General features: G+C 45.0%; 5 protein-coding genes across 6 annotated transcripts; 1 reads left to right on the top strand and 4 right to left on the bottom strand.

Annotated features, from left to right (window-relative positions):
- Positions 1-3,253: 3,253 nt before the first annotated feature.
- YPEL2 (yippee like 2) lies at positions 3,254-41,178 on the bottom strand. Of its 2 annotated transcripts, none has more exons than XM_061368253.1 (6): positions 41,077-41,178; positions 28,071-28,383; positions 10,771-10,814; positions 9,897-10,005; positions 4,534-8,548; positions 3,254-4,174 (listed from the first exon to the last, which is right to left on the bottom strand). In XM_061368253.1, exons 2-5 carry the CDS (start codon positions 28,185-28,187, stop codon positions 8,459-8,461), a joined length of 360 nt encoding a protein of 119 aa, XP_061224237.1. In that variant the 5' UTR covers positions 28,188-28,383; positions 41,077-41,178; the 3' UTR covers positions 3,254-4,174; positions 4,534-8,458. The 2 variants fall into 2 exon arrangements, with proteins under 2 accessions (XP_061224237.1, XP_061224247.1); XM_061368263.1 differs by having other exon boundaries at positions 8,308-8,548.
- Positions 41,179-50,510: 9,332 nt separating this feature from the next.
- Positions 50,511-67,500, bottom strand: GDPD1 (glycerophosphodiester phosphodiesterase domain containing 1). Its single transcript, XM_061368294.1, has 10 exons — positions 67,328-67,500; positions 62,939-62,981; positions 58,815-58,950; positions 58,110-58,155; positions 56,760-56,878; positions 55,119-55,208; positions 53,929-54,062; positions 53,203-53,262; positions 52,327-52,378; positions 50,511-51,010 (listed from the first exon to the last, which is right to left on the bottom strand). Exons 1-10 carry the CDS (start codon positions 67,461-67,463, stop codon positions 50,888-50,890), a joined length of 939 nt encoding a protein of 312 aa, XP_061224278.1. The 5' UTR covers positions 67,464-67,500; the 3' UTR covers positions 50,511-50,887.
- A 699-nt stretch (positions 67,501-68,199) lies between these two features.
- On the bottom strand, positions 68,200-73,971 carry SMG8 (SMG8 nonsense mediated mRNA decay factor). Its single transcript, XM_061369200.1, has 4 exons — positions 72,315-73,971; positions 71,539-71,684; positions 70,255-71,130; positions 68,200-69,141 (listed from the first exon to the last, which is right to left on the bottom strand). Exons 1-4 carry the CDS (start codon positions 73,969-73,971, stop codon positions 68,944-68,946), a joined length of 2,877 nt encoding a protein of 958 aa, XP_061225184.1. The 3' UTR covers positions 68,200-68,943.
- Positions 73,972-77,074: 3,103 nt separating this feature from the next.
- Positions 77,075-79,185, bottom strand: PRR11 (proline rich 11). The gene is given in 7 exon segments (XM_061369187.1): positions 77,075-77,150; positions 77,152-77,169; positions 77,266-77,325; positions 77,428-77,457; positions 77,747-77,922; positions 78,178-78,300; positions 78,820-79,185. Coding segments are annotated over 7 exon segments (549 nt in total). The 5' UTR covers positions 78,886-79,185.
- Positions 79,186-81,260: 2,075 nt separating this feature from the next.
- SKA2 (spindle and kinetochore associated complex subunit 2) lies at positions 81,261-94,333 on the top strand. Its single transcript, XM_061368239.1, has 6 exons — positions 81,261-81,399; positions 88,509-88,598; positions 89,366-89,542; positions 90,952-91,101; positions 92,419-92,462; positions 94,184-94,333. Exons 1-6 carry the CDS (start codon positions 81,367-81,369, stop codon positions 94,203-94,205), a joined length of 516 nt encoding a protein of 171 aa, XP_061224223.1. The 5' UTR covers positions 81,261-81,366; the 3' UTR covers positions 94,206-94,333.
- Positions 94,334-115,341: the final 21,008 nt, after the last annotated feature.

Below are 115,341 nucleotides of genomic sequence, written 5' to 3'. Positions count from 1 at the left end.
CGTGGGGCTGAGCCCTGAGCGCTTCACCCGGGAAAGGGGGAAAAGGGATGAGGGAAACAACAGGGAAGGAACCAGCAGCGTCCCCGTCCCCGTCCCCGTCCCCCCCCCAAGCTCCCGTGTCCCAAGGGAAGGGGCAGGAGCCCAGCAGGAGCGCAGCGATGCCCGTGAGCCAGGGATAACGGGCACCAGCGCTGCTGTGTTTGCAGCTCCGTGGTCACCTTCTGACAAAGACAACCCCATTGTGACCGGTGGGACCTGGGGGCAGCCCCGGGACCTGCCCCACGCTCGGCCCCAGGGCTCCCTATGGCCCCTTCTCGAGCCGTGGGTGAAGGTCCCGGTGGCTCCCGCAGCACCGGCACCTCGTGGGGCAGCAGCTCAGGGACCGAGGAGGGGGCTCCATGCACCAGGGTCCATCCCTGTCCCCCCCCATCCCTCCTTCCATCTCTCCCCACTTTGCTCTCCCGCTGCGGAGCCTCGGGCCAAGTTCACAGCAGCGAAGCTGCAGCCGGAGCTCACTGCTGCTGCCTCCTGAGTCAGCTTATCTGCACCCCGCTATTAATAGCTTGCTTTGGCTTGCCTGTGCTCTAATTGCAGTTTAATAACACATCTAATGCGAGCCGGGGAGGGCACTGCCCCGCTTGGCAAACAGCGACCGTGCCCTGTGAAACCCATCCGAACCCTGGCTGGGAATCACCCCGGGAGCGGGGAGACCCTGATGCTGCCGCAGTGCCCAGGTACCACCAACACCTCCTGGCAGCGGGGTTTGCTCCTCGCCTTCCCTGCAAGCACAGCCCTCGGCCATGCTGTACATTTGGCGTTTTTCCACTTCCATGCTACTTTCATCCATTTACTTTCATCCAGAGCCAAGGGGCTTATATGGGGCTGGAGGCTTTTCCTTCTGCGTCATCCCTCCTGCTTTCACTCGGATGCTCGGGATGGGAAGTACTGAGCAAAACTGCTTTTCCTGGGAGGGAATTTCCCGGCAGGGCTCACGTCCGAGGCAGCGGTGGCTTGGTGCCGGTGAGGTGCCATGGCCAATGCACTCAGTTGGGTTGGTGAATAAGCAGCTGCTGGTTCCCTCCCCATCCCAGCAGGGATTTCTGCTCCCGCACCGCACAGGGTGGCAGCGTCCTGCCCCAGAGCAGGTTTCAGTGGGAAGGTCGGGAAACATGACAGAAACGTTTCCATTTTCCTCTCCAGATCACGCAGCAGATGGGAGGCAATAGCAAGGGTCAGAGCCCAAACCCTCCATGCCTGCTGTGTTGGGCTGTGGCACTGGTGGCCCAGGGGCAGGACAGCTGCACTGGGCTTCCACCCCATCACTTCCTGCCGTGTCTCGAGGCACAGGGTGTGATGGGAGGTTCCAACCATCCCAGGCTGGACCACACTGTCCTGTGGCCTCACCCTAGCGGGCAGTGGAAACCAAACCTCTCTCCTTGCACACACAGGACATGGGCATGGGTGCTTGGTTTGCTGCTGTCCTGCTGGAGCTCGTCTTGACCACCCCTGATGGAAATGAAGGGTCAGAACCTTCGGGCTTTTCCAGTGGCCCAGCAGCAGCTGCTCATGTGCAGCAGCTCCAGGGGTTTGTAGGAACAAGCCCAGCGACGCCCCAGTGGTGAGGAGCTGCCCGCACCAGCCCTGAGGCCTTCCTCCCATCCTCCTCCCATCCCTTAGGGATGCCACCAGCAGCCCCCAGGTCACACATCCAGTGCCAACGGCAGCAAATGCAGGTTTTGGCGAAACCAAGAACTCAGGTTACCTTGAGCCCATGTCAAGCAGCCAACGCTATTGACTGCCCCAGCAGCTGACCCTGTTTGCCCTCGCTATGAACAGGGGTTCACAGTCAGATCCTCCTTGGCTCCTCACTGGCCTCCCACAGAGGCTCTGCTCCGGCTCCCCTCAGCCCTTCAGGTGCAGGTTTTCCTGCTGCAACCTGAGCTGCACTCTGGGTTCAGGGCACCTCACGGCTGGCACCACCAGGTCCTCCATAGAGAGGGGTGAGTTGGTTTTGCAGACACGTGGGGAATTAAGGGCGCTCAGCCAGCCTGCGGCAGCACAGGGCATGGCCAGGCACTGGCACAGGGCATGGGGACAGGTCCCAGCCGTCTTCAGCACTAGGATGAAGAGGGATTGCATCAGCTCAGCCCAAACCACCTCCAATAAAACACTGCTTCCATCTGGAAAATGGATTTTTGAGCTGCAGGCACAGTGACCCTGAAAAGCTGTTCCCCATTCACCTGGGAGCAGAGCAGGGATTCTGGTGTCTAAGTGAATGCTGCCAGATGAGGTGAGCAGTGGCAGGCTGCAGCTGCAGCCAGCAGAAGCGATGGGTAGAGATGTCACAGCCTGTACCCGAGGTGGACAAGCTCCCTTCATTATTCAGCGGAACTGCTCTGTATTTTAGTGTTGAAGGGTCACCCCCGGTGTGTGCCCTCCTTCCTTCCAAAGCACAAGCTCTGCTTCCCACACAGATTTTCATTGCTTCAGGACTAGCGTGGATCCAACCAGGAAAATCCTGTTTGCTGAACTCTTGCAGTGGATGCTTGACTTGCAAACACCCGAACGTGCCAGACAGCTTTACCAAAGCTTTGGTTCACCCATAACAGGCATCTCCTGCCATATGCCTTAACAAGACAGGGTGCTACGCAGTGAGTTTTACCAACAAGCAAAACTTCCAAACCCAGGGGAGTTTTCTGGCCATAGGGAATTTCTTCATAGAATACGAGAACCCCAGACGGGTTTGGGTTGGAAGGGACCTTAAAGCTCCTCCAGCTCCAACCCCTGCCACAGGCAGGGACCCCTTCCACTGGAGCAGCTTGCTCCAAGCCCCTGTGTCCAACCTGGCCTTGAGCACTGCCAGGGATGGGGCAGCCACAGCTTCTCTGTGCACCCCGTGCCAGCGCCTCAGCACCCTCCCAGGGGAGACTTGATCCATTCTACTGTAGTGGGTGCTGCCATGTACAACAGTGCTGACAAAACCCCTCATCCATGGGAAGCAGTTTAACATCTCCTGCTCCATTTGTGGGTTCCTCGTGTGCTAAATCCTAGACTTCACGGGCTCCACATCATCTCTTTGCTCAGCTCAACGGGATCCTTGCCCATGACTACAGTCCCCAGGTGCTGCAGTGATTGTGCCAGGTCACCGCTCTGGACTGGCAGGCGTTGGAGAAGAGGATAAACTGACTCCTTTAAGGCTAGAGGCCACATGTGCACCCAGCACAGGGGATCAACAGAAACATGGAGCAGCATGTTTAGTACTTGAAAATTTTATTTCCTCAAATGAGCACCACCACATATTGTAAATATGACAAACAATAGCCTCCCTCTAATACTGAAGAACTATGTACAAGGTACAAACACATGAAAAGGTGGAACCCAACTCTTTGAAAACAAACGGTTGCATTTATTACTGAAGCAAATGACCTGAAAGAATATGCAAAAAAAACCAAAACCAACCAAAAAAATGAAGATCAAAGAAATAAAATTGTACACAATTTGTAAACACAAGAGCATCCATAGACAGGCTGGTATTGGAAATATTGTCCTTTAGCTTTGTCAGTGGGGAAAGCATTCCCATTTCCTTATGAAAAACAAACCAAAGGATACACACAGTTCGTAACTATGAGAATAGCTTTTTTGTGGTTGTACCTTACACAATGCCATTCTGCTTGCGTTTAAATATATTGGTTTCTTGTTTCTGAAATCGAGATGATTTTGTTTCCCCTCTTTTTGAACAGGATCCTGCAAAACCTCCAGCTAAAACAGTTCTTTCTGAACACTTCATTTCTGAGCCTCTCACCCGATGAGAAGAGCTGCTTGCCACTGAGCTGAGCTCTGGATCTCACCAACCTCTTTACCCAGCCGGGTTTTGGGTGTCATCTCTTCATCCCAGAACTGGTTCACATGAAACATGATGCTCCTCCCAAAAGAAGGAGGTGCAGTGAAATGCATGATTAGCACTCACACACCAGTTAGAAACCCGCAGGCAGAGAAGGTTCTTGCTTGATCATCACAAGAACAACAGATTTCGTTGCTTTCTTTTTTCCTGTGTCTTCTGAAATCATGTGCACCAAACCCAGAGAACTGAGGAGCGTGCAACAAGAGTCACTCAGCACTGAAACCAGCTCCTTGCTCAGCAAAACACGGTTCAGTGGCTTGTGCTGTTGGTCCACTTTGGGATAAACAAGAGACCCAATGAATTAAAAACAAAGAAGGGGGAGAAGGAGGGAAGTTAAAGACAGAAAGGAAAACAAAACAAACTCCCCTTTCCTGCCAGAGGTAAACTTTGACTCTAGTCTGGGATGTAGCAGCCTGGTTTAAAGTAAAACAAAAAACCAAACCCCAAACCAACAACAAGGAAAGAATCCAAGGGAAAACCAGGACCCACGTCCAAAGACTGAACTTCTAGTTTAAAAACAATGACTACTTAAACATCTCCACCCTCCACCCCTGCTGCCCCCACGCAACTGGAACAGCAATGCAGAGGCTGCAGCTTACGCTCAAGCCTGGTTTCTAAGCCTTGGTATCTACCTCACTCCAGCCAATACTGGTGCAAGAGAAAATGTCAGGCCCAGACCATTCAAACCAGGTCTCCTCCTCAAGCAAGCTGTGCCCAGACGGAGCCTCCCTGGCACCTGCGGTGAGAGCACGAGGTGACCCAGGGCTCAGGCCGTCAGAGGACAGAAGCTGCTCCAGCACAGAACTGCAGACACCGGAGCATCCCCCAGGCGCCTGCAGCTGCCTCCCAACCCACACATCAGTTCCTGCCCTCACCCAGCCATTGCCTGCACTGGAGACCAGTTCTGCCAGATGGAAGCGGGAATGGCTCCCCTCTCCTGCCACCTCCAGAGGAAAAATGGGTCGACTTCAGAGGACAACGTGTATTAGGATTTTTTGTTTCCCTTTAAACATATTTTCCAACAAATACAGAAGGAAACAGTATCATTTATAAACAACAGAAAAGTGCTCTCAGGGAGGGACTCTGAGAAAACAGCACCAAATATATTATTTTTTTAAATTAAATATTATTTACAAAAGTGTATTTCACAAGATAATGGTTCTTTTTTTTTTTTTTTCCTGCTTTTTATACATTATTATCTGTATATTTATTACAGGGGTCAGGATTTCACACCAGCTAATCCACCACAGCAAAACAATTTAATACCTGCTCAAGTCTGAGCTTTGGGGTGGACAGGGTCATGTAAACTCAAGGGTCCATGCAGCTTGCCAGAGACGAGGCTGCCACATAAAATAAAAGCAAATCTCACTGCTGTTCATGTGTTCTCGAGGATACCAACCACAGGAAGCAGCACCATGGGCACTTGGTGCTCTCCATTCAGGCACTGCCTGCCCAAGGAGGCAGCTTTCGTGGGCCACATCTCCAGCTTGGAAACGGTCCCACCTTGCCCACCCCAGATAGTAACAAACAGGCTGCAGACAAGCCACAGGGTCACAAGGATGCAGATAGCGAGGTTCTTGAGGTTCTTTGGTTATGCTCTGAATAGATCACTCTACCAGTCATCAGCTGAGCCCGCGCAGACTGTGGCAGCTACCAGCACACAGATCTCATCATCCTGTCTGGTCACCAGCTCCCAATACTGCCATGTGTCTTAATACAGCAAGTAACAGATGAGTTAGCAGAGGATTAAAAAGTACTTCATATTCAATGGACACATAGTAGAGAAGCCAATGAGCTTCACAAGCCTGTTTTTCCTTATCTCCCTGTACAGTGTATGAAAGTCACTCTATCCATAAGTATCTGGGTGCACTGGGGATGTTCACAGACACAGCCCCTATCAGGGCTTAAGGACTGATTCCCAGCAAGTGTGAATCTCTGGATGCTGATGTGACAAAACTCATTAAAACCAGATTAAGATCTTGCCATGTTCAAGCTTAGACTGGTTGCCACTGAAAGTGTAACCCCTCTGAACAGTTAAAACCAGCCTGATCTGATGGATCACCATCCTTTCTTGTCCCACATATATGGATTAAAACATTTACATCTGGTACCTTTCTGCAGTAACTGTTCTTTCTCAGAGCAGTCCTCTGGACAGGCCTACCTTTTATATCTCTTTTTTATATGCATTCAGTCTAAATACCAGCATAAAACCCTGCGCCCCTGTGTGTTCTTCTCAACCTCATCTTAATGATTTGGGGTTATCCCTTACTTCTCCCAGCTCCAACCAGACCTGTTTGAAGGCTACTTATCTGGGGAGACCTGAAGAGACCTTCACAGAACACAGATGACTTCCCACTAGTCAGACCCCAATAGATTGTCCTGGATCACCAACCAAAGGACAGGACAATGGGACCAGGTCAGTGCCAAAGTCAACAAGATCGAGGGTACTGCAGAATTGTTGACTGCTATTAGATTTTTATCACTGAAGACAGTGTGGATGATGGAAGCAGAGACCATCAGAAACAAAAGCTGAAGCGACTGTTACACAGCCCCAGCAGAAAGGGTGAAGGCAGAAGCCACCTCCTAACAGACTAGCCACATCTGAGCAAAGCCCATCCCCTGCAGGAGCCGTGGCCAGCTTCCATCTCACTTCTCTCTCCAAGGCTGGAAAGAAAGTGGTTCAAGAGAAAAACTGGTCTTTGCTTACATGGGCCACCAGGTTTGGGCTTCAGCACAAAGACCCAACACTTAAGTTCCACCCTGATCCCCAGGCAGCATCTCTGCTCACATCCCCGTCATTTAACAGCAAATTACCTTCTCAGCACCAGCCCTCCATCCTGCTGCCCCCAGCCAACTGAGAGCCTCCTGGGGTGGGGGCAAGTGGGAACAGATTACAGCTCCAAAGCTTCAGTTTCATAAGGAGTTACGCACCCCTGCACAATACTCTTTCCTTCTGGATTAAGAAAGATTTCCCCCAATGGATTAACCTACTTGAAAAAATTCTACCAACAAAAAGAAAATTCACTCAGAGAGACAAAACTAACGCAGTTAAATAGTCTTTAGTTATGCACCAGATACTGGCTGGACTGTTGCAGAGCAAACTTCACATTGTCATTTATGTCTTAACACAGCTCCCCTCTCACACACACACTGCCCCTTCCCCACTGACCACCTCGGGAAGGTCCACAGTAATTAAAATGAAAACATTAAAACGGGAAGGACTTGCCCCTTGCATTTGTGATGCCCACATTTACCCCTTCCCTTTGACTTCCAAGGCATAGACAATTCCAGGGGTTGAATTTCTTTTCTTCTTTCCCATTCCCACTGTGCCTGCAACAGGCTTCTGGGAGTGGGAAAAGGGAGGAAGGTTTTGGGGAGGATACCTCATGGCTTGAAATATCCACCTGTGCAACACGGCTGCAGCCACCAGGCCCCTCTGCTCCCTCCTCTCCCCACACTCACACCAGTTCTTTAACAGGCTCCAAGAGTGGAGCTGATGGCTGTGGCCTGGGATTTAAGATACAGATTCTGTAACAGCGTTTTCCCACTTGCACTCATGAAGGATTGGTAAAAGACCCCCAGGGATGCTCAGTGGAGGCCAGGAAATCAAAAAGTACCCTGTGTCACTAAGTTTGTCCCCATCCTCCTCTACGTGATTTCCCCTTTCTTGCCTAACACATGCTGGTTTTCCCCCCGTCATACCTTCTAAGCTGCAGCTCCACCCCCTTGTGCCTTAAGTGGTTTTCTCGTCCTCTCTGAAGGGTCAAGAGTCAGGATTTGGTTTCTCCAGCAGTGAGGACGCTCCCCACAGCTGTGTTCTGTTGGGATGTTTGGCCTACCTACCCTGAACCAGCGAGAGAAATGGGAGGCAGGGAATCTCTCCAGCCTTCACGTCCTCCCCCCAAGAAGACAAGTTCATAAATGGCAAACAAAACACAGATTTGTGATCAGCTCGCGGGGGGAACTGCTCATGACTTGTGCTCAGCCACCGTGGACTGAAGCTCCACCGATGGAGCAGCGGTTTTATCACCTGGAGAGAACGCAGCCGTGAGGTATTTTTCTGTCCATTTAGACAAGTAGATAGTTTCAAGCCTCGTTTAACCAGGACTTAAAGGAGAAGTACAGCTTCAACTTCTGACGACTTCCCTTTAGGCCCATTCCCCACCCCCTATCACCTTCTCCTGCCCAAAACTCAGGTCTTCCTCTCGCACCGAGACCTTCTGATAAAATGCCACCACAGAGCCAACTTCAGTTTGTACTCAAACACTCGTCAACATGGAATGGCTGTTGGGCATTCGGTGCATTCTGTTAGCCAACGCCAGAACAGAGAGAGAAGCAGCCAGGGTCAACTCACAAACAGATACAAAGCAAAGAGACAGAGAGACAGAAATTTAGAGGCCAGTCACCAATAAAGATGGAGAAGGGTGTGAAGACGCTCCCAAACTGCAGAGCCTCTAAATGCATGGAACCAAGCGTTCAGTCACTCTCTCACTCTTGGATATAATGTTCGGTTGGATGGCATTCTCTTACACGCTGGTAGGGCTGGGCTCTTCCCATTCAATCCCAGCCATTATCCTTGATCATGTGAGCTAGTTCAATGATGTATTTGCCTTCTTTATACTTCTGGCTGCTTTCAAAAGCGTGTTCCTAAAAACAAAAGGAGAAAGAATGAGATCAAGATGATATCTGAAGGTAAATGCACAGTTACAGATCAGATCCAGGAATGCTGGTACAAGTCTTAGCCTTGTTTACAGTGTAAAATGCTCAAACTGCAGGTCCTCCTGTTGGCTTTCAGGAAAAGTAGGCTGGAAGGATCTTAAATCCTGCTTCTAGGCATCTTTACAGGCTGGACAAAGGAACAATCAGCACCACGTAAATGTGCAGCCTCCTGTAGGCCAATGCCCACTGCTCCTTGAACTATGATTTAGGAATCATCAGTGACAAAACCCACCCCTCTCTGAGGTGAAAAACTCCAGGTGGAAACTTCGTGTGGAAATGGAGCAATCGGGCACCAAGCCACAAGGACTCCCCCTACAGAGATGCATGCTCGCAGGGACACACAATGCTTCACCACTGCAGAACTGCAGAAGAGAGAAAATCTGTGGGATCTCCAGCCAGGAGGGACTCCCATTACTGAGGCTGCGTCCTCAAAAGCAGTTCAGCTCTGCTCAGGTGTTCTGTAATGCACCTGGAAAAAGCCACTGGAGGCTTGGGCTTACTGCTATATTCACATTTTGTGTTTTGTTTTACAGTAACCTCAGTTTTGTACTTAGTGTCCTTTTCCATTTGTGAGATCCATGCTGTGGTTCTGCATGGATTCCTACCGCATCAATTATTGATGCTTTACTTTTTATAGCCTTTCAATTGATTTATTAAAGAGTATTTCTGTACAGAGGCCAGATAGAATAAAGAATATTTCTGTCTATGCTTTGTTTAGACACTGGTCAAAATGTCTTGACAAACAAGTTTGCTGTGTGCCTCCTGAAGCAGAAATTAGACTGTAGCATAAGCCTTTATCTGAAGGTAACCAAATTTATGAAGAGCAAGAGACAGCAAATAAACAAGCTCATGTTCAATAAACTCATGACCAACATTTCCAGTGGGAAGGACAGAGGATTAACAATATATGGATCATTCTATTATTCTGGTATTGTCTGGGAAAAAAGACAAGATGAACCACATGGCTGACTGATGTTATCCTCACATTTATATTAAGTATCACTAAGGGACACCCACCACAACAAGGGCCCACAGTGTATATTCTTAGTAAGAAACATACATTAGCCACAAAGAGCTCCTGCTCTGAATGAATGCAACAAACACAAGACAGTAGAGAAAAGAAGTACAGGAAGGAAAAAAGATGGGGCTACAGCCCAGAACCTGCATTTCTGGTTCCCAAGTTAATGGTCTTTCCGTGGGACCACGTTACCAGACACACACCTTCAGAAAGGGCTGGAACAAAGATGTCCACAGGAAAAATTATAGTGATACTCACATATTTCCAACCCAGTGTGGTTTTGCAGTTTTCACAGTAAATATCTGCAACCGCATGTAATCCCGTTAGTAACACCCGCTCCTCTGCAGGGCCACAACCCACGTTAACTCTGTGGAAGAAGGGGAGATGATCCCTATTAGTGTGTCTTTGCACATCAAAATGCTGCACTGAAGTTGACAGCAATTTTAATGCAGTATTTGAAAACACAGGCAGGAGGTTCAGGATACCGACTACCAAAATGAAGATCTTTTGCATTTTCAGAATAGAATGAAAACGGTGAAATGAATCTTTTATTCATCTGAAAGTTCTATAAAGCTTTGAAGAGAACATTAATAACATTCTAGTAAATTGCACTAATTACGCATTTGGGAAAGATTTTCATTTTCAAATTGAGAAAATGGTACTTTTACTTTCCCAAATGGAAAATTGAAAACTGTAACTGAAATCAGCAGTTCTTCTCAAAGGCATCCCAACAGTGATCTCATCAAAACTATTTTCAGTTATTGGGAAAATTACACTTGGTCTTTATGCTAGCTCTAAAAAGTAAGTTCAGATTTAGATACAATTTATTCTCTACATTTATTCTGCCCAACTACATTCTCTGAGAAGAGAATGACTCATGCATTAGCTCTTATTTCTCAACCTGATGATGACAAAACCACCTTTTCCTAGCTGCTTATCTGAAACCTCAACATGAAATCAAATATGAATCAGTGTTATTTCCTGCCTCTTTCTCCAACCATTTTCAGCAAGCTCCCAAGGCTTAGGCAGGGGTTTTCTAGAGGAAGACTATCCTTTTGTTTTCTTCTTCACAAGGGTTTTCTTAAATCTATCCTTAGAGGCGTAGAGGTGACACGTACAAAGTTCTACTCACACTGAATTGAAGAGGTATGCTCGTCCTTGGCTTCCTTGAAAGGACTGAAAGGCAAGAAAACAAAATTCAGTTGGCTGATTGATGGAAGAAAAGCTAAACCAGGACCTGCCCTAAGGGGCTGCATTAATGGTAGTTGTAGCAACTGTTAGCCAGGGCCTGAGAAACACACATTGTTAGAGTCTTCGAGATGGAAAAAGCACAAAGCAAAGTGTCAGGAGGAGATGAGCACTGATGAACAGAGGTCTTGTCCTGCAGTCAGGAAGGGAGCATCTGCCTTCAATTCTAATGCCTGCCTATTTCACAAGGCATGCTGGCAGCCCAGTGGGAACTTCAGCTGGTACTACCAGCATTTCCAATGTACCTTTCAAGAATTAAGCCATTTTTTCTCTTATATCCCAGCAGTGTCTGTTATCACCTGTTCAGTTCTGCTTATGAATTTCACACTACTGCCTCACCTCTCCCTAGCACAGCCTTGCTCCCAAATACTGATTTGGATCTCTTTGTTAAACCAAGGTTCTCGCAGAGGCTTCCCACTGCACTGCCACAGTTTGGAAACACTGCTGCTTCATATGACAGCACGTGAACTCCCCTTAGGAAGACTGCACAGATGGATGCTGAACCAAACTGAGAGATTGTGACCTATTTGTGCAAGGTGCTGTGCAAACACAACCTCTACTCTAGTGATTTTACAAAAGACCTTAACCTTGCTGAGGTGCCTGCAAGCCCTTCATATTCCCACTGATGCCAGGGAGATCTTCAGGAGTGGATCCAAACACACAATGAGATACAATTGCATAGAGATGAACATGGACAACAGAGAATGGCACAGCAACACAACCACACCGGATAATTATGAGTCATGGCACATCGTCTTTGCCTCACGTTTCCTCAGGATCTTATAGCATCACCATGAAAAGGCAGTGCTTCAAAGGGAGCAGGGAAACGCCAGCCTGGCAAGACACTTCCAAGAGCCAGAAGGCTCCACTGTGTCATATCTGTAACATTACCCCATCACGGTGCCTTGCTTACAAGAGCTGGCTCACACATAGCAAGTGCTACCTGCACTTTTTATGTGCTCTGACAAGCATGCACTGAATGAAACACTTGGTGCTTCTGAGCAAGAGCACAGTTGCTCGCTGTATACAAGATTACGAGACACCTCAGCGCATGTATGCAAGGAGCTGGGAAAGTCAAAGAGCAGCTCTTCTGGACCACTTCACCATTTACCTTGCATCTTACCAGAAACCTTGCAATATTTAACGATTTTCTTAAAACCTCTGCTTCTACACATGAGTGATGATTTCAGACTAAACACTCTTAAAAGCAGGGAGTCAGAGTTTTGAGAGACTAGATAAACATTCAAGGTTTTACCTTTCCCTCCCTGGACCACTAAGACTAATCATCTATTTAGTTAAGGGCAACCTAAACCTGGGGCAACACAAATGTGCTCTTCCCACATCACACGAAGCAGTATCTGTGGTGTCCCTGCCCTTCCCAAGCCATCTCATTCTGTCAGCCCTACGGATTCACCCCTACATAGCCTCAAAGTCAAAGTCATGCCTGGGAGCCAGCAAGCCTGTGGATAATCTGGACCCCAGTTCTTATGTCCACATACGTCTGCATTCATCAGCTGCTTCCTTCACACTGAGAAGGCTGCTGCGTGTTTCCAGATAACGGTTCTAATGCCTAAAGCTGGGGCACCAACCCATTAGCTCCAGCAAGCACTTCTTGGGTGCTGCCTGGGCTTACAGCTTGTAAGACGTTCTCTCCACCATAAGCAATGTTCGTGTGAAAGGCAGAGATGGAAAATTCACTCACCAGCAGGAGAGAACAGAACACATTAAAGGTGTGACTTAAACCTGCCCTGACAGCAGAGCAAGTACAGCCTGTCACAGCATTTACCCTGGTGCCCTTCTTGGTGTCTAGGTACAATCCAGAAGTGGCAAAGGCCCACTGGAAGATCCCAAATTGCAAGAACATATGCAAAAAGCTCCCTACCACATAGCAGAGGCACCTCTGGCAAACGCAATAGCAAGGGGGGTGCAGGCAGGGAGCCACAGCCAGCAGTGAAAGCTGCCTGTGAGGTCTGAATGGCAGCAAGGGTTCTGCCAGCTATAAAGTCACTGCCTGGCAAAAAACTTGACTCACTCCTGGAGGAACAACTATTCTTCAGAGGAATCTGAAGCTCAGCAATTGGTTGCCACCCAGGGCACAGAACAGGCACTCTGGATTCAGGGAGGATGCCTGAGGCACTTGGCTATCTCTTTCACTCAGACAAAAGCAGTGCCCTGAGGAATGCCTGTTTTCTTGGGAAGGAATTAAACAGGACACATGGCTCAAGCATGTTTGTGTAATTGCATTTATTAGAGAAGCTTCTTTTAATCCTTCTGCAGCACTTGAGTTATTGTCAGCTGGCTGATACCCCACATGCCAACTAGGTCTAGCCTGTTACAAAACACACACTGCATTGTTTCAGCCTCCTGTGTGGTAAAGTAGGAACTGACACAAAGCCAATGCCCCCCAGGACAGAAAAAGAGTCCAAACCAGACCCAAGCAATGCTCTACCTTACTACAGCAAACAGCAGGAGCATCAGCTATTCATGCTGCAGAAGAGAGGTAGAAGCCTAGTGGGATGGACTGCTGATGGGGGACAGCGATGAATAAGATGTTCCCACAGCAACATGCATGCCATCAAAGCAAAATGAAAGCAGATGAAGCTTGTTAACCATCCAGTCCTTCACAGTAAATACTTTTCCATAAACACCAAAGTGACCAAGTTTGCCAATAACAACAACCACGGGAGCAAAGCTTTTATTGGTACAGAAATAGGATTTTCCATTACTGCTGTACAAAGGCCTGTCTTTAATAAACAACAAAACCAAACCCATCAGCTTTGCGTTTGTGGCTCACTGGACGCTATTCCAGCTCCCCACCCCAGGGACAGTAGCATCCTTTCAGAGGTGCCCTTCCTTCCAGCTCAAGCCAGTGTTTTCAGATATCTAAGGGCAGTCACTGCAAAAAAATCACATTCATTCTCTCCTGCCCAAGCAGAACTTTTCACTGCTCAGCTTTCAATGCTGCTGCCTGTCTGAATATTCACCCTCCAGCTAGCTAAGGATTTGGCAAATCATATAAAAAAAGTGAAAGAAGTTTGGCAACCACCTCAAGCTCTCCAGTGCAGCTGCTCTTCCCAAGGCTGAACTGACTGTGTCTTTATAAAGGTAGCACTGGCAGGTTTTATCTGGGTGTTGTAACCTCAGCATTTTCTGGAGATGCTCCTTTCCTTCTGGCACTCCAGAAAATTTGGCACATGCTGTAACGGGCACTAGGAAATCAGAAGAAACAGGTGTATTTGTACACAAACAGATCTCCTTTTCATTGGTTTTGCTGGGGTTTTATTAAGAATCACACAGAGATTGCCACAACACACTTGGCTTCCACTGAACAGTGACAGCAGTAAGACCTACTTTCTATGCTATGCATTTTCCCCACGTAGATTTCCTTAACGCACGTTCAAAGGTGCATCTCATAGGCATGTTTATAAATCCAGACTTCTTATTCTCTAGAACAGCAGCTCCTGGCATCACTTACCAGATGAAAGAAACGGAAAGGGTTTTTTTGTTGTTGTTTCCCACTGAAAGCCCAAGCACATAGTTTTCTCTGCACTGCTAATGCTCAGTGTCTGGCTGGAAACACATCTGTATATGCCAGCAACAAAACTCTCCCTCTCCATCCTCCTGAGCCCTCTAAAATACAATACAAGCTTTTGAGATGTGCAATGTACAACGGCTTATTCCTCCTGACTACTCACATTCAAAAACCTCCCCTGCCCCTGGGTGCTCTCCTCAGCACGGAGGCATCTAAAGGCTGCACGGCCTAAGGAGTGCTGATTTGAGCACCCAGGTGGGAAACCACAAGCCTGGAGTCAGCTATTTGGCTGCAGATCCTTGCCTGCCAAGCTGTCTCTCGTTGCAGCAGAAGCTCCATGCTAAGATGCCTTTGGCAGCTGCTCTGGTTTCAGAAGTTCCTATCACCCAATTTACACTCATTATGGCCTCCTCAGCTGTGCTGATTCCAAATTAGATCTGTGAAATCATTATCTTTAAAAACAAATACTTTGGCAGGGGGTGGGTGGGTTTGAGGGAAATAGCTTTTCCTCCTTGTACCATATCATGGATCCAGTTTAAAGGGCAATCACACAGACTACTTAATAATCACAGTATGGGGGCAGACAAAAGTCATTCAGAGTACAAAGTTCTCAAGCTAAATTTGCTGGCAAAGCAGCAGGGTGCAGAACTGCAGCTCTAGTGAGAGCCAGTCTGCAGGATAGGGGGTTTGGGTTTCACAGATGCTGTTAATCCAGATCTGCTGCAGAAGGAAGTGCAACATGCAGCCAGCATCCAAGAAGTGCCAGCTCCTTTGTGGTGGTCACATTCTGCTCACTAGAGATGGACTCAGCCTGCAAGACTCAAAGCTGAAACCTTATATATTCAACAACCTTGACCTTGGGAGCTGTCATGTTGGTTTAGTCATTATATTATATTCTGGCCTCAAACCTAGAGTGCTGAATCTAGAACTCTGTTTGCTCTGAGCAAGACATGTGACTCCTTCAGAGCCTTCTTCAGCGAAGCAACAGCACACAGGCAACCACACATGTGTGCAGGGAAGGGGCTATGCCCCTCCATCACTCCAGCCTGTTTCATGTTCCCCCTGCCTTCCCATCACCATCAGACCTTTGCACTGCTGCATTTGCCTTACTGGGGACTGCTGAAGACACAGAAGGAAACTGTCACATTCAAACAGTGCAGGGAAAAGCACAGATTCTGAATGTGCTCCAAACACACCTACACACCATTCCCCCTTTTCCTAGCACCTACAGCTTCTCATTCACTGTGCAGCCCACTCAGCAGTTCCAAACACTGAACGGATGACAGGATTAATACCCCAAGTCTTTGTGACGGCACTCGACAATAGGCTAAACACAAAAAGAGCTGGCTGGAATCATCTGGAAAGATAGGAAGCAGTTGCCAGGACTAAATGGCTACAGACTGATGCTTGTTCTCTGCAGCATGCAGCAGAGAAAGCCCCCACTTACCTATATCCAGCTGGCAGCCTTTTAACAAACCAATACAACAAAAAGGAAAAGGCAATTGGTCCCAAAGAGCTTCAAGAGGAAGAAGGCACAGAGCGGGCCCCTTCACACTATGTACTTGAAAGCTACAAATAATTCTCACTGCAAGGACACAGACAGGAACAGAGGGCCCAAAGCTACTGCTGGAGATCAACAGCAGTCAGCACATCCCAGGCAATGCGAAGCGGCAGCATGAGGAGAAGCCAACTGACCACGGCTGTCTGGACTCCTCAGGAAAAGGACATGTTTTCTGGGCCCGCGATGTCCCCACTGGAACAGAGCTATTCAGTGAGTAGGAGAAACAGTATTAAAACCTCCCAGGTTTAAGAGACACTGAAATCCATGTCAGAAAGCTTGATCTGTTCAGAAATAGCTCCATTATCCCTTATTTCCCACTTAGACATACAACTTGTGTTTTTAAGTTACTACAGTTATTTGCACAACGCTGATGACAAGATTCATCTATTCTTGCTGCTGATTTAACCCTTAAACATCTAAGGATGAGATGTCCTCATAAAATACCATTTGAACAGGGAGAAGAGACCTTTCAAGTACGATCAAAGCATGATGTCAACACAAGTGCACATGAGTTTGCACATGAAGATACGCTACAAAACACAGGCTCTCCTCACACTCATCCTACTCCCTCCAGCACTTAATCCCAATTCCCCTCAACTGCTATTCCACCTAACAGGCAACGTCACACAGAAAGCTCTGCCTTAATGGCACCTTTCAAGCCCTGTTAATTATGGCTATAGTTATTTCATTTACAAGATAAGTCCTGCAATGAGTTTAGAGGAACCACTCTGCCTGGTAACAGCACTAGGTGCATGATGACTCTACAGAGATTACTTGTGCATCACTGTGCAGTGGGAATGAAGTTGGGAAAACAGGACTACAGAAATACCTGCTGTAGATTCTGGGATCTGCCCTAGACAGCATGAGCCACTTCAGCCATCTGCTTGCATCACATTCGCATTTTTCCCAAGGGAGCACAAGTTCAATTGCTTGTTCCCTGTATCCTCACATACTAGAGAGACCTCCTCAGGGTTCACTAATTCCATCTTGTTCTTCCTCACTGAAAGGCCAGTCAGTGATAAGATTAAACTGAGATTCAATTTTGCTCTGATTATGCGGGATACAGACCCATGTCAAGGGAACCAGTTCCATTATTCCACCTTGTGCACAGATGCGACTTCACCCTGTTCCAACTGCATTCCTGAGTTTTAATTGAGTTTTAACATGGGTCCTTAATGCTATTTAAAGCCCAAAGTCGATATGGAATTAGTGGACCAAACTCATCTCTGAAGTAATTCAATTAATTCAGCATGTCCTTATTTCCCAGCAGTTTCTGCTGCTGTGCAAATACAGAGTGAATAACTATGAGTCTGTCGTGTTTCATTGTACAAACAGCCAAGCAGTTTTACATCATGTTTGTGTCTTAGATTATGTAGTCTGCAAGAAGATGCACAGGCTGGAAAGATAAAAGATGTTACTTTCATTTTTGTTTCTTCTCATGGAGATGTTATTACAGTTTTTCACCCTGCATCCTGGCAGCAGCAGGTGCTCATTCAACCCCCTCATTCCCTCTACACCCAACACAAACAGGAGCGAGATGTGTCTGATAAGAGCCTTTTGTCCTAACGGGAAGCAACTCAGCACTTTCAGTGCACAGGATAGGTGGGGAAAGACTGCAGATAGACAGTGCAAAAGGTCTGAACACACACCCACAAAAATACCATCAGGCAACGCTGCTGGCATCACCTCTGCCTCCCATGAAATAAATTCTCTGCTGCTTGGAAAAAGCTGGATGGTGGTGCTGTCAGGGAAAAGGTCAATGTAATGGTGTGAACTGTCAGTGACTGAAGCACCTCACACTTCTGCTACATCCCACTTTTATGGGGAAAGAATCAATTCTTGCTTTGCATGCAAGAGGAGAAACTTTACCCCTTGGAACTGTTTCAACTGAAGCAACGCTGTGTGAGCTGGGCCCAATGCTTCTGTCCCCTGTGCCACAACCAGAAGAGACTGAAGACTTTCCAAAGAGGCTGAGTTTAGCTGCCGCCACCAGCCGAAGCCATCTTCAGCCCAACTCAAACCTACAGGAGCCCTTCAGCACTCATGCAGCTTTCACGTCACGGACTCTGCTGTGCTCTGAAATCCAAGTGTTCTGGTACCTTATGCCAGCCTCCCCCTCCTTTTCCCTAAGATACTCAGCTTTGCTCAAAATTCAGGCAAATTTAAGTAATAATTGACTTTTATTTCTTTATTTTTTAAATAAGGACTTTAAGAGAGATTCTCTCATCTTTACATGTTTCTAGGAGCTGAAACTAAGGAAAATCAACACCATTGACAAGACTTCAAAAAAAATGCCAAAGAAGAGGTGTCATGAACCACTAAGGACATTCAATGCACACTCTGTAGCACCACCTCTGTCATATCGATACTGCTCAGGAAGACAGAAAACAAGCAGGACCGTAGAGAAGCCCAATCCCATCAGAAGCAATCCATGGAACACTGCTCTGTGCTGATCATTGAAGCGCTTCTCCAACACACGTCAGCACAACACGAAGGTGACACTGATGCTCCAATGGGGTTGTGTTGCTTCCAGGCAGATAGGCTCTACAATCTGATTTAAATGGGTCAGAATCCAGGAGCAGATTCCCAGTTATTAATTCATGTGGCAGTATGACTGTCCATTATCATCAGAGGATAGAGCAAGAGATTTTGTTCAAAGAGAAATTTTATATCCCAACTGCACAAGAGAGGTTTCTTCTGAGGCCTTGCAATTAATGAAGATCAGTATTTTAGAAACAGACTGGCCAAAACTAAGGGGTTTGATTTTCCCCAAGTGCACAGATTTCTAACACAACTTACCATGCTGCTAAGCTAAAGCCTGAGCAAAGCTCTATAAAGCATGTCAAAGTTCAGCAAGTAGCTGCAAACTGCTCTGTCCTCTTCTCTCCCTCCAGACCTTGGCTCAGTTCAAACACAACGCTGTTAAGTCTCATCATGTTGTCGTGAGGCCTGCGCTATTCAGCCTCCTTATTAAAACCCTGGGCTCCTGGATTCTGCTCTTACTTTTGTGTTTCCAGCCCAGAGACTTCAAAGCGAAGTTTCAAAATGTGAATGCTAAAGGCACAAACAACGGAAGGCAAATAAGAAATAAAGCAAATTTATTACTTCTATAAAACTTCCCAATATTTTGGGGTTTCCCTTGTGATTTTGATGGTCTCTAGCTGCTGCTGCTGTGCTTCAAAACTTGACTTTAGGATGAAAAAGGATGGAAATACTGGGAAAAACAAAGCAGATGTAGTATTTACTTCTAAAAGCAATTACTCTTGACTTATTTAGAGGGCACATAAAACCAGAGCAGCTTCAGGAAAGAGATCTCCCTCTTCTCTGCAGCCCAAGCAGGAGGACAGATGTGTGTGACTAAGAGCCATGGAGCCCAGGAGAGCAGGGAGCATGGGCTCTGCATCAGGGAGCAACTGCTCCCTTCCTCTGCTATTCAGTTTCCTTCTGCCAAAGGAAAATCCATTCCTGAAGTAACACAGCACTGGGCAGAGCAGGCGAAGAAGAGGAGCACAGCTGCCTCATGCCCCCACTTCAGATCAAGAATTCAGGATCTACCAGAGGGAATTTAGCATCAAGTTCTTTGACCAGGTCGTCATATTCTTGTGGGGTGTACACTACCATTGCCACAGGAGCAGCTATGGAATTTCTGCCCCAGTTTTGAGCATTGATGTCTTCCTGTAGCTTGATGCCAGCTCAAAGCATTCAACAGTCATTTTAAACAGGAGAGGAAGCAGGAAGGGTAAAGCCCTCTCTTTCCATATTAACTGTTGCTACTACATGGGTTTTAGAGATAAACACAAACCAGAACTGGGGTGGAAGATGGAAACTGCTAATGCAACAAGTTATTTCATTTGCAGCACAACAGTGACTATCAGTGGAACACTGTATTCCATTAATACTAAGCTCACAATAGCACCAATGGTGACAGTGAGAGCAGACTTGCTTTTCAGCAAAAGCAGATCTGCCTAGGCAGCAGGCGTGGACAAGAACTACTGCAGTGAGATGAAGCCACCATATGCACACCTTACTGCTGAGAAGGTTCATCAAACGTTATCCTTTGTTGTTTAATTCTGAATGCTTGTCTCTACTATGAAACAAGCACCATGGTACTGAAATTTGTTTTATCACTGTGGATGTGTACTCTATGGAAGTCAAACAAGAATGTGTGTGCCAGAGGACAGGTCCCCAGACACTGAGGTCTCCTGGCCACATCAGAGTGCAGGGCAGGCCCATCCTCCTATAGATCTGACACATTTTCACACATGTACCCATACCTTCATTTCTCACCAGCCTCCCTCTCGGAACTAGGTTGGAATCAAGGTGTTCATGATTGAGACACTTTACAAGCAGCTAAGCTAAATCTGATTGTAACTCATTCCTTCCATGACAATCACTGCTGAAAGGAGAAATCACTGGATATCTTTAAATTCCAGGTTAAGACAGCCTCAGTTTCTACCTCTGTTATTGCTACTTATTCTAACAGTTGTGATTTCTATGCAAAACCACTGTGTATTTTAAGACAGGAGACTCTGGGTGGAGTCTGCTTGTGCACTCAAGCTTTACTCCTTGGCCGTTTCAGTTCTGCTGGATGAGAAAAACTGTTGGGCCAAACACCTCCAACAGACAATGCTGAGGCCCCGCTCCAGGAGGTGCCAATGTCTCAGAGAGATCTGCTTCTTGCTGGCAGACGTTATCAGCTGTCCTAAAACAGGTATGAAGCCCTCTGACAGCATTTTCTGATACTATAAAATGAGACTGCAATAGAAAGTATCACAAGGAACTCCTCCTGAGAAGCCAGGGTCTTCTTCCCAAGAGGCAGGAGGTGAAAGTCCCCCCAGAGTGGCCCCTGTGCTCGTGTGACCGAATTACACATTAAACCAGAGGTCTCAGCTCAAGACTCCTGAGTTTTTCCTGGGCTTGTTCTGAAAGCTGTAAATCAGATTAAAAGTGCACACCTGCATGGGAAGTGCATAGGGCAGCTCACCCTATCAGGAAGCCCCCAAACCTGCTGGCATTTCCTCCTCTTCCAAATGCAAGGGCCAACAACTGACACAGCAAACCCAGGAAGGCTCAGACCTAATCAACTCCATGCTCCAGTTGTTCAGGATTTGCAGCAGTTGCAGCAACCCCCCCTGATGATTCACTGTCCTTCATCCCTGGCAGTTCCCTGGATAATAAATAGGAACAATATTTTATTTATGCCCAGGTCATCAATTCTAAGGCAGAGGAAGCAGCAGATGAAAGGAGAGTTACTTCGATGAGGAGAGTGATGGATTAGAAAAATCCATTTTTAGCCTCTCCCTCGTCCTTGACAGGGATTTCTAAACTGTTTTAAATTATTACCTTTTTCCTTGTTCGCCCCCCCCCCCCCCGACTGGATTAAGTGTTTTAAAATCACACAGCAATTGATTACTGTATAAACACAATTACACACGGAGGTACAAATTACCTTGGGCTGCTTCTGTTAAAAACAGCCACATCCCGACTAAACAAAAGGCTTGATCCTGACTGTTTTCAGACCCCATTCCAGGCAGTAGGCACTGAGGCACCACAGTGACTTGTAGGGTAAGGCCCAGAGGAAGCAATTACACAGGACAGAAAGATCTAATTTAGGTAGCTGTACTATGGAATAGGTACTACAAATACTTGTTACACAGCTCAGATTTCATATCCGCGCTTTTTCCTGTAAAAGGGCATTGTTGTTTGTTTATTCCCTCTCAAACAGAGGCTGCTCAGAGTTGATGAGAGGTACTCAAATGACAGCCATTGAGATCCACTCCCCTCCTCCCTGCTGCAATACAGGCCAGTGACAGCAAGGCTAGCAAGCACCACTCTACTTGGTAGAGGTGCTGGGGATGAATGTGATTCCAATTGTTTCCCTCTACGTAATCAGCGATCAATTTCCTGGTCAAAACACTGAAGGAAAAGGCTACCATTTAGCAACTTTGATGAGTCACTGGTCTGAGAACTGAAATTGTCTCAACCTCCATTTAATTTTAAACTTCATGGAAGCCAGGAACTAAGTGCTACCTTACCCCTTCACAGCAGTTGAAGGGGAAGCTAAAACAACTCTAATGACTCCTCATGGAACTTGCTTTGCTGTTTAGCACTTACAGCTTGAACCCTAGCAATACTTGCAATTAAGAGCAAGCTTTGAATAACACCCAAAAGTGACAATTCGTTAGGGAACAAGAGCTGAAAAGCAGGATCCAAAAGGTGCTGGACAGCTTTCATAATGTGCATAAAACTGATAATGCAAAAAGAGCTAACAGCAAGTAAATGAACAGAAAGCCTATTGTGCAGTGCTGAGCCAGTCAGACTAATACAATCATGACATCTGTACACTGCAAAGATGTTACTGTTGAGCCTGAGGCTGGAACAATGAGACCAGCCCCATTTCCATTCCTCAAAAGATGTCAAAATGTAGAGGATGTATAATTTTTGTGGTTCTCTTCTACAGAACTGGAAAAAATAACATTGCACCATGCCAAAGTTGAGTCTGTTTAGCCTATGAAAAAAGTGATCAATCAAAGTGACCTCGGTTACTGCATACCACAACCTTTTATAGGGAGAAATAGTAGGTACTACAGATCCATTTCATTAGCAAAAGAAAGAACATAATGGCCAATGACGGGAAGCAGAAGCCAGACAAACCTAAATTCAGTCTCCAAATTTTAATAGTAAGGATGATTAACCACTGGAAAAAATGACCAAGGGGAGCAGTGAATTTTCCCTCCTGAAGTCTTCAAATCAAGACTAAATGTTCTTTCTGAAAAACATGTTGCAATCATAATGAAATCCACTGGCCCGTGCTCTAGAGGCAGTCAGATGGGATGATGTGATAACTCCTTCTGGCCTTAACAGTTCATTCCCATGAAGCCGGGAACTTAAATTTGTATTTGGGAAGAAACAAGATCTACTTTTAAAGCAAGAAGAAATCTTATTGTAATGAAAAGTAATAACTTCACCCATGAAAAGGGAATACTCACCTGACCCCACACACATTTTTTTCCTGTGGTGGAAATGCAGGGTTACACTTGACTAGTCTTGGACACTGATTTCTTTTTCAATCAGATTAAAGTTTTGAAACAACCACATCACAATTTTAGGATTATTGTTTTAGCTTGTGTGCATGCTCCCCCAGCTAGCAAATAACTTCATGTCTTCAAGGCAAACTGACATACAAATACCAACTGGTTCATGAAGTAAAGCACTAAGAACATAATACACTATCTTGCCCATGTACTCAGAAAGAAAACAAGGACACCACCCCCAGAGAAAAACCACCACACCAGCAATTGCTGCTTCCTTCACCTATGGGGTATCAAGTACTTTAAAGTAGCTGAATTCATCCACAGCTTCTCTGAAAGCCAGCACCAAAGTTTCAAACCCTTTTAGGATCCCCAGCTTGCAACATGGAGCAAAGTTTGATGCTCTCAGCACACCATAAAGCTCATCAAGAGCCTGTTGTACCAACAAGCTCAGGCTCCAGCAGTCTGCTAGCCAGGGAACTGGATAGATCACAATGACTGGAAGCAAGGTTTGCTTATAACCCTTGCAACTCTTACCTGAGAAAAGAGAGAAGGGAGCTTCTAAGTGTTCCCTAGCTAACAATCCAACCCCAACTGAGCAAGTCAGGCACACGCCAGTTCTGTAGTTTTTCTAAATTCTCTGTGCTGGAGGAGCTGCAGCCTTTTGTGCTGAAGGATTTCATATTCATGTTCAGCAAGGGTCCCATGCAGACATCAAAGGAAAACATTAAATTCCCTCAGCAAGCCTTAGGCTAACTTCAGAGGATACATCACTGCATAATGTTGAGCAGTTGGATCACAGTAATTCATGAAAAAAAGAAAACTGCAGGACGCCCACAAGACATGCTCTACATACTTCCATAGTCAGGGACATTTCTGCTAAATTACTGCTCCCATGGCAAAAAAAAGTCAGCAACCAAGACACCACCATAGCTGTGTTTGGCCTGTATCTTTCTGCTCTTGTTCCCATCCTTTTCTACTGGCCACTAAGTACATATGAATTCAAACAGAAAAGAGTGACAGAGTTTGAAGAACACAGAGTAGATAGAACCCAGCACCACATCTGCCCCTTTGAGAAAGAGGAAAGGTGCTATTTACACTGTTAAACATCTGTTACATTAGCTGTTCCCCCAGGCCCCAGTAGAGACACATTTCTCAGGAAAAGCCCCTCTATCTTCTTCCTGGAGAGGTTTTGCCACCATTGAGTATTGAAAATATATTCTAAAAACCATGGGATGCTGTGCCTGGGAAGGATAAACGTAGCAACAAGTACCTTTCACTCATTTTTTTTGGCAATCGGAACACATTGAAATGGGCTTTTTAACTACAGTTGCCTGGCACTGTATTTTGGCTTTTACAGTAAAGCCAAAGAGGATTAGGACACACTGTACTAATTCATAAGAGCAGACAGTACCTGCTCCAGAGCTTCACCTTCCAAGCACAATGGACGAAACAGGAGCATTTCAATTGTACAGGTGGGGAAAGGAGGAACAAAGACATCAAGTGACTTACTCAAGGTCACATGGGAATCTGTTGCAGGGTAAGGCTGAGATCCCAGTATCTCAGTCCACTTAGGCTTTGGAAAAAGGAATGAAATGAGTTTGTGCTAAATTTGGCACAGATTTTTAAATGATGCATTGCTACAACCTCAACTTATGCTAAACCAGACACCAAAGGAACATATAAAGGAAAACTAGTTACTCATGCCACCCAATCTATCTGATCACCTTATATTTCCTAAGTCAGTAAGACCTTCCTTGGCCAGACAATCCAACCCACAATTTAGATCTTATTACAAATCAAGACACACTAAACCACTTTATCCCTCTGGCTGCAGAAGATAAAAGGCCAAGTAAGCAGGCAACATTTTGGTAACTGGCTTCATGTAACAGCTTTGGATTTTCTTAAAAGCCTCAGCATCGATTATATGCTTTAAATAGCAATGGCTTGTTGAGAAACCTTCTACCCATTTTAATGCAAGAGGTTTTCCTGAAGTAGAAAAGAAACCAAAAACTGCCCTGCAAAGGCATATCTGTCCAAGGGTTTTGGATACCTGGTCCTAGTAAAATGCTTCAAAGTCAGGGTAAGTTAACACTGGTGCTGAAGGACTAAGAGGGAAAACTTGGAGATGAAAAGTATGGACAGACACAGAGTAATACTGGGACTGAGCTCCAGCTTGCATTTCAGCCAACAGCATGAGCCAGTGCTGCAACTTGTATGTATCCAAAGGAGCTAAAAGCTCATGGCATGCGAAGCAGCACAGCATTCATGTGGTCTCTGCACAACTCGGGGCAAAAGGAATAGAGGACTTAATTTCATCAAGCCAAATCACCAACACCCTGCTGTTACATAAAAGCCTGTTTTCTGGAGAACGTTTCCAAAGATGGTGTCATTTGGGCTGTTTTGATTAAAGTGACATAGTCATGTTCAAGATGAGATATACTGCAGACTGAGAAACACTGGTTTGACAAAATCTCCCACTCCCTTTCTAGTCCTTATGGTGCTTGTTTCTTCCTTCCGTTTGCCACATTTTTATATGGAAAGCAAGCGTGGCAATTGCACTGCTGAGTTTTCAGATGCTAATATATAAGGCTGCGATGAAAGAACTGCAGAAGGCCTCAGGGAGATGTTTAAAACCTAACTCAAACAGATAAAAAGATGACTGTTTAAGTTTGCCTGGGAAAGTTTCTACACATATTGGAAACCCCTTGAGGCAGGGACTGCCCTTCTGTTCAGTTTAATAGCCAGCTGTACAAATTATGATTGCACAATTACTTTCATAAGGTTTTCAATTATACAAAGAATGTATCTTATTAAGGTTTACAGCTATGAGAAATAAAACCTAAAACCCCAAACCCTTTGCATTCAAGTTGCATGACCCTCTAGTGCTCCACTAGCAAGCACTGTAGCCCACTGTAGTTAATACTTTCTATGATTCAGTACAGAGCCTCACATTGTGCTTTCATACCTTCCCTTCCATGGCCATACTTTAGCAGTCAGCATTTTTGGGTAGTTTCTGCATGCCTCAATGGCTAGAAGCTCAAATTCCAAGCTGTCTGCAGCAATGGCATTACCCTGCTGGAAGCTGCTTAGCTGCAAAGCTGGCTACATTGCACAGTGGACCAGAAGGAGTACAGACACAGAACAAGGAGGGGAAGGAAACATCAAAGGTGAAACCACCGGGCATGCACAGCCTTGTGTTTTCCAATGTCTGGGAACCCAGATATGTCAAAATAAAGCAGAGCACAAACTCTAATGTACCATAAAACCAATAAGTAAAACAAGCCACCTTCTTTGTCCAGTATAGCATCTTCTGTGTTCCAACACAGGATCCAGCTGGTAACAACCCTCCAAAGGAAAGGCAGGGAAGTGACTACCTCATTTTACAGATAGCTCAGCTGAGCACAGGAGCCTGAAGTCACACAGCTGATCCAAGAGGTCAAATGTATTCCATATCCAGACCTGGGCACAGACTGCTGTTGACATTACATTTCAAAACTTCCTTCTGTTGAGGAAATGTACAACCTTCTGCTCTTTAAAAGCCTGAGGCTTTGTGGTTCACAAGGACAGTTCTGCTCAGAACCACTGCAGTTGTACCAGAACAAGAGGAGCCCCCATGAGTCCCAGAATGACTCAGATGTGATGGCCCAATAAGAAGCCTTTCTATCCAGAAACTGCAAAACCCAAAATAGCAGCAGACTGCAATCAGCATTATTCATATAAGAATACTCAAAATCAATTGTCTGGCACAAGAGACATCATCACAGAGGTACGCATCAACCTGGCTCATGCAACAACCAAGAGAAAAAGGAAGGAGAAAGCTTCTAATGGAAGAAGACAGGTCTGAGGACCCAACTCAGAGGTCCAAAGGGACCTCCACAGCTGCTAAGGTTTTGACCCCATAAATACAAATGCCACTAGTGCAAGGTGATACGTTCTAGTATCTTCTTTGCAAACAGGAATAGAGGAAGCACGACACACTTTCTAACGGGCAAAGCACCTCTGTCCCTTGTGATCCCAGCCTTTCTCTTAAGGCTGCTCCAAGAAGCTAAACCGGTTTAAGCTGCACACGCACACAGCTCACAGAGCTATTTCCTCTCATCTCAGCTAATAAATCTTATGGTGTGTGTGTTTTTTCTGAACACAGATTTTATAAGCTGAATAAACTCTTATGGAACAGTTGGTTGCCAAGGCAGTCAAACCCCAGAAACCTGATGCCTGACCACAGCCTGGCACTGTGGGCTCCAATAGACTCTCCAAGAATGTTTAGTTTTCACACTTCAGAAAGAGATCCTCTTACTGGCCTGCTCCCTCTCCATCAAAGGCCCCCGACTTACTGGCTCTGAAACCTTTTAATGTAGTTTATTATAGAGACCTTTGCCTTCGTGATCAACAAATCAGATGACAGGACAGAATCCTTCCACCGTGCCCTGCTCAGAGCACATCCTACAGTCCATCCCTTGCTTTTTCACTGCAAAGCGTCATGTTAGCAGACTGGCAAACAAATGAGGGTTTGAGCAACCACTCATCAGTCTTCGGAAATCCATCTTACATTTCTGCAGAAGCACCAGAGAACTTCTCCTTAAGTAGGGGCTTTAGTGTTGTTTAGTATAGTTCAGAGGTGAGCAGGGAAAAATCTGCACACACTTCACCTCCAAATCATGATCATGCAACAGCCCTTTGGCTATGCTGACAAGTATGCATGTGAACAAGAAAAGTCAGGAAAGTAATTCACAATTCAATCCTAGCCATCAGTTAGTGCATTTTTACAGCTGGAAATGTGAGGAAGGAGGCAGTATCATGAGCAGAGACAAGACCACCTGTAAGCACTCCAGAGGCCTGAATTTTGAATCCTGTTCCTACAGCTATTTTCAAGAACACTTGAGACAAAAACAGCAGCTCACAAATAGATCCTTTAGGCTGAGAGCCCACTTTCCAAGCAAAAACTGCAGTACCAGTTAAGACCAGAGCAAGTGACCTGCAGCACGAGCAAACGCATCCTTCCGCTCCCTGGGGAGGAGGCATCCACCCAGCACCTGCAGGTGAGGTCATGCACATACCTTGGAAATGAGCTCATCGTGGTTGGCAAGATGAGCCCTGCAGTGAATGCAGCTATAGGTCCTGTGGCACGAAGGCAGATATGCCTGGAAAGTCTTGGACCTTGTCATCTTCACCATTGGAGCCACTGAGCGCTGCGTGAACTCTGGGGTGGCCCAGGAGGCACTCCCGCAGGACGGGTCGCACGGGAAACACCGGAAGACACAGGTAAAGGCCGTGGTTTGGCAGGTGATGGGTGTGGGGCAGGCTCCACACGCTGGTGACCGCTTCAGAGGAAGAGATTTGGGCAGAGGGAATGGGGCACTTCACACAGACCTGCGTGCAAAAAGAGAAGAGAGAGGGAAGCTCAGCTCACAAAGGCGGCAATGATCTCACCCGCAGGACGATCTAGGATTAGATTGAAAGAGCAGGGAAGAATAGGAGCAGCCAGGAGACAGGCGTGATTGTCTGCAGATTAGATAAAGGAAGGCAGACTTTTATTCACAGCTCAGCCACTGACTTGCTGACTGTCCTCACATCTTCCTGCTTCTATTATCTACCATCTTCCTATCACTCCAACACTCACAACCTCTATTCATTCTTCCAACACTGAATGGATTTGGAAATGACTACAGAATCACAAAGATGCCAAGAAGATGATTTTCATCGAGCCTAGTCCCCCAGACAACTCTGGGGAACTGCACATGTCAAGGTCCCACTCTGCACCACCCCTTGGAGAAGATGGGCTCTGTTTGTTGGCTAGATGGAAAGTCAGGATCCTGCCAGCTGCTGCCCTGTCAACTCTTTAATGTGACACCCTGGAAGCCCACAGAAAAGCTGGAGCTGAACATGGGTTTCCTCAGCCACCAGGAAAGTACATAAGTCACCAAGCCAGTTCTTCTCTCCATTCTGCCCTAGTTTCCACATAGGAAATGAAGGAATACTTCATGACACTCTCCTTTGTAATTCCCTGCAAGTTCTGAATGTAGAAGCCACTCTATAAGAACTACACTCCACTTTTGTTCTTTACTCAGAATACTTGACAGCAGTCAAAGCAAGGAGAAGCCTTTGATGACTGTTCTTGATAGCAAGAGACAGTGAAAAATCCTATTCAGGATGGAAACACCTATTTCACAATCTGACATCATCTCACAGAGCCTGCAAGGCAGTTCAAGTCTGGGTCTCTTTGGCAGAAATTAGTTTTTCAGATCCCACATCTATAAGCCTTACCAGCTACAAATGTTCCTTTTGAGGACAGAAGCAGCATAAAGGATAAAGGAGGCAGCTCCCCTCCCTCCCCAGCGCATGGCGTGTATGCATGCTCTAGAAATTAATCATGAACTCTGGCTGCTCCTCCCATGAGGATCTTCCCTTCCATAAAACCCTGCTCAGTTCCTCAGTCTCCACTTTGCGTATCAAATACTTGAATACCACCAACACCCCACCCCCCTAAAATAAGAAAACCAAGACATAAAACCTCCACACCTGACCTGCAATGGAAATTCCTGAACTGAACAAAACAGCAAAGTACAAGAGTTTAAGAGCTGGTCTCTAAGGCGGGACGAGTAACATGCCTGAAGCACAGCTGATAATCTTCCAGGTGAGAATAAAACCAGCCCAGGTCACTGTGCTGCTCAAACAGCCCCCTGGCATTTGCATGCTAAGCAGGTTCTGCTGCTGCCCAGTAGGATGCACCCTCCTAGGAAAAGCACCAGCCACACACCTGGCTCAAGATACCCTGCAGAGAAGGGCTGGACTGGAGCTACCCTAAGCAAATACACCTCTCTGCCTTGCTAAAAAGGAAGCTGTCAAAGCAGCTCAACAGAAATCAGAAAGTCAATCAGGCAACTGAAGGCAGGGCCCAGGAAAATGCTTGTAGAATTCATAAGCATCCTGTTTAGGCAATCTCATGACTACTGTTAGCACTAGTTACAAGTATCGAGCCATGACAAAACTGTCCAAGTCATACTTGAAAACAGCAAAACTCAGACGGTGAATCCACTACTGCTGTTTGCTGGAAAGCCTCATGTGTGACCACCATGAGACAGCAAGATCTGCAAAAGCCCCAGATCACTTACATACCGAAGTGCCATTTACAGAACCCTGTCTTCAACACTTCTGCTCCTAAGTTGTCTCATCATTGTTGAAAAGGAAGATTCAAGGTATCCAAGTTGCTTCAGTGTTCCTGAAAGCATCACCCACTGAACCTGCTACCAGCTGGACAACCCTCAAAGGCCAGGCTGCCATCTCCAAGCTTTCCAGTAACCAGTTCCTACTAGCACTACACTGGAGAGTTGTCATCAGCCCACATGGGCATCATTTGGAGCAGTCAGCTTCACTGTATTATGAGCATGCACAGTGCTCAACAGGAGGCAGACACCAGGAAGACAACAGGACATCCATGTTTCCCTTTCTCTGAAATATTTTTCTTCTGCTTTCCAGAAGGCAGCTCCCTTACAGTCAAATGGGAAAAGGAGTCTTACTCATCCAGCCAACTGCTGATAAAGCATATCTATCAGGATCAAAATAGTCAGCACTTACATAGTGCTTTTCATCCTTAAAGCTCTTCGCAAACACTAACTAATCAGATTAACCTTTTCCAATTCAAGTTACAGTGAGAGCTTTGGAAGACCCATCCTGATGCAGAAGGGCTCACTTCCCAGCTGGTAAGGAACTAAACCTCCTCTTGTTCAGTCAAAAGAGGTCTTTCCTGCAATTTATCTGGTAAACCCATAGCTATGCAGTCTGCCTGTGCACTGAGAGGTACATAGCCGCACCTCTGGATTTCAATGCATCTTCCTTTAATCAGAGAAGTAAAAGAAGTAACTTTCACCTGTACCCTGCCCCAGTTCTCCACGTGCACCATGATTCTGTCAAATCTGAGTTAGTTTTGTGTCAGACAGGAATGAGGAGAGGAACACTTTAAGGACTGAAGCCTAGCTTGCAACTGGGCAGAAACAAGATGCAAACCAAAGCAGCATCCTTCCTTATTTTCTGCTGACTAGATATGAGCAAAAGCAATGCATCCCAGCCTTCCTGACCTAACCAAGTGTTAACCTTCAGAGTCACAAGACAACAGAACCATCCCCCAGCTTCAAGCCCCTGATTCAGTGACATGCACTGTATCCCAGCTGTAACAGATCTCAGAACCTGAAATTTGAGAGACATGTGCCTTGTCCTCCAAGTGCACAGAAGCAAGAGACTAAGTCTGGTCTTTCAGCAGCTAAACACAATTGGATTCCAAGGCAAAGAAGCAAGCCCTGTCTGAAAGAAACAGATTACATTGGACAGACCATCTGGAGGAAAGAAAGGACTGGCAATCATTTTACCCAATTTCTGTTTAAACAGACTGTTTAAACCTTATATTTCATTGATTTGTAATGAAATGGTGCAATGTCCTCTCTCTCTTCCTCAGCACAGATAGGTAAATACACCAACCACCAGTTTTACCATTTCTCTCCTATGCTGTAATGCCAAACCATTTCTCTTCTGATCAGCTGTCTAATACCACAGCACAACAGCTGGAGAAAGCAGTCCACAGGCACCCTCAAAGCCAAATTATACTCAACAAATTACACCCAACCAGAACACTATAACAGCAATCCCTTCATTTGTTGTTTGCTGACCCCTCTGTCCAGGCCTCCTAAGCATCAGTGCTCTAGAACAATGAGTAAACAGGAAATATTATCACCGCATTTATCTAACAGAGAAACAAACACACACACAAATTATCTGCTGCATGCAGCTTTCTGCAAAAGCATTTCATGAGCATCCATTTATTTGACCTCATAACATATTTAATGTCAGCAAAAATACCTGACCTTTTAGAAGTGGACAATATCAGAGCACAGATTAAGATCCATTGCAACTCCTTTTCTCAGTACTGTGCTGAGAAATAAAAACAAATTGGTCCCTTTGGTTAAGGCAAGGGAGGGAATAAAGATTTGGAAGAAACTGCTTTGGAAAAGACTTTCAGTTAAGCTCATCCATAGTGGCTGTATTTTATAAAGGCACTACCTTTGCACACCATTAAGCCCAACAGTTGATCTGTGTGCTATCTACCAAGATCTCTGTCCTCATCTTAGCAAGGCAGAGGAGGGGAAAAAACAATGGGAAATGAATTCTTACATCCTATGAGCACAGCTAGAAGCTTGTAAGGACCCATTTCTGTCTCGAGTATCATCTCAAAACGTATTAAATGGGATCTATGACTCTTGGCAATGCAAAACGCAATCTCTTGCCCTTTTTTTTTTTTTCTGTCCCAGTGGCAAACACCTTTGGATTAAAATCTGTGTAACAGCTAGCTGGGCATTCATCCTACTGCAGAACAAAGGCATGCAGATGATTTTGGGCTGTGCCTCTGGTTTTTCAGAACCAGTTACAGTTCATCAGCCTCAATGCCAGTGGGCATGAGTGGAGTCACTCCATTCACTTAAAAATAGAAAAATGCTTTGATTACTTTCTCATCATGCCCAATACTGTTAAGAGATGAGTACCTGTCACCAGCGACATAATCCAGTATTTTTCTTCCATCATTCTTCAAGAGAAATTTATCTCTGGGATGGACACGCTCAAGTCGATGGAATAGAAACCTGTGTTTAGCTATGAATTAGCTCACAAGAAGCCAGAAAACTGGTTTAGACAAAAGGAAAAAAATCTAGGGAAAAGATCAACGACATTTATTGGTGATCAACTTCACGGTTATTGGTGAGAGAATCAGCTGAATGCATGCTTGCATGCACTGTGTGTGTTAGGGCAGCCCTGCTTAATCCTGCTTTTAAGCAGATGCCAGCACCACGGAGGAAAAGCCACGCACACATTTTGCTGTTCAGACAATTTTTTGGTTCAGTATCAACCTCCACCTGTCCGACAGCCGCTTTTCACATGAAGCTGTTAGCAATTTAGGAAACAAAAAAGGAGAAACGCAAAGTCTGTGCCAAACACTTGCTAGACAAGGCTACTGCTTGTACAAGTCCATATGCCACAATGGCAGAGAACAAAACCGATCCCACACAAGTCCCATTTTGCATAAACCCCATGTGCAATGCAGCTCAGATGCAAATGCTCCTGTTCATTCCGGCAGGGCAAACAACATGTTTGTTGGGTCTGAGGGTTTGTTTTATGGATTATTTGGTTTTTACTACAGTCCATTAAATACTTACTAGAACATTGCAAATGCTATAGAAAGCTGCCTACAGTAGCTCTGAAAAAAAAATCCATCTATTTGGAAACCCAACCTTTCTTCTTTGGCATCTCTTCTTATTAATATGGAAGAGCCTAGAGATGTACTTATGCTGAGTGCAATGAAAGCACAAGAGGAATTGGATTTGGAGAGTTTTCTGTTTTTACAGGGTCAAAAACTGTAGCAGCCTGTGCTGCTCCAGGGTCTGAGCATGATTCTGAGAAAATGCTTGAGGCAAGCACATTTACCAGGGTTTTCTTCACATAGAAACTGCCTTAATGTTGCATAATGCACTGCAGTTTCAAAGAGGAAGGCTAGTCTTTAAGGTGACACACTGAAATTGGGAATCTGGGTTTAATGTCAGAAAGTTGTGTGTGGATCCCTCAGAGACACCCAGCACAGCTAAGGAGCTTTCATACTCTGATGGTGGAGGACTGCAACAAAATCTGTTGGTTTGGGGCAGTTCTGGAGATCCTCACTATCACACAGGACTGCAACAGCTTTGAAAGAGACAAAGCCAGACCATCTGAATGCAGAAGGGTAGGATGTACCTCATGAAAGGCCCTGTAGGAAAGGATAACCACTCTGAATTTAAACACAGAACACAAGGGAAGGAGTTTAAATAACATACGGGTGTACACAATGTACTTTTACTCCCTGCAGTATCAAGTGTCTGAAATGCACCAGCTTGAAACACTTGATGACGCTGCACGCAGCTAAGCGGTACTAGCACGACTACCAAAAGTCATTACTGACACATGAACCCAAGTGTCCTTCTCTATCGCCTGCACTCCTTCAGTTCTTTCTCCAAACCTTGCAAGAGCCTGGAGATAGGAAAATAACAGGAGAAATGGTAGAAGATGGCCAGCAGGAGTCCTCTGCATTTACTTTTATCAGATACACAAGACACCACTGCAACACAAATAATAGTATGGAGCAGGATCCTCACTTAGAGAATTCAACCAGAAATACATGTAATCCCTTTGTTCCTCTGGGTGTTTCCTAGCAAGCTGCTTTGTTTCTGTGAGCCCTAGTTTTCTCTGCTCCACACTAAGACAGCATTCTTAATCACTAGGAAGCACTTTATGATTCTGGGAAAAGGAGATGGATAGATGGATGGATGGACGGATGCAAAAGGTGATGGCAAACACCTACTGATGGCACAGCGCTGCAGACAATTGCCAGGCAACCACTAGAGGGCATCAAAAAGAGATGAAGCAAGAAGCAATTAACGACTGCCTGGCCGTGGTGAATCAGGGACAGGCAGGACGCCAACCATGCTGCACCTGCCGTGCTCCACATACCAGCACAGCCCGTCAGCACACACGTCAGAGGTATTGCTCTGCTGAAGAGCTATCAGTACTAAACCTCCCGAAAGTGTCAGAGCAATTATATTAATTGCAGTTTAAAGGTTGGGGTTTCTGGGGGGTTGGTTTGGGGTTTTTTTCCTTTTGTACAAGCTGGCAGCATGTCAGTCTATGGGCTGTCACAGCTCTCCTCACGAAGAAACAGACTCCAACCCCCCTACAACCAGCTTCCTGGTCTCTTGCTGATGGAGAGGCTTTCTATGAACGTGACGTAGAAAGTACATTAAAACAAGTTGAAACTTCATAGGAACAAACAGCAAACCTTTAACATTTTAAAACAGATTTTTGTCAGTCTGTCCCACATTGTCACTTTACACACTATTAATCCATAACTTATAAAAAACAAAGTAATTTTTAAAAGTTGTTTGTTTTTTTTTTTAATATTCTTTACACAGTTGTGTTACCTTCTAAAGGTTTGGAGATTAAATCAAATTCAGCAGTTTCACCACGTCAGTGCATTTTCAGGTTCTCAAGTGCAACAGCGCGGTGAGAAGCGATTCCAGAGGACTCTTGCATTCAAAGCAAAAGCTTTCCTGCACTGAACACCACAGCACACAACTGCCTGGAAAGTGAAGGAATAGCTTAAAGTACCTCAGCTTAGATGGTGCAGAGGTGCTTCTGTCCTGGCTGCAGACTAGAGAGACCAGATGACCATGAGACTATTTACGGACCTAAGGCTGGATTCAGACCATTCAGTGTCCGAACTGCAAACTCATCTCTCCCCACTATTCAGAACAAGCACACTGCTCTAAACAATCCATTCGGACACACCACAGACACCACTGGGATGCAGGGGAGGGAAATTATTATGGACATTTTAATCAAATTCTTCCCCATACAATTTCATCTCAAAAGGCTCAGGACAGCTCAGACAGATGTCATCTCACAGGGCTGGCTTCAAAATTTGTTAACTTTCCTGGGCCTGTCTCCAAAATGACATGAACATGGACTGCAAGATTCAGCCTCTGCCAAGGAATGACTGACACCTCTGGCTGAATTCTCTTCCCACTTTCCTCTGAGTTGCCTGGCAGCAGTATCTTTGCAATGCAGAAGAGCCTGCACTGCTGATAAGAAGCGGCATACAAGCATTAGAGCTACCAGCTGCCCACCTTTGCTTTGCAGGTACAATCCATCACAGCCAAATTTACTAACTAGTTACCAGAGATGCCAGTGTGTGTTACCAAATGCAGAAGGAAACATACACGCAGAAAAGCATCACCGTTGGCCAGGACAAATTTGAAACAAGCCAGTACTTAATTTTGCTCCTACCAGCAAATCCCACTTGTGGCACAAATAAACAAAAACTGCAAGCTGAACTGATTTAAAACACCAATGACTTCATTTCCTCCTTTGCAATCTGCAAAGGCTCATGTCAGCATCTCCCACAACAGGGTAACAGTCCTTCAACCGCACTGGCCAAGTAAATATGATGCACCTGAGTGAGGGAACAGCAATGGTTCAAGCACACTAAGATGCAGCTTTTCAATTTATACCCATCCTCCTGCTGAGGACAGCTACACATTCAATGGGATGATCACATTAGGAGCCATAGATCAAGGACATCACACTTTGCCAGCAAGACATATATAAAGCATTCTGCAAAGTGAAAGACCACCCTGCCTTGCTATTGTAGTACCAACCTGAACTACAGACATCATGGAAAAGCTCTTCCCATCCAACTGACCAATTACTGACAAAATGGAAACACTTCCCAACTTTTTTCCCTCATTTGTTTTAATTGTGGAACAGTCTAGCTATCCAAATCATCTCTTATTACATTTTTTTGGTGCTCCTTATAGTGCTCTGTTATCTTCCTTTTTGGCAAGTGTAGGCATGACTAGGATTCAATTAATCTGGTCTGCTGGATGGATCATCTGTTTCCCTGATAAAGGCCGGGTACTGACAGGGAACACAGAGAGAACATTTATCTACTGCAAGCATCCAATATCCTCAAAGTCATCTGTAGCTGAAAGAAGATCTGCCATAGCTGCCTGCCATAACTTACTATTTGCGAGCTTGCAAATGCTGCACGTTTTTATCTGCTCACAAAAACCATCTGCTCAGAGAGTTCTTCCCAGGAACATCTCTTAACTAGCCTTGCACTGCCCAGAGCACATCTGACAAGGGAGAGACAGTGGCTTTACTTTCTCTTCTGATATGTGTCTCTTTTCCAAGTAAAGCCAAGGCTTAAGATGCTGGATTCTGACGGATCTCTGCTACTAACACTTTTCATGCAACAGTTACTGTATTAACGAGGTACATACTTTCCATGGCAGTTCAGTCATCATCCTTCTAGCTTTCACTTAGCAACCCATATGTCAAGGGGGCAAAGTCAGGTGAAAATTTATAACTTGAATCTTCACATGACAGATACTTTATAACCGAATCTAGTTTAAGATGGTCAAGTCAGCTGTTGCCTTGCCAGTTATTAGTTCCTCTTGCATATCCTCACTACCGTGCTACTGCCAAGGTATGTGAGCTGACTCGCCTCTTGCTGTTCCATGCCTACTGACGCATGCTTGAGCTGGGAGTTCCTGGGATTCTCATTAAGATCCCCCCCTCCAGTTAATTATTAACTCCATCTTTTTTTTTGTGATGCTGGACAATATGTTTTTAATAACACACTACTCCAGCCATCCTTTAGCAATATTTCATCAGTGAAACTTCAATCCTCCACAGTTCTGTGGCTGAGCTATGTAATGCCTAGGTCATACCACGCCACATTTCTGTCCTCGGAATGAAGTCACTGCCAATGTGAAACAGGAGAAGTGAGAGTGCAGCTTTGACACCACTCTGCCTTCCGTCTCAGCAGATCTGAAGTTCTCTGAAGGGCAAATTCAAAGCATCCTCAGCTTTTGAAACTTTGCTCAACCTTGGTTAGTTCTATACAAGTCACAGCAGCAGTAAAAAGAGCCAAAAAGCTGCATATTTTTCTAAGTCAGCAAAACATTACACCTTTTAACAGGCTTAACCAACACCTGAACAGGTGTAGAAGAACCCATCTCCGGTTGGATGTGTAAGCCTGCGCAGAGGCCGGAAGGCAGCTCTTACGGGTTGCATGCCCCTAACTTCCAATGACTCACACTGCCTGGCACTATCATTCATTAAAGCAAGAGTGAAGCAGGGATAATAGCTATTTACTAAAAACAGAGGAGTGTGATTAGCTTTAATTAGCATTGTCAAGTGACTTGAGATTGTCAGGTACAAGATGTGGGCGAACTAAGTCTCATTAATTATGTTACTTCCTGCAGCCTTAAGTGGCTTGGCCAGTCCAGTGACGCTTCTGGAGACAAAGCTACTCCCGACATCCAACACATCCTGGATCAGCTGGTGAAAACACCCTCAGACAGTCCTGGCAGACATGGTTATCGAGCACAGGGTCACAAAGCCAGAACAGAACAATCGGCTTATGCGCAGCAACTACCTGCCCTGACAAACAAGGAACAAAAAGGCAAAAAAGACACAGCAAAAAGCAGACTCGGAGAGAGAAGTGAATGACAAACTTTGATGAGGATGAAGAGCAGGGACTGATGAGGGCAACAGGGAGTGTGATTAAGGCCCAGGACTCAGCACTCCTGAGCAGCAGCCCACCTGGAGCACTTCTTCCCAGGTAAGACAAACTATAAAGTGACTTTGTTTTGGGAAGAAGAGATCCAGATCTTTGGTCAGCATCACAGCACCAACAGACATGCTGATTTACCAGCTAAAGATCTGTTCTAAAGAACGGAAAAAAAAACCAACAAAACCCTTGAGTCAGAATAGTTCATCTCTTCTATGGCGTCACCTTGGCTTCTGGAAGGAAGAGGAAATCTGTCTTAGTTACTGTGATTAGATCTAGAAGACAAGACCTCTGAACTAACAAACAGAGAAAAAGAGGGAACATCCTGAAGGACCTCTGTCCTCAGGCCATACAGGTCTCTGTCAAGGAGATGAGAAAAAGAAACTTTGTATTTATGGTTTAAAGCAATAAATACACAGTGCTACATCATTCTGCCTCCAATATTGCTGATCAGCTTCAAAGCAGCTAAGAGAACTGATGTTTCCCTTTCTCCATTCCACTCCACTTCGTGATCCCTCTTGCAGCCCACTGCTCTAGCATTTCACAGCTTAAGTTTAAGCAAGAAAAGGTCTGGCAGTTAATGACCAAAGCCCAGTGAAAGAAATACTTTACTGGTATTTCTTTAAGAGGCTTCCAAGCACATGGTCAAAGGCAAGGCTGTGATGCAAGAACAAGAAATAATGGGTTTTTTACTCCTCTGCAATCCTTGCAATGCTCGTGTAGTACCACGCTAGATCAAGGAGCTCCCGCTTTATAAACTGCCAGCCAGGACCTACACCAGAGTGACCAGTTCCTTAATTAAATTCTCTCTCAGCAACAGGTATTCAATCCGTGAGTCAAGGAGCCTTTGAGGGAATGTGGATTTACAGGTAGCGACACTGTCTTCTTCAGTACAACCCTGGCTCAACTACCCACACCAAACAGCAAAGAAAGGAAATCACTTATTCAAATCTGTGGATCCAGAGGACACAGGGGAGCTCAATGACCAGCACAGCTTTGCCAGTTATTCCATGAAAGACACACCTGCAAAGGAAGTTTGAAAAAACAAAACCCAAAAGGAAAAAAACCCAAGCAGCCAACATCTTTTGTCAAATGAAAGCAATGTCTCTGCCCTCCCTACAGCATTTCCAGCTTCAGCTTCACAGCTTAAGGCTCATGTTAAAATGGTATTTCAGCAGGAAAGAAAAATTAGAAATGCAGTGGGAAAAGGAGACCATTCTAATTCCCTATTGAAGCGCTGCCGTTAGACAGCACACAATGTTTACAAGAAACCAGAGGCGTGGATCCCAACGCGATGAGATCTTAAGATCAGTGGGAGTGCTCTGCAAGAATGAAGTCACAAAATACATCCTCTCCAGGCAGAATCCTCTCATGGACTGAAGTGGAGCTCTTTCAGCATCTGCTTGTTTACAACCACCTAACCCAGCAAAGGCCGCTCTGCGCTACCCAGCAGAAGCTTTAAGTAACTGTCAATGCATCAGCAGAAAATGTTTGTTCGGAGCATGTAGCAGCCCTGAGGAAGGCTGTATCAGGAAGGCAGGTGTACTGTCCTGCCCCTTGCTTAACTGCTGTCTGCAAGCTAAAAACACCAGCCGGATGGGCCTTCCTCTTCCTGTATTTTAAGACAGGTGGCCAAAAAAAGTGGGGGCAAAGCAGGCAGGATTAAACTTCTTTTTCTACACCATTAAAATCACATTTTAAACTGGAACATTTCGAATTCTTTTGCCTTCAAAAATCAGCATTAAAATTTGAAGCTACGGACCCATAGCTCATTCCATGGCTGCCTCTGTCACCTCTAGCTTCTCTGCGTAAACCCCAGAAATTTCTATGGAGAAGCACAAGACAAAGGACCCTTGACATTTCACCTTGAGGCCCTGGACCTCAGCACAGCACTCCACAAAGAGAAAGCTGCTGCACCCTTAACCAGAGGCTAGAGCAGGATTACCCCTGCTCCCTGACGGTGGCCGGTTTCAATGCACCACATGCAGAAAGTGCCTACCTTTAATGTCAAGCACTGCGTAGGGCTGAGGATGCCCTCTCCACAGCTGACCCAGGTGCCCTGTGATCCCTCCTTTGTCACACCAGGTATGATGTCACCCGGGTAGCTCAGCCTGCCGCTGGGAAAGGCCCGGTCTCCAGGGACTCCAGCAGCAGTGTTAGCAAAAATAAACGGAGCATGGCAGCGCTTGTCCCTGGTAGCAGCCCTCTGGGCCGTGCTGGAAGCAGCTCGGGAGGTGCCCCCAGAGCCCAGGTAAGATGCTGTGTCTCTCCCTGGAGTCACAAGCCTAAGCCTCACGCACACCTTTGTGGCAGGCACAGATCTCACCTGAGGTTTCAGCCTTTTATTATGCGTTTACTCGCTACAGGGAAAGGGTTCATCAGGAAGGACCACCCCTGCTGCTGCATCTCCTCCGACGGTTACCTGGCACGCCGGCCACCGCCAGCCCCACTCCCGCAGCTCCCTCCTGTTAATGCCTTTCCTCGCTGCAAGCGTCCGGGACGAGCCGAACCCCTCTGGCCTCGCCCGCGCGCTGCCCCTTGGGCACTCTCCCGGGCTCGGACCTGTTGCCCTCCCCGCCTCCCGCCCCTCGCCCGGCCCCGCAGACAAAGGCCGCCGCTCGCAGAGCCCGCCTCGCCAGCTGCCAGCTCCGGGGGCGCCGCAAGGCCCCGGCCCTGTGCCCCGAACCGGCGGGGCTCCCCTCAGGAGAAGCCGCCGAGGACGCTCCTCTGAGGACGCGCGCCCCCGACCCGCGCTGCCCCTCCGCGAGCAGAAAGGGGGGGGAACCGGGGGACGGACCCGGACGTTGCTGTGGCGCAGCTCAGGCGGCAGCGCGGCCCAGCCCCAGCCACGTCCCCCCCTCTCCTCCCCTCCGGCCGCCCCGCCGCGCCCGCTCCCGGCGCTGGCCCCCCGCCGCACTTACTCGCCGCGGCCGCCTCAAGCGCGTCCCCAGCGCAGACGGAGCGCGGCGGCCGACGCGCACCAGGCAGCCCCTCAGCGCCCTCCCCCTCCCGCCGGCTCCCGCCCCTTATAGGCTCCTCCGCGAGCCTGCTGGCCCTGAGCGGCAGCGCCGCTAGCCAATCGCTTCCCGCTGGCACATAGCAACACCTCTCCAATTGGACGCCGCCGGACGCAGCCCATTTTTTCGCCACCAATCAGATCGCGCGAGGCCGGCAGGGGCGCTCTCGCCCCGCCCGCACACACCGACACGGGCATCGCCCCCCGCTGACAGCAGCTGGGGCAGCGCAGCCAATGGGAGCGGCCGGCGTGCAGCGCCGGGGGGGGGAACAACAAACAGACGCGTTCCCTCTTAAAGGCGCAGGCAGCGCTCCCGGAGCCCTCCGGGCAGACTCGCGCTCAGTGCCCGGCCAGGGTGACAAACCCCATAAACCGTCCCGCTGTTGATTTCCACCCGGTCTTTAATTGCAGGTGCCCAGCGCCATCCGCACCCACCACGCAGGGGAGCGCGGGATAACCGGGGCCGGGGGCTGCGGGACCCGCCCCCCCCGGGCCGCGCTGTTTCTGTCGTTAAATGGCAGAGGCAATTAGCGCATGTGAACTAAACACAAAGTAATTAACGCTGCCGGACCGAGAGAGAGACTCCGGGAGCCCCCACTGCTGCTTGAACGCACCACGCACCGAAGAATGTCGTCCCTGTCCGTCCCCCCCCCGCATTAAATTCACCTTCTTGACCACGTAATTAGCGTGAGGCTTAACCACAAATGAAGATATTGCATATTTCTCCCGGAAATCTCCATCAGCTGCATCCCACTGCTGACTACGGGCTTCTTGCAGGGGTGATCCTGGCAGCCTTACACCCAAGTACCTGCAGGTTCAATGTGAACACGTATGTACACGTATGTACATGCACATACATACGCACACAGCAGCGTGCTCACAGCTAAGCCAGGGAAAAACGCAAGGGCAAAATTAAATGCAGTCACCTCAAACTAAGAGACAAAACAGCTCCAAAAGAGCTGGTTTGGAAGCTTTTCACTGCATGCTCCCATTTCAGCTCATGCCAGCACATGTGTAACAGTGATTATTAAAACCGTACCTTACACAGCAGTGAATGTTCTCTCTCCATCCTTTTCTTACCTCAAGGGATGAAAGTTACATACGTTATTGGGTGAAATAGTTCCTTCTGGTTCAAACACTCCACTGCTTTAGCAAATAATTAAGAGTATTTTAAGCAATCCCCTAAGAATTGGTCATTATTGATAACTACAAGGGCACCACTCTGTTCCATAGGTTTCACATTTGGACTCCCAAGCACAGTAAAGGGCAATGCAATATTTCTGTTAGTTGTGGGTCTTTTTATTTTTTAATACATGTGGGTAGGAAAAGGACCCACTACCTTGTGACATAAACTTGTTTTATTTCACACACCAAAGTGCATCCCTCTGACTGCACGAGTAAGAGATGCCAGCTAAGCCAAGGGATTTTAGATTAGGTTAGACCAGATTTTAAAATACAACATTACTTTTCCCCCCAGAAGCTAGTGGTACTCCCAAATACAACTGAAATAAGCTGTTAACAGAGATTCAAGCACCATGGTACTTCCTAGCTACTAAATACACTCAAATGAAGAAGGAACTTGCTGAATTACCTTTAGACAAGCTACAAGAGCACCAGGAGCCTATGCTGGAGGCTTACTTCAAGCTTCTTTTCTTAGATAACCTCCTTCCTCCTCAAACCCAGCAGCAAGAGCAAACATGTCAGGTTTTAGACATCTCACCAGTGCTAAAGGAAGGGGCATTTAACTGATCCAGAACGAGTTATGTGCAGGAAGGGTGAGAAAATTTGCTTGAACTTTAAGTCAGCAAGAGTTGTGAAAAGCTACCACAAGTACCAGAGGTGAAACCACCAGCAGAATAAATCTACACATAACAAGAGGCTGCTGAATAACAGGGATTTGGGTTTTTTTCTCACCCAAAAGCAAGCTGCAATGCAGATTGTTTTGTTTGCTAATAAAAATACATTATTATTTACATGGAGAACAGCAAGATTCGTTACATACATGCAAAGTACTCTTGTAGTAGGCTTGCTTTAGGGTGGTGGTGAATTGGGATGACATTTATGTAAGTTCAGCATCACCATGGAAATCTAGAGGTTCACACAGCTTTGAAGTCATAGAAAAATAAGACCATAAAAAAACTCAGCTTTCTTCTTGGCCAGAAGCTTTTTAGTGGTAAGACTGCTTTATTAGAAGCATTTCACCCACTTTTGAGAAATAAAAAACTACTTAGGTCCTAGGTATTTTCTCAATGAAGCTTCAAGCCTCATTTGATCCTGTGTTAAGAGTTTGGCTGCAAATTTTGCAAGCACAGCTTGATCAGCATCTATGCTTTTATTGGTCTAAGCTTTAGGGAAATTTACTCATTAAAAACAAGAATCTGAATTCTGGCTTTGCTCTATTTGACAGCCCAGCTTTCAACTGAACAGCTAAGATGGATTTTTAACTTCCCTGTTTGCAAACACCCATTGTTTGGAGCCTGAACAGCACATCTAGTGTTTCCCTGCTCAGTGTCTGACATCAGTTTCAACTTCCATTATCATTTAGACAAGAAACGCCCAATTTATCACTGAGTTAGGCTATTTTTTGCCATCACAATACTGAGAGGGGAGGAAGCACTGGAGACACTACCTCAGCATTTTTAGTGCTGTATTAGAAATGAGTGGTACTTACAATATGATAAAAATCTCGGGTGCCTAGCACTCCCAAGTTTTATTCCTAGCTGATGTTACTGGCCTTGTAACTCCAGATCTCTCACTTAATACTGCCTTTCTTCTTTAGGTGTAAAGCAGGGATGCTTCAAATTTTATCAGACACATCAGGAAACAACATCTTCAAGTACATGTTCAGGGAAATTCCAGATCAAAGAAAGGTGCTTCCATCTATTAACAGTTCAGGGTTTTTTTCCCTACTTCCAGCATCACTATTTTTGGTCCAACAACAAAAGAGCAAACGTTGCTCAGTGCTTCATCTTGCCCCCTCGGATCACCGAGATGACTGTGCAGCTGTAAAGCCCTCACTACCTGTATGACCACTCGCCTAACTTCCCATAGGAATACTCTGATTACGTACCGGTTAGAGCCCTAGCTCTTTTGAGCAGCAATCGCAAAGAGGTGGCGGCCTCCCGCGGCAAGGGGCAGGAGAACAGGCAGGACCCAGCGAAGGTTCTGCTGGTCTGTGTTTGCCAGCCAGGAAAACAAGCCATCGTAGGAAATTCTAGGGACAAACTAGGATCTCTGAGATTTCTTGACAGGCTGAGAGAGCTGGGCTGGGTCAGCCTGGAGAAGAGAAGGCCCCTGAAGGGGAGACCTTAGAGCAGATCCAGCGCCTAAAGGGGCTGCAGGGAACCTGGAGAGGGGCTTGGGACAAGGGATGGAGGGACAGGCCAAGGGGAATGGCTTGAACCTGCCAGAGGGGAGACTGAGATGAGCTCTTAGGCAGAAGCTCTTCCCTGGGAGGGTGCTGAGGCGCTGGCACAGGGTGCCCAGAGAAGCTGTGGCTGCCCCATCCCTGGCAGTGCTCAAGGCCAGGATGGACACAGGGGCTTGGAGCAAGGTGCTCCAGTGGAAGGGGTCCCTGTCCATGGCAGGGGTTGGGACTGGATGAGCTTTAAGGCCCCTTCCAACCCAGTCAGTGATTCTCTGATTCTACTGACACTGATGATCTCGCTCATCAATGAAGGAAAAATGTCTGTCCTGAAATGAAAATAGCTGCACCCCAAGCCCTCTTGCTTTGGAGAAACTGGTAAGTTCTTCTGAATATTCTAATTGCTAAATCTTAGCACTGCAGATTTATGACAGGTTGCACAACCTGAAGTCATTGCAGACAAATACTTTCCATGTTAAAAGACATGAACATTCATCAATGCTTCCCAATTCCCTAGTGTGGTTTACTAACCATTTAGAATGTGTAGTAAGAAAATATTGCCCAGAGCAATCTACAGAGTCCACTCATCAGGCTGCTAAGATCCTTTAAAAGGTACTAAATACTGTTATGTACAACCCCCCCCTTCACCTCTCTTACCTAACGTGAAGCCTTAAGGCTTTAAAATTACACTTGACCTTAAAACCTAGTATTTAATATAATTTGATGGAAATCCAGTAGGAAAGCTGGAAATTTACTTCTAGGAGTAGAGGGAACATTAACCTGCTTATCATCATCAGAAGAAAGCTCTGTATTTATAGCAAACTATCACCCAACACAGGATAACACAGCACTGTACAGAAACCTCCTACAAGTGCAATCCTTGTTAACATGAATATATTCAAAACCATCAAGTTTGTATCCTCAATTCAGCAGCAGATACCTGTCAAAGGCTTTTTACATGCAATAATCTGCTAATCTTTCATTGATCATCTGCAGTCTTTCGCATAAATCTTCTAACAAGAGTGAGCAGGTAGAAGATAAACCGTGTGTGGGAGATGGTGAATTAGAGCGAGTGTCCTTAGGACATTACAGAAGTGTTTCAGGATAATTTAAAGGCCACAGTAAAATATGTTTTACATTAAATCTAGATTTGAATAAAACCAGTTCCTCTGCTACCATATCTTACGTGCAGAGGTAACTGAATGTTCTCATTTCCCCCATTCAATTCGGGTATGATGTACATACACAGATAGGATACAATATCCTCCACACCTGTGAACTGCTACGTTCTGTAATTAAACTAATGAGCCTGATTATAGGTCAGAGCTGATGGGTAGAACCAGGCTACATAAGATCATTTTGTTAGTGCTTTCAAAACCTGACTTGTAATGTTATAAATGCGCACACAGAATCTTGTAACACTGCCAGAATCAAATGGATAAACACCAAAGAGTAGACTTCAAATAAGACAACATTCTCCAAGCAGAAAAGATGCATTATTGTGCTTAAGGATTAAGCATCACCATTGCAGAAAACAAATAATTAGAAAGCAGCTCTGATACAGTCAGCCATTTTTACCCTGAAGTGCAAAGCAAAGGCCAGTGCTGTCACACAATCACTTTTCAGCACAGCTATCCAAAACACTAACATATGTAACACTTCTCAAAATATTATTAAATAACAAACGTTTGTTGACTCATTTCACCTTTCTGTTTTCATCCATACAGAACTACACACTCCGTTTTAGATTAAAGGTGCTGCAATCTAAGACAAACAGAATTTGCCAGTTCTTTACACTAAAGATGCTGATAGCAAAAAACATGCAGAAAATCAGTTCTCCTGGCATGCTTGGGATCTTCATCCTTGTCTCTCCCCTTAACATTATTACACAAGACCCGTCTACTTCAAACTGAGTAACATACAGTAAAGTTTCAGAAGTTTAGTATCCCATTTGTACACTTTCCCACTCTTTTCCAGTCTTAAATTCTGATTATTTGAATTTTTGTGTGCCCAGGCAGGCTGCCTGCTTTGAAGTATGCAATGCCTGTTCTGCAGACAGGCCTTTGTCTGGAAGCAACGAAGCAACAGACAGATTGCATTGCTGAACCAGCAGAATTCTCTACCCTATTTTCTAGTATTGCATATGGCGACCACTTCTGGTCAAGTTTATCTACTTCTGTTTCTGTCTTAAATTATAGAAAAATCAAATTGGAATTGACTTCAAAAGTTTACTCACAAGTTCTTTTGCACATGGAGAAGGCAGGCTTAAGTCTGTAGGAGACTTTATGTCGCCGCGATGCAGAGGGAACACAGCACAATCAATATGATTGATAAAGCAATCCGTTTATTCATCTGAGGTCCAGGGTATATATAGTGTTAAACTGCTGCATACACACATTTTTGGAAGATTAGAAGCGAGCGGGAAAATTCTGCTTTCTGTTACATTTGCTACTTTTATTGTGCTTCTTGCAACTTCACTTATCCTGCTCCTACATCCTGCTAACCTTGAGCGACTTACCAAGTCTCTTTGCTTTACAACTTACTAAGACTCTTTGTCCTACTGCACGTAGCTGACCCTTAATAACCTAAGGTTAGGCCTTGCAGCCTGGGTAACTCCAGTACAAGCCTCAGAGTTCGGCTAAGACCAAACAGCTGAGATTGCTTCTTATGTCCATCATTACAGAACTGGTCCCTTAGTCAAGGGAACATGACATTTGTCTGCTAACCATGCTTCCACGTAAGTCCCCTCCAGGTTTTGTTTAGCTGCACACAGTTGCAGATACTATGATTACTGTATGAGACCACCAATGTCATTGCCAAAAATTTCTTAGAAGTTTAGAGTATATCAGATATCCCCTTCTTTTCAGCAACCCTACCCACATAGAAAGTCCACTATCAAAAGCTCAATGTTTACTGCACTATAAATATCATAATCTCAGAAATTATACTTTCAGGCAAAGATGTCACAGTAAGTATTCAGCTTTAGATATTTTATGAGCAAAGATGTTTTAATGTGTCACATTTCAAAAGCATCAATCTTTCTTTACAAGAAAAGACACTTCACAGATTTGGAGCTAGAGAGGTCCACAAGGCTTTCTGCAAATTAAAAGTGCATGAAATACACGCATCATCCTTCATACACAAAACATTTTGCAATAGGGTTCAGAACACAGTTAAGTGTTAAACAATACTTAAGAGTTAAAAGTACCTGAAAAGAATCTCCCCTTGGAGAGAGAGATTAACTGAACATCCTCCTGGACAGCTGTGCAAGTTCTCAACGCACGCTTTTCTGTACCAGTGGTTTAAAAATCACACAGTAAGTTCTGGAATATTCAAAACAATGATTTGACAGAACAAGCATTCTACAGTTACCTCAATTCCATGTTATTCTGTTAACAAACAGTTATCGTGGCCTAAGCCCTGTGCACTGGCGCTTGGATTCATGGCCTCATCCATGCAACATCATCTGTCTCAAGAGATTAAACTTAGCTCTTGTACTAAGGCCCAAATGGGAGACTGAATAAATTCAGCAGCTTTCCAGCACTGAGCCCCTTCACTCCCATGCAACACGACTCATTCAAATTTCAAATACTAATTAGCAGGTTTATCAAAGAGAGGTCATGTATAAACAGCACAGTCAAAAGCTGTTATCAGATTTAGGAAGACCAGTGGTAGAAAATGCATTAAGTGTTTCTGAAGGCAGAAGTTTACACCACCAGTGCTACGGAGAAAGAGGAAAAATATTAAAATTAAAGAAACAGGTTAGTCATTTCAGTAAGTGTGTTTTGTCATTCAATACAGATAAAGCAAAACAGTTTATTTATGCAGTGATGAGGGAAAGTTGAAACTAAATGACGACCTGCCCCATGAGAGATCAAGTCCAGAAATCAAGACCAGTATACTAAAATTTAGCTTTTCCTAGCCTAAGATAATAAAGTCTTAATGTGCAATTGCTATTTCACAGTATTCTCTAAGCCCAGAATTATAAACAGAGGTGTGCGTCTTGGAAATTCAACAGCAATAACATTGAAGAAAACCACACTGCATGAGAACTAACTGGAGCTACACACTGGCTAGTAAACCAAATTAAGACAGAAAGGGTGGGAAGTTGGTGGTTTGTTTTGTTTTGTTTCTTTTTTTACCTACTGAGCTGCATACAGAGCCTATTCTATAACTAGTGTGTGACTAGAGAACATAAAGAAGGACTACAGAGCCCTGGGAAAGGTGTTTAGGGGCTCTGGAGCTCAGATTGTCTTTTCACCAGTTCTCCAGGATCTTAAAAAAAGCTGGGAGGACTGGCCAGGTTAATAAATGGTTAGAAGAGTGGTTTCATAGTGAGAGGTTTGAGTGTCTTGAACACGGGACCCAAGTTTGTAGGCCAGGTCTACTGGGGGCTGGTGGAGCTGCTGACAAAGCAGGGGAAGAGCAGTTTTGGTAGGAGGGTTGCCAGACTGGTCAAGGAGGCTTTAAACTAGATGTGTTGGGGGAGGGGGGCATCATTCCATCCCAACACTCCCAGTCAGTTGCCAACACCTATAATAAATGCTTGGAGCGATGCAGAGATATTCCAGCCACTCCAGCTGATGAGCCAGCTTCATTTGGAGCTCAGCTCAGATGCCTCTATACAAATGCCTGTAGCATGGGGAACAAACAAGAGGAATTAGTGATGTGTGCACGTCTACGGGGGTATGATATAATAGGCATCACAGAAACATGGTGGGATGGCTCCTATGACTGGAGTGTTGGAATGGAAGGTTACAGGCTCTTTAGAAAAGACAGGCCCTTTTGTGGAGAGAAAAGACTAAAATCTTCACACTTGTCCTGGGTTTAGCAGTAGCAGTCATTTTTCTCTTTCGTGGTAGCTGGTGCAGTGCTGCGTTTTGACTTTCGGGCTGGGAACAGAGCTGATAAAAATGATGGTTTGGTTTGGCCAAGGACTTTGTGAGCCTCATGCTGTGCCAGGGAGGAAGGGAAGCTGGTAGGAAGCAGAGACAGGACACCTGACCTAAACTGACCAAAGAGGTATTCCATAGCACAGCACGTCATGCCCAGGAGGTAACTGGGAGAGTGACCCGGAAGGGGGCTAGAGTGGACTGCAGGGTTGGAGGAGGTGGTGGGTGCTTGGTCGGGCTGGGGGGGTGAGTTACCGGTTGGCTGGTGCTGAGGTGTTGTATTCTCTTCCCTTGTTATTTCCTTTATCATTACAGTTACTGGTGGTAGCAGCAGTGATTTGTGTTGTACCTTAGTTACTAAACTGTTCTTATCTCAACCCGTGGGAGTTGCATTCTTTCTGATTCTCCTCCCCGTCCCTCCAGGAGTAGGGGGAGGGCAAGAAGGGGGGGGAGTGGGTGAACAAGCTGTCTGGATGGGTTAAACCACGACAACACTCTAGATTGACTCCTGACCAAACTTAGTCTTCTTTGGTCCCTCACCCTAAAACCAACTTTTCATCAAGACCACAGATGTTAGAACTACAGATGTGCAAAAGACTCCTAGAATATTGGTCTCCTCTATTAAAAGACTACTTCAAAATAAGTGTAATCTCCAGAAAGTGCAATCTTCCTGTCTGGAAAGCCAGGTTTTGCCATGCCACAGTAGCCTGTCAGGCAGGTCAGAACCAGCAGCAAACCTAGACTCTTGCAGTAGAAGTCAATGTCAAACCCAGAACCTGGCATAAATACCACACTTGGAACTTGACCAGTGAGTCACAGCATTGCCATCACAGCAGAAAGGGGTCTATGTACAGCTGCAACTCAAGTTCAATATTCTTAGCAGTAAGAATAATAGAGTAAATCTACACTGACCAAGTGAGTTCATTTTGGTAAAAAAGTGACCACCTTTATGGACTACACTTCACATGCTACACTGTTCGGCTAGCCACAGATTCCACTCTCTGCTTTTCCTGTGCGTTTTCTTTTTTGCCCTACAGGTTATCTGAAAACTAAAAGCACGACAAGAAATACATACACAGAGAGTACTTTCAGAACTTCCTTAGTTTCTGCCCACTAGAATATAACTAGGATAACTGACATGTCTTGACATCTGCTTAGGTCCACTTGTGACAGGTAAAATAACATTTATTATCTACAGGTATCCAATCCAGCGAGTTTCTTCCTAGTCATCACTATATGTGAAGTGTGCTATTGCTAAATGAGCTATTTACAAATGTAAACTATGTCATTAAAGTTTTAAAATAAATAGACAGCCTTTACATTAGGTAGCAACCTGATGACAAGGTAACAGGTCATCCAGTTACATCTTTCAAAGTGATGTGTATGCTGCTCTTTTTTTGCTTTTTAATGGAGAAAATCCTTGGCTCACAATCTGCAAGAACTTCCTTGGATTTCTTTGTTTATGCTGGATAATTATGTAAAAACTCCTTAAGTTTTGTTGGATAGTCTGTCATCACTCCAGTTGCTCCTAGATCAAATGCTCTCTTGTATTCTTGCTCTTCATTCAGTACCCAAATATACACCTGTAAAATGGGATAGAAAGACAAATTATTCCAGGAAATACTCAAAGAAATAAAAAAGGTGACTCTTGACTTAAATTATTTCATGTGAGAGATGATGCCACATATATATCCCATATATGTACCCCAGGCACAGCTACAGGTTGGGCAGAGAAGAGATTCAGAGCAGCCCTGCGGAGAAGGACTTGGGGGTGCTGATCGATGAGAAAATGAACATGAGCTGGCTGCAGTGTGCGCTTGCAGCCCAGAAAGCCAACCGTATCCTGGGCTGCATCAAAAGGAGCGTGACCAGCAGGTCAAAGGAGGTGATCCTGCCCCTTTACTCTGCTCTCGTGAGACCTCACCTGGAGTATTGTGTGCAGTTCTGGTGTCCTCAACATAAAAAGGACATGGAACTGTTGGAACAAGTCCAGAGGAGGGCCACGAGAATGATCAAAATTCTGGAGCACCTCCCATCTGAAGATAGGCTGAGAAAGTTGGGGCTGTTCCACCTGGAGAAGAGAAGGCTGTGTGGAGACCTCAGCAGCCTTCCAGTATCTGAAGGGGGCCTATAGGGATGCTGGGGAGGGACTCTTCAGTAGGGACTGTAGTGACAGGACAAGGGGTAATGGGTTAAAACTTAAACAGGGGAAGTTTAGATTGGATATAAGGAGGAAATTCTTTCCTGTAAGGGTGGTGAGGCACTGGAACAGTTTTCCAAGGGAGACTGTGAATGCTCCATTTCTGGCAGTGTTCAAGACCAGGTTGGACGAAGCCTTGGGAGAGATGGTTTAGCGTGAGGTGTCCCTACCCATGGCAGGGGGGTTGGAACTTGATGATCTTAAGGTCCTTTCCAACCCTAACCATTCTACGATTCTATGATTTAAAACAATAAATTATTACACTCAGATTCCAAAGACATACACATGAACACGTCCAACTTCTCCCTTGCCCTACAAATGGAGGCATTTTCTAGTGGTGATTCCAACTCCATTTCATTATTTTCAGAGACTTCAGGTATTTGTATTCAATTATTTTGTTAAAAGCCCAGAACAGGTAAGCAGTTTAGCAGATTTTGTAGGTTAAAGTCTGAAGTGTTTGTGTGTGGATCTTAAAGAAATTTAAAGAGGTTTTTTCCAAACATGCAATTCTTGATTTGCAACAACAGAACTGCAAATATAAGAGCATAAGCTATTGCTCAGAAACCAAAAAGCAATGCATAACCTAGCAACACACAGAACATGTTGGGGAGAACACAGACCCATCTTAAGGCCACATGCAGCTGGCTCAAATTCTCACTATGTTAAAAGCACATTTCCTTTCCCTTTGCCACACTGTACCTGAATGCCTCGAGCAGTGAGGTGGTCAAAAAGTGCTTTCCGCATCAGCAGTCTGCAGAAAGAAGAATGATGTTATTTAAGAACTTGAAGTATAGATGAAATTTTCAATGTGTGTTGATACTCAGTAATAATTTTTTTCATACAGCATTTAGATTCAACATTTTCCAAAAGAGATTAGAAACCTAATTATAGAAAACCTTTAGCTCAAGCAACTCAAGACTGATTAACACAGTACCCAGAAATCTGCATTAGCTATGGATATTTGTATCAACTTTTCTGCAGATCAAATCCAGCAGACTCCTTCATTGTACATGTACCCTGCACCATGTCTGATTAATTAATCCCTTTGCTTCAGAAGAGATTTTAACTCTACTGGCCACTTAGGAAATCAAGCTGACAGATGTCAGACACAGAAGAGCCAGGAGAAACTAACTGCAATCACATTCAGAGTGTGTTATTAAGTTGCCTCTGAAGCATGGATATTCTTCAAATCCAAAGTGTTCCATGTGAGCCAAACAGCATCTCCTCTAACAACATTATGAAACAGTCACAGTCCCATGAAACATGAAAGCTGCATTCTGAATCTACTTGCATGCTAATTAGCTGACCACAGTTAATGGCAAACGAAATAGACTAAATTGGAATAATGACCACTTACTGCACATCAGTATGTTTCAGTTTATGAAAAATAAAAGCATACAGGAACGCCCACATAAGATTTGGGTATGATTTATTCTGTACTGACAAAAAAGCTAGAGGAAACTGATAAAATAAATAATTAAATTCCAACACAAGTAGCTATAGCAATAGTCTTGGTTGCTTGAGCCAACTGTTAAAACATAGGCAAATAGAAAATGCAATCAGATAAAATCTTACGTGTCAGCTAGCCAGATAATAAATTTCTGGCTTCTTGTCACCTTCTGTGGTTCTTTCAGCCTGTTGAGGAAGAGAAAACAAAAGATTACCAGGGCACAGTTTAAAATATTAAGATGCTCCTGCAAAAGGAACATGAAGAATTAATCTTGCAGTTTCTCAAATTAGAACAGCAATTTCACTACGACAGTGACTTAGAATTGGGTTACACAAGAGAAATGCACCACATTTAAGAGAAGCAGCAGAGACGGGTATTCAGCAGCATTTTTAGTACAGTATGATAAAAAAAGAGCATGTGAAAACTTGCATTTACCTTACTAATGACTTGCCTCTTGGCCTTAATCAGACTAATTTGTTCTCAACAAAGAGGGAGAAAAGTGCAAGAATTAGTTATTTGTATGGAACTGCTCCATATTACTATCTAGATGGCAAGTTGTAAAGGTATCTGTGTGAAGGCAGTATTCACAGGAAATGCTGTAAACATGCAACACTGGTACACACAGGTCCCTCACATGAACAAGTGAGTAACCTGGAGCTGGACAGAGACAGGTTAACTACAGAGGAGGAGGGTTCCACAGCTTTCTCTGAGGAATATACAGAAGTGCCTAAATTAACAAAAGAGTCTCCTCAGTCCAAGGATGCTGACTAAACCAATGTTCAAGGTGGCATCATCATTCACTTGCTTTACTATCATTTCAGTGCAGCACCCACCAACAGACTCAAACTCACTTGAGGATGATTGAAGGCATGGGAATCTCCAAGAATTCTTCCTTGAAAGGAATGAATGGCAGCAGACCAGTGTAGAACAGGCCAAGAAGCAGGAGGACACGTTGCAAACAGAAGACGATGGGAATATCAGCGTTCTGCAGGAACCGCAAAAGCAAGATTCTAAATTACCTTGGTAGATAATTGAGTATGTTACAATTAAATTTATTCAACAGTACACATTTAAAGTTTAGCACTTGCACCTAAAGATTAAGCTGCCAACTGTTTATGACATGCTTGCACTGAATTTAAATTACTCTTCCTTGTAACCTGTAATCCAAGCAACAGTTTTATGCAGTTTGAAGGAGCAACAGGGACCTGAAAAGGCAAAGTTTCACTGGCTGCAGTACTGCATTTGTTACCTGCCTTCATCATCTTTCCAGACTGCACAACACTACACGTTCTCTGTCAGACAAGTATTATCACAAAGAAGAAGATGTGCTTTAGCACAGGACTTGTTACAGTTTGATGTCACATCAACTTGCATCACAACACATTTTAAAGATGCTGGTTTATGAACTAAAATATCTGGGTATTGATGTTACAAAAATGAACAAATATAAGTGCTTTTCAGGTAAGAAATGGTGTGTTGTCCTGAATAGATAAATTAGAACAACATCCATACCCTCAACTAGATCAGCTCCACTCAGGTGCAGAACTTCTTTGGACTAAACAAAGCTTTAATTCTAAATGGTACTATTCCTCAAAGAAGGAATAAAAGAAATAAACCATAAAGAAATAACAACTACAGTTGTAAGCCAGCTTTATACCAATGTAACTGTGTGTCAGCTAGGGGCCATATCCATTATTTTCATAAAAAGAAACAGACAATAAGCAAACCTTAGAAAAACTGCTTTTGTAGCAGATGAATGATGTGCAAACCAGTCTGTAACAGCTCTTGGCATAAAATCATGCCTCCCTATATCTTACAGAACAAGAATAAAACATAATTAAGCTTAATATGGATGTTAACTGTGTTTGATTTATCCTAACAGAACAGTAAGCAGAATATATCTAAGCACAAAATTTCCCATCACATCTAGAAAGTCGGGCATAGCTGACTACATATTGATTTACAGGGTGCTTTGCTGTACATTTTGTCACCACACAGTAACAAGAAAGCAAGAACGACGCTTAGCTGGACCCGGTCTTACCTCCTTAAGACACTTTGATACAACCTCGTAATTGACATTCCCCCATACTGTCAAATGCTCTCGCTTATACTGACTCACCAGCTCAGAAACCTGCAACGTAAGAAAGCAGAACCCTCAGATGTATTCACTGAAATTATGTGCAGCATTACTTAATGGAAACTCTACTTCCTACTTTGCAACTATGCAAATCATTAACGATAGTTCTTCTATACCTTTTCCCATCTTAAGAGGACTGTGCTGCTTTGATTGGAAAGAAACAAATGATCAGGTCAGTGGATAAAAGGAAAGACCATTATACCTAAATGTCATGGTTTAACCCTCACCAGCAGCTAAGTACCACACAGTTGCTCACTCACTCCCCTTAGTACCCCAGTGGGATGGGGAGGAGAACCAGAATAAAAGGCAAAAGAATCTTGGTTGAGAGAACAGTTCAGTATTTGATGTAAACCATAACAAATAAAGACAGAAGAATAAACCCCAAGAGAAAATGGGGTTTTGTTTGTATGTAGATACATACTACAACTGCTCACCACCCGCTGACCAGCATGCTCACCACCCAGCATGCCCCCGAACAGTGATCAGTGGCTCCCACCCAATCATTGGAAAGGACCTTAAGATCATCCAGTTCCAATCCCTCCGCCATGGGCAGGGACACCTCGCACTAAACCATATCATCCAAGGCCTCGTCCAACCTGGCCTTGAACACTGCCAGGGATGGAGCATTCACAACCTCCCTGGGCAACCCATTCCAGTGCCTCACCACCCTTACAGGAAAGAATTTCCTCCTTATATCCAATATAAACTTCCTCTGTTTAAGTTTTAACCCATTACCCCTTGTCCTATCACTACAGTCCCTAATGAAGAGTCCCTCCCCAGTATCCTTATAGTCCAGATACTGGAAGGCTGCTGAGGTCTCCAACCAGCCTTCTCTTCTCCAGGCTGAACAGCCCCAACTTTCTCAGCCTAAACCCTCCCCTCAAGTTTCTATACTGGGCATGACGTGCTGTGGTATGGAATACCCCTTTGGCTAATTCAGGTCAGGTGTCCTGGCTGTGCTCTCTCCTGCCTTCTTGTGCCCCTACTCACTGACAGAGCACGAGAAACAACAAAGTTCTTGACTTCAGGTAAGCACTTCTTAGCAACAACTAAATCATTGGTGTGTTATCAACACTATTCTCATACTAAAGCTAAAACACGGCACTGTAGCAGGAAGAAGACTAACTCTACCTCAAATGCAGCCAGGGCACTACAAAAAGGCCCCTAGAGAACTTAAGGAAACTCAATGGCAAAATAGCATCTGATGGAAAGCAGATCTCCTTTTCTGTGATGAGCATTTATCTTTACACTGACACTGTGGTTTTATGCTCCTGCGGCAAGCAAGACCCTTCACATGAAGTACAAGCCAAATGTGTCTCTAGCAGTGTAGCATCAGTTTCATGTCAATATAAAGGGTCAGTAAAGAGCTGTTTGTTGGATATCTTACATGAGATCACTTCATACATGGAGCAAGATCTAACACATGAAGGATGAAGCAGCCCAAAAGCACAGACTGCCATTAATCCAAGAAACTAAGAAACTTCTTTGGAATTTCAACGTCGTTACATGACACTCAGTCTCAGTTCAGTGTGGATTTTCATGTACCTTTTTGATCAATACATTGTTGTTCACTTTGATGTCAATGTTGACAGGAGTCTGTGGAAATGCCTCAAACACCTCTTTCAGGAGTGGAATACGGTTATCTTTTCCCTCACAGTGACATTCTGGGAAAACAAGAAAGTTGTCACTGCTGTGGCCATTTTTAATATACTGCAGATAAAAGCTGAGATGTCAGAGCACTCGTTATCTTAACATTTGAAAAAGTATATAGTTCTCAGATTTAGCACGTTTTTAAACTATTAAAAAAAAAGGAATTTACTCACTCGGCTGTAATTCTTATGACAAGCTCATTTTTATAATGAAAATGCCCTGAGCACACTGTACATATAGGTTTTAACTTCGTGAAATTCATTATTTAGCAACAGTAGGTGTGCAGGCATCGTTAAAATCCTGAAACAGCAAACATGGGCTCAGTTACCACATACCAAGTGCAATGAGATGAATATGGAATGCGACAAAATGACAAAAACTTCTAGGAAAATTTACTGGATAAGCACCATGAGTAAAGGGAAGAGAAGGCAAAACCCCCAAACTTTATTGTATGAAACTGCTTATGGCTCTAACAAATTACCTGAAGGCTCTTGCCATTTCTTTGTATTTAAGTATTTAGCAATTTTGAACAGAAAAGTTTAACACTAAATTTGCTTGCTGGGCAACTGAAATCTGGAAAGGTTATACAAGACAGTCACAAACTCCCTCAAGCAAACACACTTGCTACCATCTCAGTAGCCTTTTCTAGATGGCAACATTCTCAATTTTAGCCTGTGTGCTTCATTCAAATTACAATCCCACAAATCGGTTCTCAGAAGAAAAGAGGTTATGTTTTTTAATACGTTTTCTTCTCTTGCAGCAATACTGGTAGTGAACTTTGTCGTACATACAGTAACTACTGCTCTTTTCATTTATCTTCTGAAGACATCTGTATTTGACATCTTGCAGTACTTCAGGCCCAGAGTGCACCAGCACAATGACACTTATATGGTAAAGAAACTCTCTTCTACCTTCTCTTCATTTTTCAGAACAACAAATTTTCAATCAGCACCTTCTGGAGAACTCACAAGGAAACTAGAAAGCAGTTGCAAGAAGTAGACAAGCAAACAACTGAAATGTTTACTTGGAAAAGATATATGACATCTTAAACTTCATCACTGCCAAGTGATGCGGGAAAAAAAATCTATTTTGGTTTCTAAACCTAGGACTGTATTTTCCCTTTAAAACTTCTCAAGATACTGAGAGAAGCAAATCCTCTTTTCCCTTTGCCGATTTGAAATTGCCACACTACAATAATGGAAACTTAGTTACTGCAAACTGAAACAGTAGGAGACAAACACTTACCTTTCTGAAAGGTGACATCCAGCTTGCAGAGATACGGTGGCAGTTCCTTAAAAATAAAGGAAAATGAAACACTAATTCAAATGTAGGAATATAATCATCCATTTTTTTGAAAAAGACAAAATAAAATATTCATAAGCCATGTAAGTTACTTTTAAAGACAAAACTTTTTGAAAATCTTCTTGCCCACAAAGTAATTTATTTTATTACTGTGTTTATTCTTACCTGAACTATTTGGCATTCTTAGACTTGTGCTACCTGTAGCTGAATAAGTCAAAACATTTCCAGATACTTGTCTGAAAATTCTGATAATTCCATTTCAGTATCAGATGGAAAGACAGTTCTGTAAAACAGACTTTTAAAACAGTAGATGCAGGTGGGATTCACCTGCCCACTGTCCCACTAAAAAGCTGGTCACATGAAAAGGAGCTTGTTGATTAAGCTGCCTTTGCCATCAGTATGGCAAAGCAGGTCTATCTCCAGACAGGTCTTCAGCCTGCTCCTGGAAGGAGTTACCCTCTGGAAATGTGCTGGGTGTGATCCTCCAACTACACATGGAGCCGAGTTAACTTGTTCTTTCAGGAAGACAAGATGAAACCTCTCAGATTTTGGATATTAGACATACATGCACACGAGCTTCCTGCCACCCCAGTCACTCCACGCATTTTTAAATACCATCTAGCATTACCATTTTTTCCCTCGACTTACAGAGTATTTGAGATCAGATATGTTGACATCAACTCCTGTTGATCGCTTCAAGTTCTCATCATGGGACACAACCACTTGCTCGTCTTTTGTCAGGTGACAATCCAGCTCCAACATGTCTGTTCCTATATTAACCGCACTGGAAGCAAAGAAGCCTGCCTTGAACCATACATGTATTTGGTAAAGACCCAAACCTAACACATACATGTTATTCAACTAAACTAATCCCACTGGAATTACTTTGGATGCTTTATGATGCAATGATTCCTCACCATCTTGCTACAAAGTGAGAAGCAAGTAACTGCTGCAGTGAGAAAGCTGATGCAAGAACAAACAAGGTATCATGAATCAGAAACAGAATTTAAGGTTTGGCTTCATCTTCCATGGAAATCAAGTAGCTGTTGAGTGCAGCTTACCACCTCAGGATTCAGAAACTGACTTCTAAAGTAATTTTGAGTGATGTTTATTAGGACCACTGGAAGAAGACAGCTCTTAAAAAAACCATAATCAATTTTGTGGGAAGCACAGACAACAAGTGACAGGGATGTGAAAGCCCTTTTTCACTTGATTTAAATTAATCCAGAAATTAGCAATGGGGATTTTGGCTGGCAAAATGACATTTAAGAAAATTTATTATTTTAATGAAAAATTTGTAATATTAAATTTAAAAAAATTGCAAACCACTAGAAGCCAGTCATATTTTTCAAAGAAAAAAAACAACCTATTCCTGTTACAATCTGCTGCTTTAAAGAGTTCTAATCCAATTCCAAATCCACTCTATCAAAGCTTAGCTCACAAGCATAAAGAAAGCAGAAAGCAGTAATAATATTGATGAAAAGTAAGTACAGGAAACCTCACACTAGAGAAGAACTAACAAGAAGTGAATTGCTCATTTCCTTAGAAAAGATACTCAGAAGGTCCCAGCAGACAGCTGAAAGTCCTGATCTGACGCATGAACACTTCCCTCAAAACACCAGGCTATTCCTTTTTAATCACCAGGCTATTCCTTTTTAATCACCTATGAACAAACCTGTAACATCTGAGAATACAGTCCGTACAAGACCCAAAGCTCTGTGACTTCACTAGCAGCCTTTTCCTTAAGTACAGATGTGCCCCAAACATTCACAAATGCAGTAACAAAGCAAAACAAAAAAACAATAAAATTGAACATACTGCTTTAAGTGTTTAACACAATTTCTGGTCCAGCTGGGATAATGACCAAGAAGACAGTTGTCAAATTAAAACCAATTTATTAACTGTTTTCCAGTGCCACTAATTAAGAATTAGGAGAGGAACAAAATCCTATTACACATGAAAGATACACAGCCTGTTCCATGTAATTTTGCCTCCTGAGGAACAGCATCTCCAAACACACTGCAGGAGATCTGCCAAATCTGTAGATGTTCCCAGCTAGTACCATGTATTATTAATTAACCAGCCAAATTTACTAGAAATATTACTGCTTAAGAAATTCAGGAGTGATGCTACATGGAAAAATGAGAACAACAACTTTCCTTGTTAACAAATCTGGGAATTTGCCAGGCTCTTACTAGCAGCTTGCTGCTAAATAAGCTCCCTTAAAGTGCCGAGTCTTTTCAGCTGGAAATCAGTTTGTTCTGCAGCTCTGTAATAACACATCAATGTACAGGACTCCAGAGAAGACTACAGATCTCTCCAGATTCAGAAGAATGTGCTGGATTCAGATCCAACTGCTCCAGAACAAAAGGGGTGAGGCAGACTCCCATTTGCAAATTGAGATGATTGAGCTCTTTGCGCTTGTGTTTTAACTCCAACTGTTTTCAAGTAAAATGACATACCAGAAACTACCTAAGAAAAGCCTTACTTTGCAAATTAAATTCCACTAGGCAATGCCTAATATAGCACAATGTATAGACTTTATAAATACTAAGTTGATCTCATGCTTTTATTCCTGTATCTACAGTGTTGAAAGCTTTCTCTCTAAAGTATGTTCATAAAAGAAAAGGAAATACAGTAATAAAATACCTGGAGAGTTTGCTTAGCAGCTTCCTGTCAAGACAATGCTAAAGTACACGGCTCTATTACAGACTATTGAACTAGTAATTAAATCCTTATGACATCTTTTATGCCAGATCCCCAAATACTTTAAGACACAAAGTGTCTCTCTTAGCTTAAGATCAGTTATTTTAAAATCCAAACCCACCACAGCAGCATTTAAATGCAATATAACATGATTACAGCCCCCCAAAAAACATCTATTAGTCCCTTTACCATGCAAAAGCAAAGAAGTACTGTCTTTGGTACAAAAATCTTATAATTGCTTTCCAGAATATTTATAAATTAAGCTACTTAGTGGTTGAAATTACCACTAAGGCCTCTCCTTTCATATGCTTTATGTACTACTATAATAATTTTTTCATTGTCATGCAACAGTATTAAATATTCCCCAATTGCTGTTAAAGAATAAATAGTATAAATAAAACTATCTGCTTGTCAACACTTAGGTTACTCTCAATAAGACAGAACCAAGGGGGTAGGTCTTATGCTGCAGACAAGCATCCTCTTTTGGATTCAACTACATCACCAGTCAAACATGGCTGTGTGTCCAAACCTGCAGAAACAGCTCTTGCAGGCTTCATGCAAAATCTGATGCATAAAAATGATGGATTAGCTCATATGAGACGTCTGAGCCAATCTAGGTTAATTTTTCACCACGCAGATCACCAATTTTCTTCCAAGTTCCTTTTGGTAGCTTACCAGTGGAGACAGGAATGAACAGATAGGAAGGGCAAAGCCTTTACCCCTTGACAAGAGGAAGCCAGAAGACTTTCTACTGCCTAATGCAGTAATTGCTCTGACTCTGCTTTCTGCAGGAGTACAACGCCTTTATACAGTCAATCTCAAAGTAACTGAACTTTGACATCAGCAGTTGTGATGAGTTCAAAAAGCAGACCTCAACACATTTGTTACCACTGTAATAATTATAAATAATTAGAATGGTCAGAGGAGAGTCAGACAAATGTCTGTATTACCACAAAACATTATCTGACTCCTAGCACAGTCCTTACCCCAAATACTACAGCTCAATTCTGGGAATGAGACAAAAATAAGTTATGGTGTAACTCACTTTGCAAGAGCCCCATACATTTAAAACCAGCATGATACTAAATGAAAATTAAGAAACGGTTAAAAAGCAGAAACAGAAAAAAACACACTTTCAGAAAACATAGCAGCAGACTTGAGAAAAGGCAGATCAGCAGGAAATAAAACCCAACAAACCAAACCACAAAAGTATGCTAAGCTTCCATGGAGATAGAAAATACTGCAGTGCTTTCAATAGCACTGCTTAGTTGGGAAAGCTGGCACTCCTCAGCCTGCAAGGAAATGTGCAAACTGATGAGGCTACTTAGCAAAAAGCAAATTTAAAAAAAGCCCAAAAGAATCAAAACGAAAAGAAGCCTAAGTAATTTGGTCACTTCTCACTGGCAGCTAGAGTTTTAGATATGTTTCCTTTCGAAATGCCTTTGAAAACCTTGCTAGAATTCACTACTTAAACTCTGGGGACTTAAAAAGCACAAGGCTCCATTTTAAACCCTAGATAAAAGGTTTTCACTTCACATATGTTTAAAGGGAAAAACCGTAGCACAAACATTTTTAATAGATTTACAGAGGATTTTTTACAGCCATAACAGCAGTCAACAGATTCAGACTTCCTGAAATCCAGCCTTGTATGCTAATTAGCTAATACACTAAACATGAATGCATCTAGGAGAAACAGCTATTGGTTACAAAAAATAACTTTATAATGATACATAAATTAATAGAAGTAATCACCATTAAACATGGAAGCAGTATTGCTTCATGTTTTATTTAACACGGGAGGAATCAGGCCTCAGGGATTTTATTTCGAACAGCCAGTCTACCACATTATCGGGTACAACTCAGTTTGTGATATCCCAATTCCTTCCGGTTTAAAGTGGAGTGATGTTTAGCAATCCACAGAAGTCACCCAAAGGGGAGATGACTTTCAGGAGGAGGACACTGCGCCCCAAACAACTGATGAAGTTATATCTTCATTGATTGCTTCACTCATTGCAAACAGGGATAACACCGCTGACTTAGGCATTATTAGTTCCATTTGTACTCACTGGTGAAAGGCTGCCATTGTGTTTTCCAGGTTTTCGCCAGCACCTACAAAAGTAACAAAAACCAAACCATGTGAAAATTCCTTTTCCTTCCCTCAATCCCAGTGCAAATACATAATTTTTTAAAAAATAATAAATAAAATATGTATATTTTGAAGAAATATTTGGAGGCAGTATGAAGCTAGAGTCAGAAATCCTTGTTGTCACTGACTTACTGAGGAGACCCAAGAGACAGAACTTCTGGAAGGGAAGGGGGAGAATACTGTTATCTTGGATTTTGTCTAACAAGATGTGTCTTGGCTTGTTTTACCAGAGGTTGGATACTGTTTTTCCTTAAAGGCACTGTATCTGGCTATAACAATATGCTCAAGCATAGCGACAATATATGCAAAATATCTACTCCCACTAACTCTGAAGTAACACAAGGAAAGAAAGAAAGAAATACCAAACCAAAACAAAAGGGAAAGAAAAAAGTGCCCAAGACTCTTTAAAGCTGATATTCCCTAAACATGTGACCCAGTTGATGCTCAAAGAGGCACCAACCTCCTTTCTCAGTGCAAGAATACATCTTGAAACAGCACAAATCTGTCAGTGACGGCTTGTGCTGCTGGAAAAAGGAGGCCTTGTACACAAAAAATGAAACACACATCAACTGCAGTTAAGAAATGAAGGCACAAGCATTTTCTCTCAGGCAGGAGTAAACTCTTTAAGCCATAATTCTCAACATAAAAATCTTTGAAAGTCAGCCTGGTTAGGGAGTGGAAAAGCTTGTTTGTGCGTTCTTCCTCCCTCAAAAAACTGGCAGTAGTATAGACTGAATTCCAGCTTCAGGAAGATCCACGTACCAATCAGGATATTGATGCAAATTTTAACTACTCATTGACAGTGATGAATGACAGACTTTGTAAACAACAATTATAAAAGCCCCAATTAAGGCTTTGCCTATTAATGAGGCCTCATCAGTACATCCTTACACAAGTCTGTGCTTAGTTACTTAATGAAAGCGATGCAATTCTATGCAGGCACAGCTAGCAATTTAATATTGTTATTATCAGGTGAGCTTTCATTGGCAAGTTCAGACAACAAAAGACTTAACTGACTTATAATGACACAGTCTGTGTTGTTTATCATGAACGGATACAGTAAATCCACAGCAGCTTCTGTGATCAGGCATTCACTAATATTTTATGGAATTTGAGGGCAGAACTGGGAATAAGCCAAATGGCAAAAGTGACTGGGCAGAGCATGAGAATCTTGTTGTATACTTTGACGATTGCCTAACAGATGGGGGAAACCTGCACAGGACTTGGATGGTCAGTTACAAGTTAACGGCAATAAAAATTAAGGTTTTAGATAACTTATCAATTGTGACAACTCAGCCCATGTATCCTGCATGGTAAGAGAGGGGAAAAAATCTTGAGTCAGCCTTCAATTTGTGAACAAACCAACAGTATCCTAACATTCCTGGCCAGAAAGTCCCAAAAATACAACTTAAAAGTGACTCATTTGACAAGTCACATGTTAGGGAGGTGGGTATGGCAAATCAAACCAGTTGGTAACAAAAAGCCTGACTTGTAGAGTTCTGTGAAAATGAGGAAAAAAGTTGAGAGATCAGATGAAATAGGAATTCTAGGTTAGCAACACGGCTTCCACAAGCCACACTCAGAAAAGGGAACTAAGAGAAGCGAGTGATTTGATGTGTTAAATCATTTTTCCTCCTTAAAAATGAAAAGGCTGGGCTGACCAAAGGGCTTCTGACAGGTACTTAAATGCACCTCCAGAACCATGTCTCATCCACTTACGTTGTTGTATTTCCCACACAGAAATCACCTTCCCCAGCAAACTTCAGCATCCTATGAGCCAAAATGTAATGTTAAAAAAATACAATTATATATTCTAACTTTGAAAGCACTACCGTGGGACAAGATGGAGTCAATGTCAAGCACCAACTCAAGGAGGGCTCTTCCCCTTGATGTAAGCAAAACAGGCTGTTAGGAAGAATACTTCCAGCAGGTCAAGGGAGGTGACTGTTGTCCTCTACTCAGCACCAGTGAAATCACATCTAGAATGACACGCCCAGTTCTGGGCTCCAAAGTACAAGTCAGACACGGATCTACTTGTACAAGTCCATAGAAAATAAGAGATGCTGTGAAAATTAAGGAATAAAAGATTCCTGCATAACAGTGAGAGGCTGAGAGCGCTGGAATTGTTGAGCCTGGAGAAGAGAAGCTTTGGAGGATATTACCCATGTGTATAAATACTAGATGGGAGGAAATAAAGAAGACTGTGCCAGACTTTCCTCCATGGTGCCCAGGGAAAGGACAACAGGCAACAGGAGCAAACTGAAATACAGGAAACATGGTTTATAAACATAAGAAAAAACCTTTTTTATTGCAAGAGTGATGTGATCAAACTCTGGAATAGGATGCCCGGAGAGGCTGTGGAGCTTCCATCCTTGGATGTATTCAAAACCTAACTTGACAAGGTTGTGAACAACCTGCTGTAGTCACCCTTGGTCTGGTCTGGTCAGACGAGATGATCCCCAGAAGTCCCTTCTAATATCAGCTCTTCTGTGATTCTGTAAAAATCATCATGCTACCTTGCCTCAAAGACCCTGTAACCCAATCCATGAAGCCAGCACTGGCAGAGGACTCTTAACACAGAACATCAAGACCTCATTACTGTTCTCAGAAGTGACTAATTTTAAAATTATAGAGAAGTGAAGAAATAATTCAGGGATGCTTGAACTGATGAGCTATAAACCAACATAAGAACATTCCTGTGTGAAGGAAGAAGCGAAATCAAAACCCACAGACTTAAACTTCAGAACAGAAAAAGCTAAACAAGTTAAGCGTCACCTTGATCTATTAAGTTAACAGGAGTAATGCAATAGGCAACCTCACACTGCGTCTAAAGCTACAGCATGACTAAAGCTCGATGACAACTTAAGCCCCACAGAAATCTAAGTTACAAGGTAAACACTACAGAGAGCAGAGGGTAAGTGATCTTCCGTCTCACAGTACCCAACAAATGCTAAGGGCTGTACCTCCACCACAGGTGTATTTCACACTACGCAGGCACAGAACAACTCAAAGGCTGTGGACTTTGTCTCTGAACACATAATGAATAATCCTCCTATTGAGTAAGGCTTTCCTGTTGTTCTAATGGTGCTTAGTGCAACTAGTCAAAACACTTCCTCTTCAGGCTCAGGGCTGTATTACCTTAACTAATGTCAATGCAAAGAAGTGGAAGGAAAAGCAAGCTCCAAAACCGTCTGCAAGTTCGTAAACAGCTGGCAAATTAACAGACAAACAGGTAACAATAAAAACTGAGAACCTTTGCTCATGAAATGAAAAAATACCAGGAAACTGTTAATATATGCACCCCAAAGTAAAAGGTGCATTTTATGCTATACTTAAAAACTAGAGTTACAACAAAATTTGATGTATAAACAAAATAAATGTGAGCAATAAAATCTGTGAGAAGCTGTAGCTTTCGTATTTTGATAATTCAAGGCAGCAGTTGAGGACCATTGGCTACAAACGTGATCAAACACAGCATGAGATATGACACTGAAAACTGGTTAAACTTGGCACCTGACATATCTCCCATGTTTACTAGAAAAGTGACTTTTCATGAACTAAACACGGCAGATGGGGAAAGCACAGAACTGATCTTCACAGGCCAGGAAAATACAGTTTCCTGTACTTTTTTCCTCCCAATACTTAGGAAAAGGTAGAAAAAAATTTAAAACCATCTTTTCGTTTTAGACAGATGCAAGCAGCCCACCCACAAGGCCTTGGCACAAGGTGTATGGGGGAGCCAAAAATCTCAAAATGGGATCGGTTTCACCACAGCAGTGAACCATTTAAACTGTCTCCAACTGCAAGGGGAGCAAGAACAAAGTCATGGAAAATTGCGTTTCTTCTGAAATCAGAAAGCAAAGCAAATAGCGTTTAGAGGCAAGAATATTGACCTTCGGTACCTGGTTTAAGCAACAGTCAGTCACCTCTCTCATTAGGAGAAATGCCATAGCTCAGAATCATTAAAGCAAATAATATGTACGCTTGAGACCCACGTAACAGCAGCAGTTTTCGGCTGACGCGTTCCGAGCTCGCAGATCGATTCAGCTCTGAAATCAAGCACTGGTCAGCAGGTGGCTCCTAAAATTAGGCTGCGGGAGGAAGGTCTGAAGGGAGCCCGCTGCGAGCGGCGGGCAGCGCCCAGGGGCCCTCCAGCACTCTCCGCAGGGCTCCGGAGCGCCCGCCCTGAGGCAGCGGGGAGCCGCGGGAGCCCCTCAGCCTCCAGCCCACCTGAGGGGAGGGCGGGAAGCGGCGACCCGGGGCCGCAGCGGGCAGACACCCCCCCACCCCCCGGCATCCCGTCACTCACCGCCGCGGTGGGAGATGTGCCGGCAACGGAAGCGCTGCCGCTTGGGCCGGTGGAGCAGCCCCGGACACTTGAGGAGCAGAGCCGAGGTGAGGACGTATCCGCCCAGCGTGGAGAGCACGTACAGCGCCGCAGACATCTTGCGCCTCTAGCCGGCTGCGTCCCGCTACCGGCCCGGCTCGCTCCGCTCTCAGCGAGGCTCCGCCGCTGCCGCGCAGCCGCACCACCGCCCCCAGTGCGCAGGCGCGGGGACCCCTGCCCTGCCCGTCGGCTGCTCGGCGCCGGGCTGAGGCGGGTGGGGCGCGGTAGGGCCCTCGGCCGCTGTCACGCGTTGGGCTGGGAGAAGCGGTCAGCAAACGCCGCCGGCCATTTCCAGCTGCACGCGTTAATTCCCCGTCTCGCTTTCCCTGTAGCATGGCCGCGTCTGTCAGAGGTAACCGTTCTCTGCAGTGCTTCTCATCTTAGCGCTTGAGCACCGCGCAGTGCGTGGTAACCCCGAACTCGTGAGGAGTATCATGAGGTACCGTTGGCTTCACTAATAACACGACTGCGTTTTCCACACCCAGCTGATTAGAGATGTACTGAACAGAGAGCAGGTCTCAGCTCTGGTCATGCAGTATAATTACTGTATTACAGCAAATTAAATTCTATATGCATGCTAATTAAAAAGATTCTAGAAATTCAGTTAGGCCTCCATCTGCAGCCACTGGCACTAATGCACCTTACCTCAACTAGAAGTTGATTGACCATGATTAATGTTTTGGCACCGACAGTCACATGCAAAGCTCAGGGGGTTTCAGCCACCTCAGCCCATCCTGCAGCCCATCTGGAAACCAAACTCCCTCAATCTGAGATTCAAACCAGGCCAAAGCTGTCCTTTCGCAAGAAGTCTGTTTAATCACTGCAAGTCACGCTACACTCACTGACAATTAAGCTGCGGCTGCTTACAAGGAACAAGCTCTATGTTTTCCATAATTCCATACCAGCAGGTTTAGTTTCCAAAGAGATCTGACATTCCAAAATACTAAATTAAGTTGGCCTTTTAACAAAATCTGACCTGTGAATATAAATACAGTAAAATATCTCACCTTATCTCACTGGTAAGCCCAGTCTCTGACTTTGGTATTAATACAAATCAGAACTGAAATCCCTCTAATTTAAGACAAGAAAAAAGGCAACCCACATTAAAAGCATCTATTGTTTACACAGAAATAGCTCGTTTAGGAAAAGATGAAAGATTCAGCACATTATTGGCTCAGTACGACAAAGGAAACTTCATTTCAGGCAATGCTAATTCTTATATATTCCTAACTGTGTGTCTAGAAGGACAGGATGGAGAAAAGCACAATTCTCAAAACATGTGGTAGTACAGGCTCAGCACATTGCCAACCAGCTTTTATTTTTTTACATACGAAAATTTAATAAATGGAAAATTCCCATGCACCTGATTCCTTCCTCTGCCATGAAACCAGACCTTAGTTACAATCAACTGTGTTCCAGCAAAATACAGCAGCCCTCACAAGATTGCAGGGATAGCTGTTAGGTAACAGACATGAATCAAAATCCATTTGGGTTGAAGACAGTCTTTTCAAACAAAACTCAATCCACCAGAATAACTGCTATGGTGTAACCGCTTTCAGTATTCCTCTGAGAACTTTGTAACTCATTAGTTGTTGGCTTTCCTTGGGAGGAAAGCAGGGGCCACGTTCTGTAACGTACGCATAAGGAAACCTCAGAACCCACAGTCCGTCAGAGGGGAGGGTTATCTCCTGCTTCTCAGGGTAGAACACAGGGCAAGGTGGCGGCCCTGGTTGAACCTGAAATGAAAGGAAGCATGAGCAGATAATGAAACATCATTAGAATTAAAACAAAAAAGGCAAACAAAGCAACAAATAGTACTCCAGGAAACCATTGTGCCGTTATTGTGAGACTCCATTTCCAGTTTTACCACAGCAAAGATGTCGAATTTAAGGCTGCAGATTACACCCTACCAAAGAGATCCCCAATACAAACACACGCCGTTCACCCCTTAGGGCATTAGCGTTGGATTTCAATACTGCACCACAGTTACCCATCCCTGAGCTGTTACCTCCCTCTAAACCAATGGGAATTTTCAAGGGTTTCAGCAACATTTAATAGGGCCTTTGTATAATTCACATTAAAAGCTTCAGAAAATCTTATTCACACGAGAAACTGATGTGTGCAAGCTACACCACATAGCATCACAGATATTCATAATAAAAACACTCCCTTAGAAGTCAAAAGCTGCCCTACAGATGTAAGTTGGGAATGAAGAGCAAAGTATCAGCACAAACTGAACCTTCAATGCTTGCCTCAGTTTCAAACAATAACATGATAAACTGCAAATGGCATTGAAATGCTGGTGCTGCAGTCAGTATTCTACCTTTAAATTCCACAGCAAAGCAGGTTCTTGTGGAGCTTTTTCTCCTTTTTTTAAATACATATTTAGAAACAAAACCCAACTAAAAACCAAACATCATTTCACCTCCTAAGTTCAAAGGGTTACTAAGAATAATCAATCTCAGCAATGAGTGGCTGCTTTTCTCTTGATATTTAAAATGATATATTCATTAGCCACTTGTCCCTTTTTAAAAGAAGCAATTATTACAGTATAGAATGCCATTAACTCATCCCTGATAAAAGTATTTTTTAAGGCTTACTTTACACAAAGTATAAAGCTGCTATAGACCAATCTTGAAGTTTAAAAAGAACTAGACTGTTCATAAAACAGCTACTTTTGGTGACTAGTACATTAGAGAACTCATCTGAAGTAGGTTTTGAGTCAGGAGTCTCCTGTAGCACCCTGCTGACACCTTTTGCCTACCATACTAGCGCTTTCTAGTCCTGCAACTAATGCTGCACGAATCAAGCTTGTCTGCACTCACCAGATTCCCTCTTTCATTTCTTACCTGAGGCGTTAGTGTAATCTGCAGTGGAGCATCAGGAACCACCACAAAGAGCCTCATGAACTGAGCGTAATGTGGCTTCAGTCCCCGTCCCTGTGTTGAGGACAGGATGTACAGTGGCATGTCAGAATTGAGGGCTTTGATGGCAGATTCCTTTGGCCCCCCTCCCATCACTTTCATAACCTTATCAGGCCCTGAACACATGAACCTCCTTCCACGGGCATCTTCATATTCAAATCCTACAAAAGCTCGAGCTATGTCATCTCTCCGTCTTCCTCTTCCCATCACAACCGAGCTTCTTTTTCCAGGAACAGCCTTGTTAGGTGCAGGCCAGGAATTGGTATCTAAGTCCCCTTCATCTTCAGTTCTTGTCCTGATGACAATGTCCCAAGGCATTAAATAGTTTGTTCCTGGGATAAAGCCCTGTTGGTCTAAGCCTGTGTGGAAGTTATAAGCCTTAGCAGGCCCCAGCTTAACCAGTGACCAGCTGGAGAACTTGGGCAAAAGGCCTTTGGGGCAATTGGAGTGGAGCATCCCAGGGAGGTACTCAACAGTGGAGGCCTGGCGATCGACCAGACTCGGCCTTTTCTCACTTTTGCAGTCCCCGCTCTGCCCATGATTTTCTGTGTTGTCCCCTCCACCCTGGCCATCGGGCGGGTAAGTGCCCAAGCTGCCCGTCGACTGTCCCAGGCTGAGGGCTAAGCTCAGGCCTGTGCTTTCCCCCTGAGTCTGAGGTTCTTTTTCCTTGAGTTTCTCAATCTCGCCTTCTGGAGGGGCAGGCGATGACTCATCCCGAGCAGGCGCAGGATCAGGTGTGCTTGGCTGGAATACAGGAAAATTGATGTGCTCCAGTTTCCCACAGCATTTTTCTTCCAGCAGCTATGAGAAAGAAAATGTGGTTAACTTTCCATCTTCCACTTCTGAGATGTAGGAGTTCAGTCATAACATGCAGCAGCTACAATTAAGATTCAAGAGATTTGCACTATGTGACAACCAAAGCAGCGATGGGAATGCAGCCCACAGACACAATGAATTTCAAGTTCACATGAACCAACACACTTGAAGTGTAAATAGATGCTCCTGTGTGCATGCACTGGTGAAGACTGGAACTGGCTGCTCTGGTCAGCCCACCATGCAAACAACTTCTGCTCCCAGAAATATCTTCCCCATTCAACATCTACAAGTTGATAAGGTTAAGAGAAACTTACTTGTAGACACTTCAGAATACAGACTTTGTCAATGAAGCAAAAGCATTGCTTGAAGCAAAAATAGGGACCTAACAGTTACCTGGTAGAAGTCATAATTAGCTGCTTTGATATCAAAGGGATCATCCCGTGGAGCTTGTTTCCTTCCACAGTTACAGGCACCAGTGGAACGAGCCCGGCTGTTGTGGTACAGAACTGGAGGGTTTCTGTCTGCTTCTGGCTTTTCCCCTAAAAGCAAAATCAATCAAACCCCAGGGGAATTGCTCCCAATTTCTAGAGATTCTTTAGGTCACTTCATCCACTGCTTCCTCCTTGCTATATACATCATTATTTGCCAGCAATGCCAGTTTGTCAAGCAACACATTCTTTTCTCACTTCTAATACAAAGTTCCAGTGTAGGTTATACCATTAAATCGAACTTTGGTTTTACAGCCTTTTCATAAAAGGCATAAATACTCCTGCCTACAATGAATATGTATCAGACAGTTTCTACTCCTTGACTGGTATCAGTCAAGCTATTTAAGGGGGGGTTACTTATACTTACTAGTGACCTTTTGTTATCTTACACATCTGCTGTTAGGAGAACTACAGCATAATGCTTCTAATTAGCGAAACGGAGTCAGAGTTACTACTAAAATCCAAATTACTACTGGCAGTGGACTCCCTCCTAAAGATTACTCAACATAAAGGAAACCTGTACAACAGCTTTGCTGTAATTAATCCCCCTGTAAGAAGATGACACTTTAAAGCTGCCAAGCTTTCACCTTCCATAAACATGGAAAGAGTGAGCGTTTTCAGCCTAAAATATTTTAAAGCAGATATCAAATTAAACCATGAAACCCAAGGGAGCTTCTTTACCTGCTTTTGGGAGCAGATGGAACTTATGCACGCAGTGTTGGTCAGTTAAACTTCGCTCTTCACAGAGCTGATGCCCGTTGCTCCAGAACTTGTAGCAGTCCTCATTCAGCTGCATGGCGTACTTATGAAAGGCCGGGCCACGGGCGTGCTGGCTGTACACACGCAAGGCCTGTGCCAGCTGGTTCTTGTGGACTGTCATGGTGTAGTTGTGGGGCAGATTGGACTGATAGGCGCTGTGGGCCATGGGGAGAGCTTTCTGGCAACGGTTTTCAGAGAATTTGGTGTCTAGATCTAAATAGCCTTCCAAGACTTTGATGCTACCCATGATTTTTGAGCTCAGTTCCCCAGTGGTCTGGTCATCATCTTTGCCTTCAATGGTCACTTCATACAGTTTTAAAGCTGCAGCAGCCCACTTCTGGTAGGTTGGGAGCTCGAAGTGAGAGGGCTGTGGGTTCCTTCCCACGCTGTCATCGAACCCTTTCTTGCTGAGCACCAGCTCCACGTGCTGCCACAAGAACTCCTTAAGGGTGCAGTCCACAAGCTGCCCAGAGGAGCTGGAGCTGCTGCTCTCTGCATGGAAGGAGAGCTGCTGCCTGCCGTGCCGCATCATCTGATACCTCCTGGGCCCTGACAGGGTGGGAGCCAGCAGCGAGTCAGTCTCTCTCATGGTGCAGTTGTTCCTGAGTTGGTCAAGAAGCATGGCCACCGGATCATCTCCATCCAGGACCCCACCAGCCACAATGTACACAAACGCCTGGTTAGCAGGCACAGTGAACAGGCAGTTGATGCTCTGGTTGGTTAACACCCTGCTCTTGCGGAAGATGCGGTAGATCTGATCCTCCAGAGCATGCTGCAGCCTCCTCTTAGGGGAGTGCTTCTTGGGGGGTGGCTTTTCCAGGTGACCACAGGAGTCCTGGCCCCTGCTTGGGAGGGGATCCACCTTGAGGGCTCCATTGAGCTGGAAGAGGAAGAGGAGGCGTGGAGGGCAGGGCCTGCAGTTGAGCTTCCATTCCTTGCCGATCGGGCAGTCTTTGATGGCAGCCTTCATGAAGGGCAGGACCTTCTGCCGCAGCCCATCCAGCGCCCTGAAGACGCGGTCATAGGTGATATCGAAGGAGCAGGTAGGGTGCACCAGCAGCAGGATGTGGCAGACAGAGAAGAGGTAGAGGAGGCTCAGGCAGTGCAGCTTCTCCTGGTGCTTCCAGAACTCGTGGGCCTCAGCGTGGGACAGTGGGGAAGGGCCACCGGAGGGATGGCCGGGCCCCGTTTCCCTGCTTTCGGCCGCCGCCAGGTCCCCGCATGCCCGCAGCAGCTGCCGCGTGTCACAGATGCTGGTGAGCACCAGGAATAGCACCCGGTTCTCCTGGCTGTAGTAGGCCTGCAGCTGGTTGTAGTCCTTGGTGGCCGGGTCGACCTCCTCCCCCAGGGCGCCGTCCGCCAGGTCGGGGTCATCCTCCTCACAGAAGAGGGGGAAGACCTGCCGGTCGCACACGGTGTTCACCAGGGCCTCCTTCTCCGAGCACAGCTGCAGCACCGTCTTCCCGAAGATGCCCACCACGCACACCTCCTCATCACCGCCGCTCCCCTCGGCGGCGGCCGTGGCGCTCAGCAGCAGGTCCCGCAGGCTCATGGGCCCCACCGCCGCTGCAGCCGCCATGGTTCCCGCTCCGGCAGCACCCGCCCGGAAGCGGCGGTGCCCGCGCCCGCGCATGCGCGACCCGCCCCGGGGGTGGGACTCAGCCGGTGCCGCGGGTCCGGCGCATGGCTCTGCTGCGCCGCCCCTCTTCTGCGGGGAGCGCAAGGCCCGTCCGCCAGTGCAGCTCCTGGTGAAGCGGGCGCTAGCAGAGCCAACAGCAGAGCGCGGAGCTGCTGCTTTCCTTTGAACCCTTTAACGTGCAGGTACCATCGGGATCGGGTTTGTAAACCAACAAAGTGAAAACGACGCAATTTCAGCAGCACATGCGCGTGGGCCAAGGGGACAGTGTGCGGTCAAGGTGATGGGGCAGTAACAATGTTCATACGGGTAGCAGGAAGGAGCAGCGAAAACAACGTTTATGCTTAAAGCAAGCACTTGCCTAATTTGGATAGTTGCTTAAGCAATAGGGTGTGAACGGTCATATGATTGGCTGAAAGGCGTGTGATCAGTAAGGCCATTGGCTGGAGAAGTGTGTGCAGAAGGAGCGTTCTTTCCTTATGGAAAAGACAGCTGGAACCAGCCTCTGGACAAACTGCTGTAACAGCCTGTGTGCTCACTCAGTAAAGCTCTCCGATTGCAGCATGGCTGGAGGCTGTGCCTTAATACGCTACAAATGGTGCCCAAACAGGGACTTGAATAGGAGGCTTACGGAGTCCGGACCGGTGGGATACCCCGACTGAACCAAGGACTACAGAGGGATTGCACACCCATCACCTACTGGATAGGTGAGCAGTCGGGAGCCATGGGAGGGAAGCTATCCCAGGCAGAGAAGTGCAGTATAGAGACTTTGTGTAAATGGTTAGATGTTCAAGAAAGGGCTGTGATGGGGCCTAAATTAGTGACTTTGCTAGAATGGATTCAAAAGAATGTTCCAGGTTTTCTGTCAGAAGGTGCTCTTCAAATAGCGGCCTGGCAAGCAGTAGGGACACAATTGCAAGCCGCTGTTGCTGCAGATGTGTGTACAGGACCGCACCTTGGGACTTGGTGGCAGACTGTGGCCACACTAAAGACTAATAAACAGCAGTCCTCCTTCCCTGTCACACCGGGAGTCAGCAGGAGTCAGCACCTCTGGAGTCAGCAGGTCACCCTCCAGCGAACCCTAAACCATTCCCATTGACCAGCCCTTTTTGTTGCAAAATGAAGAGGGTCCTGAGCCAAACTCTGAGGAAGGCAGTGATGCTTTTTATCCAGGACCAACAGACCCTGAAAAGGAGCCTGATTTATTCCCTCCATCTCCTGATGTGAATGCTCCAGTAACGGTGGAAACCACAGCACGTAATTGGGAAGTTTGTAGAAAGGAGGCAATAAAGCAGGGTGACCAGCAAGTTGCTTTGGCATGCCATGTGATTTATCAACCCAATAGGCCACCTGAATGGCAAGAGCTTCCTTATGAAGCAGTTAAAGAAATTTGTAAGGCAATTAAGCAGAGAGGTATCCATTCACCTTTTGCCATGTCTCTATTAGAAGCAACTGCAGAATCATATATCCTAACTCTGTATGACTAGAAAGCTTTATTGTGTATGGTGTTAACCTCTAAGCAATTTATGATGTGGCAGAATGATTGTAAAGAACAGTGTGTGATCACCTCCATGGAAAATATAAATTGTTGCCTTCGTTGGCGTGGTGACCTGGTTCAGGAACGGCACGGCAACCAATCCCAGGCCGCTCGGGCCATCAGCTCACGGACACCAATGTGGTGGATGGCAAATGGCATTTATTGGCGAGTAACACGGCGTTACATAGCCTGGGTTTACAACGTCACATCCGTCTGCTTACGACCTAGGCTAGGCCCTATTGGCTACTCAGAGGGGGGTCTTATCTTTCCGTACAGCGCGACATCTTCCGATCGCCAGACCCTAACTACCTACAATAAATCAAGGTCATGGAGCTGGCTATGATCAGTTGGCAGGGGAAAATGCGCTTGTGGCTCCTCCTGCACAAGTGAGTTATCCCCAGGAGGTGTATGTCCAAATTCAGACTGCTGCCCTCCGGACTGTTCGGAAAATTCCTGAGTCTGGAGAGGGTGCAGCTGAGTCATTTGCTAAAATATTGCAAGGCCCGACAGAATCGTATCCTCTTTCGACAGACTGGTTGTAGGCCACCCTACAGTGGCAGATTGAACACGATGAAGCTCAATTAGCTTATGAAGCTAATTAGCTTATTGTCTTAATGAAGACAATTAGCTTATGAAAACGCTAATGAGGACTGTAAGCGTGCCTTGCAACCAATCGTAATTGCAACCCAACCTTAGCTGATACAGTGCGGGCTTGTCAAAATACTGGATCTACTGGTCATCATGCCACAGCTTTAGTGAGCGCCCCAAGGGCTCAGCTCAAAATGAGAGAAACAGGAAAAGGGGGTATACGCTGCTATCAGTGTGGTGCCCCTGGGCATTTAAAGCAAGGGTGTCCAAAAAGGGGCAGCAAAAAGGCTATGCCCCCTCACGATTGCCCTCGATGTGGAAAAGGGAAACACTGGGCCAATGAGTGTCACTCAAAATACCATACTAACGGTCATGCAGTTCCTTCCATCTCAGGAAACAGGAGCTGGGGGGCGAGACCGAGCATCCCAAACAACCACAGAAATCCACATCCTGGCGTTTGGCTGGCGAGCTGCGGCCAGCAACCTCGGGAAGTGCCAGCTTGGACCTGGCTGTCCCATGCCCAGTCACCCTGAATGACACGCAAGTATCCCTGCTGCCGATGGGAGTCTATGGGCTGATCAGCAATGGCATGCGTGCTTTATTGATTGGGCGATCTTCTACTACTAAATTAGGCCTCTTTGTGTTACCAGGTGTTACAGATGCTGACTATACTGGAGAAATATTGATTATGGCTTGGACCCCTGTGCCCCCTTGTTATATCCCAGAGGGGCAGTGTATCGCTCAGCTTGTTCTTTTTGTTGGAGGGGTGATAGGGGAGGGGCCAGAGGTGGCTCTGGGTTCGGTAGCACAGGAACCCCCCAAATATTTTGGGCCAAGGCTCTAAAGGACTTGCAACCCTTGATGACATGCTATACACAAGGGGAAATGTTTCACGGATTAGTGGACACTGGAGCAGATGCTTTAATAATACAAAGTTCTGAGTGCCTGTGTCATTAGTGGCATCAACCCAGACCCGCATTCTGTGTTTTCTTTGCCATTTAGTGCCTCCAGGACTCCTGAAAAGATCAGAAATAGGAGGAACTACGATTCCAACAACTCTGTTGTTTTTTTCTCTCCAGAGAAACAAAACAAGAGAATACAAAGGAACTTACCTTTGCATATTGACTTTCCTCAGATGTTTTCGAAGATCTAAGTGATTTTTAGGAGGGGTACTAGCAGAACAAAAATTGTTAAAATGTTTTCCATTCTCTGAACAGTGTTAATCAGTGTTTAGAACAGAAAAAAAAAAAACTAAAGGAAAGAAAGTATCTTACATTAAGGAGTTTGTAACATTGAGCAGGTTGCTTGGTTTTAGGTCTTAACTGAGACTGTAAAGGCCCTGTGTGTCCTCACTGGTGAGTCTGCCTGAAGGGAGAAAAGACATAGCAAAATGAAATTTCCAAGTGTTTCACTGACCTTAAATCTATTTAATATTTATCCTCTGAAAGATTTCACAGAATCATACAATGGTTAGAGTTGGAAAGGACCTTCTTCTCACCTAGTTGTATCTCCCCTGCCGTGGGCAGGGATGCCTCAGGGATGGGTGACTATATCACCCAAGGCTCTGTCCAACCTGGGGTTTATGGCTGTTACACTTTTGGAGGAGGAAGAGGTGGAGGGGGTGCAAATGCAGGCTGCACCTGTATTGCAGAAGGCCTGGATACTGGTGATGGCAGGCCCATCTGCCTTGGTACAGGAGCACCCACAAGTGGTTTATTACACCTTTGACAAAGAGAATTTTCTGAAGACGAGGCTGTGGTTCCATTCATCTGAAAACAGACAAATAACAGAATATTAAATCCACTGGCAGAAGTAGATAGAGTTTTAGACAGCAAAGTTTCTAAGAAAGGCATAGAAAGCCTCTTGCAAGGGTCACCAGCAAACCACTTCCTTCTAGCTGTGAGGTAATGCTGAACGCAGAGAACGACCAAAGGAAGCTCTTCAGATCTGGGTTTATTGGCACTGACCACAGCGCGTTACGTGTTATGCAAATGTTACCCTGCCCCATCAGGAATGACACTGACCTGGAGTGCTCCTTGGAGTCTGGAAAATTCAGTTTCCAAATTTTTCAGCTGCTCTCTTAACGTATTTAGCTCCCTTAAGTACATTTGTGACGGAAATAAGGTGTCTTTAACCACCTTAAAACCCTAAGCAGAAACAGAAACTGGATTAGCATTTTCACTATCAAGTTATGTTTCCAGATACAAGGCTATGATTACTACTGGAAGTTCCACCACAGATCTTACTGTAGTCAACAGAAAGGCGCAACACAAAGATACAAAATTTCACAAGTAGTTCCTTGGCAGGAGCACAGGGAGTAACTTTCTCTCAAAAAAAGAATGAATTTCATCTAGAAATTCAGAACTCTAATTCACATGACTGAAAAGCTCATACAGTCATTTCTGCTATGAAAGGCTGCACCCTGTCACTGCAAATCCTCCTAATATTCCAATAAAAAAACACAATTGCACGTATGCATTTAATGTCCACAGCTGCCTTAACACTGTTCTCATATTTATTCCTTCAACAGTAAGCACTACGTTTTAGATGCTTCAATAGACATAACTAAATTTACAGCTTAGTTCTCCAATCTGACTGTGTATCCTGTACCTGAGCGCTAAGAACAGACTCACACGCTGTCAAAAGTAGAGAAGTAGAAAACATACCTGTGCAACCGTGTTCTGGCACCAAGAGGACAAAAATGATGCTTTTGTTGTGAAGGGGTTTACCATGTTTTTCACATTGGCCAAGGCTAGTGACCGGAGTGAGGACAGACGGCTTGGGACAGATGATGTGTTCTGACTTGCTGACCTGGAACAGAACGTTTCAGAATGAGGCCATAATTGTATTTCTCATTTCAGCCTTTTAAAAGAAGCTAAATGTGACCAATCAACTGGAAATTACAAGTACCAGCAACAGCTGGTGACAACAGAGCAAACATGACCACGGAAACCAGGAAAGATCAAAATGCATTTTGATAAAGGGGGGTGTCATATTTACAATATATTTTTATCCAAATTGCTTTTTCTGCTTATGAAGTTTATGATAGAGTACCAGAAGATGTGAAATTCTACCCAAGCAGAACCTAGAAATTACCAGAGGTAGTCAAGGGAAAATAGAACAATGCTGGCATCCACATAATGGTTGGGATATGTCCAGAGGACAAAAAGGTGAAAAGAACAAGCCGAGGAAGACTTCTTACTTCATCCGAGAAAGACTCCTTACTTCATCAGGATGAGCACCAGAGGGGGGCTGCGCAAGCGCAGAAGAGGCTGATGTCATAATAGACTGATGTGGCAATCCTTAATGCATATGTATTAGTTAATGATGCAATCTGTATTTAATATGTATTAGTTATGTAACCTTCAGTGTATAAATTGCGAACACGATGTGACGAGGTCGAAGCGAGATTTGGGCGCGTGCCCCTGGTTTCCCAGCGCTGCAATAAAGCACCTCATATAACCATTCCGGTGGTTATGTGTCAGTCCTTACACTAACACTGTGGCTGCCCCATCCCTGGCAGTGCTCAAGGCCAGGCTGGACACAGGGGCTTGGAGCAAGCTGCTCTAGTGCAAGGGGTCCCTGCCCGTGGCAGGGACTGGATGAGCTTTAAGGTCCCTTCCAACACAAACCAGTCTGTGAAACAAGTCCACAGCATCCATGCCAGGACATAGACAAGCTTCAGATACAATTTATTATGTCAGTTCCACAGGGGTACCAAACAGTGGACCCAAAATTGAGTTAGAAAGCTCAAGCTGAGCCTCCTACCGTGGAGAACAGGAGTTTGCAGCCTTTCTTTTTTTCCCCTGTAGAAATCCTGCTCGAGCTCTGTGTTTTTGTCTGCATCCCTTATATTTGGCCATTACTGTTTAAAAAGACACATTTACAATGAATGTACTGAAGCTTTCACACGGGCACAGAGCTACACCTGAGAGGAAAGAACATGAGCCACACTTCAGAAAATCCACTCAGGATTTATTCACTGTTGTCTTGCTAGAAGCAGCATATACAGCTGAGGGAAAACACATCCTTAAGTCCCTATGGTCCACAAGGATGTATTTGTACACGGCATGAACAATGTAAAAGCCCCATTTTCTGCGGCTTTTTGGTGGCAGTTTTGCTTTCCCCCAAGGTGACAAACACTGCGTGCTGCGGAAACAGCACTTCTGGGCAACGCTGGCAAAAGCCGCGAAGAATCCGCACACGGGGTCCGGGCTGTGCCTGACCCGGTGCCTCACCCCGTACTTGAGCCGGTACCCGACCCGCTACCTGAGCCCGTGCCTGACCACGTACTTGAGCCGGTACCTGACCCGTTACCTGACCCCGTGCCCAACCCGGTACTTGAGCCGGTACCTGACCCGTTACCTAACCCCGTGCCTGACCCACCGCCCCTGCTTCTGCTCGCGGCCCCCGCCAAGGAGCGGCCGGTTCCTCACACACCGAGCCCCAGTTGTGCCACGGGTGTCCGGGCACACGGGGCCGCCATACCGCTGCAACAGCCCCCGCCCCTCCAAACCGTGCGCACGCCCCCTCTGACCCGCCACCTCTCACCTCCCCCTCGGCGCCGCCGATTCAAACCGCAACCCGCGCAGACCCCAGCCAATGGGAGCGCCCCTCTCTGCCGTCCTGTCCCCCGCGCCCTGTGCTAGCAGCTCGCTGATTGGCAGCCGGAATGATGCGAGCCCGGGCTCGACGGGAGCGGCGAATTGCCAATCGCGGGGAGACCCGACCCATCATTGGGTAAAGGCTTGGAGTTCCGCCAATCAGCTGCGGGATACCGCTCATCTGGGAAAGGCCAACGGGGCTGCAAGGCGGGGGAACTCCGGTTCCCTCCGCGGACCCGTACTGCCCCGCCTCGCCAGAGACGGGCCGTGGCTAATCGACCGCTCTACTTTTCGCCAATTGCGGAGCTGCACCCCCTACTCCAGCCATCCGCTGCTAGATTTCATTCTGGACCAATCACGGCTCGCGCTACTCCCCCACCTAACCAATCAGGTAGTTGAAGTTTTTCTACCAACCAATGAGCTCCCCCGTACCTCGGAGAGGGTTTACATTCCTCGCGACCCAATAGCGAGAGCGTTCTGTCAGCAGCTAGCCAATGACAGACGAGCGGCGAGTGACAGCTACCCAATGGGGGCCGCCGGCTCTCCCATCCTGAGGAGCGGGGGGTGGGGACCTCCCCGCCGCCGCCTGAGGAATGTCAACTATTCAACATGGAGACGGCGGTTACCAAGCTCGAGACCATGGTGAGTGCGGGCAACGGCCGGGCTGAGCGGCGGCCGGGCCGGGGGCCGGCGGCGGGAGCGCCTCGGAAGGCACCGGGCTGCCGCCTGATGGAGGGGGGGAAAGCGGGGCGCGGCCTCCCCTCTGTCCCCAGCCGCGCCCGCGCCCCATCCGGGCCTGAGCGGAGCCCTCGCCGCCCTCGACGAGACGCCGCCGCCCGCCGCTCGGGTCAGGCAAGTTCGGCGAGGCCGGTCCATTGAGCTCACCACCCCCCCCCACTCCCCGGCCCTCCCCGAGCGGGGGGGGGCGGGGCTTCATTGTACCGCTCCATTCACCCCTCGGCGCGGGGGCAGGGCCTGGCTATTTCCCGCTCACCTGGAGGGGCGCGCGTCCGGTCCCGGCCCCGTTTCCGGTCCCGTTTCCTTAATTTCCCCGTCGCGGCGGCGCGGGGTGGAGCTGAGCGCTGCTGGACGAATCTATTTTGTCTCAGCGGGGGGTGAGGGTGGAGCTCTCACCTGGGCTAGACCATTTTCCCTGAGGGGGTGTCGGGGGAGGAGAGGCCGCTGGGCTGTTTCATTCGCTGCCGGTTGGGATGGCTTACCGCCGGGATAGCTGCCCTCCGGGGGCGGTGGCGTCTTGGGGTCTGCTTCTACCTCCCCCCGGGAGGACGGGGCAGGTAGAGCAGGGCAGGTCCGGGGAGCCTCCCCCTTGGCCGCGCCGCAGGGTGGGCGCTGAGGCCCCCTGAGGAGAGGGGCGTGTGGGGAGTGGGCGGCGGGCGGTTCTGAGGAGAGGACGGCTCTTCCTGCGGCCGCTCCAGCGGTTAGCTCCGTTTCGGCGCTCTTGGAGCCAGCCCCTGGGGGCAAGACTGAGCTGCCCTATGTACTAACCGCCTTCCTGCCTGTGCCGCTCATGGACAGGCGAAATAATGATAAAAAAACCCCACAAACTCTGCTGTGCTTTCACATGTTGGGAGGCACTGGGAAGCTGTCCCTGTAAACAGCCAAGTTCCTTGTGGCCTCCTCCAAATCCTGATCTGCGTTTTTCCTTCCATGTAATGTAATTACACTCTTGTTTTAGTTAAAATGCTTCAGGGATGTTTTATGCATCCAGTCCTTAACTGATAATATGTTCTCCTAAATCCTACATAAATTAAAATGCTGGTACTGCCGTAGTTCTCCAAACCATGGTGCTCCGTTTGTTTTTGCTTGGAAACTTATCACAAGTTTTGTTTTTGTCATTTGTAGTAGCAGCAGTGTTAGGTAGTTGATAAGTTTAATTAATTGATAGACTTAATTAGTTGATAAACTACGAGTGTCCTCATGGAGAAAAAAGTGCATTATTCAATACAAACACAAATAGCACAATAGAGATTTTTGTGTTTTTTTTTTTCTTTTATATTCTGGCAATCTTGGTTTCAAGTTCTCATTAAGAATTAAGCCAAAATGAGGTTAATAGATTCCTAATTGCTACCTGTACACAGTAACGTTACCAAAGCAGAATATTCAAGAGAAAATAATGGAGGAATGCTGGGAAAACACGGCAGCGAATATTGTATATCCACATTATCCCTTAACCTCATGGGCACTAGACCTTAATACACAAAACTGTTGTGCAGCTCAGTGCTCTGTGTTTAAACATATTTAGTTTAGTGTCACTTCTCCAGCACAGTGTGAGTATTAAAGCTCAGTTGGGAAGCAGGGAAGGGTTTGGTATCTCCAAAGAAGCAATTGGCTGAAAGTTGTCTAAACATGAGCTAGTTCTGCCTTTGTCACTCATGTCACCTGCATGTCACTGCGACAGTAAGACACAATGATCTTAAAGGTCCTTTCCAACCTATTCTGTGATTCTATTTCTGTTAAGAAATAAAAAGTAGCAATTGAATAAACACCAGAATACCTGCATTATTTGAAAGAGCAGAGATTTCAAACTGTCCTAATTCTCAGTTTTACTGCACCTTAAAAACAAGGTGGTGTGTCTTGTCTTGCTTTTTCTTTGAAGAAGCCATGCTTTTGAGGAGGTGAGGGTTATTTTTCTTCCTCTTTGGCTACTCAACTGCAGTCATTACACTGAGTACGTAGAGTGGTAATAATAGACAGTATTTTAATTCAGTGACATACTATATTCCTGTCAGAGCTCTGAAGTTATTCTAATTTCAAATTCAAAACCTCAGCCTTGCCAATAGTGTAACCTTGATCTTCCCATGTCTTTTATTAGCATTATTTATTTAAAAGCCTAGTTTAGCAAGAATAATTTAGAAATCTGCTTAGAGATACCTAGGTTAGATGTTGGTATTTATTTATTTAACGTTATAGTTTATTTATGTGTGTTATTGAAAGTTTTACTTTCAAGCAATTCTCATTTTAGGTCATGTAAATAGTCAGGGAGGTATTTGTGCCCACGCAAAGTTAGCAGGGGTTTTTATATATAGTAGTGGAAGAAGACTGTAGTGGGACATTGTCTTAATGATCTACTTTATGAGTAGACCAGTATGGTTATTGCACGGATTACTTCAAGGTGGAGAGCTTGTTTGGGTCAATTATCCACAAGGATGGCACATAGCAATTTCCAAAAGTGTGGAGACTATAGCTTGGGCTTTCACCCTCTTCTAAGTACCCCAGATCTTTGGGTAATCCATCTGAAAAAAAAAAGATTTTGATTTCACCCTGTTAGTCTGACATTTTTCTGTTTGATTCTTGTGTTAATTCTTCATTCAGATGGTGGAAGATGGTATCCCTGGCTGCCTTCTTCCACTGAAACTGCAGGTGGCACAAGGCAGTTGTGTCTGCATCTGATTTAGTTTGGTTTGTTTTCAAAAAAAGTGTGTTTCCTTAAATACATCTCAAACAGTTTCACTTATTAATTTCCTATATACAAACCTCATCCAAAAGTGTAATATTCCCCTTTGTCATTGTTTAACTGAATCAGAATATGTACATTGGCAGCTATGTCTCACATCACAGCTTCGTGTCGCTTGCTTTTCCTTCTGCTTATTGTTTTTTCTTCCTGGATTTCCTGTGAAGTCAGCTCTCTCCACAGAAGTGTGATAAAATAGCACTTCTTATTTCCCCTGAGGTTTTGACATGAATGTCGTGGGAAGCTTTGTTTTAGTCTTTGGTTTAGTCTTTTTGTTTCATTTAGGGATAAAATAATTTGTGGGAGCTTAAGAAGAACAATGTATATGAAAACAGCAGGTAATCAATGGTTATTTGAGACTGTTCCTCAAAGTACAGTAACCAGAGTGGAATGAACCATGACTTCTACAGAGATTCATTATGCAAAAGATTGTAAAGCTGACTTATTAATGCTTTAACTAAGATTACTGGGACTTACGCACCTCAGACTGTGCTGCACAAGTGTTCCTTGAAGGCAGCTGGGATTGGAGTCCTTTCCAACAGCTTCAACAGACACAGTCAGGCCTCTCCTGAAAATACAGTGCTGACAAATGTATCCTTGTGTACAACCATTCCAAAAACCTTTAATGCTCCGGACTTCATACCCTGAGCTGGTGACTTCCAGTATGCACTTTGGCAGTCTGCACTGAGAGAAATTTTGTGGACATCCATTTAGTAAAACGTGACAACAAATGGATAAACTGTCAAATGAGCTGGGAGTGCTTAATTCAGAGCAACTCAGTTACTTTCTGTCCCTGTGGTTTCGGTATAATGGACCTACTTTTTTCTTCGAGTGGTGTCTGTCCAGTGCCCTTTTTATGTTGTACTACTAGTGATCACGCACAAAAAGCAGTGCAATGTTAAAAGGGCATTGGCCAGCAATGCTATCTACGTTGCTCATTATTACTATTATTATAGTTAGAAGTCAGAAGCCACTGTCTGAGACCAGAAGGTGGTGCTCGGAACAACTGTAGAATGGGATTGACAGGTTTTTGTTTTGTTTTTTGTTTCTTTTGTTTTGTTTTTGCACTCATTGTCTTCTAGTTATTTGCCAAGGGGAAGCATTAACTGGTCTTTTAATTACAAATACCATCATTCCTGTGTGTGTTTTTCCTTGGAAGTAAGTGCCCTGCAAAGAGGAAAGGACACTGTGTAGCATTCCTATTTCCTATGGTGTGTTCTGGAGAAATGTTACAGGTACGGGGTTGGCTCAAGTTGTTGCTCCATGTGCATCAGCAACCATCCATCTCTCTCCGCTCCATCCCACTCCTTTTTTGCATTTTGTTGTTAACAGTCTTTGCACCTCGAAACCCTAAGAGTTCTCCAACTTTTTATGTAGAGTTACTGTTTTGTTAAAAAGAAACACCTTTATTGAGATTTATGAAACGCACCCCCCCTCTGATGGTGCTCTGACGTCTGTCTGGTAGCCTCAGTGGTAAAGTACATCCACAGCGTTGGGAAATAAGTGTGCGTCTAAGTACATTTTAAAGTGATTCAATGCTTGCAAATGCAAAGAATAAACTCTGGTATCCAGAAAGTGTTCCCTCTAATGCAGTTTAATAACATCTGTCTGATAGCAGTTTAGAATCTTTGCTTGCTGTGAGGCAAATCTAATAAGTAAATAAACTCAGAATTGCAGTTTCCAGTTAAAAGAGCACCAAACTGTTTGAAATGGAGTTTCTGACAGATCTGTTGGGTGGTTTTCCCCTCCTGTTCGTCAGTGGCATGAGGGGGATTATGAATAATAATAATGCCCTGAAATATGTGAGTTCTTGTGTGTCTTAGTATTTGGTGAACATTAACCTTATCCAATTCTCCCTGATCCACAGAAACCACTATCTGACTCAACCTGTTTTTTCAGGTACATATTTTGAGTCTACTGATGACTCGTACAGAATTCTTGCTGCTAACGAATGCTCTGACTTTATTGCACTACTGTACTTCACAGCTAGCAGTGCAATAGTATTGTCAAAGCATCTGAAAGCAGAGTCTCACCTCACGGTTTCTGACACTTTTTTTCATAAGCCTGTGAGTAAATTACAAATTTATATTTCAAAACCTGCATTTTCTGTGTGATTGTTGTACAGTACTCATCATAGGAATGGTCCTACCCTACAACATTAAGGTGATGTTTTTGCAGGGGTATGTTCCCTAAAACTGCGTATGGCAGTGCTTTTAAGCACGTTTTGAAATTGCTGGTAATAAATATTGTTTCTTTTAGTATCTACTTTTGGGAGAAAGCAGTGATACTGAACTGTGTTAGTGTTTCCATTAAGCACAAATGTTAAAATTACAGCCATGTGATGGATAAGCATTCAGCTTCACATTCCATTTTCAGTGCCTTGATTCAAGTAGTAGTAGCAGGATATTAGTGCCTTACTGTGTTTCTGTAAATCTCAAATTACCAATACTGAGCATTTCAGGAATAGAATCTTATGGATAAATTTGAAAGCCACCCATCTTCATTGTCTGCTTTTGCCTAAAATAATTAACTGCTTTTCCAAAGAGTAATCAAATGGAGAAGTTGGAGAAAAGCAAAATATTATCTTTTTGGGGTACCTGCCTTGAGAAATGAAAACCTAAAAAGTTTGCTAGTGGAGGAGAGCATAAATGATTGAGCAGTTAGGAAAAAACCCCCTCATGACTCTTTAAAAATACATAGTGTAATAAAAAGTGTTTTATTCTTGCATTTTATCATAACTGGGTTTTGGGGCATAGATGGGAAGGAATTCTGTTGGGCAGATGGTAAGTTATGGGCGTATCAGTGACAGCTTTCTCTTTCAGTTAGAGGTACTCAAGGTCTTTGCTAGATTTATTTGCCTTTTCTTAAGCTATTATTTGACAATGTACTGAAGGTGCATATGTTTAGGGAAAATCATACATTTTCCATTACATCAGAAAGGGGATTTTACTTGTACAATACCTTGGATCGAGCACTATTCCTTCAGGCTATCTCAAGTTCCAGATTCTCAAAGGTATTAGTGGCAGTTCCTGAAGGTGGATCCAAAGGCTGATGTTTAAAACATAAACATCCTTTTGGTCTGACTAGAGGCTACATCCAAACACTGCTGAAACTTGGCACTTTAGCTGCCTCTACAGCTCTGCCAGTCAGTACTTTGGGATACGCTCAATAAATAGAGCCCTACTGTGATCCTTAAGAGAGCTGTAATGATGACTTCAGGGTTAACCGCAAGGTAACTAGTGAAAACCGAGTGGAGTAAATTACAACTATTTTTAACTTGCTTTCGTCAGTGTCTCTTCTGTGATTGTACAATCACTAAATTGTGATGCTAAAAAATTCATGAGTTGTTTGTGAACTGGGAAAACTGCCTTTCTTTAAAGTGGAAGTCCTTAATAGATATTAAATCTGCAGATTAAAAATAATTAAGTAATAATGCTATCAGCAGACTGTTTTACAAGGCGATTAGATAATTCTCTGGTGGCTTGTTTATCCCATGGAAAGAAATGTGAGGTTATCAATTTTATTATCTATTTATCAATCTAATTTATTGGGGAATAATGAAATGTATTATTATCATCTGAGAGAATGCATTCCTGATATAATTAATAATATCTCTGTTGATATGCTTGGATCCTGAACACATATGCATAATCTCTGCTGTCTAAATAACAGTATTGCAGTTTTGCTAGCAGAACTTCTAGGGTTTGAAAAGAAAAGCAACTAGCCAAGATAAAGCTCTAAAAAAGGATGGAAAATATGTTAATATCTCAGGAGGGAAAAAAAAGTCAAACACCTCCTGCATTCAGTGAAGATCAAATTATTTCTATTGATAGAACTTGCCCCTTTGGTCTAGTACTTAAAAACTTCATCCTGAGACATTTGGCAATGCAAAGGCATGTAAATTGGGAGGAGATGAAAATGTTTTCATGTGTTTTGGGGAGCTGCAGGAAAAGGTACTGTTGCAAAGAGAACAACTGGGACATTTGGGTTAGAAAGAGGGTATGTGTGTGTGCACATGTAATTCTTACATGTGAGAGTTTTTGTCAAGTCTGAAAGTTTATTGCTTTATATTTTTTAAGCTAGACGTGTGTCAGTATAATTGGCAGACATTAGCTAATGGAATGGATTGGAGGAATAGAAACTTACTTGTATAGTGCACAAGCCTTTAAAACGGAGGCATCTGGCTTCTGCTTTCCTGAAATACAGGAAAGGCAAACGTTTGGGGGTTGTCTGCAATTTTTGTTTTTTAACATACTGTGGCTGACCTGAAATATTTTAGTTCCAGAAGGCAGAATCTGACCTGGATTGTATTCGACACAGACTGGAGTTTGAAATATTGAAAGGTCTTCCTGATGATCTGGCACCAGAGGTAGTATTTTCAGACTAAATGTATAGATTTTATTGCATTTTGTATGAAGTTGGTAATAAATGGGTAATTTTCTTTAATCCTGAAATATACATGGCTGTTCTTTTATCTAGTTGTTAGACTCTTGTTGTATTTCCTGTGTTGTATATCAAGATAACTGACTTAATATGAATTCAGTGCAGAAACCAACAAAACCCCTTTGATTTCTTGGTATCATGAAATTCCCCCATGTTCTGCTCTGAGAAATGAGTAGTAGAGTTAATACCTAAATTTAAGAGACAGATTCCAGTCTGACCTAAAACACACCCTTGCTTTGAGATCAAATATAATCTTCCTTTTGAGCAATGACTAAATTCAGATTTGAGGGAGAGATAATATGAAGAAGAAAGCAGTAAGTGTCATCATATAAAAGATTTTGTAAGTAAGTCCTTGTCTCAGTGTGTATATTGTTACATGTAGTGGAAAATAATTTTTTTAGTTAGAAGTCCCAAATTTATTCCAGACAAGCCATTAAAATTCACCAACACAGTAAACTCATCCTCCTGTATTTGTTGTGGAACCACAGAGTTACCCTGTTTTATTAACCCTACCATTTCTCCTTATGAAAGATTAAATGTATAGATGGAACATCCTCACAGCTATGCTTTTTATTGTAAAGGGTCATTTAATGTTATATTTTAGCAGCTCTAATGCCTATATTTTTAATTCATATGGGCCACATTAATTTTCTCTTCTTACATAGTTTATATACACTTTTAATTTCTACATAGGAAAATCCAGTTGCTCTCTTGGAAGAAATTGCAGTGGTGAAATCTCGTTACAAAATGTTGTGTATGCAGATGAAAAAAGTTTTCACAGAGCAGAGAGAATCCATCAGGAGCATCTGTGCTGCTCTAGTGAACACAGCGGAGATAGTTCGGGTGTTAAAGCAACATGCTGGTCTTGAGGTAGTATTTTCATTTTAATCCCTTGTGTCTCGCTCATGTAAATGAACATGTGTCTGTGTAACCCTTACATAGGCGTAAGTAGTTGCGTTGGAAACCATTACATGTGGAGACTCTTAGAAGGCTTTTAGAAAGTAAGCTTACCGGAAGAAATGTTTGCAAGACTGGAGCATTTTTTGGTAAAACACAAGCCTGATTCATCACTCCACAGTTAAGCTAGTGGTATGCAGTTTGGAGATGAAGTAATACCGTCATTCTTCAGACTTTTTGTTATAATACCTTTTGCAGTTAAGGCATTGGCTTATATTGTGGTGGATTTGGCAGTGCTGGGTTAACGCTGGGGCTTAATGACCTTAACGGTCTTTTCCAACCAAAATGATTCCATGATAATGGTGTGACACACGTTTGGATAGTTTCACAGCAACTGATGCCTCTGTGCACAGCTGCGTCCCCGTTCTATACTGACATATTTTTAAGTAGCCACCTTAAAGAAATGAGACAGAGAAAACAATTTCAAAAGGCAAAAAAGCTTTTAAGTGGCAAATGCATTTTTGCTGTCTAAAGTAAGTTAAAGGCAATACACTGTGACATCTGCAGTGGAACTGCTTCTAGTACAAAGTAAGTTTTTCTCAGTATAATCCCTATTAAAAAAAATCAATAACAGAACATTTGTGTAAGTGGTCTCCAGGCACTGCTTTATCACAGGTTTGAAGAGGTTGTGAAAGCATTAATTCCATCCCTTTACAAATAAGGGGATTTAGATCAAAAAAGCTAATTGATAGTCTAGTGGCAAAGACAGAACTGGTGTGCCTAAAATGTATTCCCAGATCTCAGCTCTCACTAAGATGTTCTAAGTGACTCAAGATTGTGTTTAATCTGTCAAAAGCTCTAGAGAGGTTACTGGTAAGTTTTATAGATAAAATGTACTCTATAACGATTTAAAAGACAGTAGTTAAGCCATAGAAAGGAAAAGATATTTTCTCTGCCTGGGTTCCAAGATTACACTGCCAAGAATAATTTCATATTTGGACTTTGTTAAAGTGGAAGACTCTTGTCTCGAGTTTTGTTTAGACTTTTTAGATGAAGATTTTCATGTACTTTGTATATATCCTAAACCAAAGATGGATTAAACTGTTACGGAGAAACTCAGGTCTTTAAGTGAAACGCTAGTTCCTGTTGAATAATTTTTCTTCTTTCTGTTGAATCGTAATAGTACTGATGTTACAGGAATATTATGGTTGGATTTTTCAGAAATACTTTGCTTGTAGATTTTGTTTCATTTGAAGGCAAGTAGGAGTCTACTGTTAGTTTCCTTAAGGAAAGGGCTACACAGACATTGAGTTCTTCTGTAAACACCATCACCCTAGGAACTGGAAGTATCAGAGTTCTCTGTGTTTGTTTGTTTTTCCTAGTGCTTACCCCTGTCAGCAGAAGAACAGGCTGCAGCACTGCAGTTAACCAGCCAAACTGCTGAATTGCTAACGGAAGAGGTAATGAGGCCAAAGCATGTCTATATTCCAGAAACCATTAATCCTGAGTGTAGCTCATCTGAAGTCGGAAGGGTATTGTATTAATACCTCTCCAATGAATGGACGTTTTTTTCTTTTCCAGAAATGGAACTAAAGTTTCTAACAAACCTTTTAATTTTTATTCTATGTTGATTAATTTTATTATTTGTTACAATTAAATTATCCACAAAGAAAGGTTGGCTTTGATGGAAGACTTTGTTCCCCTTACCTTTTAACTGGGATACATTTACATTTCTTTTCAGAGAGGTAGTTGATTGCTCTTGTTGATCCTATTGTTCTGTTAATGCGTTACATAAGAAGCCTTTGGGTGGGAGTAAAGAATTTAATTGATTCAAACCAACATATATCAAAATGTAGAGAAATCTAATTCCATGTAAAATAGTAAATACATTTTGGAATATGAAGAACAATAAATATATTCTAATTGTAATGAAGTAGAACATAGATATAAAATAATGCTTGTTAAAATGTCAGATATTCTCCCAAAGCTACTCAAAGCACAAACTTATAATTATCTGCAAAGATTTGGTCTGTGACTCCTATTAAAAGCAAAATATTAAGAAGGTTAATAGAGTATAATTATCTTATCGACCTCATATTTTTCTACATGTTTTTGCCCTGCCCACTACTCCTCTGTCACAGGATTCCTTGCTTTCTGTCTCTTTACTGCCACAGTTGGCTGGCAGGAAAGCTGTCCAGCATCTCACAACTTCATTCACTATCTGTTTGTAAATATCTTCTCTTATGTTAATAAAATCTCTCAATGTCTGTCTTTTATTTAATGCTCAAGCACACGTGCAGATGTCTTAAACCAGTGCAAAATGTAGCTATATCCTGCAGCTACTGAGGCCAGTTTAATTGATGTCAGTCCCTATGTCATCATTATGTTTTGAAGATGCTCTCTGAAAGGCAGAAAGAATGGCAAAATGTTGCAAAGGGACTCTGGTATTTTTTCATCTATGATGTATTTCTGGCTATGGGGAGTTAGATACAGCTACCTTCAGCTCGTTAGAGCTGTCAGCCTCTGAAGGCTGCTTCAGAATAGGAAAGCCACCTTTTTCCTTTGCTGCATGTGCCAGGATTTCAGCTAGATCCATACTGGAATGCAAAGGAGAAAGCTGAAGAGGCTCATCTGACTTGCATATAAATCCTTCTGTATCTGGTTTAAGCTTACCTTTTATTTGAAGACAGGGTTTCTTTAATGCCTAAGATTTTACTGCTGACATCAGTGGCTGCAAGATCCTTGTTTATCCAGTGGTAAAATGTAATTAGTTCTGCAGAAATGAAATTGTAAAAAATAATCTCTAAACAAAATTCCAACAATCCTGATACTATCTTGTTTGGTTTTAGCCATCTTATTCAGAACCTACAAGCACTGCCTCAACTGAAGGTAAGTGCTGAAGGAATAATCTTCCTGTTGTTTCCCCCCCCCCCTTGACTAATCTCCCCACACCCCCAGCCCCAGGAGGTAAGCTTGATGATAATATCACTCTCTAAAGGCCTCCATCTCTAATATTGGATTCTTATACTTCTGTACTATTTAAACATACCAAGTTACCATCTAGAATCAGGGAGTAATGAATTCAACTGTTTTACCTCTGGAAAAGGCAGATACTGTAAATAACTTCAGCTGATAAATAAAAGCTGTATTAACCCTGAGTACCAGAGGGCAAATCTCATAGTAAGGAGGAACAGGCTGAGACCTCCATACAGTTTCTCTGTTATTTACAAAACATACAGCCTGTGATGTTCAGTAAATTCACTGAACATTTTCACTCTCAAGCACAAGTATTGCTTTAATGTGAAGAGTTTAGACTTTAATATAAAAAAGTGATGCCTTAGTTACATTCCACATACAGTTCTCATGTCTCTGGGAGTTTTCCTTGCTTTTGATATGAATTGAAGTAGTTACTGTTGTGTTTATGGTCTGGAAGAAAGGGTGTACCAGTCTTACTACAGAAATAGCAGTTACTACAGAGATAGCTCATCCCTACCTATAGAACTGAATTTTCCTAATTCTTTAAGAAGGAACAAACAAAAAAAAACCCAAACAACCAACTAGTCATTGACAGACCAAATTTGTTACTCCACATCAAATCTCAAAATACTTAATTTTTTGTTGAGTCTGCAGGTACAGTGATGGTTTGGGCAGAGTATCATCCTTTTCTCCTTCCTTTTGCTGAAGAATCTGCCCTTAGACCCTTTTAGGGCTTTCTTAAAAAGCAATGAAAGTCTGATTCTGAAGAAACCCTATTTTTAGAATCACAATTCAAACCATTGAGGAAATACTTCTGACTGTACCAAGAACTATCAGAAGTACTGTTAAACTATCAGAATTGGACAGTTTGTCCAGGGAGTTATTTTTGTACGAGGAGTTACTGAACCACTTCATTGTAAACAAGAACAGATAAGACTTAAAGCCATTAGTAAGAATTTCATAAGATGTAAAGAAATTCAGCCCTTTCAAATGAAACAAAAGCAGCTTAGTTAACCCCTCATGGCTGTATTATAACTTCATAACTTGATTTAAGTCCCCTATGCACTTCCTGGTGAGGTACGTGCCCCAGAGTGTGAGGTCACCACACAAACCCCCCTAAATGCATTTGTGTAAAAGTGACTTGAATGATCATTTTCAAAACTGCGTGTCAGGTTCTTCAGTTTTTTCCCTTTGGGTTTCAGTGTACAGATGTCCAAAACTGGGTTTATTCCAGAAGGTTTTGCTGACACAGTTGTACTGCCAAAGCCTTTTAGCTTTCAGAATCGGTATCCAGACTGGGAAAGCAATGCATTGCTAAACCATGGCCCCAAACCGTGCCCTCCCCGCACCAATCCCTCCCACCTTCCAAGCCTGAGTCCTCTCTGGCACGTGCGCTGAGGGTTTCTTGCAGGGTGATGTTAAAATGAAGGAAATTTAAACTCAGGAATTGTGTCTTTAGCCAGGGGTTGGATTAGCAAATGACTTTTCAGTTTGATGTAGGACAGAAAATGTGAATAAGCTAGATTTACAGAGTACTTGCAAAAATAGTTCAGGAAATACAATGCTCTTTTCAGCCTTTTTCTGCCAGAGCTGATGTTTGATGCCCTGTATTGCTAAATAATTGCTTTTCTCTTACAGAGGAGCACTGTTTTGGAGATGAACAAGATGAATATGAAAGCCACTGACTCAAGAATACAAATCTTGAAAGAGCTGGCTATTGCGGAACTTGACAAACAAGGAAATGTTAAATTGGTTGTGTGAATAAAGGCTTGGGCCATGTTCATTTGACACAGAAGCATCTCAGTCATTGCTCCTGGGTTACTAGCAAGGAAGGATTGCAGTGGTGTCTCTGTCCTTGTTGCAGATGCCAGAGATGAGGGACTGGGTCATGTCACACCATGACACTGCTGCTTCCCAGACCGCTTCCGGATGTGTTATCATTCTACTAGGGTATGTTTGCTGCTGTAGCCCTTGGCAGCCTGTGCTGAGAAGCAGTGAGCAGCTTCTCAGCTCATGCTGGGAGGACTGCCTTGCCAGGGGCTGAGAACCGCACTCGTGATGGTATTGAGGACAGAGTGTTTCAGAGCATTGGTAAGGATCTCCCTGCTTGCTGTTGTTCAGGTTGACTTTGTTTGGAGGAACAGGGGACAGTGACAATGCTTTAATGCATCTGTCCTACTGGGGACCTAAGAAAGCATTTAGGCAACATTTTCCACCAGCCGTTTTCTTAAGCAGAGCTTTGCTGCTGCACAGCACCCGCAGCCGCTGTGCCCATCTCGGCCACACCATTGTACAGCTCAGGACGTGTATGGTCTGAACTGCCAGGGACAAGACCTGGAGTTTGTCGTCTTCTGCCAAAAGCTGTTGGTCTGCAACAGAAGGAAAGAGAGCAGAGCTGAAACCTGCTGATGTGCAGAGACCTGCAGCCATCCCTTCCAGACCGTGCCAGCCCCAGCCATCCCTTCCCCTGGCCAGGTGGGACAAATGGATCACCTGGAAGCTGCTGCTCAGGAATGCAACAAATGCCCCTGAGATATTCCCCAAAGCAGGACAGGGCATGGCAGCATGCTGCCCAGGCTCCATCCCCTGCCCCACCAGCCCCAGCACACACAGCACTGCCCCTACTCCCCATCACAGATCTGCAGCGTGTCATTCAGGTACGGTGCAGCCAGCCCTGTGCAGAGAGCTCTGTCAGACCTGCTGCTGCACAGCACACTGCCGGCAGCACGGCCCCGGCACTGTCGGTTTGGCTGCACCCCTCTCCACTCAGCAGGGTGACCGCAGGGAAGGACAGGACCTGAGGGGAGGTGGCACTGAGCAAGGTGCCAATGAGCCCTGCTGCCAGGGCAGGGGTGGGAGAGGGAGGCACAGAACCCCTGGCTGCCCAGGCCCTGCACAGGGCAATCGGGGCTCTGGCACCCATCACTGCAGCGCAGCAGATGGGACTGGGGCCAGGCTGCCAAAAGAGGAACCCCAGGGACTGCAGCTCACTGATTATAAATAATCCTTATGTATGAGATAAAAACCTTAGAAAAGATTGAAGTGAGAACAGGTGGCCTGGGAAGAATACAGGGATGTTGCCCAGGAAGCTAGGAGCGAGATCAGGAAAGCTAAGGCCCAGTTAGAATTAAATCTGGCAAGGGATGTGAAAGATAACAGGAAGGGCTTCTATAGGTATGTAGCTAACAAAAGACAAAGGACAACGTGGGCCCTCTCCGGAAGGTATCAGAAATGGCTACCCTGGATTTGGAGAAGGCTGAGGCTCTCAATGACTTCTTTGCCTCAGACTTCTCTGGCAAAGGCTCTGATTGCACCACCCAAGTCTTGGAAGGCAGACACAGGGACTTTGAGGGTGAAGACCCTAGGCCCACTGTAGGAGGGGATCTGATTCCAGACCATCTTAAGAGCCTGAATATGCACAAGTCCATGGGACCTGACAAAATCCATCCATGGGTCCTGAAGGAGCTGGCAAAGGAAGTTGCTAAGCCGCTGGCCATCATATTTGAAAAATCATGGCAGTCAGGTGAAGCTCCCAATGACTGGAATAGGGAAATATAACCCCCATTTTCAAGAAGGGGAAAATGGATGACCCGGGGAATTACAGACCAGTCAGTCTCACCTCTGTGCCTGGCAAAACCTTGGAGCAGACTCTCCTGGAAGGCACGCACATGAAAAACAACGAGGTGTTTGGTGACAGCCAGCATGGCTTCACTACGGGCAAATCCTGGCTGACCAATTTGGTGACCTTCTAGGATGATCAAGAAAAGGAGGAAGAGCAAAGAAAAAAAAGAAAAAGGCAGAGAGCGCAGACTAACAGCTCTTTTAACTGGGAATGTGGGAAAGGGAAGAGAGCGAGCCAGAGGAACAGGAGGGTTTAGAAACTTTGGTAACCAAGAACCTAATGCACCCCTAGGGATGGATTTGCAGGGAAAAGGGACATTGGAAAGATGACTGCCCTAAACTACAGAGAAGTCAGCAAGAAGCTGCAAAGATGATGACCCCAGACATCTGAAGAGGCCCAGAGGGGAACCCAGCTGAGCCTCTGGTTATTAAGCTGGGAGACAATAAGGTTGAAGTTTTAGTAGATATGGGCGCAACATACTCTGTTCTGAACACCTGTGTCATGGTTTAACCAATGCCAGACAGCTTGTCCACTCTCTTCCCCCCCCCCCCCCCCCTTCTTGCCCTCCCCTATTCTCGGAGGGATGGAGAGGAGAATCAAAAAGAATGCAACTCCCATGGGTTGAGATAGGAACAGTTTAGTAACTAAGGTACAACACAAATCACTACTGCTGCCACCAATAATAGTAATGATAAAGGAAATAACAAGGGAAGAGAATACAACACCTCAGCACCAGCCAACCGGTAACTCATCCCCCCAGCCCGACCAAGCACCCACCGATACCTCCTCCAACCCTGCAGTCCCAGCCCTTCCCGGTCGCTCTCAGTTACATCCTGGGCATGACGTGCTGTGCTATGGAATACCTCTTTGGTCAGTTTGGGTCAGGTGTCCTGTCCCTGCTTCCTCCCGGCTTCCCTCCTCCCTGAAAGAGCATGAGGCCCACAGAGTCCTTGGCCAAACCAAAACATCATTTTTATCAGCTCTGTTCCCAGCCCGAAAGTCAAAACACAGCACTGCACCAGCTACCAAGAAGGAGAAAAATGACTGCTACTGCTAAACCCAGGGCAACCTGCAAAGGGAAAACTGGAAATAAAACAGCCGGTAAATGGGAGCAATTGGGAAGCAAGAAAACAGGCCAAGCCTAGACTTGAAATTTGGAAATAAGGTAATTGCACACTAATTTTTATATGTGCCAGAGTGCAACACCTTTGTTGGGGAGATATTTATTGTCCAAATTAAAGGTGCAAATAGTGTTTGAAAAAGGAGAGATTCTTTTAAAAGTACCAGAATCAAAGGCAGGGGAAATACTGATGAGACAGGAGAAAGCTAAGGAACAAATACCACAGGAAGTAGATCAGGCTGTTATACAATAGTCAAATATAGACACACCTGGTCAAAGACAGCCCAACCTGTGAAAATAGAGTTGAAAGAACAGGGAAAACCAGTGAGAATCAAGTGATATCCAATCAAGCCAGAGGCTAGACCAGGAATCAGGAAATTGATTGGTAAATTCTTAAAGTTTGGGATTCTAGAAGAGCGTGGGTCAGAATACAATACTCCAGTTTTACCAGTAAGAAAACCTTCAGGTAAATATACATTAGTTCAGGATTTATGGGCTATAAATCAAATAGTTAAAGACATACATCCTGTAGCTGCAAATCCATACACACTTTCCACAGCACTGAAAGAGAACCATCAGCGCTTTACAGTGCTTGATTTAAGGGATGCTTTCTTTTGTATACTGCAGAGGAGGAAAGCTGAAAACTATTTGCTTTTAAGTGGGAGAATCCACAAATAGGACGAAACCCACAGTTCCCATGGACAACATTGCCATCAGGGTTCAGGAATAGTCCGACCATCTTCAGTAACCATTGGCAAAAGAGCTGGAACGGTAGAAGCAAAGTGATACAAAACCTAAACTTGGACATCTGCTTCTACAGTATGTGGATGACATCTTGATTGCTGCAGAAGAGGGACCGACTTGTATCAAGGTAACAATAGACCCTTTAAACTTTCTTGGACTAAATGGATACGAAGCGTCTAGAAACAAGGCTCAGGCAGCAAGCCAAACTGCAATGTATTGGGGTTTGAGATTTCAAACGGACAGCGACAACTGGGACGAGACCTTAAAGAGGCGATCTGCAGCATTCCCAAACCTAGAAATGTCCGTGAATTACAAGCATTTTTGTGAATGGCCGGATGGTGTCGCCTCTGGATAATGTATTACTTACTGTCTGATAGCAAAGCAGCCTTATGAAGCCCAAAAGGTTTTGTGTGCTGCCCAGAAAAGCAAAAGGCCTTTCTGTACTTAATAACAGGCTTTAGTGACTGCACCAGCACTGGGACGTCCAGACCTAACCAAAGATTTTCAGTTACGTGTTCGTGAAAGACAACATCTTGCACCCGTGGTGCTGACTCAGAAAATAGGAAGCTGGAAAAGGCCGGTTGAGTAGTTAGTCCTCCAAACAACGAGGCACTGTAGCACTGTGGGCAAAGGATGGCCTGCTTGTCTCCAAGCAGTTGCTGCTACAGTGATGCTAAAACAAGAAGCTGGAAATTAACTTTGGGGATGGCAGTGACAGTGTATGTACCACACGTGGTAATTACTGGTTTAGAACAAAAGGGGGCTCACTGGCTATCCCCTATCAGCACGATGAAATACCAAGTGATTGTGACAGAACAAGATGATGTCATTTTGAAAACAACTAACTTGAGTAACCCTGTGGGCTTTCTGAACTCCGCGCAAGAAGGACAGTTAGAACGTGGCTGTTTGGTGACCACTGAACATGTCTATTCCAGTCAAGAAGACTTAAAGGATAGACTGCTGGGTGATCCTGACTGGGAATCATACATGGGTGGCAGAAGTTTTGTGGAGGATGGAATTTGATATGCAGGATATGTGGTGCCTACTGGGAATTCTGTTACAGAAGCAAATTCTTTACCTTGTGCTACTGCAGCTCCAAAGGCAGAACTGATGGCCTTCATTGAGAGCATTAGAACTGAGTGAAGGAAAGAAAGTGGCTATTCGAACTAATTCAAAGTATGCCTTTATTGTGGTACTTGTTCATGGAGCCCTGTGGAAGGAAAGGGGATTACTGCCCTCCCAGGGAGCAAGTATTAAACAAGAAGTCTTAAAGCTCGCATGAGCTGTCCAGAGACGGGTTAAGGCGGCGATCGTGCGCTGTGGAGCGCATCAGCCCGGAACGCCCGGCAGGCAGAGCGGCTGACACCGCACGGGGGCACCTCCAAGCCGGGAGGGGAGCAGCGGCGCGGATGCTCCGCTCGGGACCGGTTGCTGCGGGAGGAGCCGCCGCGCTCGCCGCCACCGTGGCCGGGGCGCTTCCGGCGCTGCGTGCGGAGGACCCCGCGGCCCCGGGGCTTGCGGCTGGAGCCCTCACCAGCAGGATCCAATCCATCCAGCGGAGCTTCGCTGCCGCCCGGCGTTCCAGGGGCAGCTGCACAGCGCCCGCAGCCGCCATCCCCGTCTTGGCCGCATCCATAGCGAGGTCAGGATGCGCAGGACAGGCAGGTCCCAGGGGGCTCTGCCCTGCTCAGACCTTGTCAGGAAAGCAGGAGGGACTGCGAGGCAGAACCCGCTGCCACTGGTGCCTGGGGAGAGGGGTCGGTGCTTCCCACTGCTTTGGTGAGAAGAGAGCTCCACAAGTGCCACGGCAAAACACCTTGCTGTGGTACAAGAGGAGGCTGCAGTGGGGAAGTCACGCTGACCTGGAAGAGTTACAATCAGCTTGAGCTCCATAGTTCCATCCATGCTTTCTGCCCCAAGTTTATTGCTTTAAAAAGTAAAGTATAAAGCAATTTGAGAAAGCTTTTCCCACCCTGACTGCTAAGCATCATTAAAACATACTAATTTATGGACAGGAAGCACCAAAATGCACCACAGCAAAACTGATACAGCTTCAGCGTTTATTTTTTTAGCAATCCCAAAGCATTTCCATACTTAGACAGCAAAAAAACTGACTGCAAATCACTGGAAAAAATCTGAATTTCACCCTGAGCTACGTTATCTGAGATTTTCATTCTCTGTGTCTGAAGATGCATCTGTAACACCTGACGTTATTTTGCAGTAAGATCTGTTGGAGCGGAACGGAGTTGCTGTGGTCTTTATCTCTGGGCAGCATGCAGCCACATGTCCTGGCATATGGGACAAGTGCTATTATAGAATCATAGAATAGTCAGGATTGGAAAGGACCTTAAGATCATCCAGTTCCAACCCCCCTGCCATGGGCAGGGACACCTCACACTAAACCATCTCACCCAAGGCTCTGTTCAACCTGGCATTGAACACTGCCTGGGATGGAGCATTCACAACCTCCCTGGGCAACCCATTCCAGTGCCTCACCACCCTAACAGGAAAGAATTCCTTCCTTATATCCAATCTAAAATTCCCCTGTTTAAGTTTTAACCCATCACCCCTTGTCCTACCACTACAGTCCCTAATGAAGAGTCCCTCCTCAGCATCCCTATAGGCCCCCTTCAGATACTGGAAGGCTGCTATGAGGTCTCCACGCAGCCTTCTCTTCTCCAGGCTGAACAGCCCCAACTTTCTCAGCCTGTCTTCATAGGGGAGGGCCTCCAGTCCCCTGATCATCCTCATAGCCCTCCTCTGGATTTGTTCCAACAGATCCATGTCCTTTTTATGTTGAGGACACCAGAACTGCACACAATGCTCCAAGAGAGGTCTCACGAGAGCAGAATAAAGGGGCAGGATCACCTCCTTTGACCTGCTGGTCACACTGCTTTTGATGCAGCCCAGGATACGGTTGCTTTCTGGGCTGCAAGCGCACACTGAAGCCGGCTCATGTTCATTTTCTCATCGACCAGCACCCCCAAGTCCTTCTGCACAGGGCTGCTCTGAATCCCTTCTCTGCCCAGCCTGTAGCTGTGCCTGGGATTGCTCTGACCCAGGTGTAGGACCTTGCACTTGGCATGGTTAAACTTCATGAGGCTGGCATCAGCCCACCTCACATGCATGTCAGGGTCCGTGTGGATGGCATTCCTTATTATTCTGCATTTGCTAATCCCAACCCCACTGATCCGATACTGTCCTAGACCAGAGCTCCCAGGCTGCCTTATGCAACAGTGCAAAAGAACAAAAGGGAGGAAAAGTCCCCAGCAGGTCAGCTAGTTTATTGCCATAGCACATCAGCTGCTTCCCTCTTCTATTCCCTCCTATCTGGTCCATCACATATGGCGCACTACACGAATTCCAGCAAAGGATGGCAAGGGCTCTCAAGAGGTCGTGCATCCTCTGCCCACCCAAATCCTGGATGAAGCTCACTTAGGGCAGTGTTTGTCAAGCTGGATGCATATCATCCTAAGGAAAGGTACTAAAGAGGACATGAAATGCTCAAACTGACCGTCGTGGTTTAAGATCAGTCAGCCACACAACTCGCTCACTCACTCCCCCTGCTCCCGGAGGGATGGGGAGGAGAACGGAAAGCATGTAAGTCCCAGGGGTTGAGATAAGAGCAGTCCAGTAACTAAGGTATAACACAAACCACTGCTGCTACCACCAATAATGATAAGGGAAATAACAAGATAAGAGAATACAACCGCTCACCACCTGCCGACTGATACCCAGCACGACCAAGCAGTGATTCTACCCTTTCGGGTAACTGCTCCCAGTTTATATACTGGGCATGACGTGCTGTGCTATGGAATACCTCTTTGGTCAGTTTGGGTCAGGTGTCCTGTTCCTGCTTCCTCCCGGCTTCCCCTCCTCCCTGGCAGAGCATGAGACTCAGAAAGTCCTTGGTCAGACTAAACATTACTGAGCAGTAACTAAAAACATCGGTGTTATCAGCGCTGCTCCCAGGCAGAAAGTCAAAAACACAGCACTGCACCTAACACTAAGAAGAAGAAAACTGGCTGCTACTGGTGACCCCAGGACACTGACTGAGGGACAACTCAACGTATCCCTGGCTACCAGCAGCAGTTGTGTGTCCATGCTTAGGAATGGTGATAACACATTTATATTCAGTTTCAAGACTTTCACAAATTTTTCCAGTTCTTTTTATATCACATTTACTTCTGTTTGTCCTGTAGCAAGGAGTTCCATGGTTTAAATGCGCACTGTGTGATGATCCACTTTCTCTGCATTTGAAACACCTCCTCCCACTTCCAGCTGACATTTTCCAGCTCTTGATTTGGAACAGACAGCAAACAACTGTTCCCTGTTCTCATTCTCCACACCATTCACCCGCTTTACACACTTAGATTTACCACATCCTCAGCTGCCTGCAGCCTGAAAAGCCTTTGTCTTGCTATCACACAACCAGCATCATCTTATCTGTCCTTACAACTTGGCCTGTTCGAACACTGGGAAACACTCAGTGGTCGTCAGGAACACCGGGGTTCCACAAAAGCCTTCAGATCAACACGCTGTTGCCGAGCTCTTTTCAGTAGAAGGAAATAAAGGAACCTGCAGGCCCCCAAAACCAAGCCCCTAAATATTCAAGGTGGAAATCCCACACTACCTCAGTGCAGCCACCAGCAGTACTGGAAGCAGCTGCCATGGGAACAGGAGCTTCCCCAAGACCACCATGAGCGCGTCACCATGGCTAGGAGCTTCGTCACGTCTGCATACCCAACACCCATGAGAGGGACAGGCCGGTGAGGTGTACTGAGAGGAGCTGCCATCTCCTATCCATAGGAGTCCGTATCAGTCTTCAATGTATTCATTTGCCCTATCACCTAAGCATCTGAATACCATCCCACTACATGTGTTTATGCATCCCAGATATGATGGGGAATGGCTGTTACCATGGTCAGCCAGGGCCCAGGGCGTGACAGTGGATAGTGACATACTATGGACCCCTAAACTAGACACAATGGGCCAGCAGGAGCACCCATCCATCCTGACCATCTCCAGTGAGAACTAGACCATTTTAACTAACCCCCTGTGGAGGCAGAAGAGGCAGCTTGGCCAGCGATGCCTCCCATGCTGCTCAAATCAGCTGGTAATGGCTGGAGTCATCATTTGCAGAACGGCCCCATTACAGAAACAGGAGATTTAAACTGCTGCAATAAAATGCAGAAGTCTTTGTTTTTAATGGGTCTCAACTCTGGAGTGTAAAGAGAAACAGGAATGAAAGTGTGCTCAGGCAGTGCTGTGGCTTTTGCTGTAGCTACAAACCCAATGTAAGTGGGTTATGGAAGGGTGCCTTGGGATTGAGAAAAATAAGGCTGGTGCACAGGGAGCCTTAAAAGAAAGCTCTAAAACAGACCCTGCCAGGGAGGAAAATCTTTGAGGAAGCTTTCCAGCTATTGATACCAATAAATCCAAATTCCCCGGAACACATGGAAAGGCACATTTGGGCTATACATAAACAGATCTACTGCAGGAAGAGAAAGACAAGAGCTTCCCTGCTCCTAGCCCACCACGGCAGCCTGCGCAGAGCAGTAAACACACTGGATCATGTTTGCAAGCCAGATTTCCTCAGACCTTAATGCAAAGTCATTGGGCTGGGAGTGCAAGTGAGCCCTAAAGCTTCCTCTGGAAGAGTTTTTTAGTTCTGGAAGACAGGAGTGCTCTCACTTTCTGGGAGCAGGGCTGGCTATCAGAAGCCACACATGACATAGAATCATAGAATCATAGAATAGTTAGGGTTGGAAAGGACCTTAAGATCATCAAGTTCCAACCCCCCTGCCATGGGCAGGGACACCTCGCTCTAAACCATATTACCCAAGGCCTTGTCCAACCTGGCCTTGAACACTGCCAGGGATGAAGCATTCACAACCTCCCTGGGCAACCCATTCCAGTGCCTCATTACCCTAACAGGAAAGAATTTCCTCCTTAATCCAATCTAAACTTCCCCTGTTTCAGTTTTAACCCATTACCCCTTGTCCTACCACTACAGTCCTTAATGAAGAAGAGTCCCTCCCCAGCATCCCTATAGGCCCCCTTCAGATACTGGAAGGCTGCTATGAGGTCTCCACGCAGCCTTCTCTTCTCCAGGCTGAACAGCCCCAACTTTCTCAGCCTGTCTTCATAGGGGAGGGCCTCCAGTCCCCTGATCATCCTCATAGCCCTCCTCTGGATTTGTTCCAACAGATCCATGTCCTTTTTATGTTGAGGACACCAGAACTGCACACAATGCTCCAAGTGAGGTCTCACGAGAGCAGAATAAAGGGGCAGGATCACCTCCTTCGACCTGCTGGTCACGCTCCTTTTGATGCAGCCCAGGATACGGTTGCTTTCTGGGCTGCAAGCGCACACTGAAGCTGGCTCATGTTCATTTTCTCATCGACCAGCACCCCCAAGTCCTTCTCCGCAGGCTGCTCTGAATCTCTTCTCTGCCTAGCCTGTAGCTGTGTCTGGGATTGCTCCGACCCAGGTGTAGGACCTTGCACTTGGCATGGTTAAACTTCATTAGGTTGGCATCAGCCCACCTCACAAGTGTGTCAAGGTCCCTCTAGATGACATTTTCAGGATATTAATCCATCCAGATTAATTTAATACCTTTTACAAAGATGTATGGTCTGCAAACATGAGCCCTTAATGCACAACACATACACACACAAGGGAGATGTGCTGGTAGTGATACAGATAGGGACTAAAACTGGATGCTGGGACTACTTTCAGCCCTGACCCTCCACACCCACATGTGCACTTGTCCTTATCACATTGTATACATCATTCATTTATTGGTATAAACCTAAGAAAATATCCCTTGTTTCAGACAATGACTAACAAAAAGAAGGAGATCTCCCTGCTGGTAAATACCAGGTTGGAATACTAGCAATAAAGTTCCCCATGGTGATCTCTGGAGGAAAGGATTTTAAAAACCTTAGGCTGTTTTCAGCATTGAAAGATGCAACAGGGAAAAAAAAGGCTCCTGGAATGCAGAAAACAAGATCCGAGTGACAAGTCTAGTGGATGTAGTGCCACAGAGGCACGAGCAAGAGACTTGGTGGTTTGAGGACTACAAAGCGATAGGAGCTTCAGGTGCTTTTGTGCTTTCTTTTCTCCCCACCTTCTCCAGGAAACTTGGAATTAAAAAGGAGAGGAAGGTCTCTTGAAAAGCCATCACATCGCTAACCAACTGATGCGGCACGGCTGCCTGTGAGCGCTGCGTGGCAGAAAGGAAGAGGTGCAGACGTCAGGTCAAGTATAAAACACACAGGTTTCTGCATGCTGGACATGTGAGAACACAGTGGGGCAGGTTTAAACCACAGCTGTTGTTTTTTAACCATGCCCCAGGCTGATCCTCAACTTAAGCTGCCTGAGGGAGCTTGGTTCCCAGGCAACACTTGAGCCAGATTTTGGCCCTTGCTGCATAGCCAGAGCACTTCCGCAGACACCATGGGGAAGAACTTCAATAAACACGCAGGATGATGATGGAAATACAAGAGGGTAAGGAAAATGAACGGCTCAGCCCCAAACCAGCACCTCTAGCAGGGTCTCCCCAACGCACTGGGGAGTCAAACACGAACACAGTAGTGCCCCTGCCTCAACACCCCACTTGGCAACGCCTGCACCCCAGGAGATGCCCACCGTAGCTGCCGAGATGCCAGCACAGAGGGGTATGGCCACAGGCAATGAGCAGCATGGATCCAAAACCTCCATCCAGGTTAAATGGCTTGATAATACATGAAAAAGGGACATATAAGTTGCCTGAAAGCTTCAGCTACCAACAGAGCTAATGTCTGCACACAGGGCAGATGTTCAAGGGTTTTTTTATCATACTGCAGAAATGTATATACAATTATGGCCAGTCGGTCTCCACAAGCTGAGGTTAAGTTCAAGGAATGAGAGAGCACTTTTAGAACCATCCACTGAATTTGTCTCCATTTTCTGTGTCCTGCCCATGGACTCCAGGTTCAACAGACCACATCTGAACTGTGGCTTTAATTATTACTTGCTTAATGTCTTTATTCTAAGAAGAAACATTTGCACAGTTTCATGCTTTTATCGAAGTAGACTGAGTTTAATTAAAAGCAGAGCTATAAAGCTATTTGTTTCTATCACCCTTTTCTTATGACAGCCCAAGTACTAATGCGTAATACCCAGTATTTACTTTACTTCCTTGCTTATAACACTCATAGGTTAGAAATACAGCTAAAGCCTACCCAGTTTTGCAAAGCTTTTCCACGCCTACCAGTTCTCCAGTTAACAGCTGAGCTAACTCATACATAACTTTAGCTGTGGCATGGATAAAACTGCATAAAACTGGCCTAGTATTTTGGACTCAAAAACCCATTTCCGTTTACCTTAGCAAGCCGCCTGGCTAAAATAAACACTCCCAAGCCATTCAACATTCCCAGTGGATTGTGAAAAGGCTCTGCCTGTTTCACTTTATATTGCTTAGCAGATTGCCTGCCGTATTTCATGCTGCATCAGTAAAGTAATATGTGCACAAATAGACTAAAATTCTGTTTGCTGGTATTTCTGATGCAAGTAGCTTCTCAAAGGGTATTTTGTTCAGTTTACAATAATTCCAGCAGGTAAAACATGCAGAGTACTATCACCTCGCTACAATTATTTTGCTTAGAAATTAGGCCATTTAAAGGGAAATAAAACGAGAGGACTTGCACTGCATTGTAACTTCCAGGGAAAGGTTTTCTGGAGGCTGTGGGAGATGCATGGCACCAGCCATTTACAGGTACCAAGCCTGGACTGGGATTTAGTCTGTTGAAGGAAAGCCTAGACAGGTGGCCACAAAAACGTGGTTTATATATCCACCTATATTTATATATACCCATATGGCATGATATGGTAGAAATAAGCTGCATCAGTGTAATCCTCAAGCACATCGTGACTGGATAAAGACTGTATGATAATGAAGTTGTGGAGAGCACGAGTATGGAGAGAGTAGGTACGGCCCTGCTCCCCACGCAGGTGAAAGAGCAAAGGATGGGGATTTTGGTTAAATTAGCACCTGGGAAAACTATTTCTCTTTAAGTGTTATTTTTAATATTTCCCTTGAAGTGCTGCCTTTTCTCTTCCCAAGTGTTATTTTTCCTCTTTATCCCTGGGGTTCCCTAGCAGGGAGATGCTTCACAGTGGGTTCGGTCAAGGATCAAATCCACCAGTTTTCAGGATCAGGCCCTGGCCCTATTCTGACCCATTGAAAAGTTAAGGGAATGTGTCATGAGGACCCGGTGAGGTCTACACATCACCATAGAGCACAGGACCAGGAGCCAGATCCTGCAAGATGAGCCCCCCCATACATAAATAATACTAGGAGCCTTCCATCACCCGCCCCATCCCTCACTCCCCAACTGGGATTCCACCTGGAAGTAATCAAACAGCCTCTCTGGAGCCAGGGCAGAGGATTTATCTCCAGGTACAGCGCAGAGGGGATTTATCTCCAGGTACAGCGCAGAGGGGATTTATCTCCAGGTACAGCGCAGAGGGGATTTATCTCCAGGTACAGCGCAGAGGGGATTTATCTCCAGGTACAGCTCAGAGGGGATTTATCTCCAGGTACAGCAGAGTTTTATCTCCAGGTACAGCGCAGAGGGGATTTATCTCCAGGTACAGCGCAGAGGGGATTTATCTCCAGGTACAGCGCAGAGGGGATTTATCTCCAGGTACAGCGCAGAGGGGATTTATCTCCAGGTACAGCGCAGAGGGGATTTATCTCCAGGTACAGCGCAGAGGGGATTTATCTCCAGGTACAGCGCAGAGGGGATTTATCTCCAGGTACAGCGCAGAGGGGATTTATCTCCAGGTACAGCGCAGACTCTGGGGAAACAGTTAATTATCTACAAAGACTCCATAACTGAAAAGATCAAGGTTGTCCTATCAAACCCTTCCAAGAAACAAGCATTCATTCCACTGGGGCAATAATGCATGCAAAGACCCTTTTCCTCCCCAAAAGAAACTTTCCTCCTTGTTTAAGAGAATGGCATTGCGGGCTCTTACCTGGTAAATTTGTATTCCCATCTTCCAGCACACCTACAGCAACAGTCTCTCATGGGGCATCAGGCAAGGGTGCAACAGCAGATTGGTGCAGATCATGGAAGTTTACAGCCAGAAGCAGAGAAAAATCGAAGTCAAACCAAAAGAAAATATCCCCCCTCAGCCACAACATGACCCAAATGTTATCCCTGCAGTGGCTGTGTCGTTACAAACAAGATGAGATGAAGGAGGGCGTTTTTTACTTGCTCTTAGGCATCGTATGGAGCTTTGTCACAGGCAGTTACATATACTGGTTCTTGTGGCCTTCAGTCAAGAGTGTCCTCTCAGTGGCAGCTGCCTACGTGATGTAAGCCACCTGGGTGATCCAGCCTTTGCCGATCACGGCCTTGAGCAGCTGTTTTAGAGCTGAACACTGGGGAAATCGGATTCCCAGGCAATGAGGAGATCCTCTTGTAGTGCAGCAAGCACATTGAGTGAGACAGGATCGCGCACTTCTCCTCCAGTGGAGTTACAGGCAACCACAGCCCGGGCAGACCGCAGTGAGCGGCTCCCTCAGCTGACCTCATCCTGCTTTCATTTCCCAATGGAGCCCGTCAGTATCCTGATGGCGTTCAACACACTCCAAAAGCCACCGAGAGCCAAGAACAAGCTTGCAAAGCACCCAATGAAACAGCGCGACACAGTGCGGTGTGGACCAAGGGGGATGCAGCTGCTACGTGGAAAACAGTCCAAGTTGGTGAGTGGAAAAGGTCTCAAGTGCTGGTGAGTAGCAGGAGAAGCAGCTCACAGTCGGGACACCAGCAAAGCATGGCAGCTCAGCCTTCCTTAATGCATCCCTTTTGCTGCACAAGTGGGGAAATCAGGAGGCAATCACTGCAAATCATGTATTAAATCTGGTGATTGAAATTACATGGGAAATAAAACAACGCTGGGCTGAATACACTAAAGCTATTAGCAGGCATCTGGGTGCCAGGCAGACTTTCTTTGAGAGCCTTTTGGTTGCCGACAGGAGGTGTTTGGGGGCAGGCTCCTCTGTCCCGTACAATTTTGACAGACTCACTATGACTTTTCTATTCAAACAAATGGTGATGTTCCCTCTGCTCTGGGATCTTCGCTCTTACCTAAGTCCACAGGAGCAGGACACCACACAGGGACTGAGCACTCACTACATCACCCACGGTAGGGGGGGGGGGGGAAGGAAACAGGAGGCCACCCATGAAAAACCATGCACACGGAGGGATGGGGTACCAAGGGATGGCTGGAGGGGAAGCACAACCACACCCGCAGTTCCCCCCTCACCCCAAACGCCATCCCCGGACCGCGCTGCACTCCGCTGGGGACCGCCCCGTCTGAGCCAGACGGCGGGGCTGGGGGAGCCCACGCTGTGGCCAACGGGTCGCCCCCGCCCCGGGAGCACGGGGAAGTAACTGATGCTCCCCATGCTTCGCTGCGGGCTCTCCCCGCCTCCCCACTCACCTCTGCATCAGCCGGCTCCTCCGCTACAGGTTTGCTCGAATCCTCTTCCTCCCCCCCGAGGCCCTTCCTCCAGATCGCTCCTGACCGAGTTAAGGAAAGGAGGATGAAGGGAGGAGGCGGGGATGTGTGGGGGGCTGGGGTTGTGTGAAATCAATGCAGTAAAATGGAATTAAGGATGGGATGGAAACAGGTGATGCTGAAGGGCAACGCCGGGGGTGGGGGGACTCAGCCCCCCCAAGGCCCCGGCGAACACCTCCCGCCGCCCCAGGGACCACCATCCTCCACCGCGGCCAACCTTGCGGCAGGGCCCCGCTAACCCCTTCCTGGCTGGCACTGAGGTGTATAGGAATGATTGGTGTCGGCAGTTTAGGAGTTCTTGTCATCATTGTACTTTGGGTGGAACGGAAAATCCTTGAAATCGTTGTATCGTGTAGAATGTGTAAGAATGATCAGATTCTGAGAGATGTTCCTGTCAATACAGTGATGAAAGAGAAGAAGAAACAAAGGAATAATCCTTCTTAATCAAAGGCTTTGTTACTTTAAGGGATACTTTGTTTAACTACTTGAATGTCTCAAACGCTTTGCTAATTACCGGGGTACTTTGTTTAAGTGATTGAATACCTTAAGGGGGTTAGGTAATCAAGAGATACATCCTGTTACAGGATGAGGTGAAACTTGTGTATTGAATAAGTAACTATGTAAGAAATGGAATTTAGGGGGCTAAGATGGTGGTTAAGCCTGTGACAGACATCCCCCGTTTATGTATTGCCAACGAATTCAATAACTTTTTAAGAAGTTTCTTCACCCGAAGATAAGCCCCCAGCAACAGGAGGAGAACGATGAAAAGGAATCACGTCGGTATTTGAGTGAAGGAGACGACAGGATTGGCTGAAACCCAAGCCCGAGGAGTATAAGAGACTGTACCCCAGAAATCTCAGTGTGCGTCTTGGGTGGAGAGGAGACTCCCCGGCGCACCCAGCGCTGCTTGCTTATTGCCTCTCGATATTAATCAATGGTAATTAACAATTAAATCCGATCGTGGCCAAGGCGGAATTTTTATAAGAGCACCTCCGTGCTTCGCTCTGTTCCACCGCTCCCTGACCCCCCGAGGGATGCCAAGGGAGAGGGACCGGCCGCCAGCTGCCTGCCCATCCCTCCCTGCCTCCTCCTCCTCCCTCCACCACCTCCCACCTTTCCTCCCTCCCAGAGGTGTCAGGAAAAGACCACAACCCCAGTTACCCCACAACCCCTATGACTCCACGTGCACAGAACCGCTCATGTGGGGCTGAGCCCCTTAGAAAGCTGGCTGCCTTGTGAAATACGGACTCACTCCTCTAAACAAGATAACAAGGTTTTATTGAGGGCCAAAGTCAATAAAGCAAAAGCAACAGCCCTGGGGGCATGACCGCAGCCAGAGGGCGAGTGATTAGCATTAGTTACAGGTTTATATACTTTCACTATTGCATTAGTTACATGCATAGTCATAATTCTGATTCGGAGAAAACTCCAGGAACAAACTTGCCAACAAAGTTTTCAAGCTGACAAGCAGGTATTCTTTATTGCGGCGCCGGGAGACACGGGGGATAACTCCTCCTAACGTGTGTCCCCGTATTGCTATACAAGCCATCCTTATATAGTCCCTGGGCATACATACATATTCATGAGGCTACGTATGGATTACATCATTTTCCAGAGAGTTCCCCGCATGCGTACAGAATTGTGGTGGTGGTCTCTGAGGGTCGGTTACTTCTTCCAACAATCTTCATCACTTCTGGCAGCCTTTGAAGCACACGCAGTAGATGCTCATACCAGTTTAATTGGTTCGTTAGCACCAGAGACATAATAATCCTCCTATCCTCCTACTTATCAGTTAGTTTAACTGTAGCCCATCCTGGACACCTGCAGTTCCCAGATACCCCTTATCCCTGTGTCCTGTTCTTCTAGACTGTTTTTCTTGAAACTATGCCAACTATAACGATTTATCTGTGAGAATTCTCAGTATGTTCTCTAGCTGTACTCTATTTATTTTTTCTCTATGTACCCTGCACCTCAGTAATTTTCCATTGCTGCTGTTACAAAGCCATCAAACTTAACATTACTTAAAACTACTTATACAGGTTTCTATATCCCATTTTGTGATTTTGTGCCCCTTTGTCTCAAATTCCCCCCTTTTTCTGTCCTTTTGCAAATTCTTTTGCAACATTTTATATATTACCATTACCATCAAAAGTCTTTTTGAAATAATTTCCCGTTTCTACCTGGTGCTTAGTTTCATTCCGTTTCCATTCTTCGTAATTTATCATAGACCGTTTACAACACCAGAGGGAACACTGTATCATACCGCAAGTAATCAATATTAAAATAATTAACACCAATTTTCCTGCAGCCAGTTGCCTCAACCAGGAGAGATCGGGTAACCATGAAGTTAACTTTTTCCATGTTTCTTCAAAACCCCAGGAGGTGTCATCCATGGCCATTTCATGAAATATCTTAGTTTGTTTCCAAATTTCCTCCAGATCTGTTTCAATTCTGCCACTTTAGTCTGTATAGGAACAACAGCTTTCATTGATTATGGAAGAAACCCCTCTTTGTGATGCCAGTAACATGTCTAGAGCCATTCGGTTTTGTAATATCACCTTAGATAGGCTAGTTATCTCTTGTTCTGCCTGGATTATATCGATGTTTTTACTTTCCATTTCCTCTATGGTTGCCGAGATATTTATAATTGCGTTCTCTAATTCACTTACTGCCAAAGATGGAATTAGCCCTTTTACAAAACTATGAAATGAGTTGTGCCGTTCAATAATAGGGTTAAACCCTCACTTAATTCATTTAGCAAAACTTCTAATCCAGGTCCCGGAAGGGTACCTGTTGATAATAGTAAAATTGGGTATTCTAGCACCTAAGGCGCATGCCCCCTTCCAGTTGGGGGTAGAATCTTATGAGCATTTTTTTCCACATAACCAATACCATCCTTTCCCTTTAGGAACGGGCCATCACTGAACTACGATACCATCTATGTTAATTGTATGATTGCAATTTGAATGGTGACCTACATCTGTGGCATTTAAACAAGCCTGATCTCCTACCCTGGTTCCTGGTGTAATACATCTTTGTGCACAGGTGTAGTATTTATTACCTGGGTTAGGATTAACAATTCCAAATGTTAACCTTTCCTTCGAATACAGATTGCTAGTGTTCACCCACAAATTTGTCCATGAGACAGTGTTAGGAATTGGAACTCCAGTTAATGGGAGATCCAGGCTTTCTCCTGATTTAGGCAACTGTGCACACACCCAACAGTCACTACGATTAAAAACATTAGTAACATTCTGCACTAATTTCAGGTATAAGTTCTGGTCCCAAGCTTGTGCGCCAGTTATCATATGAGTCCAAATTATGACCGACGCAATTTCATACGCAAGGGTCCTGAAGGTTCGATCCGCCATGTCTTCTCTGGCTCTGGTGCTTTCTTAATTCTTGAATAATGTATCCAAGCAGGTTGTTCCTTTATCTTCACTGCTGTAAAGGTGGTCAATAATATCTGGTACAGTCCGCTCCACTTCTCCTGTAGAGGATCTCCTGAAAAATTCTTAACATGAACCCAGTCTCCAGATCTGAAAGGGTGAATTGGATAATCCAAACCTCTTGCTCTTTTCCCTATTATCTCCTCCAATTGTTTTCCCAGATTGATCAGAAACTGTTGGAGATAGCCTTCTCCCACTTCCTGAAGACTTTCTCTTTTAAACTGGGACTGATACGGTCTTCCATACAAAATTTCAAACGGGCTAACCTCTTCTTTTGACCGGGGTTTAGTTCGAATTCTTAATAGAGCCAGTGGTAATGCCTGGTACCAATATAAATTCGTTTCCTGACATATTTTACTAATTTGTTGTTTAATCAGATGGTTCATCTTTTCTCCTTGCCCACTGGCCTGAGGCCTGTATGGAACATGCAGTTGCCAATCAGTTTCTAATTTTTTGCACTAAAGTGCGAGCCTCAGTCAGAAGAAATTGCCTCTGGTACCCCAAAACGAGCTTATTATCTCGTTAAATAATATTTTAATCACTTGTTTTTCATTATTTATTCTATAAGGGAAACTTCTGGCCAGCCTGAAAAAGTATCGATTAACACCAATAAATATCGATAACCCCCTTTTTTTTTTTTTTATTTGCCACTGCTGTCCGGATAACTTCCTCTCCCAGTTGTCCCAGTTTGATTTCTATTTTCAGTCTTAGGATTATTCTTAAGACATAACTGACATTGTTTTGTCACTAATTGAACTGTGGTGTACAGATTTGTTTCTCTAAATATTTATGCAAAGAGTTGCTACCCCAATGAGTTTTATTATGTTCTTCCCGAGCTAACATCCAGAGCTGGTTATAGGGGATTACAATTCGCCCACCAGGTATTTGAGCCCAACCCTCTATTTTCCTGTCCCTTTAGATCCTCAATCAATTTTCTATCCTCTTTTGAATATCTAGGTTTAGATTTTTCAATTGTTAGTTTGCCATCAGGGATTAAGGACATGATTTGAAATTGTTCAGCTGCTCGTTTGGCTTCAAAATTGGCCAAATTATTTCCAATTTATTGATCAGAGTCACCTTGTTGATGTCCTTTACAGTACATAATAGCTACTTCTTCAGGTAGCTGAACAGCTTCCAGTAATTGTAGAATTTCTGTAGCATGGTTAACCTGTTTCCCTTGTGTGTTCAAAGGTCCACATTCTTTCCAGATAGCACCATGGACATGGACCACACCAAATGCATATTTAGAATCAGTCCTAATATTTATCCTTTTATCTTTAGCCAGTTCCAGGGCTCTTATTAATGCTATTCTTTTTTTACTTCTGGGCAGAGGTGTTACCAGGTAAAGGTTTAGGGTTTGTTGGGTTTTTTTGTTGGTTTTTTTGTTGGTTTTTTTTGTTTTTTTTTTTTTTTTTTACCTGTGAAGTGGTGGTAATGGCATATCCTGCCTTTCATTTACCATTTTTCATGAAGCTACTACCATCAGTAAACCAAGAATCACCATCTTCCAGAGGTTTTCTTTCAAGTCTGGTCAGCTTGAATATGCAGTCTCTATGGTGGTCAAGCAGTTGTGTGTTAGTGGTTCTGTCGATTGTTCCTGCAAAAGGATGCTGGATTCACAACGTTAGTGACCACAATTTCTGTATCATCCTGTTCTACAGTGGTGGCCTGGTATTTAAAAAAGCGTGAAGGAGATAACCAGTGGGCTCCTTTCTGCTCCAGGACTACTGATACCACATGGGACACTAGTACAGTAATCTTTTGTCCCAAAGTAAATTTGCAAGCCTCTTTAATATTTGTGATAACTGCTGCCATAGCTTTTAGGCATCTGGGCCATCCTTTGCTCGCTTCATCCAGCTGTTTTGAAAAATAGGCCACTGCCCTTCTGCAGGGTCCTAGTTTCTGAGCAAGGACCCCCAAAGCTATTCCCTGTTCTTCACAGGAATATAGCCAAAAGGATTTAGTCACATCCAGGAGTCACAGAGCTGCAGTTCTCATTAGCTCTGTTTTTAAATTTCTAAAAACCCCCTCTGCTGTATCAGTCCATTCTAAAGAGGGAGAGTTTCCTTTCAACAGTTCATATAGTGGTCTTACCAGAACACCATAATCATGGATCCAAAGTCTGCACCATCCAGTCATTCCCAGGGATGTCCGGAGCTCCTTGACAGTCGATAGTCTTGGAGTCTGGCAAATGGCTTCTTTTCTAGCAGTTCCAAGTTCTCTCTGTCCTCCTGTTATTTCATATCCTAGGTAGGAAACTTGGGTTTGGATTAGTTGGGCCTTT

Source organism: Neopsephotus bourkii, unplaced genomic scaffold, assembly GCF_033783945.1.
Source record: "Neopsephotus bourkii isolate Nb327-2 ecotype Australia unplaced genomic scaffold, CSIRO-AGI_Nbou_v1 NB_140, whole genome shotgun sequence".
In the NCBI taxonomy this organism is placed as follows: domain Eukaryota; kingdom Metazoa; phylum Chordata; class Aves; order Psittaciformes; family Psittacidae; genus Neopsephotus; species Neopsephotus bourkii.
This window is presented reverse-complemented; position numbering and strand designations above follow the sequence as displayed.

What these genes read in the sequence shown, in the direction of transcription:
- YPEL2 (XM_061368253.1), bottom strand. Translation starts at nt 28,187, where the DNA reads ATGGTGAAGATGACAAGGTCCAAGACTTTCCAGGCATATCTGCCTTCG. An exon ending in ACGATGAGCTCATTTCCAAG is followed by an intron (nt 10,815 to 28,070) that starts GTATGTGCATGA and finishes CTTGCCTTTCAG; the next exon opens with TCCTTTCAAGGAAGCCAAGG. An exon ending in CCACACTGGGTTGGAAATAT is followed by an intron (nt 8,549 to 9,896) that starts GTGAGTATCACT and finishes TTTTGTTTTTAG; the next exon opens with GAACACGCTTTTGAAAGCAG.
- GDPD1 (XM_061368294.1), bottom strand. Translation starts at nt 67,463, where the DNA reads ATGTCTGCGGCGCTGTACGTGCTCTCCACGCTGGGCGGATACGTCCTC. An exon ending in GCACATCTCCCACCGCGGCG is followed by an intron (nt 62,982 to 67,327) that starts GTGAGTGACGGG and finishes TTACTTTTGTAG; the next exon opens with GTGCTGGCGAAAACCTGGAA. An exon ending in TCACTGCTCGAGGCATTCAG is followed by an intron (nt 51,011 to 52,326) that starts GTACAGTGTGGC and finishes CCCATTTTACAG; the next exon opens with GTGTATATTTGGGTACTGAA.
- SMG8 (XM_061369200.1), bottom strand. Translation starts at nt 73,971, where the DNA reads ATGGCGGCTGCAGCGGCGGTGGGGCCCATGAGCCTGCGGGACCTGCTG. An exon ending in CCATCTGCTCCCAAAAGCAG is followed by an intron (nt 71,685 to 72,314) that starts GTAAAGAAGCTC and finishes TTTTGCTTTTAG; the next exon opens with GGGAAAAGCCAGAAGCAGAC. An exon ending in CTAATTATGACTTCTACCAG is followed by an intron (nt 71,131 to 71,538) that starts GTAACTGTTAGG and finishes TCTTTCTCATAG; the next exon opens with CTGCTGGAAGAAAAATGCTG.
- SKA2 (XM_061368239.1), top strand. Translation starts at nt 81,367, where the DNA reads ATGGAGACGGCGGTTACCAAGCTCGAGACCATG. An exon ending in TTACCAAGCTCGAGACCATG is followed by an intron (nt 81,400 to 88,508) that starts GTGAGTGCGGGC and finishes GAAATATTTTAG; the next exon opens with TTCCAGAAGGCAGAATCTGA. An exon ending in AGCAACATGCTGGTCTTGAG is followed by an intron (nt 89,543 to 90,951) that starts GTAGTATTTTCA and finishes TGTTTTTCCTAG; the next exon opens with TGCTTACCCCTGTCAGCAGA.